We start from the raw sequence: 121,896 nt of genomic DNA, 5'->3' as shown, positions 1-121,896 counted from the left end.
CCAAAACACCACAAGGAAGGGGGACGATTATGTTCTGAGCTAGAAAGCAAATTACTTTTGAAGGTATTGCTGTACTTGAGGGAGAGAGAGGGGATTCCTTTCCTTCCCTTCATACTGAAATCCGTGTGGAATAATTGTGGGAGAGGTTGTCACTAAGTCTGTCTGTGTTCAGCCTTCAAGTCATCCAGACCAAACTTTCCGGACCAACTACATACAGCCTTCTACACACTTACTTTTTCTGTGTGGGAAACTCAGACTAGTACTGGATGCTCCATGGTTAGTGGAAGTTTTTCCTACCCTCAGTTTTAAATGGTGGCTGAGAAACCCACTCAAACAGGCCACTTCCTTAAGTAAGTGGCACATTAAATATTTTTAGGAGGGTACACATCGTTTGTCATCATAAGGCATGTATTTCTGTCAGCAGGCCCTTTTCAACTTTGAGTACTTTCTGAACTTACCTTCCTTCTATTTTTTGTGTCTGTATAAAGAAAAATGCTTCCATTGTTTTAGCTTATTTGAGAATGTTCCAACAGAGGATCAGAGTAGACTGTTGCTGCCTTACCCCTTCTGCCTTACATAAAGCAGTGCAATATGATTTCAAAAGCAAGTTTCAGGGTTGTATTTATTGTGTGGGTAGTAGGTATTAATGAAGATTTGTTCCTTTTTCTTACAGGTTTTTTTTAAAAATGGTAGTGCAGACTTAGCTTATGTACATGTTCCAATGCCATGCAGAATTTCTTGAAGCCTGCGTAGGATCTTTAAAGTAGCTTATTCCACAGCTGAACATGCTCTCTTCCATCTTCAGAAGGTGTGAGTGTGGCTTTGAGGAGGTAGGAAGCCCAAAACACAACTACCTTTCCTTCTATGTTCCCCATGAAATATACCTATTTCTCTTTCTTTACTGAGGCAGTATTTTTTGAAAGAAAACATAGATGCCAGCCTTGTATATCTTAAGCTGTCTTTTCACATAATTTGACATCTCTTTAGTAGATCCTTAATTTAAATATCTCAGCCAGAGCTCTGACAGAGAGACTGACTTCTGCTGAAGTTCTGTATCTAAATGCAGCCAATGGCAGCCAGTGGTAAGTACCATTTTCTTTATTACTCTCCAAGTCCCTTAGTAATCAAGATTTCATATTGAAGAATAAAGACTGTCAAAGTAGTATCTTACTTTTGTAACTTTGTCTTTTTCCTCTTCCTATTTTAGTTCTTCTATTTTCTTGGGGGTTTTCACTTGGTGGTGGGTGGTGTTTTCAATATCTCTTTTTGGGTTTCGGATTGCAGGGGTTTTTTTGTTTTGCTATTGTTTTGTTTTTCTTCTTTTTAAACTTCCTGGAAGAAAGTTTTTTTTCTGGAAGAAGTTAGTTTTGGTTTTTTTTAAGCTTTCTGACTGAAGCTACCAAAGAAACCAAGGATGAAAACATATATTAAGATGTAAAATGCATGAAAATGAAGTACAAAACACAGAAAAAAATTGCTTCAAACAGTCATTCTTATAAAAAGGATATCTAAATTCATGTTTCTAAGTCTATATATATGATTTAACCCAATAAAATAATCTTATGCTTAAAGGCGTGAAACTTCAGTATCTTTCAGTCAGAAGGAAATGTCTCGCTACTCGACTGCTAAATGAAATTCAGGTTTCTTCAGGTGGGACTCCAAAAAAGTGTTAACTCTGCTTAAGGAAAGTTAAAATTGCTGTAGCTTGTCCCAGTTGAGCTGTTCTAAAAATTCAACCGTTCTTTTTAAAACACTTTTCCTCAATTTCTCATTTTTCTATTAGCTTATTCTAACTAAGTATGCATGAGATTATATATATTCTATTTCCCACATTTTCCTTCTCTGTATTTCCATATGTATTTTCTTAACTAATTGTTATGTCCATCTTTCTGCAGTGATCACACTCTAATTGGCTTCTGTGCAGAGCTTTTTGCTTAACAAGCAAACAGATACATCAGAATTTCTCTCGTGAAAACAGGACTCTGCTAGTATTAATTTTTCCCTCCCTGCCTCCCTCCCTCTGCATCTGTCTTCAGCAGACACTTGGAAAACAGGTGGATGCCACCTTTGCAGAGTACAGTAAAACTGAAGTTGGAGTGAGCCCTTCAGTCCAAGGCTCAGCCAACTGCAAGCTGTCACGCGGCATGCTCTGCTCTTCTTTTCACAGATGGACAATGTCTCAGTTCATTTTCCTGGTAGGACCAATGGGATACTTGCTCTCGCCGAGGATTGGACTGTTGCTGGTGGTGGCTTTGCCAGAAGTAAGTGTTCATATTTTGCTTTCATCTAGTAGTCAGAGCCAGTACACTACCTCTGCCAAGCCTTTCAGAGACCTTCCAAAACTTACTTGCTAGTTTTCCTGCTGTAAGTCAGAAGAGGAAGAGGTGTTCCAATTCACCTCAGCATGCTGCTATGTTCCTACTAATTCTGGACCTCCCTTTGCTCATGGGATACCAGAGGGAAATCCGATTACATCAGCATTGCTCAAAAAAAAAAAAAAAAAAAGGAAGTACTTCAACTGGTTCACAAGAGAGTATTTCTACAGATAAGGATTTTTTCATACAGAGTATTGTTTGCTCCTAAGACACTAGAACCTTTTTTTGAAGAGAATTTTTTTTTTACCTGCCTCCTGTGAAATCATCACCTACTGTTCCCTCCCAGCTGTTACATTCTCAGAAGAGAACGATCAACAGAATATCAAAATACTCCAACACAGCATCCAACCTGTTTGTATGTGTTAAAACTGCTCCTCTTGGCCTCAAAAGGGTGTCTTGGACTTGCATCACTCTGCTGTGTCCATGTTGACTTGAAATCCATTCTCATGATAGACAGAGGTTATCTCAGTCATCAGGAAGGACAGTGTAGCCACCTACCCTGAGTTAAGGATTTTAAGGCAATGCTACACTTTTTCGTTAGCAGAGCATTGCTGAGGTGGCTGTACCTTTTTTTATTAAGTAAAAATAGCCTGTTTCCATCACACTATTATTTGCTGCTGATGCAGTTCTTGAGACACTGAAGAGTCTTCACTGAAGGTGTGGAAATTGCGAATGCCAATATTGTTAGAATAAATACCAGTTTCCTTATACCAGGAGCCAAAATCAGCCAGTACATCTTGTTTTAAAACAATGAACCTTTTCTGTCAACAGCCTGGCCAATGGAAGGATGCTTTCCACGCTTCTCAAGATTCCAACCTGCTCTAATTTACATCCCTCTTTGTCCGTGTATCACTGGGACATGTTTTAGCTCTCTCAAAGTTCCTCAGTGACCTGTGGAAATTCATGGCTGGGGAAGATTGAGTGAGCCGCATTTTGGAGAAAAGAGCTTCTGTTCACAGCAGCACAACATTGGATTGTTTTGCATTCAATGAAATAGAAATTAAAAGTCACTGCTATGAAAACAAAACAACAACAACAACAAGGCTACGCTTTTCAGATATTTTGGAAAAGCTCTGTGTCTCATAGCATAAGAGATAAAGTCATGCATCTTTTTTCATCAACTCCCAGTCATGAAAGGGCCTTTTGCTGCAGAAGGTAAAATACCACACAGTTTTCTCCCTCAACTGGGAGGGAGACTCAACTCCTTTGCTGGCTGTTTACTGTTAAAAACACAACTTAGGGAGACTGAAAAATTATCGTGTCTTTCATCTACAGCTTTTTTCAGATATGGGCTATGAACCAATACATTGTTATCTGAAGAACTGCTGTAAGAGATTGCTATTTCATGAGCGCTAAAACTTTTGGATTACTCTTCAGAGTCATTTATGGGGAGGGACTAATGTCTCATTATTTCTTAAAGAAACAAGCAACTGATTTGAGAATCTATTGACTTTTTTCTAATAGCAAGATCATTTTGAAGAAAGTAAAAAATGGAATCATAGAAACATTTAGTTTGGAAAAGACCTTCAAGATCATCGAGTCCAACCATCAACCATGCCCACTAAACCATGTCCTGAAGTACCCTGTCTACTCGCTTCTTGAATACCTCCAGGGATGGTGACTCAACCACTTCCCTGGGCAGCCCATTCCAATGTTTGACAACCCTCTCAGTAAAAAAGTTTTTCCTAATATCTAACCTAAATCTCCCTTGCCTCAACTTGAGGCCATTTCCTCTCGTCCTATCGCTTGTTGCTTGGGAGAAGAGACCAGCACCCACCTCACTACAACCCCCTTCAGGTAGTTGTAGAGAGCGATAAGGTCTCCCCTCAGCCTCCTCTTCTCCAGACTAAACAGCCCCAGTTCCCTCAGCCGCTCCTCACAAGACCTGTGCTCCAGGCCCCTCACCAGCTTGGTTGCCCTTCTCTGGACACGCTCCAGCACCTCCATGTCTTTCCTGTAGTGAGGGTCCCAAAACTGAACACAGTACTCGAGGTGCGGCCTCACCAGTGCCGAGTACAGGGGAACAACCACCTCCCTGCTCCTGCCGGCCACACTATTTCTGATACGGGCCAGGATGCCGTTGGTCTTCTTGGCCACCTGGGCACACTGCTGGCTCATATTCAGCCGGCTGTTGACCAGCACCCCCAGGTCTTTCTCTGCCGGGCAGCTTTCCAGCCACTCTTCCCCAAGCCTGTAGCGCTGCATGGGGTGGTTGTGACCCAAGGGCAGGACCCGGCACTTGGCCTTGTTGAACCTCATACAGTTGGCCTCAGCCCATTGGTCCAGCCTGTCCAGATCCCTCTGTAGAGCCTTCCTACCCTTGAGCAGATCGACCCTGCCTCCCAACTGGGTGTCGCCTGCGAACTTACTGAGGGTGCACTCAATCCCCTCGTCCCGATCATTGATAAAGATACTAAACAGAACCAGGCCCAAAACCGAGCCCTGGGGAACACCACTTGTGACCCATTGCCAACTGGATTTCACCCCATTCACCACAACTCTCTGGGCTCATCCAGCCAGCCAGTTTTTCACCCAGCGAAGAGTACACTTGTCCAAGCCATGAGACGCCAGCTTCTCAAGGAGTATGTTGTGAGAGACAGTGTCAAAGGCCTTGCTGAAGTCAAGGTAGACAACATCCACAGCATAACAGAATAAACAATCCAAAGCCCGAGTTGCATGAAATCACCTCACCTCAGTGTCTACCTAGTGAGTGGAAGTCTGGCGACAGACCGTGTGGTATGTTACACCATGTGTAAGGAAGTCTTAGTTCAAGGGTTGTTGTGTTTGAAACTGCTTTCAGCTTATCTGGAAGACTTTCCATTTGCAGCCCTTCCTTTATTCTAGCAAAGTGGTGCTGAAATTGTTGTGCCTATATCAGCTGTTGCATAAGCAAAACTTTTTACTTTAGGTTGGAGCTAATGAAAGACAGGTTGTGTATTTTCTTGATACAACGGAACCCTTCACTACTTGGAAGGAACAGCTCTGCTTCCCTCCCACTTGAAAAAAAGATCAACCACTTTTATTTGGTGCAACATACGCTGATATGGCCATACAATTTCTAAAGTATTGATTTCATGATTACTTAACAGCAAATTTTAACACAGGCCTCACCTGGGGTATAGTGGGGATTTCTCTTGGCTGACGTGGGATGTACCCCCCCGATGAACACAACTGGCAAACTGGTAACAATGGACGAGGAGAAGGCTGAGGTACTCAACATTTTTGCCTCAGTCTTCACTGGCAATCTCTCTTCCCACACCTCTCGAGTGGATAGGCCTCAAGGAAGGGACTGGGGGAACAAAGTCCCTCCCACTGTAAAAGAAGATCAGATCTGAGACCACCTGAGGAGCCTGAACATACTGAAGTCTACAGGACCTGATGAGATGCATCCTAGAGTCCTGAGGGAATTGGCTGATGTAGTTGCCAAGCCATTCTCCATCATATTTGAAAGTCACAGCAGTCAAGACCCTGGAGACTGGAAAAAGGGAAACGCTGCACCCATTTTTACACAGGTTAGAAAGGAGGACCCTGGGAAGTACCAACCTGTCAGCCTCCCTTCTGTGCCTGGGAAGATCATGGAACAGGTCCTCCCAGAAGCTATGCTAAGGTACATGGAGGACAGGGAGGTGATTCGAGACAGCCAGCATGGCTTCACCAAGGGCAAGTCCTGCCTGACCAATCTAGTGGCCCTCTATGATGGAGTGGCTACATCGGTGGACAGGGGAAGAGCTATGGATGTCATCTATCTGGACTTCTGTAAAAGACATTTGACACAGTCCCCCACAACATCCTTCTCTCTAAACTGGAGATTTATGGATTTGATGGATGGACTGTTTGGTGGATAAGGAATTGGCTAGATGGTTGCATCCAGAGAGTAGTTGTCAGTTGTCCAGATGGAGGTCAGTGACGAGTAGTATCCCTCAGGGGTCTGTATTGGGACAGTACTGTTTAATATCTTCATCAGTGACACAGACAGTGGGATCGAGTGCATCCTCAGCAAATTTGCAGTGACACCAACCTGAGGGACAGGATGCCATCCAGAGGTACCTGCACAAGCTCAGGAAGTGGGCCCATGTGAACATCATGAGGTTCAACACGGCCAAGTGCAGGGTCCTGCACCTGGGCCGGGGCAAGCCCCAGTATTGATACAGGCTGGGGGATGAAGGGATTGAGAGCAGCCCTGCCGAGAAGGACTTGGGGGTACTGGTGGATGAAACACTAGATGTGACCCAGCCATGTACACTTGCAGCCTAGAAAGCCAACTGTATTCTGGGCTGCATCAAAAGAAGCGTGACCAGCAGGTCGAGGGAGGTGATTCTGCCACTCCACTCTCATGAGACCCCACCTGCAGTACTGCATTCAGCTCTAGGGCCCCCAACATAAAAGGGACATGGACCTGTTGGAGTGACTCCAGAACGGCCTGGAAGATGATCAGACAGCTGGAGCACCTCTCCTATGAAGACAGGCTGAGAGAACTGGGGTGAGGCGATTTCATACAACTTGGGCTTTGGCTTGTTTATTCTGTTATTTTTTACTTTCTTCAAAATGATCTTGCTATTGGAAAAAAATCAATAAATTCTCAAACCAGTTGCTTGTTTCTTTAAAGGGGGCCTACAAGAAAGCTGGAGAGGGACTTTTTACAAGGGCAGGTAGCGATAGGACAAGGGGTAATGGCTTTAAACTGAAAGAGGGTAGATTTAGGTTAGATATAAGGAAGAAAGTTTTTACAATGAGGGTGGTCAAACACTGGAACAGGTTGCCCAGAGAGGTGGTAGATGCCCCATCCCAGGAAGCACTCAAGGTCAGGTTGGATAGGGCGCTCTCTGAGCAACCAGGTCTAGTTGAAGATGTCCCTGCTCCTTGCAGGTGGGGGTTCGACTAGATGACATTTAAAGGTCCCTTCCAACCCAAACCATTCTATGATTCTACTCTATTATCTAAAGAGGTAAGAGCCTCATAAGAGGCTATGACAAAAAAAAAAAAAAGATGGCAAATGTGAGGCAGACTTCAAAACAAAATTAGCAGAAAGAAAGTGAACTGGATAAAGAAGGAAAATGGTATTTACCAACTTCCTCATTTTCCAAAGTTTCAGCTTCTGTAGTTTGGTGTTTGCGGAGAATCTTAAGCCTTCAAATTTGAATATGAGCATTAACTTCTACTTCAGTTCTGCAAGAGAGACTTTGATCCTAAAAAGTTAGCAATAAGGCAACTAAATTGTAAAAGAGGTGGGATTTGTAAATACGTGTACAGTTGCATTTTGACCAGAAATCTTTACTGAGGCATTAGAGAAAAAAATATTTTGAAATGTTTTTCTAAAAGCATGCAATGATTTTAGGAATTAATTTAACAGGTTTTGACATGTTTGAGCCTCATAGCTTTCATGACAGCAGGCACTTCTGGAGGCATTTCTTAATGTGCATTTAAAAATTTCATTTAGAGACTGGCAGAGATAAAAGCATTATTTGCTCCTCTCAGAAGACACGCTAAAAAGTTTCATCTCTGGCCCTAAAAAGAAAAGCATCATAGAAGAGAAAGTGCAAGAAAACTTCTCTTGAGTCTGTGGAAGCAGCAGGGTTAAGAGACAGCTTTCGATGATCCTATTCCCACATGTCAGAGTGCTTTTTCCTACTGCTGTGACTTTGCAGGTGCAGCTCTGCCCTGGCACCTGCTTCCATCACATCGCAGGCAAAGACTTAAGTTTAGCACTGACCTCCTGGCTGCGAGGTCTTCGAACTGCCTCCCTGCCCTTGTGCTAGTGATCTGTGATGCTGTGGATCAGCAGACAGGTAAGAAAGGATTTCCTTCACCACTGTTAAAATGAAGTGAACTGCTCATTTGAATTTCTTCTTCCTTTAGCACCACGAGATGCATTGCTTGAACAAAGCGGATGAGCCATCTTACTCCCGCAACCCCTCAGTAAGGAATGACCTTTCATTTATATCTGAGTGCTGCACTGCCACAAACAATATTAAGGAATAAGCTACTTGATGAAAGACTGTAAAGGTTCTTCAAACATCCTTACAAACAGCATTCTTATGCCTTGTTTCTGCATCCCGCCCCCACCCCCAAACTCATCTGAACATTTTCATCTTCAGACATCTACTGTCAAGGTCTGAATTCTTTACAAACAAGTAAAACCCCTTTAGGGGAGCAGGTACTGTCTTGGTAGCCTGTATAACTCAACTGCTAGCAAGCTACCGCATTTGTTATCTCCAATCTTGTCTGGAGATTAAATTATTATATTTAATAAGTTTGCACATTGCAGCATATCCATTACCATTTAATGACTGTGATGCTGCAACTATCACCCAAAACCAAGGCTGAGTCTGATACAGCTTTCACAAGCCTTTTAGGACAAGTCACTGTCTTGTCCCTGACTGCTTGCTCTTCCTTCTCACAGCTGGCTGTGATCATAAGGAGACTTTCATACTTGGCTGAACCAGGATTTTTCAGATTTTTTCCCACCAGGAACAGAAGACATTTACCTGATGATTTCTTTGATGCCACTCTGAAGAAAGACAGTTTTGAGACTTTGAGTGAAGTCACAGTTGCACGCTTCCAACTGGCTCTGAAGGTACTTGCCCTTTTCATTTGGAGATGATGACTCCCAGTACCGAATTTTGCCCTCTGGCCACTCCTGTAGGACGAGCTGATGCTGATTCTGAGGACTGCTAAAAAACACACAGCCAGTTTTGATATTCTGAGCCTACAGAAGTTGTCAATTCTATCCTGATACATACGTAATCCTGTAACTGGCTTTCTTTGAACCATATTTCTTGATTGCCAAGATGCAGCTTCACTCAGAAACATGCAATATTTATTTTTTTTTTACACTAAGTATTGGGTGACAGTATTTAACCACTGAAAATTAACACACTTCCATTAAATATTCAAATTTCTTCACTACAAAAATAAAAACTACTGCTGTTGGGAAAGAGTCACCACAGCTGCATCTGTTCCAGCTACCACAACTAGCTGATGGCCACTGAACATACAGGAAATTTTTCTACGAACATCTGGGGGCTGCTAGAAGACCTCTAACACAACAGCATTATACAGATGAACGAACAGTGATATTTTTCTTTATGTCAGTAAGTACTTGTCCTTAATGTCTTAAACTGGTGTCTGATTTTCCTAACAAAAGTCTGTATTTCATTTCTTGCTGCATGACTATTTTTACCTCTTTCTATCAATCATTCAAACTTTTTAAGATTTCTCTAAACTATTGTACAAGTAAGCTGGGTTTAAAATACTAGGGTAGTGCACGTGCACATGTACAGTCATAGTGGTACCCAGCAATAGGTGTACTCTGTGTGTAAATCGCTTTACAGGAGAAACTAATAAACTCACTTCTATTAAATCAGTTTATCACAATTGTTAAGTTACAAAAATAACTTCATCCCTAACAATGCTAAATATTAAATACAAAGGTAAAACAGTTGTGCAGTGCATGTAGATGTATGTATGTTTTTATGTAAAGCAGCTGACCCAGAAGTTCTTGCTTAAGACTGTTGGTCTACATTTACCAACTATATTTAGTTCTGGTTGACTTGAAGACATATGGAAAGCAAACTACATGTTCAGGAGTTGAATTTCATCTAGCCAAGACTACAAGCAGTGAGAGTTTCTCTGTTGCTTAAGAAGAAAACCAATGCAAGCCTCATTCCATTTTAAGTAGAACAATGATTATTTTAAAAAATGAGTCCAAACACCAGCAACTATTTGGAAGTGCACAGCAGCTGAGAAATCTTGTTCACATGTCTTCCACATCTGCTACCATAGCCTCAATTGCATTCCAGTCCAGTTTGCTGAGGATGCTTCCTGTGCTTTCAGAAACGCCATCAGTGTCGATAACGCCGAGAGGAGAGAAACTCACAGGATGCAGTGCAGATGCCTCCTGGAGGAAAAGAGGAGCTGAATCATTGCTTATCATTCATGGATGAGACCTCTGTGTAGCCAGTAGAAATGATTCCATTCTTTTCAAACATGTCCTTATCAAGTTATATATCTCATTATTCTGCAATAAATGCAATTTATTTTCCTGCTTACGCACTGCCACTACTGTCTGTTGCCTGGACAGACAATGTGCCCACGCAGTTGTTATAAAGAACATTCATTTTCAAGGCCCACAAGAATGATTTTGCTTGTAAAGACAAAATGTTACTCTGTTGAATCACCATCACTTATGTCCCTCTGCATCTATCCCACCCACACATTTTGAATGGAGAACGATGTTTTAAAAAAAGCAGAAGTAAACAAAGTGTTAAATGGCAGGCATCAAATCATTCCTAGAGTAAGTAGACAACCTACCTGAAACAAGGAGTCATGAGTATCTTGAAGTATTCTTTGGATATCATCAGGCACAGTCCAAGGACTTACTATGTCTCGATCAGCCTCTTGATCAACATCTTCTGTCTGAACTGCAGTGGCAACATGTGGAGGCTTTTGTTCTGATGTTCTGCTGACTCTATACTCAGCAGCTGAGGAGAAAAGAAGCCAACCATAGCACTGTAATATTTCTTGCTGTTTACTTCTGATGTCTTGGAACTTCTCCAAGAGCAGAAGCTCCAAGTTCTAAGAACTGAAAGCTGTGTGTAAACACATGTAAAAAGAGCATGCCCTGTTATCTTGAACTGATGTGGGGTTATGGTGAGAAAATGATGCTGGTTCCTTCCCCTTCCAGCCTCACGCTCTGAACTGTCTTCCCAGGGCAGACCATGAAGTGGAATAGGACTACGCATGGTGCCTCCAGCATCCAGGTCCTGTAGTACAGTCCCCAAAAAGGGACATTGCTACATTATTTGATAGAACTATATAAATCCTGGATTTGTGCCTCTTAGAAGACATAGAACTTTAGTGAAACCCTTAGCAGTGATGGGATACAATGCAGAAACAGATACAAGAAGGTGATGTGAAATCAGAGAAAGATCAACCTGTATTTAGCGTTTAAAAAGAGAATGTATGGAAAGGAGGAGGAGAACGACTTTTCACATGCATAGAGGTGAGTGAGTGATTCAGGAAAAACACCCATCTGCTTACTACTGCTTCTGTCCCTTTCCTGCACTGCCAACTCAAATAAATTGACATTTGACTAGCCAAAAAGGATCTCTATTATGCCACTAGTATAATTCTGGTGTAAGGGAGAATGGAATCAACCCACAGTATTTCCTAAGTTTCACACTGATTCTCTCCTCAACCTTTTTCTGTCTGATCAGAAATTCTGCACTATAATCAAGTCCTGCATCTGTTAAAGAATTTGATTAGGAAGAAACATTTATGTGAGGAAACTTAAGTGGATCCAGACCTACACAGATAGGCATAGGGAAAAAGAATCACTAAAAGCCTAAATTTTTTTTACAACAAATTCAGTCTTACATTTTTCCACTCTAACATTATGACAAAATAATATCTTAAATAAGTACTGTACAGAGGGATAACAAAGACAATTCCTACTTTAAAGAGCTCAGAAAGTAAGCAGGATAGAAAGGTAAGGGAGAGGCACAATGCTTGTGTACTGCACTGCTAACTAACTCCCTCTCTGTGGGTTTCAGCTGAAAGACAGACTCAAGACGTCTGTCCCTCATGACTTTGTAATGCCTGTTTCAGGAAATCACTGAAATCCAGCACGTTTGCTTCAGTAATCTTGGAACTGCCATCTGGCTAAAACCATTCAGGAGGTAAACAGAGGTGATTGATTAAAATATTTCATAAGTTTCTAATGAAAAGGATTTTTACATGGGGGAAAAATGATTTTTATTCTTCTAAACTAAAGCTGTATCCAAGGCCCGTGTTGCATAAAGTCTACCCTGAAATGTGTTCTCTGGGTCTTATTTTTCCCCTGTATTATGTAGCTGAACAGCACTATGTCATTGCTCTTTATAACTTACAGTGTCTAGAATTAACAGGACAGTTTGCAGCATTTCTAATTCTTCCCCTGGAAGTACTCTTCTGTAGGAGCATACAAGCATTTCCTGGAAAGACAAAGAAAGCATTTCCTCTGTCAGGTGCAGTAGATCAAAACTACTCAAAAGATGCCTCAAAATTTTCATGTATGAGCTTGTTTCCTGGATTACACAGTAGTCTTGATATGGCAAATTAAGCTACTTTGGGTTTAGAAAGAGATGATAACTAGAAGTAACTCTCATCATTTAACAGGCCAATGGCAGCACAGTTGCAAAAACCTCAGGACAGGAAACCTCCAGGATTATAAATCTGACTTTCTACATAGGTATTAAAGCTATTCCCTCCCAAAATCTGGTAATAACTTGAAGATTATCTTCAGTATGTGCCTTCATTAAGAAAATTCTGTTCTTACCCCTGGACTGTGTTAAACCAAGAGTTGGGGTGAAACGATGTACTTTTTGACCAAAGCTGGGTTTGGCAGCGATTCTGCTCCTTTCTGACACAACAGGACTGTTCAGATGCCCTCTACAACAAGAAAAAAGAACACAAAACAACAAAGCCCCAAAACTTACCACTGTCTACTACATACCATTCCTCAACACAACTTAGATCTAACAGGGGTTATTCAGATGAGGCAAAAAGGCCACAGAAATCACCTTCAGCCCACTTAGCTGAGGATCAGCATCACACACTGCTTGTGGGAACAATACACCTCACCAGAAACAGAACTGCTGGCAATAACAGTGAAGACATATCAAATTGGCTTTGCAAACAGCCAGTTTAGGTCCAACAAAACTTATTAGTTAGAAGTTACTGCCACTCCTAAGGTGGCTTCCTGCATGACATTTCTTAGTGCTTCTGATTCTGGCAGGGCTGATGTACTTAAACCGCCCTCAGACACCACCAGCAGGCTCTGTACAGCACTGACTACATTCAGTTTAGTGCTCTATCCTGGAACTTTACCTATTAAAAAGAGATGCAGAAATATTTAAGTCTGGATCTTACAAGATTATCTGAAGTACACAGTTCCTCCTATTATTGTGGAAAAACTTAAAATTTTATGTAGAAGAAGAAAAAGTATAGTGCAATATACACCTGGATTACATATACACACACGTGACATTAATGCCATCAAGTAGAATAAATTTACAAGTTTATAATACTCAAATACCATCATCTCCTCAAAAGGCAATAAACACCAAAGTGCAAAAGAAAGAACAAGTAAAATCCCATGTAATGAAAAAAATTAGAAAGGAATAGAGTAAATCTAGAGTTTGCTGACCTCAAATTTAAGTCATCTATATGCATTTTTATACCACCTAAGTAGTGGTATACTACTTTTATACCACATAAGTAGTATTTTTATTTGCTTCTTGCTTGTTACTAGATACTCTTCAGATCATTGACTATGTTGCTGGCTATAGTCCAGTGTAATTGCAGTCAAATGAAATGGGTTAGGACATTGATTACAGCTCCGACTCTAGAGTTGGGTTATTCTGTGCTCCGAAAGACATTTTTAAGGCTCCCTCCAAGATTTGCACTAGTGGTTTTAAGAAGATTGGTACAGGAACTTAAGACTCTTCTGATCCAGACAGAGAGTATCTTTGATTCTGGCAGAATATAAAGCTTCTCTCAAGCTAATCCTATACCAACTAGCTACAAATTGCAGACAAATTTAAAGTGTGGTAAAGACACCAGTTCATCAGAGCAGGTTTAATGCTTGAAGTTGTTACCCTTTAGTAGATGTCATATGCCGCCTTCTGTACTCTTGAGGTAATCTTGTCCTGGACAATGGTCTACGTTCATTTGCAGGTAACACCACTGTTTCAGATAACATTTCATTCATCAGTGAAAGTGCTTGTGATATTCTCATACTGTGATGTTCAGATAACAGGGCTCTATGGAGAAATAATATTACATGTTAACTCATGCTATCACTCATTTAATTGCAACTGGCTTAAGTCTTGCAAGGCTACAGGGTAACCAGAAGAGAACATATTTTTTCCATTTCAGAGAAGATATACTAAGCCTTTTAAGATCATTAGCAAAGAGCTAAAATATTTATTAACAATGGGTTTGACAGAATGCATGAATCAATGCTGGGGAAAAAAAAAAAAGAAAAATTATATTTGGAAACTGAAAAATACAGTCAAATGATGAAACATGTTCAGAGTTTTCCTAAATGGTAAAGCAAACATGAACTATTTACGCTTTTTGTTGAAATGCCATTCATATCTAAAGTCTCATCGACAAGACAGTTAAAACTACCTCTTCCTTAAGACTGGAAGATCCATATATAAAAAAGAATACCACAAGTTACATTTATAGCAACTTACTTGTCTTTTTCTTCTTTCTTCTTCTGGAAAAATTTAATATCCTTTGAAGTAAGACGACAATGCTGTGCAAGAACGTATAATAATCATTAACTTATTCTATATTGTGGTCTCATTCCAGTCTCTCACTCCCAAAATGTAGACCTATTTGACTTTGAAGTTACTATTTTATACACTCCCCAGAATGAAAAACAGTATGAAAGCATATCGCCTTACCAGCAAATTCAGAGATTGTCTCTGTAAGTATCCAGTCTCTAAAAATACACTGAAAGCTTGCAGTCACACCTTCAACCGTAGCTCATGTGCTTAAAATATGAACATTCCTAAGGAGATGTCTTCACTGTCAAGCTCTAAGTTTCAAATGGCCTCACTTTCAGTTTCCTAAAAATCAATGATGCTCCTAACAATAACTAATTTAAAAAACAAGGCAAGGTTGCACTTTGACCTGTTTGCTAGAGTACAATTTTCATTTTTTAAATGCCTTCTTCTAAAAAAACCCAAACAACCCACCAAAAGTTGAGAATCCCTCCATCTAATGATTTCAGGAGAAAGGCCTACAACAAAAACATCAAGTAGATGTTTATGGGTTGGCAACACAGAAGAGGGAGAGAAGCTGGACCCTTTTTTCCTGAAACATTTCTCTCTACAGATGTACAAAAGAGCAGCTGGGTTCAACTCTGAAAGACTGTTTAAAACCAGGGGAAATAATGTCTGTCATAGATGAGATCTGTTAGTCTTTCTAAAAGTAAATACAATTGAATTATTTAGTAACAGGAATTTGCTGCTTGGGAGTTAAAACCAGTAGAGCTTCAGCATGAAAGAATTTACAGCATACCCTGCATTCAGCTGATGAGTAAAAAGTATAGGGATGTATTTGCTCATACTAGGTCTCATCTCCTGTGACCCTGGAGCTTACCCTGACTCAGAAGTGTCTTTTCAGATCTTGAAGGTATCCAGGTGACAAATGCATATTTTAAGACTTAATACTGATTGGGAAATTATTTCTGAACTACTTTTGTACCTTTTTTTTTCCTTCAGTTATTTCCAGCACAGTGCAGATCAGAAGAGATGTATCAGGCCATAAACATGTTTTTACTAATTAAAAGTAAAAAAATTCTGGGAAGGAAGGGATTGTTTGCTGAGCCTGTATTGCAACCAGCCTTCAACAAAAAAATTAATCAGATACTTGAGATGTATGCCGTATTCTAACATCTCTGCTGTGACCCTCTGTAATTGCATACACTTCTGTATGTGTGAATGACAAGGATGGCTGCCCTCAGTATCCCATCATGTTCGTAAAGGATGTTGGCATCTGAACTCTGCTTTTTAAATTCATCGAAGGTTTTTGGGAGGTGCAGGGGAAGATGAAACAAGATGTAAACACATCTTTACAACTCCTGTAGTTATCACTCCCTGACAAAATACAGCTTTTCTCAGTGAATGTTACAGCTATATCCGTTACTGTCAGGGGACTCTATTTCCTGAATCTAGAGCTGGGGGACAGGACATAATTGCCACCTGCAGCCAGTTATGATTACTGCAGCCTGTGAAAAACATTGGTATATTTGCTTACTTATCACTTCTGACACAACTATGGCCAGTTCCAATAAAATAAAATTAAACATATAAAACCCCCAACGTTAAAATATGAAAAAAATCCCTGACAGCCTTTATAATATCTAACCTGAACAATCAACACTTGTACAGTACGTAACAGTTACTCTTCAAGATACCCGTTATTCTTACCACATCCTTTCTTAGATTGAATGGATTACGCTCTTTCTGTCTCTGTTCATCCAGTTTCTTCACATATTCTCTCATTCTTTCCTTTTGCTTTCTTTTAATCCATGCTTGTATCTCTGTCTTCTCCTTTTTTGTTCTTTGAGAATGTCCAGCAGCAGAATCATGAACCCTGAGAGCAGATGCAAGTGGGAAATAATCTAGCACATCCTTTAAATTGCAAATAATGGCAGCTACACATGGTACGATAAAAATACTGCAATCCCTTTTAAATTCTTGCTCAGCTAAAAGCGTAAGTAATGAACAACAGGGAAGTTTTCTTCTGCAAAACTTTACTTCATAAAATCCTGGCACACAAGTAATTTCCAAGACTTTTCTGAAAATTTTTCTTCTATTTGTCAACTACATTCAGATAATAGGACCAAAGCTTTAAATGTGGACCATCTGTTATTGTCGTTATGGGATAACTGGCACAGAAAAAACTGCAAGCCATTTTGCTTTGATCTTTCATTTTTAAGTGCGTATTGTGTAAGCATCTAAAAAAGAAAAAAAGACCAGTGATATTCTATCATCCTTTTTGTTCCTTCCCCTCAGCCTATGAGCTCCTTCACAAGTCTCTCTGTACAAAGTAATTTTAAAACCACTAACTCAGAATACTAACAACAGAAAAACAGAGCCAATAAGAAATGCTAACCTAACTTCACTCTCAGAGTTCTTCAGAAATATTTACTAATTCACCTTGCAACATTTAAAGTAAGCGGCTGGTAATAAATATTTTCTTCACTGTAAAACTAAAAGTGCTGACCTAAAAATTAAATATGAGATTTTCCAAGAGAAGTGTTTCAATTTTAAATGTCTCATTTTTTGCAGCCCATTTTGAAACTTCTCTCATTTTCAGGACTGGCAGGCACTAATAATTCCAGAATCAACAGAAGATGTCAGTGTAGCAAAATAAGGTATCTCTAGTAGCTGCAGTTCAACTGAAAGCTTATGGATTGAAGCATTAAGGCCGCAAGGGATTAGAAGAACTTTGACACATTTGAAAGTGATTTACTTTTTGGCAAAGAGAAGTGTCATTATCAGAAGTATGCACTGTCATATGTGAAAATCAGTACAAAAAACTGAGTTGTCTTTCGGTCTTTGGTCAGGTTTGATTAAATACTACTTGAAAACATTTCTGAAATTTTCAGTAACTTTGAAAATATTCACATAATTGCATAAAGCAGTCCAGCTAGCAACATTTATATGTTGTTGTAGTCATTATTAATGCATTTCGAATTCTCAAAGGATCACAAGGATGTTATGATCTGTGCACAGATTTAGATTTGAAGCTCTTGAGCTCCTTTTACAATTTGAATAAACGTTAGAACAAGTAAACCAGAGCACTACACTCAAATGAGTCACTAGAACATCCTGAAACAAGTTCTTAAACTGGCGCGAACTTTTGCACCAACACAACACCAATGTTTGGCATCCTGAACTGCTGTATTTTTGCCTTGTAAGCAACTGACACCAAAAACAGAATAGGAAACAGCTGTAACTTCAACCTATCTTAGGAAAGAACACAGGTGGTTTTATAACAGGAAGGTGTAGAATCTCCAGCAGGGAGGAGAGCGTGACAAGCTGGAGTCTGGGGCTGGAAGCTTCTGAAGCTGCTTTGCCACTGACAGGAAATTTCTTTTCTGTCTTTCAGAACTGCTTTAGAAGGCTCCAGTCGCCTTGGTTGAACTGAATCTGCTGTATATATAGTGTTGTGCTCTAGGCTATACCTGGTAGAAGAAGGAAGAAGCAAGTAGGATGGAAAGAATTTTAAAACCAAAATAATAAAAACCAATTAGAATATTTCACAATAATGGCCAGTAAAATAGTGGCTATTAAACAGTTCTAATACCAGTCCTGTTAACATCAACTCAACTCACATGCTTGCTTCCACTGTTTACAGGGTGTGAGCTATAAGAATAACCAGGGTTAAAATCATTTAACTAACATGCAATAAAAACCAGCCATCGTATTACCTAGAGATTTTCTTAGCTTGTATTTTTGTAAAGCCCAGTTCCAACGGAGAGACATCACCTTCTACTACAAGATCACTAATGATGTCAGTAACACCACTCAGACCAGTAATTTGCAGGGGATCTTCTGAAGACCTTAAAGTTAGGCAGGGAAAAAAAAATTTTACTAATTTAAAGTAGAACATGCCTGTAAGAACAAGCTAAAAATCCTTCCTTTTATGCTTAAAATAAGAATATTCAGGTTGTTTTACCAGCAGCCTTTGGACTTAATTTTCTTTCCCCTACATCTCACTGTGTTAGTACACACAAGCAATACCTGGATAATGCGTGTAGACGCACTGTCTTTAAGAAATTACCAGCCACCACCTTAGCTTTGCTGTCATCAGGTACACTTTAGCCAACTTTGTAGCTCCCCAGTGTGAATGGGACAGAATGAGCGAGACCTGACTAACATCAGGGACGCTGCAGGGAAGAGGGCATTGAATAAACCATCCAGAAGTATGGCCCCATCCAGAGCTGAACTGCCTGCGCTACACTGGGGTGCATGAACATGGCTGGCCCAGCGGAGACTGAGCCTGGCAGCCCAGAAGACCAGGAGCACCCACGGGGTTTGTGCTGCTGCTCATGCTGAGATAAGGCTGTGGGATGCTACCAGTTTTGGGAACCACAACTCTCAATGGCCTTCTAAGCGAGAATCAGTGTGAGTGAGAGATTAAGTTTTACCTAAATTCTGCCCATTTGTTTCCTCTCTTTTAATCAGTTGTTCTCAATAAAAATAAAATCTCATGTAGTTTACGACTGCAAGCTACAGTTGCTTTGAGTTACTCCTTTGGGTAAAAATCACCATCTGTTAAAGTTCATTGCCTCACACCCATCCTCAAGGTTATGTAATCACTTCCTAATCTAGTTCAGTGACAACAAGTAGTTTCACTTGAAATACTTTAAAAATAAACTAAACCATTCAGTTTACTGCTATGCTTTAAGCAAAATAATAAAGGTTGGTAACTGAGCAGAATGACCATGAAGAAAGGGAAGCCAGCTGCTGTTTTCTACTGCATGACTGGGTCCAGAAGACTAACAGCAGTTAGCAGTAGAAAATATGTATGTCAGACCATTTTATTTAATGGACAAGATCACTTCAGTCTTGAAATCTTCAGCCTGTTGCTTTACACTGCTCATATGGTAACACTTCGACTTTCTGGTGATAGCTGGCCTCAGTAGATGACTACTAGCAGCAGTTACATGTACTTGTTCAAAAACAGTGTTTTGCAAATAGAAGAAATAACAAATGCACATATACAATAGCAGCATCTCCATTAACAGCTCTGTTACTTATAACTAGAAGGCAACCTTGAATGCTTCTGCAGCTTTTGCACAATGTAAATCTAACAGGCACCGAAGTCAGAGTAAATGCCTGAAATTAAGTCATAAAAAGGCTTTCACTGAGTTTGAAAATGAATGCCTAGATTTTTATGCAAGTGATAGTTCCACCTTGACAGTCCTCTTTTTGGTAGGAGATTAAAGTAAACAAATTTTCAACAAAACCAATGTCAAAATACATACCCGTCACATAGATGTCCACATATGTGAAAACCTGAAACAGGAACAGCCTTTGTTAATAAAAGCCTTGCACTTGTACACAAACTAATAATACATACACTAAACAACCTGTAGGATAAAATACAGAAACATATCAACCTGAATCTGTTGACATTAAAAATAAATGAATATTGTACATAGGCTTAATGACCTGTAAGAAAGCATGTCATAGACTGCCAGGTTAATACAGAGTCTTCAGAGTACATGAATTAACAGCTTGCTGACTGACACAGTTTTGCTAGGAAGACGAGATCACTGTTGTCACTTTCCTGCCATGATCAAACTAAGCTTATCAGTTCCAACTAACTGGAAATGATCTGTTCCAATCAACTATACAGCCTTTTATGTAAAATTAACAATTGCCGCTTACTTGAAGAAGCCAGGCTATGAACTCCTGGAATTCAGGAAATGCAGCTGAAGAGCAGTATGGATGTTTTGGAAGGAAGAGCACTATTATCCTTCCTAAGCTAAGCTCTACTCTCAAAAAGTTACAGTTGCTTATAGAAACTTAGTACCACCTACAGTTTTCCTAGCTTGCAAGTAACAAATTTATACTTAAAGAGAAAAACTGTAAGTGTCTTACTGTTTATAAAATTTATCTGTGTGTGCATGCCACTTGAGATTCACTTCTGCTGTATGTAGATATAGGAACCATGTTTTAACACCTTTTATGACAGATTGCTGCAAATGTGACTGTCAAATGCATGTTCACCTGTACAAAGTATATGTAATTTTTAGAAGCTTGAATGCAAGCAATGCAGGCAATACGCAGACAAAATAAGACACTCTCCATTTTTAAACACAGGCACTAGGTTGCTTGCATAGTGATTTTTCCTCCACCTTTTAATGCTACTGCAGTCTTCATAACTGTGAAAATCAATTTACTGTCAGTTTGCAAAATAAAATGAGACCTCATAAAATAACATTTTAGGACACAGCCACTAGTTAACTGTATAGCGATATAAAACAATTTATTTTGCTCTTGTGGGTTGGATTTAATTGAAATCTCACCTCTCTAAAACATAGGAGGATGACAGAGATGATAAAGACAGCTTTGGGAGGAAGCTATGAGTGTCCTACAGCATTGTGCCCATTTATATTCACGTACACTTAACTAAATAATTACAAATCAGCACAGTGATGGGTTTCCAAAATAGACCTGAAGTTATTAATTTTCTTTCAATAATGGTGAATTTGAGTGCAAGCATAATTCACTGCTGAGCTGTTTTCAAAGCTTAGTGATACTGTTCTGTCATATAACATATAAACTCATTATCAATGCTCATCCACAAAGCTGTTCTAAATAACACAATCTAGAAAGTCTGACAACTGACTTTTATGAGCTCATTGGCATTATGTAACATTCTGTGTAATAGCAATGAGAAAATATTACACCAGGAAGAAAAGGTTTACATATTTTTAAAAGGAGGAAAAGGGAAAAATAAACACTAAAGATTATACCAGATGATGACTTTATCCCACTGGGAAAGTTAGAAGCAGAAGCTGCAGAGGCAGGAGAGTGTAATTCCAATGTAGTGTAACTGGGTGCAGGATATTCCAAGTTCAAGCCCTCCTTTTCATCATCTATAACATCTTCAAAAATCATGCCCCTCAAACAATGTTCTGATTCCATGAAACAATAAAAAATATAGTAATTAGTGCAGACCAATGAAAAAAAACCCACAATGCAAAAACTATCACTCATACATAATTGTTAGTGGCTTATTTAGTTTATTTGTCAAACCTAGAACAACCTGAACCTAGATCAGTTGTGCCTCCCTATGAAAGGGCACTACCAGAGCTGTCATGTATGTAGCAGTCCTGTACATGTGAACAAAAAGACTAAACTATGAGTTGCTCTGTGTGAGGCTAATGGACATCTTAAATACTGTCTTATGTATAAATACAGATATAGCTATGACTTGGCTCTACCACTTGGCTTTGTATTAACTTCATAAGTAGATTAGACTATGTTTTCATATGAACGTAAAATGGACCTAAAGTATGTATTCCAAGCATGCTCCTTCTTGGCACAGTACAGTAGCTATAAGTAAATAGGTACCATATAGTCAATTGTTATATAAACAATTCAATACATCAGCTCTAGCAAACAGTTAAGCTGATGTAAGTTCTTATTAAAATCAGCAGATATTACAACTAAATAGCCACCAAAAGATGCACAAAAAAAGCTTCTTTATACACACAAAGAAAACTGAGGACAAATTTCATATCCTTTTATGTCAGCAAGCAAAGCACTCATAAGCACCATGTTTTGATTTTATGATACTATAGAAATACACACTATCATCTTTAAAATCTGATACCTAAGTCCTGCATTATGATTTTGGAAAACATCAAAGTATACAGATATTTTCAAATGCATTTTTGTTGAAGCAGAACCCATAATATTCATATTTTCTACCTTTGATTTTATTTCTCTCCCTCGTATTTTTGATTTTTGGTGCATATTTCAATAACACCTTTTGGGATTGCACCTAACTTCAGTAAGTTAGTCAAGTTTAATATTCAACTACAAGCTTACTGTAATTGCAAGTTAACTTCTGTTAACTGAACACATACCATCATCAAGGATTCTACCATCTTCTGAGAATGAAGGACGAGCACCAAGGTCTGAATTGGCAGCCATTTCAAAATCTTCTATTATTTTCACTAGCTATAAATGAAACCCAAAAGCTAAGTAATGATACATTCTTCAAGGTATTTGAGACCTACACCACAGATATGCAAAGCTTGCTGTAAATACATTTTTTTCCTCAGAAACTTATAAACATTTTAATGGAGTATCCTGATTCAAAACAAAGAAAATAGTTCAGGAATCAAAGTAGCTCAAGTAGATTCGTTTAATCTAAAAAGGTCAATCTTCTGGACCCTTAATCTGAGAAAACACACACATGAACTGTATTATTCTTGTCAACAGTTTTACTCCTATTGATCACATTATTTCTATTTTTAAAATAGCTGAAGTTTTCCAATATATCTTATCTAAAAATCATAGAAATAAAAATATTTCCATGTTCTTCATAAGTCAGGAGTTTCCTGAAATTTAAAACTATAAAATGAAAACTATAACTGACTAACCTAGATTGAGACATTTTACTGAACATTATTCTTACAAAGAGCAGGCCTCAAAACTGATTTCTAATACGTAAGAAATTGTTATACAAGGAATGACCAACTGCTGTGCACTGAAATAAAGGCAAAAAAGAAAATGAGTTTATCCTCAGGATTTGGCTAGACAGCCAGAAGATTTAAAACCCAAATGCAGTGAAATGCTGAAACAAAGGATATATGAAGATTTTTTTTCACTACAGGCTTTTAAAAATCTGGCTAGATAATCACCTTGATAAAAGATGTAAGTGATGAAATAATCCAACTTAGTGTAGTAACTGTGTGTAGGTGACACAATGAGGTCCTTACATGTCTGTGGATATATAGAAGGACAGGCAAGGGACACTATTAGTTTGAATAATTATACAAAAAGTAGATGCTGTGGAATTACACAGTGCTGCTGATTCCATTCTTTATTAAGCCAGGTCTACAGGAAGGGGAAATTGACTTAGTTTGCTTGACTTGCAAAGAAGAAGAAATATTTTTTTTACCAGCTAGGTAAAATCAGAACCTACTGGCTCATTCTTAGACTAGTCACTCCCAGTTTGCTCTAAACTTAATTAAAAAGTCAAACTAATGTGAAGAAATAATTGCCAGTATTCCTCATCTCACATATACCTAAAGTCAGCCAAAACTGAAGTTTTAGGCAAATTAAACTAGATATCGTATGAAGAGGTCAGTCTGCTGGAAATTTTTAGCTTTTTATTGTTAGCTCTGTCATGACCTATAAATTAGTAATTTCTGAATCATATAGAAGATCATCTGAATGCACTATGTCCAAAATGCATTTTACTTCTATATTTGGATTTATAAAGATGTTAAAAATGCAAATATTTTATGAAATAAATAGGAACAGGTTCCAGAAATGGTCACATAATATTCTGCAGAGGCACAACTGCAGAGTATTTGCAAAAAAGGTCTCCTGCTCAGCCTGAACTTTTGTGCTATTCCATTTTCCCAGTTACAGAGAAATTAAATAAATCTGCCCATTCACTAACATCATCATCATTCTGGCCAGCATTTGGTCCATTGTAAGTAACAATGTCAGCCAACAGATGCAGCACTAAATGTGAAAGAACTGTGTATTATTCTTGATTTCTCTCAACATATACTAAGCAGATTCGAAAATACATCATTCCAAAATGTAAATTTTGTCTTTAGCCAAAAGAAATTACAAAATAAAACTGTTTAAGACACAACAGTTAGCAGTCACAACTCACCAGTTTGGTATTTCTGAAATCCTTCTCCATATTTTCTGTTATGTTCTGTAGTGTCTGTAATTGCATATCCATTTCCTGCTGCTTTGTGGAAGAGTATTCTTTGCCAATTACTTTGGATGGAAGCCCTGAAGAAGGAAATGTTCTGTCATCTTCATGTACTATGTTCCAAGTTACACTAACTTTAGCACAATCTGACTTCTTATCTTCCTTTTGCACTTGGCTTGATAAATTTTTCAGATGATTGTCTTGAAATAAAAAAAAAAAAACAGTGCACCAACATAATTGAATAAACTGCAAATATTTAAGTACTGCAAGTAATTAGGCATAGCTGTGCTATACCTAATAGTATGTTTTAGGAGGCAGGAATCATCACAAATGAAGTCGAATGTATAAATGTTTTGATGTATAAGACTAAAAAAACAGGAGGTGAATTGGGGAAAGGCTCCAGTTTTCTGTGGAAGATAAGAGTATTACAACAAAAATGTACAACTTTTTTTTCTGATTTAAAAACAAAATGGTTTACCTTTCTTCTGAAGTGCCTCGGGTGGAATTCCATTAGTAACAGAAGCTGCCATGTGATGAAGTTTTGCAGTAGATGGAATTTCAAACTTCTCATTTTGCTGTGCAGTAGCTATCTCTTCTGCAGACTCAGGTATCATGGGCAAATTGTTAAGGATGTCACTGTCTTCAATGTCAATCACACTGATATATTCATGTTCACTCTAAACAAGAACAAGATTATGAAGAATTATACAGTATGTTTTGCATATATTGTTTACAGTACATTGTTAACCATCTCCTGTGTTTACCTCTTACCACTTTGAGTTGAAAGGCTTTTTGTTTTTGAAACAAAGTAATTACAGTCTTCCCTATGGTATTATGCAACTGACTCATCCAGATATAAAGAACCCAAATTCATGAGGTAAAACAAATGGTATACTTAAAATGTATTTTAACCATATGTACATTGGACCACTAACCAAATCAGGTGCATCAGACAGAAAGGATGGTAAAGGTGTCTCATTCAATTCAGTGGGGAATCTCAGGTTTAAATACATGTCTGGTGGTAGTATCTCAGGGGCACTAGGTGATTCTATGAGAAAAGAATAATAGTATTACATTTACAGTAAAAGCCATGAAAATTCAGAGAAACTATTTGGAAACAGGTCTGCATTCTCTAGATGATAAGAAAAGCTTTGATTAGCATTATTTTTTAAAAAATAAAGATAGACAACATAGCTTAATAGGTTTCTTTAACATTTGCTTCAACAATAAATTATTAAATTATTTTTCATTTGGGTAAGAAATTAGCAGAAAAATGCTCAAAACATTAAAATCAAAGCAACATGCTGCAGTCTAAATTGCTATTAATTTCCAATACCCTCCTGCATCTTTACTTGATCCAAATAAATGATACTACTCAGCTAGAAAGACCTCTAATAAACTATCTGCAAAGAAATCATGTGACATAGTAAAATAACCTTCCGAATGGAACAACACTGTTGAACTTTAAAACAAAGGAAAAATTAATACGCTTACTTGGTGCCACAGGGAAAATACTTAGGTACTGAATTCTATGTAGTACAATTTATCAAGGATTTATAAAATAGGGGGAGAAAACCCAAACCAAAATAAATCTTCTTTAGCCCACAATTGAAGTTACCTTCCATTTTTTGTTCTGCAAACTGACCCAAAAGATGACTGATTGGAAATAAAATTCCTGCTTGAGACTGGAACATTGTTACTTAGCATATAGCTGTTACACAACTTAACAGATGCATGGAACAACTGTATAATTAGCTGAGCTACTACAGCTCGATTTCATGTGGAGCTGTGATCTGTCATAACATCCCACTGGTCAATCTATTTGGTCTACATAACACCAACTGCCCATGATTAAGCAGCAATAAATCAAGCTAAAATCCACAAATGCACCACCTCATACAGGAATACAAAAGCACAGGTACACTGCACCATGAAAAATTCCAGTCAAACTTTTCATAAACAGTATTATAATTATTTCACATTTGGTTTCAAGAAGTCAGATAAATAAGCATCTTCTTATCTATATCCTGCATTAAGCTACCTCATGTACAAAAACCATGTTAAAATTGAAATATTTTTATAGACTCCCAAACAACAAATTAAGTAGAGAAAGACTGAAGCCACACCTGACACAGGAACAGACATGACCGACTCATTTTTTCGAACTTCAGAAACCTCATTTCCAGCACTGATTCCAAGATCCTGATATGATTTCAGCTCTTGATAGGAAAAACAAAACCAAAATGTATGAATTTAGGGGAAGCAGACACTAATGGCGTTATCTGAATGTACATTTCTGACTTCCCAGCTCACAATCAAAGCAAAGTTTTGGGGGAAGAGGCAGGGAAACAACTGCAGTCACATGTGAAACATCGTCTAAAATGCATTTAGATAAAGTCAAGCTAAGTTAAAAGGAGCTTTCAGAAAAAGTCGCAGCAGAACTGACTTACAGAAAGCATGTGGAGATTCTTACATAACTGCATCAGTAATATTTTAACTAGTATTTTGTAATTTACGTTCCAATATCTTCTGGTTTCTTTTTGGAACAAAAAATTACAGTATGAAAAACTGGTTTTGCCTTTAAAAACTTACTCCATTTTGGAAACTGACCAAATACCACAATTAACAAGAAGCAATACCAGAAATAGTTGGCTGCTGTAGGTCACCCAGGTAGCACTTACCTGGGTGAGTATTTGTACTTGCATCTTGAGTTTCTGCTGGTTTTTTTCCTGTAGAAGCCATGTAATGTAGATCTGCTGAAGTAGTAACTGCTTCCCCCATTGTGTCTAAAATGTGATAATAGGTGTGTACAAATAATACAAGAAATAGAAATCTATGAAAACAATCATATTAACTCAAAATTCATGGCTCCAACAGATTTTTCTTTGCATTTCTGACAGATAATTTTAAACTTTCTCTATGTGTACTTCATGAAGTTTGTTCTAGCTGCTTTATGTGAATATGCAACTGTACTGAAACTTACAATGTTACGTTGAATTAAAAATCAAGGCTCAGTTTGGATGTGTAATTTTTCAATTAAATATTTTAGTATGTTGTACAATAACAATTTGTTTCATATTTTAAAAGGGGGGAAATATATATGACATGTATACCTTTATTTCTTTTTCAATGTTTCTACAGAGCTTTGCAAGCCAGTATTTCTCCAAAGTCAAGCCTCAAGCTAGAAATACTGTAAACATTCCGTTTCTTTTAAAAGAGCCTTAAATTTCATGTAGTTAGAATATGCAGGCAAATACAATTGGAATAATATATTTTAAAAAGAAATAAAATTATTTAGAATAGGAAAGCATTGTTTACAGCATTCTTTTGATGAATTACTTGAACAGAAATCACTGTCAACCACGGTTACTGAAATTCACTCAACGTACTGTTACTATTTCATGAAGTCCATTTTTTACAAACATAAATACAAGATTATCACTTATTTTTAAGAAAATTTAAAATAATTCTATCATTTTCAGGAGAATTATTCTAAGTTTAAACGATTGATATGAGATCTTAAATTTGCCTGTATCTCTCTCCACAGCAAGCCCCTAAAAACTGATTATCCCCCAAAAAAGACTGAATATCTGTTGTACATCCTGAAAGGTTTTCCACGTTTGCTGGGGAACGATCCCATAAACCATTATGCTGTATTGCCCACAGACTACGCAATTTGAGTTTTTAACATCTTGATGACTATAGAGTTTTCCTTTGAAATCTAACAAACTTCTGTTCCTTGATTTATTTTATTTAAGCACTCAAAGCATTAAAAAGACTTGTACTTGCCCATTGAAATGAAAAAGCCATCTTGAAGGTAAGATGCACATTTTGCTTGTTGATCCTAATGTAAGGAGAAAAAGAATTATCTTTAAAAATAGCTCCAATGCCAATTAAAGGCTTTCTTGATGCTATTACCTTTCCAATATACCTCCTTTGAGTAATGACTTGGGTGGAAAAAAAATAAAATAATTGTAACGTACTCTTCTTACCCCATTTTTTATTTCTTCTGATCCATTCCAACTTAGTGGAATTACTGACTATGTAACATTCTTTCCCATATGTACCTTGGGGTGACCTGCAGTAACACAAATTCCTCATTCTTCTTTGAGTATATGCTATCTCTGCTGTACCATAATTAACATCTCCCAGGTCTAGTGAAATTCTCCAGCTGCTGTACTGGACAGGGAAGTCTCAAAAAAGGTATGGGATAGACTAGAAATAGAGCCTGCTGCTCTGTGAAGTGATCTAGGTTTAAATCTGGTAGTGTTCTAGCTTGAAATCTGGTACTTGCAAGAATAACCCCCAAATATGTTAAAAGATATCAGAAAGGCCTATGCAAAAAAAAAAACCCCAACAGTTGAAGTGCATAAATCAAAACCCAGCCTGACAAAGACTTTCCCTTCTCAGTTTCTTGGCTGAGACAGAACTGAGACCTCCTACTCCTGTCCTCACTCTTGTATCATCGTCATCTAAACCTCATGTGAAGACTAATGCCCGTGTCATTTGTCCTAGCATTACAGCTAGGCTAAACATAGTTTCTTGGTTTTTTTTTTAAGCAATTAGTGTTTGTGTATATATTTACTTTAAATGTACATACAGACAAATATCCTATCAAAATAGACAAGTTCATGTGCCAGAAAAAACAAAACCAACCTTGGCACACTTTATAAAAATATCTCTCTTGTTTACAGGAAATGCAAATATATGAATAAAAGATGTAAACTGTTTCTGTGCTAGAGCCTGGAAGAGATTTACATGATTGTTTTGGTTTACAGTTTCCTGCTCCCTTCCTTCCTGTTAGTACTTGAATGGAAAAAGGAAAAAAAAAATAAAAATAAAAAAATTTCTATACCCCAGTCCCTGATTCAACAACCATCGCTGTATCACTAATACTGATGATGGAGTCATCTGGGCAGAAGGACACACTTGGTTTCTTCTTTTCCTCCTTCTCTTTCATTTGTTTCTTATCACGCCTCTTTTGTCTGTGAACATATTAATTACAAATAAAAAATAAGAACTGCACTGAAATAATAAAAATACCTATCATTGTTTTCTAAGAAATATCACTATTAAGAAATACACACTGAAACAGAGGTGGAAAAGACAAACACAACTGTTGTATACAGATCAGTTCAAAGCATTACTTTTGCCTACCAGAAATCTACATAAAATTACTGTAGGAACTCATAAAAATACTTAACAATCACAACAAAATCTGTTGTCTAAAAAGGTATTTATATCAAATATTACAAAATGCATAACATTCCATATCTGTATTTTGTGTGTGATACAATAATCATTACTACACAAAATGCCTGTAAGGAATCTATAAGAAATACTCCAGCAGGAAACAAACCTGTTATCACTGAAACTTTCTAATTAACTATTTTACTAAAAAAGTTGCAAATTGTCTTTAATATCTGATAAGTAGATTGTAAGACAACAATTGCAGCTTCAAGCATTTCAGCTGTAATATCAAAACAGGTATTCTAAATTTCAGCTGCGGTTTCTTATGTATCAACTGTTTTTCACCTTAAGAGTGAAAAACTCATCTTAGTGTCTGTGTTTCCAACTGCTGCAGTTACAAGCATCATAATCAGAAGCAAGTGTTCTGTTCTAGATGCAATGGTGCTATTAACTCTTTCATGGAAAATACAGATCTGTGAAAAGTCAGGAATCTATCAACATTATATGAGAACTGAACAAAGATATGCACGCAGCTTAAAAGAACTGTTCTAACTGCTTGTGCAATCAATTACTAAAGAATAAATCAATTTTCAGAAGTAATGAATAACGTACCCAGCAAAACAACATAAAATATCCTTTCAGCAGGAATTTTGCTAATCACTGCCTGCATTCAGAAACAGAGCCTGTATCCTGAATTATATTGAAAGAACGACACCCTTTCCTTCTTGAAGATCACCACTAACACTGACAATATGCAGTGCAAACAGTAGTCTATTAAGATTCATTGTGTAAGCAGCAGCAAACCATTTCCTAAACAGGACACAGCAAACAGCCAGATGACAACAAGACTTCAAACCACATCTACCGGTATGAAAAACACTTCCCCTTGAGTCTTCTTCCTATCAGCTTGGTAACACCAACAAACCCTTCATGTCTTAATGCTATATTTCTCCTGCTGCGTCTTTACTAATATTTGCTATTTTATTCTCCTCCAAAAGAATTACATCCAACTCCACTTTATTTGAAGCTGCTGTAAAAACTCCCACTGATTTCAAAGCAAGAAGGTATAGGTTACCAGTAAGTCTTTCAAAATTAAGACCCACTTTAAAAGTCTGGCTTGCCTTTTTTTATTATTCTGCACATCTCTTAGTTCAAATGGTTCAACATCAGTTTTTAGTAACTGGATAGGTTCAGTTTGGTCTTGTCCAAAGAAAGTACTGGGCACAGTATGATGCTGGTGGCGTTGCTCAAATGCAATGAGATCTTGAAGTGGAATGAGTTTTTGTGCCTGAAAGTGTTCAGAGAGAGAAAGAAGCAAAAATGAAACAATGATACAGGAAACAGAGAGGGGAACTGCAGTCAGATTAGATGAAAAGAGCAGGTCCGGTTTGGATCTCAGTTATACAAACACAGCTAGTGTAGCAATTTGTAGAGAAAGTGAAAATGTAATATTAACAGCATCAGACCAGAATCTCAGCTAATGTGTACGTGTAAACTATTTTCTGAAACTAAACTAAAAGATATGAATTTTCTCCACAGAATGTATTTCACTAATATTTGCATTTGTAACGTAACATATGTAGTTGAGGATGAAGGTAGGAACCGTGCAATGTAGGCAAGGACTGAAGAAGCACCTTTCAAGGAAAAACATTTCCATTCTTTTCAACTGGAATGTGCAAGCATATGAGAGTCTATCAGAACAACATTTTTCAAAATATCAGGTTCTTGACATCCAGAAGGTTTTCTTACCAAGCGTTTTAGCATTCTATTCTGCCCTTATAAAAGAGGATTTCTTACTGCATTCTTTGTTTTTCTGTAAATAATTCTATTTAAATTTCTGTAAAAACAGAACTATTTTTTACCATATAAATATTATCCAGTATTTTAGAGAGTAAATTCCTCACATTCATTACTAATGGGCTGAAAGTTGATGAACTATGGAATGTGGAATCAATCTAACATCATTAAAAACATTTCCAAGCTTGCAGCCTGCCTCATATTGACATGCCAATAAGAAGCCACCTGAGTTTCAGATCCCTTCTGGTAGCTGTGCTGAACACTTCCAAATTCCATAGTCTGGGAACATTAACTTAATTTTGATGAGTAAGAAACAATGAAACTGAAAAAACCCTCCAACTTAGAAAAATATATTATTAAAATCCAGTACCTTTTTTTTTTGAGGTAAATTAGCATGGAGTAGTGATACTCCTGTATGCTGTACTGTTTCTCTGCAGTCAGTCTCCTTTATTGCAGGTTTAACAGGTATTAAATTAGTAGTGATTGGCTGCCTTACAACTGCTGGAAGTCTAGGTACTGGGTCAAGTTGCAAGTGCAACAGTGGAATACCAGCCAGGTTCTGAGCGATCAGTGCTTTGTCCCTATTCACATTCGCAGAGAACTGCCGCTGAGGTGGAACTTCTTGCTGTCCTTCATACTGATCTAGATTCAGGTGTTTGGGAGGTCCCTTAAACACTGTTTCTGCCCATCTTTTCTCTTCCTCATGCATTTGCCTTCGGATCTCAGTGTCGTATCTACTCATGTTCAAATCTTCTTTTGACTTATTCTTTCTTGGTGTGTATGATGACTGATGGTTCCATAAGGAATCTGATGAACTCCAAGCTACTCGTGGTACTGGGGGTGGTCTAGCAAAAGCTGATGACATTTCTATTGGATGTAAAAATGCCGGTTTGAAATGATAACCTGATTCAAGCTTAAGCAAAGGAAATCCATTTGAGTAATTCAAGTTTTTTTCAATAGGGATAAGCTTCAGTGTTTTCTGGATGTCTGAGGAAGGAGCTAGGAGATGAAGTGGTTTAGTAGGTGCTGAAGAATGCAGATCTTGAGATGGTGGCATAAATCCCGTTTCTTTGCTGTGGCTTTCTAATAGGCTTAAAGAAACATTCACATCCAGATGATTCTAATTCAGAGAAGCAAACCAAACAGCATTAATAGCAACCATGCACTAAATATGCACAAAAATGGTATAAATCTTTTTTGTCTACAGCAATCACTACAAAAACATTTCTTAATTTAACAGGACCGATAACCTATCAGGTATACAGAACAGTCTTCATAAATGACACTTTGATCTACTTACTTTTATATGGCCATTGTTGCTTTCATTTCTTAAACTATTCCTTGGTTGAAAATCAGAGCTCTTTAGACCAGGTTTTCCTTTATCTTCTCGAGTGGGCAGGTGTGTTTTCAGGGAGCCACTGTCTTCAGCAGTGTGTGCAGGCTGGCTTCCTTCCAGGTGAACAGACTGATGCTGTTGCAAAATTTGTTGCACATTTGGCAGGTTGGCAAAGGATGACTGCACTATTTGCATTAAACTCATGAAGTTGATTTGCTGTAGCTGGGTAACACAGAAAGTTAACACTGTAAACAACTTTTAACAAGAATCTTAGCAAAAATTCTATGTCTAGGCTATGTTATAACTGTTCATTATCCTGTAGGTGACAAAATAAACAACATTCCGAAGTTTCAGTAATGATTCATTTGTGTGATTTTTTTATTGCACTGGGCTTTCTTGTAAGATATATTAAATATCTCCCACAGACAGATTATGCTAAAGCAAGAAAAATTCCTTCACTTTTTTGGTGAAGTTTGAGTAAATGTAAGGTCACATAAAGTTGTCTCCATGTACTAACAAAAATTAAATCCTAGTACAGCTGCAAAGTTACTACAGCTTCAGAATTTTTCCTAGTCTACTGTATTAGAGCACACTGAGTTATGTCAACTAAAACACAAACTTTTATTATTATATTATGCATTTTCTTGAGTCAAAAGCAGGAGTTATGTCTAAAATAAGTTTTCACAATAGTTTACACAGAACTGGAAATCTCTTTCAAAAACCACCACAGACAGAATACCTTTAAAATAGTAATTATCTCCATTGTTTTAAATAACACAGTTTGTACTGTGAACACTATTTTCAATAATGAGATGCTCTCACCTGAACTAACTTAAACATTTCATCTTGGAGCATCTGCCTGACCATTTCTGATGTGTTTAGTTTCTCTTCTGTAGGGACTTCTTCCTTGACTTCTTGCTTCTTTGCACAAATGGAAGTATTGGAGGCAACACTTGACATACTTGACACAACAGTCTGAGAAGGCTGACCATCACTTAAAGAAATCTCTGTATTACTTAAGAAGAAAAAGAACAAAACTATGAAAAACATTCATAGTTCAGAACACCTATATGAAGTTGTCTCAAATAAATCCAGAAAATTTTAAAGATATCTTCATTTTTCTAAAACATAATTAATTTGTAGGAAATATCTAATAATTAACACTGCACAATCTTCATTGGTGAGTATGTATGACATATTTTTCCTAACGCTTCCTAATATACTGGATGAAAAACTGGAGTAAAGATGTAAGTTCTATCTGATTTTTTAGTCACAAGGGTATCTCAAATGTTATCTTCACTAGACACACAGGCAGAAAACAATGATTTGACAGAAAGAGGGCCTGGTTAGTCATAAAACGAAACAGCTGATGGAAAATGGAGGACATTATTAGCTGAAATAAGAGAGATGGCAGATTCAGTTTCACTTAAATAATTAAATATACCTTTATATATTTGGAATTAAAAATCAACAACAAAATTTCTGATCAAAAACCAATTAAAATTAAAATAACATGTACCAGATGATACAATATACTGAATTTTCTTGCAGAGATAATTACATCTTTTAGTAGGGAAAGACTATTAATTAGACAAAGTCCTTAAATGAAGAAGAGAGGGTTAGGATTTACATTAAGTTATAAAGAAACTGAAGGACTTTACCTACATCAACAGAAATTGACCCAAAAGACATTTCTCTGTTTAAGAAAAATGCTGACATTGCTACAGGTACAGGCAACCTTTGGAGGATTTTTCACAACTGAACAGGATGGCCTCCAAGCATGTGAAGAAATAGAAGCATAAAGCAATGGCTAATAAGTAATACTGAAAAGGTTTTGGATATGTAATAGGTGTGAAGGGGCACAGGAAATCTTTTGGAAAACAATCAGTATGTGTAAGCATGGCCCAAAACCCTGGAAGTCTGAGAAAAGGTTTTTTAAAAAGAAGCTGGCAGGAACAACTCAAGAAGGAAATGAGATTAAAGACACATGAAAATGGAATCCAAAGAGATGCGTAGTTCAGATCTTCCTCTAAACTGAAAAAACTCAGAGAGGACTGTTCTAGAAGTGAAAGCCTGAGATTGACTCCTGACCCCTCTTCCCAGCTCCAACATTCTCCCTGTTTACAGAAATATTATGTATATACTTATGTGTGTCTTGCAGTTGCTGTAGGACATATACATGTTAATAATTTTATAAAAAATATGAGTATGTTTACAATGTTATTGGTTAGGTGTTTTAGGTAACACTGCATCTTCTGTAGTAATATTATATAATTATAATGATTCTGCCTGAACCAGAAAACAAAAGTATCAGTTCTCTTTAAATCTGGTAGCTCTGAATTAACATGTTTGATTCACATGATATTCTGGACACCATGCAATAGTATGTGATCCTCAAGGATTACAGCACAAAAAGGTTTCAGGAAAGACTACTTAGTACTACAGTTTGCAGGTACAATATACTATACCTGCAAATATTTTGTAATCAAATCTACACATCACATTACTTCAGACTGAAAATTTAACAGGGATATTCCATTTTTTATTATAGAACACATTATAGGTTTATCTTACCTGGGAACTTCTGCACCTTGTTCTAAAGAGAATGACTGAGAAATGGTACTAGTAACAACGTGCATGCTATAAAAAAAAGAAAAAAAAGCATATTGTAAATACTACAATACTACAATAATTTATTATGCTGTTTATTTTCATTTTATATACATTTAAATACATATATGTGTGTGAGTGTCTATCTCTAACCTCCTGAAAAAGTACTTCAAATAGTATGAGATACAATAACTGAAAGCCACCTGATCAGAGCTATACCGATCTGCATTGCTTCAATTACTGCACTATAGTGCCATTTGAGTTGGTAAATATTGACATTCATGCTTTGTCTCCCTAGCAATCAGAAACTGGTGCAAACAAAAGCACTGAAAAGGTTCCGGCTATTCAACACAAACAGCAGGCAAAAAAGAGGTTGATCTGAGTTGACAAAAGAAGAGAAAATGCAATTTAAGCTACAGGTAGTATCACTACAATCTGCATTCCTAAAAAAGAAAAGCCAGTTATGATAAGAAATCCTTGAGGCTCATCTTATGTGTAGTTATTTTTCTTTCTTTCAAAACAAAAACACATCAGTTTAAAATAGTAGAGGATTCTAACTCTTTCTAAAATTAAGCCATTTAGAATTTTTCCCACAAATTTTATATATACACAGGAATATTTATTTATATGCCACCACAATTAATAAGATTTTCTAAATATTAAGACATTCAGGCACTGTATATCAGAGGAAAAGGTTTCATTACTAGAAATTTGGTGGCTTCAATAAGAAAGCTAAGTGAAATAATAAAAATAGGTTGATCTTCTTCCGTCATTAACACAAATTAAAAAATCTCAAAAGACCAAGATGACTCATGGTAAACATAACAAATCCTGTGTTTACAGAATATAGTATTTCTTCCCTTGAAAAACTTCAGAGAAATCAAACTGAGCAGTAATTTATTCAAACAGATGATGTGACAATCAGGTTTATGGACTGTTTCTATAATTTAATATACATTATATTATAAATGTAGAGGTATTTTTAAAAAATTAAATTCAAAAAACACCATAATGAAGTAAATTTCTTTGTGTGAAATACCTCCCTCCCTCCCTCTTTCATGAGCTAACAAGCTTATCATCCATATCCATTTTTATCTCACCTTCTGCTTCCTAGACACCAACCTCTCTTCTACGTTGTTCAACAAATTGTTAAAATCTCCTAGAATAACAGCTCTCCACCTGTATTTAATCTGAATACGCTGCTCCTATTTCAGGTCTGGAGAACGAATTGTGTATCTGAAAGCTTTTCCAGTTCTCCTCTATCCTTTTCCCAGATATAAAATACACGTTCCCACACATCATGCCTCTTTTATTTGATCATTACTAAAATAACCACTCATCCTCCCAGCACTCTGTATATGTGAAATACCTGTACATGTGAAATAGAAGATGACTGGTTGCTATAAACAACAGCAAGAACCCATTGAGACTTCACTGGATACCGTAATTAACAAAACTACTTTTGATTTTTAAGCAAAGTTAAAAGACAAATTAAAACAACAACAAAAATTCTCTCACGCATTCTGTTCACCCTTTCCTTCCTTTGTCTCTTCCGCCTTTTGATCTTCCTGGGGACTATCTATACCTGAAATGGAGACCTGCTGGAATATAAAAAGATGTAACTGAACTTGTAAATTTTTATATCCCCCTTCTGCTTCAATAAGGTATTACTTTATTAGCCTAAGGCAAACATACTTCTGATTAATCAGCTACTTAAAAAAATCTGGCTGAAAAATAATCAAAATTATATACTTATCAGAAGACAGTTACAAATCAGAAATAAGGAGATGTCTTAATGATCCATCTGACCATCTTTCTTTTTAAGTCATTATTATGACTTTTTATTTTCAAATTCATACCATATAGTATCCTGGAAATATACTCTGCTAATCTTGTACCCCCTAGGTAAAGATGAAAATGTAGAAACAACCCTATTATACACAAACTATCTACAAACTAAAAAATTGAAACAAATGCAGGATTCTACACGTCACATTCACTACAGTAAAATGCATTGCAGAATTGAAGACCACAATACATTTATTGTTTCTAATCCCATTAACAGCGCTGAATCTAGAGTACTAAAGGCAAGTAAAGTGATGGCATTGCAATTCACATTTCAGCATAATAGCCCTTAGCCATTTTCAAAGAACGCAGACTTATGACCAAAGACAATGAATGAAAAAACAAGGCTCTTTTACAGATCCAGACTGAGTTTTCAGACAGGAGAAAAATAAACATTTTAATATATTTAAAAACAAGCAAGCATGCAAACAAGTGGTAGAGTCTTTACTTAACTACCCTGTGACAATTTCAGAAACAGAACACATTTTCAAAGAAAAAAAAGTTGTTAATACAGCTTTCTAGTATAACAAAATACCCACAAAAGTTTGGTCTATTAACCAGAAGATCATCTGGTTTTTTTCAAGTTACATGCTTTTGTATATATGTGTGCATGCATAGTCTTATATATTTATATGTAGTATTATACATTCTATAGATTTAATGTAATTTTTATGTAATATATTGATATATATAATATATATAGGCATACACATATTTAGTTTTACAAACAATTAATTAGTTTTCAAAAGTGCTCACAGAAGATCTCACTTCACTACTGTTTAATTACTTGTGACTTTTACTATTGATTTAAGCAGGAAAAAAAATTCACCAATCCTAAACGCTGTAAGCCTGCTCTCAATTTCTTAAGTATACTGAGGAATTCAGGATATTCTGAAAAGAGTATTCATAATAATTTGATGCTTCTATGCAAGATGGTAACTTGCCTTTCCTCTTTGATGTTCTACAGGTTTGATCTTGACAGAGCTATCGGAGCTCTTTGGAGTTTCATATGGCTCCTCAAAGAACTCTACAAAATAAACACAAGTACACTAAATCAGAAAACTATATGACGTACAGCACTGTTACGTGATTTCTGCCAACCAGTCACATTAGTCCACTTTTTTCCTAGTGAGGAGAAAGGGGCTGAGAGATGGCTCAGCAAATTCAAAATTTGTGTTATTAGTAGTCATGAAGCATGCACCTGGAATTTAAAAAAAAAAAAAAAAAAAAGGCAGCTTATTTTCATGGTAGGAATATGATAAACTTAAGCTATGCATATTCAGCTCTCAAAATTTTCAAATCCTATTTTACACAGTAGCATAAATATTTTTGAAATGAAAGTAAATGAGAGAATGATATATGTTATTGTACATTGTCCTATCTCTACAGCAAAAAGAAGTTATGTAAGTGAAAAACTGATCAGAAAGTCTTGAGAATGCAATTGTATAAAATTTAGTTATAATATAAAACGGATACAGTAATAATTTCAATAGAACAATGAAAACTTATTTCTATTTTTGGATTCAATAAACAGAGGGACATATAATCCTGTTCAGGCAAAACTCCTACTGTTTTATATGTCAGACCATAGTAAAAGGATATACCATAAAAACAAACCTCTTTCTGATGTTACACCTAATTCCTCCAGAAAAAATGGTCCCACTTCATTAACATCTTCAGTCATATGAGGTACAGAATAATTCCCATGATCAATTTCCTTATTATCAAAGTATTTTGACTTTGTAGACTTTCTGGTAATTGGAATTACAAAAGGTAATTAACAATAGAAATAGTATAAGTATCTGACTTCATTTAAGTATGCTGTTCCTCTCAGATTGCAGGCTAGTGCATAACTGTAAAAAAACACTGCTGTGATATAACCAATGTTCACGTAAATTTTCTCTCTGAATTTAACTTAAACCAAGATTAATATTATTTTTTGGTATAGCTGTGATATTTTAGTGACATTAATGGTACAGTCTTTCAGATGGGCTATTTCCAGAAAAATGTAACCAACGCATACGATCTACCAAAAATGGAAGGCATAAACTGCACCATGACTTCAAAATCATCGGGTTAAGATTACATTTATCTCCTTCACAGAAACTTCCTTTATTAAAAAAAAAAAAAAAAAAAATTGTCAGAGAAGACACAGAATAATGTCTCAGAATACTAATACCAAAGATCTTTTGTTTATTTAGTGCAGCAGAAGATGAACAGAAATGTCACAAAGGACATCAGGTTAAGGCATCTCCATCTTCAGAATTCTGTAAGATGTTAACAAATAAAATATTTACTGCCTTTTCCATCTATTTTTGACAGGCACACATATGAACATAGCTAGATTACAGACCCAGAGAAAAATAAACTGATGTTGTGAACTTTCATCTCAACACAAAGAAAATTACACTAAAGAGAGTGAAAGTTATCTGAATTCTTTGAGAAAGCCATGATATCAATTATATCAGAAGTCCAGATTCCATTTCCACATCACTAAGTTTGTGAACAACCACGTACAATTCAATTCATAGGTAACAGCTACATCGTTCATTGTTTTCTACTTAGAGGTATGTCTGCTGATGGAGAATATTTTATGTGCTTCATGCAGCTGTGAACAATATGCATGAGTTTGACTCTGCACTCAAAATTTAACATGTATATAACACATAATAACAGTAGAACTCTTAATACTGACATGCTGCTTAGCTGAGGAATTACAACCAACCAGATTTCTTAGGTTAAAAAAAGAATTACCCCAAACCAGTTTCACAAAGATCATCATAGGCTTGTACACTCTGGATATCAAGAGGTGGACTGGCCAGTACGGAAGAGCCTTCATCCATACTGCTTTCTTTCTCTGTCCTAGACTGGGCTTCTGATAGAGATGCAAATTCTTTCAGATATTGATTATCCGGACTCTAATAATAATAATAATAATAATAATAATAATAATAATAATAATAATGAAAATTCACTAGTTTAAAAAAAAGATACCCAATAGTTCAAAAAAACACCCAATGATTTCATATAGTATATTTATGCTTAACTTCATATCCTTTTCTCTATTATAGAGCTGAGAAATTCTGGATTTGCAGTTGCCTGTGGAACTTGAGTTTTGCCCCTTTTTGCATTAAGTGAAGCAATGATCCTCTGAATTATCCAAAGGAAACATAAAATAAGAGACATCTGTCAGCATCAATTGAGAACCAACTGTCAAAGACACTATGTGACAATTAAATATACTCTATACAAAGATATACGGTAAGATTTGGCCTTCATCACATGTAATACAAAACTCTAAAATTATCATGGAAGACACTGTGAGAGGCAAAAAGCTGTATCATCATGCAGTTAGATGCACGCACAAAATTTTGGGAGTAAGTAAAATACAGGTGGTGCTTGTCAGAAACCAGAAAATACAAACCAAAACCAAGACAAAACCGCTTTTAATTTGGGAGAAAAGCCTTCTCCAAAAAACCACACAACCCTCTCCCCTGAAAGCCTTTCACATGTAGACTTAAAGAGGATAAGCGATCCAGTTGTCCCTAAATATAAAATAAAGCAATACTCATCATGTTCTTCTGGCAATTCTCTTATTTGGGATTAATATACATTCTCCAACTCTGTGTAACAGTGCTAGATAGAAATTGAAAATTCCCTTTTCATCAATCTTTAACTAGTTTAAATACTCCAGTCAGACTGTATCTGTCTCAAAGACAAATTAATCTAAATTCAAGTGTCCCCAGATAAACTATTTCTTTATTCTTTGTCTTGTTTTTCCACGATCTCCAGTACTATGTTTCTTCAAAGATGATGTCTAAGATTAGACACAATGGCCGAAATTGTAGGAATTTGCTCAAATAATGTGGTATCTGGATAAATGAGTTAGATTTTAAACAGGATTTCCAAAGAGAATTTTAATCTCCAACCAAAGTCTTCCTACAGACAGAATTCCAGTATTCCTGGAACGTTTCTCTTTTCCTAGCAACCCTTAAAGGAAAGGCTGTTAATCAATATTCCAGGTTTTACTGGGAACAGAACTATGAGGTAAAAGATGTGTGTGATTTTCTTTACTGGCATAACTAACTCACAAATTTCACTGACACTCACCCATCCTTTTTCTTACCTTAAATTTCATGCTCATTGCTTGAGAGCCGTCTCTGTGTAACTGTTCTAACAGCCACAAAGAAGTAAGGACAGCAGGTGCTGATGTTTTCACATGTATCATCGGGAGAACCTCTTCTAAGGAATCTTGTTTATTGGAACCACAGAGCAGTCTTTTATCAGACCATCTGATCATCCACTCAAGCAATTTTGCAATACTGCTCAACTTACCCATCAATTCTATAGCCAGTTCTTCTCCTGGTACAATATCAACTATATCAACAGTTTTGTAAATGTATTTAGAAGTTGCCTGAGTTTGCAGGCTAGAGGAAGTATGGTTAGGAAAGGTCTGGCTTGCTGGTGCAACGGTGACTCCTTGGTTGACACTCTGAGCTCTGTAAATTGACTTGTGCTTTAAACCAAATAATCCTTCATTAAGTCCTTTCATTAGATTACACACAGAAGGTTCTGTTGTCTGTACAATGGACTGTACAAGGGTTGGATTTTCCAAAATACTTCGGTTTTCATTATAGACAGATGCTGTTTCAGAATCACAAGATGCCAGGGTGACAGTATAGCAAGACCCTGCTCTAAACACATTTTGGTTTCTAGTTTTGCCTTGTCGACGTTTTAGTGTTGTATGAACATCAAAAAAGAGAGAATTTAATTCATGCTCTCGAAGAAGTCCAGAAAAACTAGTAAGAAACGGAATTCCAAGGTCACTATACTTTATCAGGTCTCTCTCAAGAATGTAACTCAAAAAGAGTTCTAAAAAAATAACATATTCATCATCATCACGTTCAAATTCCCATGTACCAACTATAGGCAAATTACATTGATTACACATGTCTTTTCCATATACTTTATGTTTTGTTTTCCAGTTAAGAGCTTTTATCTTGTGTGTGATATTTTTGCTACGTATTTCTCCTTGTGTCTGATGTTCATTATTCCTGTAAGACAACAAACATAAGTACCGTTAACACCAAAATCCATTTTGAAAAGTATTACATGAAAAAATAAGTAAATGCAACATCAGTTCTTTTACTTCCTCTGTCGTTAAAAGTGGGAAACTAACAACCACAAATCTACATTGATACAGTGTTAATGTGGCAAATTAATCAAATGCAAAATCCATAGTTTTTACAGAGACAGCAACTCAGCAGTATCATATATGAAAGTGCTCACAGCTGGTAAGAATTTACATTTCAATAACGTATCAGTCACATAGTAACTGATACAACATTGGCAGTTCTAAGATTTGCCAAATTTGTAATTCTTCATCTGATAAATCACCCAAAGTGACAATTATCCTGTTTGGTGGAAAGATTACTTGAACAATAAGAGGCAACTTTTTTTTCTTTTTTTTTTTTTATTTAAATAGAAAGAATAGAAAGCTTTCTGCTGCAATTTTTTTCATACCTCTGGAGTGAAGGTGTTTGAGCTCTTGTTTCTTCAGTAAACAAACCATCAGAAAGTGTATCTGCTGTGTCAGCATCACTATATACCTGAGGATTCCCAAGATCAGTAAGTGTGCTTCTGCTTAGACTAGTGCCTAATGAGACTCTGTCATAACAGTGTTTCTCATCATCTGCTGCTCCCTCTTCTGCTGGTTCCCAAATATTAATTTCTATGGGGCCTATGTTCTTTATTACACGTCTCAAGGCCGTCATTCTCACTTTTTCAGTAGCCTGTATAACAACAGACATCTTTTCTTCACTTTCAGGACCTACCAAAAAGACAAGCGATTTTAAATACAAACTCTCAGTTTTCAATTATTCTCTCAAATTGAGACATGAATGAACTTTGAATCATCCTAAATTATAGCCATTTAGAAATACAGACGGAAACTGTAATAAAGTGAAGAAACACAACCAACTTGGAAGTCATGATATTCTGTTACTGCTATAGACATATCAGAAAGAAAATACAGAATTTGCCGCAAAATTCTCTCAAAGCTGTCTGACTGAAAACTATAATAATTGTTTTACATGGGGTATGAAAGAGGGTATTGTCACAAGTTAATTAATAAGTAGGGTAAAAAAGAAAGTTAGTTCAATATTTCCGGAAGAAGGATTACCTTTAACAATACTGTGTCTGAGTCGCTGCTGAAGTCCGTGATATTTATCCCTTAGTGGAACTCTTATATCTTCAGGATCAGGAAATGCTTTTACAAAAATCTCTGCCACCTGCACAAGATAAAGTATCTTTTAAAGTAGCTAACATACAAGTAAGGTATAAATCCCAACAAAACTTACATCACTAGAAAGTCTAGAAACATTTGTGATGATCTCTATTGCTTTTGTTCTAGCTTTAATGTCTTTTACCTTTTTCATTGGTGGCAATTCTCCAAGCAGACTCAAAATAACATCTTGAACTAATTCTTCAACATTCATGAACCTGCAGAAAGGAAGCATTCGACAAGCCCACTCCACTGCATTCAGACAATGCTCAACTGTGGAGGCATCATATTCATTCTTCTTCAGATCCTAAAAAAAACACCTTGCTAGAGAAACATTAATTGGTATGAACAATGTATTTCAGCTCAATTATTCATACGTGGCAAATTGTAATGATTCTTCCCCAGCCAACAGAAAATAAAAATCTCTAACTTAACTGCCAGAGAAGTATATGATGCTAGGAGACAGATCAAGGTTGTAATGTACCGTAACATATAAAAAAAAGAAAGAAAGAAAAAAAGAGGTTTTTTTAAACTAGCTTAGGAATTAATTCCGTTAACAGTAACACTCTGCTGAAGAATCTGTTTGCAGTCATTCAGAGTAAAGCTTGAGGATTTGACTAAACTAGCTGTAACTAATTATACTGAATTACCAGGGGAAGTAAATAATTTTACTGTGACTTGAGGTGATCATAAGATCTTCCTTGGGAGCAAGATATTTAAGCCAGCCAAGAGGCTTTTAAGATGGATCAGTTTATTTTGAAACAGACAGTGGTTTCTATCTCATTTGTCACTGTCGCACAAAGGTCATAAAAATCAGAATCTTCTACTATGTGAAACAGAGCCATCCTGTTTATTTAAGCTTGATTTTTCTGGTGAAAAGAAATTTTGGACTTGTTTTAAAGGAAGCAACCTTTGCTAAGGACAGCCGAGTTGCTAAACTAGACAGGACAAAAATCAACATCTGCACTGTTACAGAATATATGACAAGTACCATGCTAGTAGTTTGTTTCTTTTTCTTCCTTGACCTCTGACATCAACTGATGAAGGTATAGAGTAGAGAAAACATAATTAAATTTTAATATTTTTCATTATTGTTTTTGGAAAAAACATTTTTTGGTGCATTAAATAGACATTGGTCAGGAAACACCCCAAATATCTTAATCTAATGAAAAAAAAAAGTAGTAAATACTTAGGTAGACAACAAGTGTAGAAACTATTGCTCTTCTGGCAGTATCTCTTCAATTACTTGAGTTAAATACAAAGCAAAAGCCCAACAGAAATGCTATTAGAAAGATGTAGTTCACATGGACAGCATTATTCTGTAGCATCAAATAACGCACATTATGGCACTGTGCTAATTTTGTCCTATTAAGGAAATAAAAGTTCTCACAGAAATATAGAGCAGACATTTAGAAGTCTTCTTATAGCTTTATGCAATTAAATTGTATCTTTACTATATTAGTAATATAATTACCTTATGATTGTTAATATTTTCTCTTGCAGTTTGGTACCGCCTGCAGCTGTCAGATAATCTTTCACGAACATGAAACATCCAACACAATGCACATAGCTCTCTGAACCAACCTATGACACAAACATGCAGTATGTTGAGATTCTGTTTTAATAAATGAAATAAAACAGCTTGAGATTTTTAGCTAGAAGAAAGGAATTAACAAACAGCAGTTAAAGAAAAAAATTATTCATTCTTGAGTTTTCAATACTGTTCTGCAGCTAGAGCTATTTAGTACCACTTAGCGTTCATTTCTTTCACATCGGCCAGATCTGTAACACACACAACAATCCAGAGCAACAACTTTCAGATTCAGAGTTTTGATAACTAACATAAAAGCTGGAATGGGAATGTGTTTCTGCACACATTGCAGTATACTATTTCAAACTAGTAAGAGTTTCTTTGCACCTATGGATTCTCACTTGTTCTTTTTTCCAGTTCTAAATGATTCTATTCTATTGCATACAGACCTAAAATTTTACAGGTAATATCATCAAACTGATGGTCTCCAGAAGATGTAGATCTATAGAAAACAGTGCGGAAATTGGAGTAACGAAGCAAAGTCTCTGGGAATGGACTTAGCAAAGGAAGAGATCCTTTCATTCGAATCTATAAATAATAAAAATAAATAAAAAAATAAACAATCAAAGTGGAAATAAAAATTAAAGTTTTGTATGTATCACTACTAAACGTACAGCCTCTCAGTTATTAGCAGAATACTGCCAAGAACAGTAAAATTCCCTCAAGCTTGCTTTCCATTTTCTTCAGATCAGTATTCTGAAAATTAACTTACAGGAATATGTTCAGCATGAGCTATGGCACAAAAAATGCCTTCATCTACATGGTACTCATCGTATTCATGATTACCATGAAATACAAGAGCAACAAAGTATTAAGAAGAACTAAGACCACAATTAAGAAACCAGTTTAATCCAACACAGTCCAGGCTGCTGTCAACCAAGGCAGACTAGTTTTCCCTCCTGTTTCAGCTGGTACTTCTGATCACCTCCCCATGGCAGCATTAAGCATGTGACCACGCAATGAGCAAACAGAAGGAAATATTTGTCAGTCAGACCAGTTCCTGATCTGGATCATTGCATGAATGCTGGTGCAGGGGGGTTGAAGGAAGGCAGGCAGGCAGACACACCCCCTTCTGTAGGAAGTCAACCTTCTTTTAAGTGGCTGCGTAACAATGACCTAAGAAAAGCCTAAGTTTACACAAAATTTTTTAATCAATATATTCTGAGCTTTGTTCTGTGCAAACAGAAGGCACATGAGTAGAATGAGATCTTGTAACTCCTATGCATTGCGCACTAAGGTGACCACTTTACCTGAAGTGAGCATCATGTTGTCTGTTACATTCAACCCTAAGTGATCTGGAACACACTTTCAGTTAACAGCTATAACTCCCAATTAAAATCGGCTTGTTTCTTTGAAATGGAGAAAGAAATGAGCCTGTACATTACCAAGTGGGTACAGAAAGACAGTAGAAGCACACACTTTATGAAGTAGATATTCTGTATCTTTAAGTTCTGGTTTCCTAAAAGAGCTGAACATGCAGTGTAAAACTAGAAGACAACATGTAAAAAACCTGACATCAAAGTCCAGATGAGACTGAATGCTTCAGCAAAGCAGTTGCAAGCTTGTCAGTAATATTTACAACCGATAATCAAGTTACAAAAAACCAAATTAAATGCTTACTTTTTGCATAATTTTTCTTGCCCACTTCAGTTGTGCAATATACCACTGTGCTGCAGGGTAGGAACAATGAGCAGCCCGGAAGAGCAAGATAATTCGCTGAAGAACTCCTGACACTTTCTGACGAATTTCACTCTCAATTTTTAAAAGAATGTCATTGCAGTTTTCCTGAAAAATGCAAATTCCAAGACAAAAACAAGCCCCCAAATTAGAAAGGACATATAATAAGGAATCTGACCTAAACATTGTTTGTGCTCCTAAGAGTATTTCCCTTCTTCTTTAGAGCATAGATACTTTATGGAGAAAACACAGAGGCACACATACTTTCTTATCACTATGGTGCTACTTAAGTAAATGAATAGACATGGAAAAAAGAGAGAAAAATGAGCTGAAAGGAACCAGAATAAAGATCATGATCATTTCATAAATATATTCAAACAAAGACCCAAGGAACTGCTATCGTGGATGCTTACTTCACTCAGAGAAGCTGGCTGAGGACAGTACAATGGTGGTGCTGGAAGATAAAGCGCATCTGGAACTAAACCATACAATTTTCTGCCAAGATCCTTGCCAGAATCCATCAAAAGCTGAAATGTCTCTGAAAGAATATCAGCATCTGCCATAACAGCTGCTTTCAGTAGTTCCTGTACTGAACTACAAAGAACATTTGCATCTTCCTCTTCAATAGGATCTATAAAATATTAAGCACAGAAACCGATAAATTAATTGACTCAATCTATGGCCTTAATTCTGAAATTATGAGGCTACGTTCTCCGAATTTGCATTTGTCTATTACAATGTATACATCGCATCTACTCGCTTTAAGATAACATCTCAATTGAAAGTAGTATTCATTATTAATTTTAGGTCTTGTCAGAATAAGGGAGAAGCTATTGCCTTTCTAGAGAACTGATCTTTTCAACCTTGCATTTACTTGGCATAAAATTCTGGCAAATCATTCTCACCAAGCAGGCATAAACTAGGTATACTATTACTAACGACTGTAACAACTCTTTTATCAGTAAGCATGATAACCAAGGAAAGGGAAATGTATTTGTTTGATCTCATTTACATATGATTACATTCTTTCCTCATGTCCTAGAAGCAGCAGGATCTTTAATATACACCACTAATTGGTTCCTGAAATTCGCATAATATTATACTGCTCTACTTCCATTTCTACTCCTCCTACTTGTCTTGAAGTATGTGCTGCCTAATCTTTCCACTACCTATCATACTTAGAGATTTAATATACAGCATATATATGCGTGTGTGTCTGTTTGAAATAAAACCCTTGGAAATGAGTACAAAAGAAGCATCTACAGTGTCTGGGATATGGTTTAGATCAAGATTAATTAACATTCACCTGCTGACAGGAATATGAAATGTGGTTTCCAAACACACAAAAAGAAAGTAAGGAACAGAGATCATGCCAGTAAACTTTCTATAAAATGTAAAGAATAAGAGATTGATCTAGCTAACTGGAGGAATTTCAGCAGTAAAGTATTAAGATAGGTTATGTGATAAAAAGCTTATACACACATACAAAGGAACACAGAGACAACAGCAGGTGGGGGAACCTGAATAATACCTAGACCCATCTACTCACAGTAGAAAAATCAACCCATGAGAGGCTCATGTCCACAAGCCCAGAGATGCACAACAGCAAATTATGTACTCAGAGAAACGGACACCCTATCCAGGCTCTTCCCAGGAGAGCCATCAGACATAGCATCCAGGTATGAAACCCATCAAGGTGAGCCGATGGGAGTGGTTCTCTTCAGTACCTTTCGGCTTGAGATGGGTTACTCTCAAGAAAGATAGGACATACTAAAGTATGCAGGGGAAGAGCTTCTTGGAATTGCACAAGGCTCATTATGGGATCTTCAGGAAAGAAACCAAAGGTACAGCGTGGAGCTGTGGCAGCCTCACCTCCTTTGGGCCCTGTCAGCACATCTATTTTCATGGGTGAGGGACTCTCTATTCTGTGTGTCTGTGCACAGGATTTTAAGTGCCAGCAACTGGAGCGGGACCACAGGTCAGAAAGCCTGTGTGTCTGGGATGCCAGCAACTGCAGCAACTGGAGTTAAGTCAAATCAAGTGCCAGCAGATGGAATGGGACCAGGGGTCAGAGTGCCCATGTATCCATAGTGCCAGGAACTGTAGCAAGTGAGGCTATGTAAGTGAATGTGTGAGTGCTAGCAAGTATCAAGTCAGACTAACCCACCAGTGGAAGCACCCTGCGAGCTAGGGGTGTGCACATCTCACTCTTGCAAGAGTGAGACCACAGGAGCTGACAGTGACTGGAGGGACAGGTGAAGACCTGGCCAACTGCTGGAGAGATGACTGGGAGACCTGCTTGTGAACCTGCCTGTCTCTAAGGGCAAGACAAGAGGATTTGGATACTGGAAGGACCAAGCAAGTTGTGACCACCTGTCAGAAAGACAGTGTGTGTCTCTAAGGGTGAGGCACCTGCAAAGACTGAGGATCCCAGACCAGCTAGCTACTGGATGGAGTGTATATTCAAGGCCAGCTACTGTGGGGGTGCATAGACAGTGTGTGCGCAGGGGGAAGAGGGTATCTGTGAGCAGGTCTGTACCCGAAAACGGAGTGTAGCTGGGGCTAGACTCAGCTACTGGGTCTAAGCCCAGCTACTGGAAGGATCCACATTGTACATATAGGTATGCATATGCAGACCTCCATCCTGACCAGCGAGAGAGGGAAACAGGATAGGATTGTTGGTGCTGTTTCTGCGAGTGCTGAGCATGTCTGTAGGTGTTGATCTGTGTGGCCTGCTGTATGTAGGTATTGTGTATGTCTGTTTGTGTATGTGCCTATGGGGAATACATTCTCAGCCTTGCTAGTTGCTGGACCTGGGGGCATGGGGCTGTCAGGCTATGAGATACCACCCCTTCCCCCCTTTAACAGAAAGGAAAGGCAAAAATTAAACTCCACCATGTAACTAATTTTAAGTATGATGATACTTTCCATACTGTTAACACATTCACATTTGCTTCAGGGCATTTTTTTGTTTTGTTTTAATGAAGCTTCAGTCTTCTGCCAAACTGAAGTTAATATCACATATAGTCAAATAAGGTTTTGGCTGATATGCATGAAGAAGAAAAGACTGGTAATATGGTCCATTTGTAGAACGATCAAAGCCAAAATTCAAACCCCTATAAATTAAAGTATCTGAATACATTATAACAGAAGTATTTGAATAAATTATAACAGTAATGCACACACTAGAGAAGATGGGGTAATTGTTTCTTTTTAAGACACCATATAACACAGACTATGCAGTGAAATAACATGAAAAATAAACACAATTATTCATAATTTTATGTACCTGTAAACTGCTTGTATTTCATACATACTGATGTTTCAGAAGTAGCTGGCTGTCCTAACAAAGATTGTAACTTTTCCTGAAAAGTCTGCATTGGTGATAAGCTTAATGGCAGGTGCTCTGTGTTTTTCAGTCTGCAACTGTAACAAGAAACTGTTCATTAACAACGAAGTAAAACCCACAGATACTCATTTAACAGAGCTTCATTAGATTATCTAAGACAAAATAACTAATCTTAATGTGTTAGGTCCTATACCTACGAGGACTCTGGGAATATGAATTTTTGAGGCAAAGGACACGCCTTGTTACAATAAATTTAATGCAAATAACATTAATGACAAAATACAGTATATTAATTCTAAGCTCAAATTTACCTTGAGAATTCATCAGAGTTCTGACAATACAGCTGGTAAGCCACACCAATTGAAACAGACAGTTTCCAGTCCCCAAGTCTGCGTGTTAACCACACAGCTTCTGGAATGAGCCCAGCAATAAAGAACAAATCAAGAGCATATTCAGCTGTCCACACAGATGAAAGGTTCTGGTCCCTGACAGCTCTGGTAACCAAACAGTGTTGCAGCGGAATAATACGTGTAGAAAAGTCTGTGACACAAAAACCACATTTTAAAGTTTAAATAAATCTGCATCCCATCAGACGAATAATCTAGAATTCATATGTTCACATTGCTTTTGGATTCATTTCAGTGCACAATTGCTCTTTACTTTATTAGAGGCACACTACGGGGTTTATCTGCAGCAGGCAGATGCAGCTCATGCTATGATATAATAGGGAGGTCAGAGTAGGCTATTTTTCTGCTTAATAATGTGGGATATGCAAGCATGTGCAAAACTTGTGGGTTATTCTTTAAAGATTTAATCACACTGATGGAACATTTGCAAGTACGCTACATATGCTTAAGAGATTCCAGAAAATACACCTGAGGTAAATGGAAGTTCTCAGTTTTCCTAGCGTACTCATGTTGTTTCTACTCACTGTGCTGCTTACTGCAGAAGACAGAAAGCTACAATGCATTTTTGAGAAAGAATAGTACATTATTTTAAAGAGAATGTATCAAGACAAAGTGAACACAAACTTAGTATGTCCTTGTTTCTTGAGGTTTAGATTTGTTTTCCAAGGTTTTACTTCCTGGTTTTCCTGGAGAGGTGCTGATTAACATTAACTTTTAAGGAGTTATTTGCTTCTCTTGCAGTTTCTGTTTACTGTTGAGGCAATGACATTATTTAGGGAAATATTCACATTAACCCAGCTTGTGCAATGCAGTTTTTCCAAGACTGTCTCACCACGTACGTTATCTTTGACTAATGCGTATTAAAAATCAAGGTCTTATTTTGTAGATTTTATCTGGAAAGTTGTCTGATTAAAACATCCAAAAGACCATGTAGAAATATGTACCACTGCATGCTGTAGTACAGAAACATTAAAAATAGTCAATGTATTCAAATACACTGCAGAAAATCTAATCAAAGTAAGTTAATATTCTAGCGAAATATCTGGCATTATAATATCAACGTACTTGCAGAGTACTTACAATACTTCCAAATAACTCTTCATCCCTGTGGACATTAAATAGTTTTGAAAAATTAACCCTGAAACCAAAAACTTCCTAACAAAGGAAATCTTTTAAACAGAATCTCTTGCAGAAAATACATAAAATACCCACTGTGATAAATTATAATTCTCAAAAAACTGCTGAATAGCAGGACTTAAATTAAAAAGTACTATTTGGGTTCAACAACAAAAAAACTTGACATTCCCACTTGTTCTGATGATATGGTGTCTGGAGCATTTTGGCTTCCAAGAGCTAGACTGTCAAATAAGCAAAAAGTCTTTTCCTCTGGCTTTTCAGTTTGGGTCACGCCATATCACAGATCCAATCCAACTACTTGTTAAGCACTGCTTTTCTCTCACTTTTGGGAGGATCAAAGTCAGTCAGAGCCACATCTTTAGGCAAAAGTGGTGCAAGAACCATGACATTCTAATGTTGTTTAATTTACATGAAAAACAACCACAGCATCCTTTTACCTGTGTATCAGATTTAGATAACTAACCTCAAAGCATAGGGGGGAAAAAAAAAAAAAAAAAAAAAAAAAATCAATAATCAATATATTAGGAGGCCGTCCTGAAGGGCAAAGGAGTCCAGGAAGGCTGACATTCTTCAAGAAGGAAATTTTAGACGTGCAGGAGTAGGCCATCCCTATGTGCCAAAAGACAAGCTGGCAGGGAAGAAGACTGGCCTGGCTGAACAGAGAGCTCTGGCTGGACCTCAGGAAAAAAAATGAGTGTATGACCTTTGGAAGAAGGGGCAGGCAACTCTGGAGGACAAGGATGTTGTGAGGTTATGCAGGGAGAAGATTAGAAGGACCGAGCCCAGCTAGAAATTAATCTGGCTACTGCTGTAAAAGAAAATAAAAAATGTTTTATAAACACATTAACAACAAAAGAAGAAAAGAATCTCCATCCTTTATTGCATGCATTGCAACAGGCTGCCCAGGGAAGTGGTGGAGTCACCATCCCTGGAGGTGTTTAAAAGACGTGTAGATGTGGCGCTTGTGACATGATTTAGTGGTGTACTTGGCAATGTTAGGTTTATGGTTGGACTGCCTGATCTTAAAGGTCTTTTCCAACCTAAACAATTCTATGATTCTATTCTATGGATTAAATGATTCAGTTGCACACATCAAACTATTAACTTTAAAAACCAAAAATATTTTCAATAATCAAGAGATGCAAAACATTAATCCCACACACAGACACACACACTCCTCAACAAAAATACCTGGAAAACCTAAGTTATTTTATCTTTACAGGTAATGGTGCTGAAAGTATGTATCACCAAGTTAAAGCATGACAGACAGCATTGATATACATGTTAAAAAATGGTAAGACTTAAGCACAGCAAATTGAACCGCTTTTAGAGAAAATACCTTGTTTGATGTGAAGTGGATGCAGGATGTCAACATTGTGTGGGGGAAAGATATAGAGAAGCTGATTTGTGAAATAAGCGGCCATGAATCGTGCCATGGATCGAATCACAGCCATGGCAGTTTCAGTATGAACACCTGTTACCATCCATAGTTCATGCTGAAAATACTTGGTATCTAAAAAAACAGGTATCAAATTAAAACATGAGGAAAATTATTTTAAATTTGAATGGTAAAATTGTTTAATCACAGCTTGTAAAACATTTTTAAACAAGCATACTATGGTATTACTTAATTTCTTGACAAGCTTTCAGGACTTAAAGAGCTTCATCTTCATCCATTACACACTATATTAAAAGACTTTTATACTGGGTTTTTAATGACTAGAGATGGACCTCTACTATCTAAATTTACATCAGCTTTGAATAAAAAAAACTGTTTAAATTTGGAAATTTAGATTTCATACTCTGACTTAATAGAAAAAATTTACAAGCATCTGCAAAAAAATCCCACTGTCAATTTAGTACTGATCACCAATCTAAAATCCACTATTTTATCATGTTGTATCATTAAAAAAAAAGTTAAATCAATATAAAATTAAATCACATCATCTCCCCCTTATTCTTTTTATCCAAAGTCTTTCCTTGAGCAGATTTGAATCCCAGAACATTTAACAGGCCATACTTTCACTATTAATTATACAATGAAAGTTGACTAAACACTTACTCCAACAAGTGCAGCTAAAAGAACATCTGAGGATTAGAAAAAGATCTTTAAACTCACTGAAAAAACAGACTTCAGTCCAGTGTAAAGAGAAAAGCATGCTTTCAAGTGAGTGTGTGATGGCACAAAAATTAGATACTAGGTTATTCAAAGAGTATCAACATACCTTATCACAATTTTATGCAATATAAACATACCAGAAAATTTTTCCATCTGACTCACTGAGAGCTGTGATCGCCTCAGAATCTCTCCTACCAGATGATCACAGAGTCCCTGAGCCTCACACAAGTTATATTGATAAAGGTGACAAAATAATATTGCAAGATAATATCTAGTCTGAAGAAAACATGCTCTTTTTCCTCCTGCATTAAACGAGAAAAAAAGGGCAGAAGTCCAGTTGGAAAAGAAACAATAAACACAAAAACAGACACAGTAGGTTTGAAAGTACTAGTTCCTCCCTCTCCCGAAACATATCTACATAAACATATACTCTAAGAAGGAGAAGAAATCAGGAGCAGCTATTTTAAGAGATACGATCCTCCTACAACTTCTACGTTATTAGTGAGTTAATGCTCATCCACAACAGTTTTACTTCTAGAGATCTGGCAGTTTTCAAAACAATTCAGTGTATAATTGTTAAGACACAGACAGGAGAGCTCAAGGGAGCCTAGCCTTCAAAGAAGGGATGCCTAAACCACAATGAAGTTGCTTAAACATCCACCAAGCTTCCAATATCCTCAATTCTTTCTGTGTGAGGTATTCCTCATCATAATAACCAGCAAAAAAGTTTTCTCATGATGCCTGGGAAGAGACTCTAGAATATCTGTTTCAAATCAACTCCTAAATAAACTCCTGCCACAAATTACTTTGTTTTGTTGCTCCCCAAACACTAAGTCTTTTGATTTTACAGCTACAAAAGGAATTTTTGTTCATCTGTTTTTCATTGTCTCTTTCTTGCTCAGAAATATACCTAGAGCTTTTCTGTACCAAGTACCTTATAAACACAAGAAAACTCTGATATTAAAATAGAAATACCCAGAATTTTCTCAGGGAGCAATCAGACTTAAGTTTTGACTGGCATCTATTCAAATCCCAGCTTAATTTCAACTATGCATCCTTTATGTGTCTTGCCCCCTTTTTCTGAAGGGCAAACAGAGTCACAAATAACTACATAAAGTGATTATACAACTTATCCCCTCCACCCTCAAAAAAGATTTTATCCCTTACCTTTTGCCTTGATTTCACAAAGAGATCTTTTCCAAATATCCACAGATTCTCTGTATGAGCCTAAAAGGAATTTCTCCTCACCTACAAAAGTCACATATGTAACAAATTAAAAGTTTTATATAGTTAGTTTTACATGTGCAAACACACATGCACTTACTTCAGGAGAGTAAAATATGTGAGTCTCCAGCAAAAGTCTATTCTGAGAGCTAAATCTAAGTTTTGAGCATCTGAGAGAAGATGACTTTGAATACTACTCCCAGCCTTTTTTTTAAATTGCTGAATCAGTATTAAATGAAAACATAAATTAATGTTATAATCATTTATACAAGGTTTTCAGTAATTACGTTATTTTTTTTAGATTACACAAGGTTATAAATGTTAACTATAGTTAGAAACTTCAGTATTCAAAACCCACAATAGTTTATTAATGGGGAAAAGCATTTTCACTTATCTGTTTTCATATTTCCTATGATGGGGAAGATGTTTTTTCATTGTAAAAAGTAGTTGCAAAATTATTTAGCAATTTGAACATACATGTTCTTTTTCAGTATAAAAGCACTTTCAATCAATAGGTCTATGGACTATTAAACATTTCATCTCTCTAAGTGTCACCTCTCCACTGCTATTCCCATTCCTATCTTTAATCCATTGGTTCATTCCTAAATACTTTCACAGAAAAATAACTGTAAAAGAACACAGCTCCTGGGCAAAGGAGGAGGAGGAAAAAAAAAAAAAAAAAAAAAAAAAAAAAAATAGCACTACCATAGAAGAAAAGACAAGGACAAATTTGCCACTCTACCCAGCTTATCAGCAGCTAGCGAGTTCAGCTGTTGGCTGGCCCATCAGCATGTATGTTACTCTAGTGCATTCATGAACCATGTCATGACTATTTGGCGAACTCTATGTAAATAACGGAAGGAAGGGTGGGAAGTTGCCTGTATTGTTAGGATAAGCAAGAGAGACATGCAAGAGCTAACGTATTGTATGGAGTGATGTAGGAAGAGAAGCTAGAAGTATCATTTAATGGAAAGAGATCAAGAATATGGAGAGGAAACAGAATTATGGTGGGAGACATAAATGGGAAGCTGGGCTTATTAGTGTGGAAGAGGAAAGGAAAAATAGAGCGTAGGACAGTAATGTGTACGAAATTAGGTTAGAACCATATACTGTTTGCAAAATAAATACGCTAGATTAAATCTATTATATTAGGTTACATTAATAAGATGCTTAGTTGAGGCTGACTACATTCATGTACACAACATGCTCATGTCCACAGTGACCACATGGAGTTAACAGGATTTCTACACAGAAATCCAGTAAGAGATACGTTGCCATACCCATCTACTTCAGAGGAAATAACACAGTACAAATGAGATGAGAATTCAGATCCTGCATTCGGATTCTCTAGGACATTCTTCAAAGCAAACTGAAGTCAATATAGAGTTTTTGTTTAGCTCAACAAGCTCCAAAGATTACAATACAATCTACAGGTGTACCAGGGCATGAAGCATTTAAGAGAGAGTCCTGATCAGAATTTTAAGGAAAGTCCCACTATTGACTTTTTCTAAATCTGTTGGTATCCTGGTTTTGGCTGGGATAGAGTTAATTTTCTCCTTCGTAGCTGGTACAGTGTGTTTTGGATTTAGTGCGAGAACAACGTTGATAGCAATAACTAAAACATCAGTGTGTTAAGTAGTGCTTATCCCAAGTTAAGGATTTTTCAGTTTCCCATGCTCTACCAGCAAGCTGGTGTACAAGAAGCTGGGAGGGAGGATGGCCAAGATGGGTAGATCACTGCTCAGGCATCAGTCAGCAGGTGGTGAGCAACTGCGTTGTGCATCCCTTGTCTTTTATTTCTTTTTTTTTGTTATATCCCTTTTCATTACTATTATTATTTATTATTGTATTTTATTTTACTTCAGTTATTAAACTGTTCTTATCTCAACCCTCGAGTTTTACTTCTTTTTTTCCGATTCTTCTCCCTATCCCACTGCGAGAGGGAAGGTGTGAGCAAGCAGCTGCATCGTGCTTAGTTGCTGGCTGGAGTTAAGCCACAATGGGTGGTCAGTTATTGTCATTAAGTTGAACCTGATTTTCCTAGTATTCAGTTAACCATGCAACTACCTAACATTTATAGTTCTTTCCAAAGTACTAACCAGATACGGAATTAATCTTCAAATGTTGTTCTAAAGTCACTCCTGAAGACTGGAGGGTCGCTTGTATGTGACTGAAAAGCGATAAGACAACAGACTGTTCTTCTGCATTCTTGTTCACTTTTCTGTTCAGCTGCATCTGATACCAAACCACTTTCTTATACAGTAATTGCCATAGTACCATCAACCTGTAGTTCAAGAAGTATAATAATATGACAATCATTAAAAGTTTACAAAATTACTTACATCAGTTTCTTATTTTCTTATATTTTGCAATATGTATCTGAAAACTAAATTATATTTTGTGTTAACAACTACATTCTTGACTTCAATGAGGGGAAAAAATGAAACATTTTTTGCCTTAGTTTTGGTTTTTGAACAACCAACGTTGATTCCTCTGAATTTGTGTAAATACAACAATGTACTTCATCACCCAACCACACCTCAAGTTAATCCCTTGCTATTTAAACAATGGGGAAATGAAATAACCTAGATAAAACTCAAAACAGGTATCAGTGGTTTTATAAACAAGACTGATTAAAAAATACAGTGAAAGCATAACCCAGAAAAGCAAAGACAGGGAAACAAAAGACTGCAGAGCATGTTTTTAGGGCTGGCAAGTCCCTGCTGCCCAGCACAGTACTATTAGATGTACCAGCTCAGATATGTAATAAGCTTGCCAATACAAACAAGTATATGTTGCCAGGGACTTGAAAAAGCTTGCACAAAACTGCAACATATCTGCATTTTCTTCTCTAGCACTACTGCTTCCATTAATAATACATACAGGGTCAGTTATACGCACAGTGCTCAGTAACTGAAGCAGAATTAATCAATCAAAAACATGGATTATCTTCTCCAAAGAAGAAATTTCACCAAAAATGAAGTTTGCCCACCAAATTTGCAATAAACACAGTAATATATTTTAAGCTCATTGAAGAAATACACTTTACTGTAGTAAGATTAAATATGTGAGTTATAATGCTTCTCAGGTTCTAAATCTCTGGAAAGGAACAGCTTGCTTGTATGATTAACACACTTGGACTCATGTGACTTCTGCAGTAGAGAAAGACTCCAGCAGTAATAATATACTTTCCCAATAGTTCAATAGCACACTTCGGTTTAAGCTTCTTTCAAGTTTATGTGCACACCTTCAAAGAAGAAATAGCTCTGATAGTTTGTTAAGTTTCCACACACTGGGGTTTTTCTCACTGATCCGGGACACCATAACCATAATCAAGTGCAAACTTTGCTGAGTAAGTTGACATTGTAGATATATTGTGTGTGAGCAGCATCTTGGCTCCACGGAGTTTAGAAATGCTGCATGGGAAGGAGTGGAATGGGCAAGAGGCAATAGAAGTTTCTTGAGCTGCAATACCTGAATTGACGCTGCACTACCAGACCTGGTATGAGCTGTTAACCCACCAGCTATTTCTGAACCGATTGGTAGTAATTAGTTAAGTCACCATAACTGAACTATATTCAACTATAGGTCTGAGCCCTAACCTGCATGCTTTCCTCTAGGCTAAACAACCCCAGTTCCCTCAGCCGCTCCTCATAAGACTTGTGCTGTAGACCCTTCACCAGCTTCATTGCCCTTCTCTGAGACACGCTCCAGCACCTCAATGTCTTTGCGGTAGTGAGGGGCCCAAAACTGAACACAGTACTCGAGGTGCAGCCTCACCAGCGCCGAATACAGGGTAACAATCACCTCCCTGCTCCTGCTGGCCACACTATTTCTGGTGCAGGCCACGATGCTGTTGGCCTTTGGCCTTCTTGGCTCACGCTGCCAGCTCATATTCAGCTAGCTGTCAAACAACACCCCCCAGGTCCTTTTCTGCCAGGCAGCTTCCCAGCCACTCCTCCCCAAGCCTGTAGCGCTGCATGGAGTTGTTGTGACTCAAGTGCAGGACCCTGCACTTAGCCTTGTTAAATCACATACAGTTGGCCTCAGCCCATCGATCCAGCCTGTCCAGATCCCTCTGTAGAGCCTTCCTATCCTCGAGCAGATCAACCCTGCCTCCCAACTTGGTGTCATCCGCAAACTTACTGAGGGTGCACTCAATGCCCTCATCCAGACCACTGATAAAGATATTAAAAAGAACTGGCCCCAAAACTGAGCCCTGGGGAACACCACTTGTGACCAGCCGCCAACTGGATTTAAATCCATTTCACCACAACCCTCTGGGCCCAGCCACGCAGCCAGTTTTTTACCCAGTGCAGAGTGCACCCGTCCAAGCCATAAGTAGCCAGTTTCTCCAGGAAAATGCTGTGGGAAATGGTGTCAAAGGCTTTACTAAAGTCTAGGTAGACAACAACCGCAGCCTTTCCCTCATCCACTATGCAGGTCACCTCATCATAGAAGGAGATCACGTTGGTCAAGCAGGACCTGCCTTTCATAAACCCACCCTGACCAGGCCTGATTGCCTGGCTGTCCTGCATATTTTTTTTTCCCCCATGCAAAGACCATTCATACCTTTTTTCTGTTTTTGTATCATGGCTTACTGCTCGAGGAGGATCTCTAAGGAGAGAATTCAGTGAACTGAACTGTTGAGTAGTAGTCTCATCAAGAGCTAGGAAAATAGGCACAGCAAGGGAGTCAAGTTTCACGAGACTGTTACCATGAGGAGATGCAAAAAAATTTTCATACTGTAGTATGCACATGTGGTGCATACTTAGGGTGTGAGAAACCATTTTCAAAACATAGAAGCATGCCAAAAGGTTTTTTGAGAACAACTGATCTTGTTGCTGTATGAGCATCAGTTTTAAAGTTTGTAATGTCAGTTTTGTCACGTGCCCAGTCAGACTGGCTCTTGAATGCCAGTACAAGACAGTTAAATACTGCTGAAAATATTTTAGGACATAATGCATCCAGTGAGTATTCTTCACAGACTTGTTTAAAGATGCATCCTGGTTTAGCAAAGAATATTTCACAAACTGAAGAATGTTGAAAAAATGGATAATGCAGTTCACTGTGTAATTCAGCAATGTATCTTTCTCTTCCATATTTTTTGAAATCCCTATCTGCCATGCAGCAAGGAGGTTCTTCTGAATGAAATACAGTTCCACTGATAATTTATCTTTCTCTTCAGTATTGTCTTTTGCATGGATAGTATCAAACATTGACGCAAATTCTAAGTGGCCTTGATCAGCTTTAACAACAAATGAATGGATTCTTTGGCTACAAAAACTGGAAGGCCTATTGCAAAACTGCTTTTCATCATGCGATTCTTCTTCATAATCCTAAATCAGACCAAAAAAAAAAAACCACAAAACAACAGTTTAATTCAACTCTGTTGAGAGAGAGCACAGTCTGCAAGGACTCACCGTCTCACAAATGAAATCTTTATGCTTAATTAACTTGCTTAATTGCTAGTAAGTTTAATGCACAGCACTTTCATCTAGACCTCAAACTAAAAGTGGCTATCTGGAATAGATGTGCAGACAGAAATTAAATTGTCTAACAACAACAAAAAAATTATGCTGTAAACACAGCAGTAGTTTTTATAGCAGAATGTAAAACTCTGTCGTTTATTAAGCCCAGAGCATGAGGAAGAGTTTTTGCCAGATACCTACAAGATATAAAAGCCATTCAACAAAAGCTCAAAACCTTCAAAGAACAAATCAAAAACCAAAAGCATGAAATGGAGTTGGGAAAGGCTGCACAGTAACTTTGATCACAGGGCCATTCTTCCAAAAGACATGTACAAATTTTGGAATTGATGGAAGAATCCTCTAAAATTAAGGATAAATATCTTTTTTACTACAGATAATAATATTGTACTTGTTACATGTTAATATACTTTACAGCCCCAGTATATTTAGTAGTGTAATGTTACTTTTATTATAAAGTGAAGCTAAAGTATTAAACTACAATAAACTGATGTATATGTCGATTAGTACGTATTTTTCAAAAAATTAATGCACTGCTGAAAGAAATGTTTGAAAATAATAATCAAGTATCAGTTGAGAAAAAGAACCATATTCCTCACACGTATGAAGAAAGTAAGAATTTAACCAAAACTGAATTACTTTAAATATACCTAGTAAGAGCAAACATACCTAAATTATTTGAAAAAAATTATTCTTTACATTTAGAATACCTTAAAATTCAATCATTTGCATAATTATAAATGGAAAAATGCTATTAAGTACCAGTAAATCCATGCTTTTCTCACTCATTTCTGTTGCGTCCTCCTCCAGGAATTTCGGAATGGTGGAAAAGATGGAACTTTGGTTTTGAGTGTGTTTTAAAAGACTAGCTTTTAAAGACAACAGTGATTGTAAACACAGAGGTCTCCCTTTAGACTAAAAGAAATAACAATAATGAAAAACATATTTATCTGCCTCCAGCAAGATCAAACCACTTTCTAAACAAAACAAGGAAATTGGTCCCTTCTGTAAAAAGCTTCAGTTTAAAAGTCCCAGACAGAAAGGGAGAACAGGCAAGCAGGCGTACATTGGACAGAAACAATCATTTGACCATGCTTCAGGAATGCAGAATTTTCTCAGCACCAGACAACTTCACTTTGCTTCATGCTGAAAGAATCTGCTTTCTTGATCCCTGAAATGATCCTACAAGTTTGCCAGTATGTAGGGCTTTCTTGCATTCTTGCTAGTAACATATCTCTTCAAATCCTTGAATCCTTGCCCACTCTTCTAGTTTATGCATGAATACCATCATAACTCACTTCTCCAAAAATCCAAACCACAAACTGAATTGGAAGAGAAGCTGCATTAGATCAGCAAATGCAAAAATGCTGAACTTAGTATCTATTATATCTTACGTGGTTGGCAACAGTTGCGGGACCTCTTCCTTCAAAGGCTTTCCTTCTCCCAGACTTAATTTAGAAGTGACAGAAAAACAAACAAAAATGCTTTAAGAAAGCTTTAATTCACAACCTGAATTGAGGACCAAGTGAACACATGCACACAGCACCACTGGGACTGTTGCTGACTGTTCTAAAACAGCAGCAGCCTAAAATAGAGAGGTCCTACAGAATCCTTTCAGCATCATTCTGAATGGATGAGTTGGTCAGAGTAGCATAAGACCTGTCAATGCTCTGAACCAACTCTACAGATACAGAAATCCCTATTTCTTTCAGTTCTAGAAAGCATTATAGTGACAGTTAAGACTGTCCCCTTTACTATATTTTACTCAAATGTCACCCAGACATCAAAGGAATAAAATTTCAGAGACAACTGTGTATCCATTGTTTTCTAGATCAACACTGTTCTCAAAACAATTTTATAATTTAAAGGAATTTGCACAATTATCACAGTAAACTAAATTGAGATATTCAGTTTAAAAATTCGGCATTTTTTATACACACAAAGTTTTTTACTTAAAGCCTACAAAATAATTCATAAACCTACCTTGGAGTTCAGCAAATTCTGACGGATATTTTCAAGCCGTTGGGTTGAATCAAGCAAAAGGGATCTTATAAATCCTGATGGTGAAAGGTTATTAGGAAATCTAAGCACTGTTATCATGTATCCATCAGAGACAATGAGGTAGGGTAATCTTGAATGTGAAGCAACAGAGAATCTCTGTCTCATAAGGTCACTTTCAGAAGCTGAAGAACCAAGAGACTGACCAGAGTCTTGACAAAAAGAGTGCTGCTGTCTAAAACAAAGATACACCAAAACATAAGAAGCAACTATCATAGGTAATAATCAGGAACAGAATAGAGAAGTAACTTATGAACATTTAATACCGCTCACGCTACTGTCCCAATAGGTCCATTCAGAATTCTAAGGAAGTGTCTAGATTTCTGCAGGATGAGCACTGTGTATAACACTATTTATGCTTGCAAGACATGAGTATATTGCTGCAGTTGCAACTTTTTTAATTTAAAGAAAAATAAAACCAGCTTTCAGTATTAATGAAATAATACGAAAATAAGTATTATATGTATTTTTTTCACAATTTGACTTTAAATTTCTCTATCACTTTCTTATCTAGGTCTTATTGTACGACAAGTGCTTGAAGATGAAATTCTAAGTAGCTTCTAATAAAGTCATGTATGAAAAACGAAAAAAATCCCCGAAGATCTGAATCTTTGTATTTCAGAATCAATTCAGACATTCAACATTTTATATCAACACACAACTCTTCTTATACAAAAAAGGTCTTACAAAGTCCTTTCTTATAAAGAAATTGCTCCTTACTGAGTTCCAGAAAGCTGTGTTCTGCATGTATTCTAATATTAGCCCCATAATACTTTGAAATAATGTGTAAAATTACTGGGGTTTTTTTATTTCTTAATAGTCCAGAAATTACTAGATTATTTGAAAACAAAGTAGGTGCATATATTCAATAAATAAACATAGTTAAGGTATTTTAATATATTTTAGTATCTGATTTTTCAACCAGACAGTGTAAGAAGGTATTATAATGCTTTGAATGTTTTCATGAGATGTTACATTTACACACTACAGTTGGCTTCAGTCACTCAGAATTAATAGGATTTTTTTTTCTTTTTTTTTTTTTAATTAAGAGTTTAGATTCTATTTTGTTTCCTCTAGTTATTCTGGCTGTGTTACTTTTTGTAACTTTCAACTTATGCTAAAAAGTGTTATCAGAGATCCTTCTAATCCCCCATGCACCCAGCAGCATAAATTCAAAATTTAGATCTAGAAAAATTAGACCCCCAAAAAACATTTACAAAGCTAACTAGTTTTTGTCCATGCAAACATATTATTTACAAGATCTGATTTGGAAGCGTGATATAGAATATTATAGGTAAAATTAAACACGGAGCAGAGAAATACCACTGGATTAAAATAAATCTGCACTTTCAGTACTTCTGTCAGTTTAATTTCTTCTTACATCAGAATAACAAGCTATTTTTAATTACTACTAAATACAAACTTTTAAAAAACCAAATCACTTAATGTATACTTACATTGTCACAATGCCAATTTTCATCACGACAAACCCATTATAAGAAATAGAACTATGAACGAGAAACAGATATTAAGAAGATACAAGAAAAGCAAAAGAGTGAATTTGAAAGATGAAGTTTATGTAAAATAGTAAAAAAAATGTTAGAAAGTAAGATATATCATATGACAAAAACATATAAATATTTTCAAACCCTTTTACCTGTATGTTATTAGTGGATGAAATGGAATAAACTCTGCTGGTCCAAATTCTACAGAGCAGCCAGAAGTAATCATGGTCAGCAATTCGCCCATACATGTCAATAAAATCAAAGATCCGCGTTTTAACATGCAAGCCAGGAAAAGACTATCAGGAGTCCAACTCATATCGCCAACCCAGTAAGATCTAAATTGGACAGGGAAAAATATTTTCTCTGTCAAATCACTGTATCGAAAAGTTAGGGTAGTTAAACAAACAAACAAACCCAACAGAAAAAACCCTCCCCAAATCCACAACACAAACCCAAAAATATCCACAACAGCAGCAGAAAAAGCATCAATTACTGACCTGACAAACTTGGATGGGATCATGTTATTCTTGCTGCTACAACCTTTAAGGCTACCCGAAATAGTTACAAAATTCAATGTGTTTAAAAACAAAATCTGAGTTGCCTAGAAAGAAAATGTAAAGAAAACATAAATGTTTTTATCAAAATGTCATTACTGTAAAAAACAATTTCTATTTGCAAGTTATGCCTTACATTTGATGTACTGGAAACATTATTATACATGAAAGTGACATTGCACTTCAGTATTTATTACTATTTAGAATATTTATTAATTTCTATACTTATTTCTATATCTGAAAAATAATTAAAGATTATTATATTGTCAATATATAATTCAACATTCTTTTTAACGTAACATTTTCTAAAACCTGAAAATAACGTAAGATCACTCTTCTCCAGTCTTATGGTGAGTAACAACTGGAGTTTTGAAGGACTGCATCATCCCATCCTAGCACACTAAATAAGCTGGTCCATATTCCCTTTCATCATTAGCACTAAAAACTGCCTTAAGATTTGGCCACCGAGTTGTTAGAAGGAATAACATTATGAAGTGGGAACATAACCTCCAGCACATGCTCAGCTAAGGCCGGATTGAGAATCATCCGGAACCTTTGCAGATACAACACAATAACAGAAATTAATTTCTTTATTCTTGTATTTCTTGGAGATTAGAAGTGACAGAGGAGCTTACGTGGATTTCTTAAGACAACAGCATTCCAAAAATTGCAAGCTGTGGCAGAATTTTTTAGTTATGGATAACAATGTGAATATAATCACATGTATCAATAAGAACGCTGAAAAATCACTCCTAAAAATGTGTTATTAAATCCTTGTTACCACTTAATTCAAACTGAACTACTATCTTAAATTACGTACTGTCTATCATTCATACCTTTGGATCAGTTTGATTAACAGCTACTGCAAGTAGAAGTCCATCTCTTGCAAATGCACACAGCAAAGCTCCTTTTGACTTCACAGACACACACCGAGGAGCCAAATTATCAAGAGAACAAGTCTGCTGTACCCAGTGGATCTGGTATGGCAAAGAACTGAATACCAAAAGACAACAAAACCAAGATGTTACTTGCTGAATGGGATGACTCATATATAGTAACAAACCACGCAAGACAAAAAATAGATAAAGCATGAACAATAAAAAGAATAATCTATTTTTCTTCAAAAACCTTACAAATGAAAAATATTTTATATTTACACAAGCTTAAAATTATGTCTGAACACTGAGAATTATTTTTTGGGACAGGAATTCGGGCTATATGTATAGACCATGCAAATAAATATAGATGCATGCCATATAATTAAGGCACTTGCATTCTAGCCAGAAACAGCTTCCGCAGACAGTGTAACATCATCCAACACAGGAATACTCAGAATTTGAAAATGAAAATCAACAGTATACTGCTCTGAACAAAGAAGTTGTGGATGCCCCATCACTGTAAGTGTTCGAAGTCAGATTGGATTGGGCTTCCAGCAACCTGATCTAGTGAAAGTTGTTCCTGGCCATGGCAGGGGGGTTGGACTAGATGATCTTTAAGGGTCCCTTCCAACCCAAACCATTCCATGATCCTAAAGAGATTGAAAACATGACAAAAAACACAAGAGAGATTCCATTTGGAAGCATGCCACCTAACAGACAAAAAATAAAGCACTAACATGAAAAAAAAATGAACTGACAGTAAGCAATGAAATTGAGAAATAGTTGGCATAAAGAGGTTATGAGTAACATGGTTGAGAAACGTGGTTACAATTTCAGGCTGAAAGTACTATGATATATATAAGCACTTCTAAAATGGAAATGTTATACTTTATTTCATTTTTCATATTACCAGAAAGGCATTACCATGCTGCCGACAAACTGAGTGAAGAGTGATGCTGCTTAGTAGGGCAGGGAGGACATCATTACTAAGTTAGTATCAAAAGGGCATCATTTAACAAAAGCAGTTGTACCACGTCAAGTGTAGGGCAAAATTTTAACAAGTTACTTAAGTTATACCTGCAGAGGACACATCCGTTTAAACTCATACATACACATATCTCACTTAAGAAAAGGTATGGACTACACAGGTACTCAGGATTATTATTCAACTGCATTTTTAAGTGGTTGTATCAGTAAAACTATTTCAGTACACGGTCCCAGCACAGCTAAAGAAACGCACACCCCCTCTTACACAGCCTACACGTAAGAGATGAAAAGGGGAAGAGAAAACAAATAAAATATACAAATATGCATAATAAAGAAAAGAAAGAGGTATTCAGAGCATTCATGGCTGCACAGTGTGCACTAGTAATATAAGAAAAACTAGAAAAGGAAGCTCTATCAGCATGACATAAAAAACTCCCTGACACTAACACACACGTGTGTAAAGGCATGTATATGTATATACAGCCACCCACACATAGTGATAAATACACCCAGTTTTATTTAGGTATACGTTAATAATGAAGTATGGAATACATACATAAATGTTGTTACCATAACCACATTTAAATACTTGAAAACAACCACATATGGATCCTATATATGCACATATAACATGTGACGCTATGAACGTACATATGCAAACATAAGTAAGTGCTTGTAACCACAGGCTAATTGGACATCAATGTAAATGTATTCAGCTGCAGCTCTGAATCCCAGCTCTAAAGCACTTTGTAATAAAAAAAATCTTCCTCTTAAGCTAATGTAACTTCAGATATCTTTGAACTTACCTAACATATTTAAAGCTATTTTCATGCCATCGAAGAATCAGAAATGTCAGCACCAAACATTCTCCAGAGTAAAACACAAAAGAGCACAAACAGCAATCACCCAGTACCTGTGGAAAAAAAGCCACAACCAAAACCAGAACAAACCCAAAAACCTGGTTACACACAATTTTCTCTTTAATTATTTATACATTTAGATCAATAGCTATTACAATTCAGATTAAATAACATAATGTTGTCATTCAGAAATATAAAGGCTGGCAAGAATATTACTAGACCAGATAAACTTTGATCTGATCCAGTACAGCTGTTCTTATGTTGTCATTAAATCTAATATGAACTGAACAATTAGCCTACATGCAACGCCAAAGAGGCAGACATTGCTCTCAAAATTCACTGTAGCTTCTGTGGCTCTAATTTACTTAAGAGATGAAAAAATTGCTTTAGGGCTTATTTTTTTACCTCATTTTGTATGAAAGCAGCATGCACTCCAATTTCTTTTTCTTCAGTAGAAGGCAACATGACTGATTCATCAGGCAAAATTTGCATCCAACGCCCAGAAGAATTTTTATAAGAGGATGTCTTTTCATGTTCTGTGCTCTCCCACAAAAAGACACATGCCGTAGGAGTAGTTAATAATACCTTTCTGCCATCTCCAGATACATACAAGTACAGTCTCATTAAACACTCTGGGAAAAAAAGACAACAAACACAATAATGTGCCAGAAGAGCTTCTGCTCCTCTGTTAGATTTAGATTTAAAAAGAAAAGAGAAAGGGAATTTCTTTTCTTCTCTATCACAGGAAATCCAAGCTGCCACCTTAAGTATCTTAAGTATTTCCAGCTTCATCACCGATAGCAGACCTTGGGCAGCAGTAATGTCAGATGGGACACCTGCTTTTATACATTTTATGAATTATCTTTCCCGTGAGAGTCAACCATTAGAGTTGCTTCCTGAGATTGATTTTTCTTGAAATCAATCTTTCACGAAAACTATTAATAAATGCCTAAGTGCTCTACTATCTATTACCTTCAGCTCCTAAATGCACTACTGATCCTCCCTGAAATGACTGAACTGCTTGTACAATATTTGCTTTACAATGTGGTATCAGTGAGATTACTCAATACATGACAATATTTGATACTTAAGTTTGCAAATGCGTGCCTTTACATTATTTTCTCCAGTGAGCATTTGTCATGAAAACCTATCTACAGAATAAACTTCAAATTATGCGTATAGGGTTTACATCAGAGGTACACCTGCTCTAAGGTATTGATAAGCTAGTAAGGAATGTTTTTCTACAGTTAAAAACTAACCATTAAAAAATAAAATATTTATTGTATTTAAAAATGAATTACTATTTACAGGAGATTACTAAATGAAAAAAGTTGTACCATTCAAGCAACAAAAACGACATTTTTCAAAGCTGAACTACCTCACAAATTATACAAATGCAAAACTGTGAGAATATAGCTTTTACTTGTGCAATAACACTTACAAAAGGAAAACCACTTCTGCTCTATTCCGTTTTTCAAAAGACTAATTGAAAAAAACCCTACCTTGTGCTGCTGCAACTACTTTCCTAGACTCTTCAATCGCTGGCACAGTTTTCAAGCAGTCCTGATCTTTATTCCAAAGGAACAGCTCTCCTGTTGTAAGTATTCCTGCCAGCCAAGCACCTGTGTTCATCACGGGAGAGATGTTTTGAAGGATATTATTGTAAAGTATATAAAATTACTTCCTTTCCATCGTAGCCACAGTTCTAAAGCTGACAGTGAACTGACAGATCCTTTAGATTTTCTACCTTTCTAAACTGTTAGAACGACAAATAAAATGAGTTTATAATCCATAAGATGTTATACTTAACCATTTCTTGATGTTGTTAAAACAACTACATTTTTCAATAGTGACTGCAGCCGAGGGATTTTCCTCTTTGTCTTCCCTGATGCCAGGTTAATTTCATTTATATGTTTATCATCTAGGAGAAAAATAGCCTCTTTTTCCTGTTGAAAGAAAAAAAAAGCATTTCATTTTTTAAAATGTTATTTTCTACATAAGCTTGCAAAATAATGCAGAGTTAAAAAATGTCAGGGAAAAATAATTAGAAAAACAAAAAAAAGAAAACATGTTACAGGTGCAATTACCATCTTAACTTCATTCTTTGGCACATTTGTTTTACAGTACAACTTTGTATCTAGCATCCACCTACACTATGAATTTGGTTCACAGGTTTCAAACTATCAAACTAATTTTACAATCATTATTAAAAAGCTCTTTGAAATATCTCAACTGAACTACCTGCCAACAAATGACAACACAACAACAAATCAGACTCTAGTTATTTCGTCTTGTAGTGTTTAATTTAGTGAGATTTTTGCCAGTGATTTCAACAGAAGAAGGAATTGGCCTTAAAAGGTTACCTACTTAAGTCATACATCTGAAAAGAAGGAAAAAAAAATTTAGTCTCATTATATCAAAAAAGCTTAGAAAGCATGTCTTTCAACAGATGCAAGATGGAATGGGAAAAAAATTTTGTTTACGATTTCCAACATTGTACTGTAAAAAAGGTTATGATAAACTAGAACCATCAAAACAAGAATCTCACATAAAGGACAAGTCTTCCCCCCCCCCCCCCCCAGAAAAAGACTCCCCATTGTTTATCTGAGAAATTCTCAATCTCCAGCCTCAAGTCAGTAAGATAGAAAAAGCAGCCATTTATTTCAATAACTCTTAAGTGGGGTACCTTCAAATAACTTCCTGAGGCTTCTTTTACGCCCCCTTTCTGTAAACGGAAGTGCGAAGTATTATATAATTAAAAAACCTACTCTTTGTAGAGTTCTATTTAAACAAAAGTTCATTACACTTACTTGTCCAATCCATGAGATGCGAGGCCATGGTTTTTTTTTGCTTGATACACGTAGAGACGAGAACATCTAACTTAATCTCCATTCTTATTAAACCTCCAGGTAATGATTATAAAGAAAAGCAAATAGAGGCTTTTTCACATATCCATAGAGTATCTGAAGAAAGAACAAAAAAGACAGGAAGTCTTTATTATTTGGGTGGGAGTAGAAGATGGGAATCTAGACACAAACTCTTAACTACAGCAGCTTCCTGCTAAACACAAACAGACCTGATGCTTGCCTGTATTTCCAAACTAAACCAGCTATTTTCATTCATGTAGCTCCCAGGCTATTTGCAGTTCAGCCGTACAGACACGCATGTTTGTTCCACAAGGAGTTGAAAGGAGCCACAAGACAAATTACCATGCCAAAAGCTCCGGTAAGAACGCAAAAAGCGAGGAAAACACACCGAGGCCTCCCAAGCGCAAGAGGTCGGAAACTCAAGCAAAATACCAGCTGGGCTCCTTGGGCACAGAGGGCCGGCTACGTTTCAGACCCGAGGCCAGGCAGCGGGAGGGGGCAGGAGGAGGGCATCCCCGCCTCGGAGCCACCTCAGGCGGCGGTGTGACAGACCGCGGTACACCCCACCACCCAAGGGGGCCGGTGACGGCCACCAGCCTGCTGCCTCACGTTTCGGGGGATTTCCTCGGGCGGCGGCACAGTCCCCGAAGCGAAGCCGAGCGCAGGCAACCCGCTTACCCCTGCGGAGACAGCGAGGGAGGGAACGGACTTCCCTTCGCTCCTCCGGGCGCCATCCTCACGAACTCCACCGCCACTTTTGCCCGAGTCTGGGCAGAGACGGCCCCTCAAGCTAACTCCGGCCCTCAGGACACAGGCCGAAGGAGATGGTGCGTACCCAAATCGATGCTCACCACACTCAGCAGAGCCAGGGCGCCGACGGGCCGCCGCATCGCCAGGAGCCCCAACCCCGCCGCCACAGCCCCCGCCGGGCCGCGCCACCGCCTCGCCAACGGCCGGAGGCGGGGCACGGGCCGCGCAGGGCGCAGGCGCGGGGGCGAGCCCCGCCCGACGGGCGGCCTCTCCCCGGCAGCCGCCCCCGGTCGTCTGGGTCCCGTCGGCCATCGGAGAGCTGCCTCCTCGTCACCGGAGCGGGTCTCCCGTTTGTCTCCCCGAGTCCCCTGGCCGGGCTCAGCGCACGGCTTCCCGCTGCCCCTTCGCCCCCGAACCTGCTGGCTTGGCACGCTGGGTAGAAGCCTCATGCGGTTTCGGGAGACGTGGTGAGCACCCGCCGCTCAGCGGGAAAAGGCGGGCACTTCGTACCGCCTATGGCGACAGCCTGGGGCAATGGGTCACGCTGCCGCGGTTCCATATGGGAGAATTTGCATCGTCATCAGTATTCGGAGAAGGGGGGATGAGCGACAGTAGGAGGCAGAGCTGTTAGAGACCAGCGCTCCCTATCAAATACAGGAATTTAGGTGAATACAGGGAGGGTGAGCAGACAGTCATTTTGTTTCATCACCTTGAAGAAATTGCCTTTGACTCCCTCAAACCAGCTGTTCCCTCAGACTGGCTGTTGTTCCTCAAACCACTTTTGACCGAGTCCCCTTCTACCTTCCCTTAACCACAGTCTTCATCAATAATGAGTAACACTGGGACAGAAGAAAAAAAAAAAACGACCAACAAAAGTAATCATCCAATTGTTGATAATTCTGTTAATGAGAAGTGGTTCACCTTCATGTTGGTCAGTTACTTCCCTGTACTTGTCACCATTTGTTTCACCCACTGCATTAATCCACCCACCCCTCTCCTCTGACCTCAGGTTTCCACATCCCTCCAAATTTAAATGGGGAAGCAGAACCTACCCTTTCTCCATCGGAGAGCAGGGCAAGTGCTATGAAAACAAAAGGCAATGTCTACACTGAAATTACCTGCCATCATCTGAAAAATATCAAGGATAACTCTTGATACACTTTGAAATACTCTTACTTTGAAAAACTTGTAATATTGCCAGAGGCATTCTTATTCTGGAAGAATGGAAAAAAACAAGAAGAGCTGAAACAAGTCTGTGACTTGTGCCTGTTCCCAACTCTTCAGGCATTTCTCTAGATCTGAAAACAGAAATCTACTTGCCTAGATTACAGAATATGGCTCAACACAACATACTTTCATGCAAATATTAAAATTTAGAAATAAAAGTTAAATACATCAGGCAAGACTTGGGACACCACTTGTATGGAGTATTAATAAAACTTCAGTAACAAGACCGGGGTAAATGTACATGACAACCTTGGTGTGAAACATAGCTATCGGCAGAAAATAACTTGTAGTATCTAATAACTTCATATGGAAAGATGCAAATCTTTTTCCCAGGACATAGAGTTATTCCTCTATTTAAATACTTTGTGGGGAAATTTCTACACTGACAAAAGAGAAAAGCCAATATTAAGATTTCAGCTCTATTTTGATCTAGCAAGAGGTAAAAAAAAAGAGATGTATTTTAATTTACGTATTAACTTTGCTGGGTGCATTCTCTGCCTGAAAATCATCAGAATCTACCTGGCAGTTTACAGGGAAAGAAATATAATGGCTGTACTTCAAAAAAAACTTTAGAGCACAGTAATCAGATCTCGTACTAAAGGTTATATGCAGACAATTTGCATGTAAATAAATGTCTTAATCCATATTTCCTTTTTTGTGTTTTTTGAACACCTGGGATGTGAATCAACTACTCATTCTCCCGCAAAAAAAACCCCCATTAATCTACTCTGGAGGCATGAAGATATTTGCTTCTTTCCCCCATTAAAAATCTCTCCAAACTGTCTGATTATTTACTTACATGAAGGAGTTATTTGAGAAAGACTAAAGGCTAACATGAACTACTCATTTCTTGTGCATCTTATATAGAGTTTATGTTGTTGAATATGTACACAATGCATAGCAGTAAAACAGAGACAAAACAAATTTCCTTGTAGGATAAGATTTTAAAATCTTAGAAAGCATGCATACAGGATGATCCGTAGGCTTTGCTCCTCTTAAGGAATATACACAATGTGGTGTTTGTGTGCATGTAATGAAAGTAGATAGAAGTCACTTCTTGACTTCTTCATTTGATTTTAACAGATACAACATATTTATTAAAATGGAATAGGGAAAATAATTTGATGGGCTTTCAAGACTGTTCTTCACTTGCAATACAAATTAGATTGCTAGTTTCTGCAATTTCATCCCAAACATTCTATTTACAGAGGCAAGCCATGTTTAAAGTGAGAGTTATGGAATAATTATTATCTTCGTTACTGAAAGACCTGCCAATAAACTCATGCAGAGAGTTATGACTGCATCGCTACTCCCTGGTATGACCACATTTACAACCGGACTCATCCACATGTGCTTTTATCATCATTTTGCCTTCTGCAGTTGTCACTTCTTGTTTTGATACTTGTAAAACAGCTATCAAGTAGATTTTACATCCTACTTTTCTCCATTAAGTAAAGAAAAAGAAAAATATTTTCCAAGTACTTTTAATCCTCAAGGGAATGATCACACAATGTATTTTATTTCAACAGTATTAAAAAAGCTTTCTATTGTTAAAAAAATTGGTAGTAGTATAAGAAAATTCATTTGTCACATTTAAATTCTACAATTTGTAGATACCTTTAGAATAGCATAAATACAGGCCACACAATCGATAACTGCAGCAGGAGATACAACTTTCTCAGAATTTCTTTCTGAGGATTTGTTTTTCCAGAGCTTCAGCGCAGGCATCTGAACTCTTATTTCATAGTTCATTTTATCTGAGCTAATGATTCTGTTATTACATTAGCCAATCAATGAAGCCGTTCTAATTTAGCCTGTAGTGATTTAAAATTCCCAGTAGCAGTCTGCACCATTAGCGTCGGGCTCATAGACTGAAGTTCAACCAGGTAACAACTAACAGCATCCAAGCAAACATTTGTGAATCGTCGCCTGTAAAGAAAACATAGAATAATAACAAGCTCCTTTTTGCTTCTGTATATTAGAATTCATCTGAAATAGAAAGTGAGTTTTAATGGAATAACATATCAGCAAGACATCTGTCAGCTTCTGTTAAGTATTTAACTATTTATTAGAAAAACTGATTTTTGAAATCTAATGCTTGTGACTAAGGCATAATGGGAAAATAAATGAATCATTACTATTTCCCTGCTATTAAATATATAAACAATAAAACATGATACAGTTAATAGCAACGTGAAATATTTAATATTTAGATTACCTCAGGTATGAATACAATCAATGTATAAGTTATTAATTTAGATAGCAATTTAAGTATTTAAAATTAGCATCAAATCACAACAACTTAGGTATTAATACCTAAGTAGATATTAAAATTAGACAACATTCACTAAAGTTCTAGTAAGTTAAGAGTATTTAAATCAGCTAACCACAAAAGATCAAAAAAGTGAGAAAAGATGTAAACTCTATATGTGAACGGGAGTATTTACAGGTATGTTTTCAAGAGAATCGGAAGAATTTATGGTTAGAAGAGTTATCAAGACTTTGCCTAGTTCTGCTCATTGTTTCTCAGACAAGACAGTTCTGACTGAAGGTGTGTACAGTCTATTCACAAAAGCTGCAAAGCTAGAGATTATATAATATGCAGGCAACTTGTTCAAGTACATAGCTATTCTTTTAGCTAAAAACCTTTTCTAATATTAAACCTGAATTCTTTCCTGTTGCAGACTAAGCTGAATTTTAGTTTTGGAGAGTGATTCATCACCAACCTCTTAAAAACAATTTGGGAAGATCTATCCTCATGTTTAGTCTTCTCTTTTCCAGAATACAGGAATTCAGTGCTTCTAGCCTTTCTTCATTAAACAGTTCACTGCTTCATTCACAAAATGCCTGATTCTCACTTTTCCCCACTCTTCCCAGATTCCCTCGAATTTATCTGTACTACTTAAAGTATGGTGCCAAAATTCACAAAATAATCCTCTCAGTTCCTCATGAATCTTCAGTGAAGTGGAGAAAATTATCTTAATTGAAGTAGTTTATAGGCAGGACCCTGCAAGTTTCCACCAACTGGTTTTGAATGAGTCGTCTCACTAATGACTGCTAGGAAAGAAATAGTAAATTCACCCAAAAGAAAAGATGAAAAGCTATGGGGACTGTTGAAGTGCAGTACTTTAGGATACTTTATATCTTCCAGTATTTATTAGGATATAGTTGCCTTTCTTACCTCAGAAGTACTCTGCTTGGATCATGTACATATCCTGATAATAATACATGAATACACTCTAAAAGGTGTAAAGGCTTTTTCATTCTATTCCAATATGGGTCCTAAAAAAAGATTCCAAAATATTAAGGAGACAAGGAAAAAAAAAGTCTGTATGTGTGTACACAAATTGCCAGCTGTGGTAATTATTTATTCATTGTAGCAAAAATGTAAGAGAAATGGGAATTCTATCTTAATCTATATTAAGTCTATATTTAAGTACTATTTTGATTTTTGAGTACCAAAACATACATGAATTTAACTCAGTTTGCCACTACCTAATGGTCTGTAAAGTAATAGATTTTAGGAAGTTGATTTCCTTACACTGTAAGGAATCTGGGTAAAAAGAAGCAAGTCAGTTCTCTTTGTTTTAATATGGTTTAAGCCTGTTCTACAAACTAAAAGTTAAAAATATTACTTCTTGTTCTTTATTCCTATCGTATCAATAGATTAGACAAGATGCAGTAATATAGCAAATTTTAATCATTAATAGGAAACAAAATTATTATAGTCAAGATACGCTGTTCCTTCTGAAACATAACAATTCTAATCCTATTTAATCCTAAATCAGCTTTAGGTAAAGTAAAAGGATTAACAATCTTCTTCATACTTTAGGACTGAAGTGAATACAATCATCAGGGGGAAAAAAAGCAGCATTAAGAGCCTTTGAGTAAAAAAAGAGAACAAAAGCTATGAAGTTGGTATTTTGATACATCACACTTTAAATTATTATATGTTTCCCCCTAAAGACAGACCTTGATAGTAGTTGAAAACAGTATTTTTATTTTTTGGCTATTTTCCTTACCCGTGCTTTAAACAACTGGTCATACACTTCAAGCAGCCTTGGCAATGGCACTCCAATTTCTTGCATGGTATATGTTACAAAACCTACATCCCAGTTCAAAATGCAGACCTGTTGCTCTAGAAACTGCACTAAAAAATCTGGAGGACAAAAATAATGGGATGTTTAGATTCCAACTTGTTAATGGGAGTCTAGCAAAGAAAGGCATTTGAAAGTGATTTACTCCAAGTTTAATTTTCTGTCTTCCTTACAGTTTATACCTTTCTCCTGTGAAGCACGTACTGTAACAGCTTCCCCTGGTCTGCACTGAGGGAAGGGTATGCAAAATGTAACCACCTCCAAAGACAGTATTAAGCTATCAGAAATGCGTGACAGGGATTATTCATACTAAATACTTTATTACAATTCTGCCACGGAACTATGCTGTTAAGAAAAGTTCATTAACTTTTGTTTCAGCACAAAAGATCACACTATCATTTAATTTGCTACAATAGCCAGCAACACCACTGCATCTTTTATCATGTTTAAATGTCAGTAACAATTAACAAACAGTATATTGTTCAGTACTAAATGTTCTTTTAGAAGACTAAAAATATAGTTTAGTGCTGAACAATGTATTTTCCAGGTTTTTATATAATATCAAGTTGTCAAAACGTGAGCATCTCAACAGCAGAAAGAAGATCAAAAAGGATCCAGAAATCTCCTGAATTGTTTTTAGAATCTGCCCCTGCAGATAGCAGTAGATACTTCAAAAGACTGCAGATAAATGTTGTTTCCTAAAATCTTATTATATGTATAAATACACATTTTTACTTTGTACTTTAATACAAACAAACTTCACTGTTTTCTAAAATGGGATCTGCACAGCCATCCAAAAATAACTGTTGCTGCCTTCTAAGCTTCATTTACTTCCCATTCAGGGTGAAAAACTGTAAATTCTGGTTAAATCCCTAGATAAATTCTAAGAAAAACGGTACCTGTAAAAACTGTAATGGTTTTACAATCATACAATTATACTGTGTTTAAAAAATTAGAGGCCAATAGGAATTCTACTTCTACTCCCTCTCTACAATCCCTTGTGAAAGTCACTGTAATAATGAGCAATGCTTTTTTTCCTATTTCCTGAACAAAACTAAAAGGTACTACCTGGCTACCCTCAAGATCAACTCCATCACTGCTGACAGTTGAAATTATTTGTGAAATTTTTCACTGTAGCTGAAGCAACAAATTACTACAGTAATTATGTATCATAAGCATGAAATTATTTATCACAAAATTATCAATATGCTTTCCTTTTAGATTTTAAAAAATGAGACATTTCTTAGGTTAAAACTTTTTTAAGAGGCTAAAAAGAAAGCTGAGACCCATTCAGGTAATGCATATGTTTATTTCCTATGCAAGCTAAACAACTTGCCTAAAGGGAAGTAACGAGGTGTGCCAGCATACATCTTTCCAAGCAATACCATCTTCAGACTAAGTGCTTGCATTCTGTCAGCGGGGCTCAGAGACACACTATCACTCAACTCTGAAAGTGAAAAGAAATCATTTAGAGAGAACTTCAGAAAAAAAGTTCCACACTTATACACAACTACACTGAGGTACTTAAATTTACTACTAACACATCAAAATCTTACACTATTGTCAGTGCAAAATCAGCATGTGGAGGTGAAAATACAACTTCTGGTGTGTAATGCACATATATTCACAGATTTTTAAGTTTCCTTGAAGTTCCATGCAAATCTACTTAAAAAAAAAAAGACAACAAACAACCCCTCCCAAATCCTCACCACCAAACCCACCAAACCCACAAAAAAACCACTACCACATAGCTTTTCCCTCAAATCACTGTCAATGTTATTTGCACAATGGCAACCTCAAACACAACATCCAAGGAAAAAAAAAAACGAACCAGGAAGAGAGAGTGAAGTACCAACTCATGGTAAAGGGCGAGGCAGATAATCCCAGTAGAGTGGCTATGCTTGCAGAGCTATGCCCAATATTCTGCTTCTCTATAAATGGACAAAACCCTTACACTTCCACTCCTGTCAATATTATGAAAATGCTGAAGTCCCTGAATATTCATTAATTTTTGTCATGACAAATTTAACGTTTTTATTGTAATTTCCTAATAGTGAAACTTTCAGACAAAATTTCACAGATATTCTGTAGTCCACATATAATGGCATCTAAGAACAAGAAGGGAGGAAATGACTTCTTAAATGTTATCTGGAATGTGATTATGCAAGCCATACATGCAATATGTTCAAATATACATGTAAAAATCTTACTTTTCTGTCCTTCAGGTACACAAGCCAAAGGTAATAACATTAATGAATTGCTAGTTGACTACGCTTACCAAATATATTACAGAATAGTCCAGAAAAGATGCATCTCATTTGGACATGTCAGTAGCAGCACAGTCAGTCTTAAAAGCTTTAATTGTACCATTTGCCTGTAGTTCTAGCTTGTACCACTCCTAGTCCATTAAGACCTACCTTTCTCAATGATTTCTTGCCAGAGAGTTTGCACCAGGATAGGATCAGAATGACCCGCACAATGTATAATTGCAAGCTTACACTCTGAGAGCTTAAAAGGGTCAGCAAATTCTCCATAGAGCTGAAAGAAAAATTACCAGGCTTTACATTTCCAGTAGGATAAAAAGGAAATTTGTAAAATCAGCTTTTCCTTATTTTGTATGGTGGACATCAGACTAGTAATGGTGCAACTGAAGTTAACTGTTATCAAACACTAAATGTTTTTTTTTTTACTACATTTAGTTTCACTTCTTAAATACAATCCCCAATTTTATATGAAGTTATAATTAACACCGTTAATTTTCTAACAATTTTCCCATTAGATGAAGAAATCTAAGAGACTTAATAAAGAAGATAAACACATGGAAGAAATTAAAGTACTAAAGATTGAAGCAATATCAAAGTACAGAAAAAGACAGCTGAGGGTAACAGACATTCTGAGACCAGGAATGCCAGACTGTCTATTACTTTTCCTAGCCAGCATAGGATCATTCTTTACAAAACATTTTCCCCATGCTGAAATGTGATAAACTGACTTTTAATACAGAGAAATTTTAATCACCTTGGTTATATCCATCAGCTCAGCATCAAGCTGGGAGATTGCATCTTGCACTGAAGAATGATGGGAATACTGCCGTTGGAATGTTTCTTGTATTTGAAGCTGGATCCTTGCAACCTTGTTTAAAAAGAAAAATAAAATATTTCAAGATTGGATTAATTTAATCAAACCTTAAGAATACACCCAGAATTAACTTTAACTTATTTAAATGTAGAAATGTTACTGTCTTACACCTCAGAGCCTCCTATCAACTGCATAACTTTGCCACGTTGGGAAGAAAGCACAGAAGACTGTTTCTACAGAATTGGTAATAAAAATGTCATGTGCCAATGAGAAAAAGTGAATAATGCATTTACAGTGTGGCTTAGATTAATATTTCTTCTTACTTCCATTTTCTCTTCTAGCTCATGTAGGAATTCACCATCTGCAGCTATAGAGGATATGGCAGTGGAACTTTTGGCACTCAAAATGGCACGTGCAATGTACTCAAGACGCTGCTGAAGAGAAATTTCTGTGCTGCAAAACAAATATTCAAAATAAAATAGGTACTTAATATAATTATTTGAGGGTTAGTTATATTCTAACTAGACTCTGGGAATTAGTACGCGACTTCTCCAGATTTACTAAAACATGCAGGAGGTTATCCAACCATGTAACCCCAATTTGTTTCAGGCTCAGTTCTAGTATACTTCAATCCACTGCTCCACAATTACACTATCACATTATAAAATTCTGTGTAAGAAACAACCACTTAATATACGGTACTTACAATAGGAAATACATTGCAAGCTAATGTATAATAAATAAACATATAATTTCTTTCCAATAATGGCCTGGATTAGAAGCTAATATATTCCATCATTCATTTAAAATTTTTTTAGCAAACATCCTTGGGCATTGGCCTTTTGTTGTCCTTGATCTTTTCTTAAAATACCTACACATAAAGTTTTGATTTTAAGTTTGTTTGTTTTTTCCCCAATTACCTCAATATATGCAATAGATCACATATAATCCATACCTATGCAGGTCAGCCAACTTAGCCAAGACTCTGGCTGCATTACTAAAATTTCTGTTCTTTTCAAAGTATCTCCACAGTAAGTCCATATAACGGACTTTGTTTTGGTCAATCTTGGTCATCCGCACAAGGTAGGGTTCCAAAAAGGGGGAAGTAACCTGCAAAAGTCATAAAGATAACATTTATATTCTTGCTATGTCCTCTTTTTTAAAGCATTGGCATTATTACAATTAACTCTTCCAGTTCAGTGGAACCCTCCAACAAATTACTTTGTTGTATAGAGATAAGCCCACCTGTAACAGTTTGTCTGCCAAGTCAACTTGTATCAGCCAGTTGTAAAGTGCAATACTGAAGAGTTCATCTGTTGAACGCTGAGCCAGCTTTAGCATTTGTTCAAACTAAGGGAAGAAAAGGCCAAAGCTGTTATTCCAGAAGTGGTTACATTACATCAAGCACTGAATACATATGGGACAATACTTAGGTTCACGTTATTTGCATGTCATCACTTCTATGAACTTTCTGCACAAAAAGAAGCCAATTCATGACAAATCTTGACTTTTATCTACTTTGCTAAACTATTCATTAAATTTTTAAAATAATAAATTCTACACCCCTTCAAATCACACTATTTTCTGGAGTTCAGTCATGATTTTTTTTCTGAGTTTCTTACATGGTGCCCTGCTTCTTCATTGCTTAGCATGTTGGGGTCAGATGACAGCACTGGAGGACCTGGCTTTTTGGGTACACTAGGAGACTGAGGAGCAGCTTTACTTTGATTCACTAACTCTTGAAGGGTGTCAGTGATACACTTGTAGCTGTTCAATCTGTAAATAGAGCAAAAGAACATAAAGGCCTCCAAATTTCATTACAGCTATCTATGAAATACTCTTCTCAAATGTTGTTATTGTATGCCTTTGTAAACACAATTACTAAAATTTAGAAAAGGTCACAGATTATTGTCAGCTAGTTGCCACTATCTAGTTTGTTCTCAATCATCTTTCTAACAAGTATTTCTGTAATGTTCAGATCACAATGTTTTCTGCATCTATCAGTTTACCCTCTGTTCCAGGCTAAGTTGGTGCCATGTTAATGATAACCAAGGAGAGCATGCTAGGCAAAAACATCTATATTGTGTTCCTTATTATAAAATGCTTGCTTGTCATTACCCTGCATACCCTCCCCAAAAGAGTTACTTTTCCAGTCACTTGAAATAAAGGACACCATATAATGGTAATAAGGTATCCTGAAAACTTGCCTCTCTTGAAAGGCTTGGAGTCCAACAACATCCTCTTCTGGTTCTCCATTTTTATAGAAGTGAAGGCCAAGACCTTGGGGATCTTTCTTCTCAGCAGCTGTAAGAGAGAGTTCTACTACTCCCTCATAGAAACGCACTAGAAAAAAAAACCACAACAAATATCACCATTCATTATTGTATTAAATGTATGCCAAAATTATAAGTGACATCAAAGACTTCCCATTTTAGCAAGCAAGAAAAAATAAACCCCATTCCCCTGGTCTGTATCATATACACGTTTATGCCTGTACCTAACCTGTGGGATTATATGCAAGTCTGAAGTTACGTACTTGTACAGAGGCCGAAATCTTGACTATTACAACAGTTATATCTACATTTAAATTATGTAGTAGTTTCCACTGCACAAGGCAGGATTCAGAATCATCTTTCAAACAGCATATTTGGTATAAAACCTTACCTGCAAAGTACAGTCATTTACCCTCTGCTTACAAACAGCCCAACAAATTTCCTAAAAACGTTTTTACTACATATATGAAACAAATGGACACTGCAATGTGAAATAAGTGGATGGGAATATTTTTATACAGAAGTGAGGTTTTTGATTGGTTGGTGAAATCTAGAAAGGCTTTAAACAAGAACATGACGTATTGTTCATTGTACATTGTAAGAGTTAAGAAACTGTTTATGGTAAAACACTATAAAATGAGTTGAAAGTTAGTAAACAAAACAAACAAAAAAGACGGCACTAAAGGATACTAGAGAAACTATTTACCAGAACGTGATCAGTGATTGCCTCTTACCTTGCCTATATTGTGCACAAACATTAGCAAGGTCTACTTGATTACTGATCTTCTGGTACTCTTTCAGTGACTCTCTTAGCATCTTCTCTTTTTCCAGTTTGCTTTGAGCCTGTCGAGACCGCTGAAGCAGTTCATTTGCCTAAAGACAAATGATGGGAAAATGGAAATTATTCACATGAACACATCATGAACACATCATGGATATTGTTGTAAGTTAATGAGTCATTATTCCAAACTTCAAAGCTGAAACAGTAGAAACATCATCCTCTCAAAAGCACTCTCTCGTCACTTGATAACACTAAGTTTCCAGCAGAAAGACTGTACAATGGCAGTAGAGAGAAGGGCTTAACACTTGACCAACCAACTGGTTCCCTGTTCTCCCCTCACCAGTTACTTTCTTCAAATTCATTTGAAGAGCTTGAAAGAGTGAAATTCTTAAACACAATCATCTTCCCACAAATTCCGTGAAACCAGGCAACAGACAGAAAACAAGAGACTTGCTGAGGAAAGACTGGAGTAAGAACACATTTTACAAACATCAAGAAGACAGTTTTATTAGACATCACACTGGAAGTAGAGACCCTATGAACACTACAAATAACTGGAAATGCTTCAAACCAGAGCTTGCATAATTTTCAGCATTAATCAACTACAAGACACCAATAGGCATGTGACCTCCCTTCATTAGTTCTTGTGCTGCTGAAACTACTTAAACATAGTGATTTGCAAGCTGACCAACTTCTCTCATTTGAACATGTTCTAAAGTTGTGGTTTAGTGCTGTAGGAAAGTGCACTTACCTTGGAACACACAGCATCATCAGTGCTATAAAGAAGAGGACAGATATCTTGCAAATGGGCAATGATGCCATCCACAGCAGCATTATCTCTGATATAACAGTTTATGAGAGAAGCAATGAGTGCTCCAGTCAACTCTCTGTCTCTAATTACCAAGTCTTTAAAAGCAGTAATCTTTAGATGTTCTTGAAGTTCCTGAAGATAGACAGAATTTCATTAGTTTACCAAAGTTTTTACTTTATTCTCTTTACAAGTCACCATGTAACAGTAGCAAAATCAACTGCTTCCAGTAAACAAAAACACACAAAACTCCAATGACTGACATGCACAGCATAGAAATACATATTTAGAATACATATTATATAGCAAAATGGAAATAATAAAGAAAGCCCTATCAATGAAGGCACTAGACCCTTGGATGCCAAAGAACAGTGAGAACTCTTAGCAGACTTCCTCTGCCATCTTCACTATGTGTCACTTTTGTTTCAGATCTCTGTAAGAATGGAAATAGCAGTTCTCATTACTTCACAGTGCACCGTCAGAATGCACACCATCTAAAATGAGTATGTCACCGTTTTTAGTAATAGGAACCATCTGACTCCTGTCATAGATAAAAAAATGACAGATGCATAAAAAGAAGGAATTTAAAAAGTTTGAGGTTTGTACTCTTTATGCTTTTTTATATTAAATTACATCAAATTTTATTATTTTTTGTAAATTATTAGGAATATTTGCTCACACAGAGTTGCCAGTAGTGCCTATGTAGTGTCTATGTAGGATCACTAACAGCATGAAAATACTATTACAAGAACTCTAGAACTACTGAAGACAGAGAAAAACGTTCTATTTGTTAAACAATTAGTTAACTCCTTGTCCAACACAAGAGAAAAGTTGCCTGTGCTAGAAATCGTGCTAACTCCCCAAAGCAACAGTGTGAAGAGCTCCAGCTTCTGTGCATTTGTAGTCTAAAAATTCTTTTTATTGGCAAAGAATACAACTTCTCCAATAATCCATTTTCCTATCAAGTGCTAGGACAGAATGCCTAGTAGTCGAATTAATAGCTTCGTCAATGTCTAGCTGCAAATTCAACATTAGCAAAGGGTACACAGCAGTTAGCACGCATAGCTCTGTAGGTTTCCTTCTTTACAAACAAGGACAGGCTGAAAGAATTGGGATTGCTTAGCCTGGACAAGGCTCAGAGGGCAGTGTGTGGGATCTTACTAATATTTATGGGAAGCTGTAAAGAAGGCAGACCCAGACTTTTCTCAGTGATGCCCAGTGACAGGACATGATGTAATGGCCAAAAGATGAAGCAAAGGAACCTGAACATAAGAAAAATCTTTTTTACGCTAAAGGTGGTTGAACAACTGGAACAGGTTGTCCTGAGACACTGTGGAGTCTCCACCTTTGGAAATATTAAAAACCTTATTGAACATGGCCCTGGGCAACCTCCTCTAGTTGACCCTGCTTTGAGCAGAGGGGGCAGATAATCTCCAGAGGTCCCTTCCAACCTCAGCTATTCTGTGATACATTCTGGACCCCTACTTACACAAAATGCAAGGGTTTGAGACTCTACAACCCTATTGCTCTCTACTGTTAAACCTTTACCAACACTAAGGCAAAGTGTCAACTCCTCTCGGCTGGACAATATTGGTCTCTTCTTTTCAGTACATTTTGCAGAATATGCTTAAGGTGAAAACACAGTAATTTATAAAACCAGGCTCATTATTAACTGTCAATAAAAGTAAAATAAAATCTATTGTTAGCGATACTTCCAATTTGCTAAAACTGGGTGATGAGGTCAGCACTACATGTCAGTCTCTTAAAAATGAACACTTGCAACCCAAGTAAAAACTCGATATGTGGTTTAAAATTCATGATATGTTTCTCAATGAATTAAAGTAACACTCCTTTGGGAGGATTTAGGTAGCAAAAGAAATTCAGATGTTAAAAACAAAGAAAATCATATGATTCAGATCGTACCTTCTGAAGCTCACCTACAACAACACTGAACTGGTGCTCACACAGCAACTTCCATAAAGCCAATGCCTGGCAGGTTTTGCGAACAAGCTGCTGGATGCCTTGAAGTGAGGTCTTCTCAGTTAGCTGTGCCTCAGCTGAAAAAGCAAACAGATTGTCAATAAGTAAGTGTTCTACATGTTCCAAATTAGCATGTAAATTTTTGAGTTTTTACAATAACAATCTCCTTAAATTTCTGATTTTTTTTTCTCTTCCATTCTTGATTAATGCTGTCTGACTGTCTTTGGAGGAAAAGTACCATGTTAACGTTTCCCCAAAGCAAATACCATCTGTTAACATTTATTTCAAACTATGCAACAATGGAGGATTCCTCTCTGAAAAGTAGTATGGCTTCATGTAAGTGCACTGGATTTACCTCTCAGTCTTAAATTTTTGCTTGGTTTTTTCATAAATAGTTATTATAAATGTATTTATGATGAACATAAACAAAATAAAAATAGAACCATAGATATTCCCTTTTTGTTTGATTACCTGTGTATGCGTTTAGAAAGAACAATTACAGTTACAACTTTGGTCAACACTGTCTACAGTAGCTTCAAAGGAACAGCAACTCTGTAAACCAGTAACTTAAAATCTCATAAGATGTATTATATTCACTGAAAGAATAATATGGACATACTTATTATATGGGTGGAACGTAATTGCAACAATTTAGGTCTTTACTTTTGAATGCTTACAGTTCAGAAATGAGGCAGCAGTAATTATATTGTGTCATTTAGCAATCCAAAAGTGTTTATGGAATTTGGAATGCATAAAAATGAAAAATAAAATTATTAAATGTCTACCAAATTCCACATAATGACTTTTTACAAAAAATTTACTCACAGTATAAAAAGTGAGCAGTACAGAAAAAGTAGTAGAAATTAAAACCCAGGATTATACCCACATAGACCACAACCATCTTCAATTCTCTATACACATCAGCAACACTTTCCAACCTGCCTGCAAGTGCTGGGCAAAAGCTACACTATAGGAGGACATGAGTTCAAATGGGGTGTGTGACAAGCCTCTTGTTTCTAAACAAAGTTTTGTAGACGTTTCAGTGACTGTAACTTTGGCAACTTGCATTACGGTATTTCTTTTTAATAGAACAACATACTTGCCGCACAAACAAATTGCTTAACTATTGCTATCCTGAAAATACAAATGGGTGTGCAGCTACCAAGTATTGTAATGAGGAGAACCTTACGGAACATGGAGAACTTTAGGAAGAGAAAAAAGAAGACAGGTTAGTGTGCAAAGAAACCTCTAGTTTTGTGTTTCAAGACTATCTGAATGGGAAAAATAGGATAAAGAGGACATGTATCTACACAGAATTGAAATTAGATTCTGTTATTAAGTTTAAAAGTGCTTTAAAGTTCAAGCACTTTTATTTTAGCTTAATAAATTGAGAGATACAATTTGTGTTTTGCAGTGGCTCAAGACCACTAGATGTTACTCTGCTGAAACCCAGATTCCCTTCCCAGAGAGATCCTCCTTTGTGGACTGCTTTAGTTAGTTGCAATATTATAGCTTTCAATATCAAACTGAAAGGTAACATCTGCAGCGTGTAACACACAAAGTCTCTTGCCACAGTCAACCTAAAGGCTGGAATGTTTCTCTATCTAGATTTGAGTTTTCATTCTGGTTATATACTTCATCTCTAGTACAGTCATATGTAAATGGTTTTTTCACATCAACATCACTGCAGAAGCACTGCTCCTGATGAAACAGTATGATATGGTATGGAAGCAAAAGCAAGGTGCTAGCAAAGTTGGTTTCCAAACTAGTCCTTCTTCTAAAGAACTTACAACCAATTATGGCATATTGATTAATGTCAAATTTGTATAGAAAAAAGGCATTTTTATTCAGAGGTTTTAACAAGAGAATTGAGAAAGGCAACACAGAAACGCACCATTCCATGGTACTTCCTGTTAAAAAGTAATTACGTACCATGGTATTTCCTCTGGAGTTCTTGCTGGACTTGCTGAGAACTTCCACCATCAGGCCGCATGAAACCCAGGAGCCTCTGTTGCAGATTGGCTGGTGTGGTGAAACTGCAATTCCAAAATAAAGAGATGCTAATATGATTACAAATACTGAATCTTTTATTAAAGATGAAGTCTAACAACTCATTTTTAGCATCTGAATAGTTGAAGCTGGAGACCATACATACACTTCAACTCAACAGAAATACACATGGTGTAGTTTTCCAAGAGCTGGACAGTTAATACCATTAGTAAATTTAACACAATGAATAATACCTTGGGTTTCCAAGGGCTCCTACTGTAGCAAACTGTGAATTTCTATCCAGAAATTCTTGTAAACCTTTTAGTTCTTGTAGTACACATTCCAAAACATGTGATGGAACACTGCTTTCTACCTGCAAAAGAAAGCAGACTTCTTTACAGAAAGCTTAGTTTCCAAACTTTTTAAAAAAAAAATTTGCAGTTTTAAACTAAAGCCACTAAATAGACAAATGCAAAGAGGGTACATAAATACATAAATAAATAGCATAAGAGTAATGCTATCACTAGAACACAACATTATTACACCATAGCTGTTGAGGAGAGGCACACATGTGAAGAGGCAGTAGTCCTCCGAAGACATACGGTATTCAAGATGTTACTTTCATTGCCCCTCTGATAACCAAATCAGCTGTGTTTTACTATTTCCAACTCTGAAATAAAACAATGATTGAGCATTGCTAAGACACAGAGTGTAACTGCCAAGGTCTTCCAGAGTCTCCCAGTTATCTTAACTGGAAGAGGAAAGCTCATATAGCAGTTAATCTGCATTGCTAAAATGACTTAGTTTAGGATTCTATTAACATCCACAGTCAGAAAAGATTTTGCTATTTTGATCACGGACAAAAAGTGAAACACCAAGAAGATGCTGGAAATTTTTTTATGTCCTTACATAACTGCAATATTTACCCTTAACCCACTAAAGCATTTTATTTTTAGGCTTTGTCTGGAGGGGGTATGCAGAAATGAAGGAAGTGCAATCACTAAACACAGAGAAAACTGGCCATTGCCAATTAACAACTGAGATCAAATTACAGTTAGGTTTCTTAAAAAGTTAACATTCACAATAGTAGCTTAAAAAGATTTAAAACCTACAATCACTTCTCAGTTAAGAGCACAGCACTTAAGAAAACATTCAAATTGACAACATTTTTTTCCTTATCTGCTTATAATAGGGAACAGAATTATAACAGGGCTTAAAATATATAAGGAACTTCTAAAAATACAAAATATTCTTTTACATACTGCAACAACTTCTCGATTGCCACTTTTGAAAACTCTCTCCACAACTATACTGCCATCCCAAATATTTCTGCAACACAAAACAGTACTGTGTTAAAAGCCAAGTAATTTAAGCAAGTATTTTTGCAAGTCTTCTATGTATAATTTCTTAAGAAAGAAATGGTAATGATTTTCACTTCAAGGTCTAAAATAAGGATTTAATGTGGATGAAAATTAAACACTCAAAAAAAGTTACCACTATACAGATATAGATAATGAACAAAATTTCAAATTTTAGAACTTTAATCAAATGAAGTTTGACACTCTCAAATACTTTAAATATAGGTCAATATTATTCTCTGGAAATATAGTGTATGCAAACAAGTGTCATAACAAAAATTTCTTTCCCAACCAGCATGCAGAGATGACCAACATATGAAGAGCTCTGTTCTTGCTTGGAGTGTTTAGTAACACAGGACTCAACATCCAAGTAACTGAATCCTCTTTAGTCTTGCTTCATTGCCCTGATTTGAGCATTTTGTTTAAAGCTTCTTAACAGAAAAGACTTCAAGCCAGGACTTTGATCCTGTGAGTCCTTCTGCATTTCTGTTTCATCCTTTAGTAGGAGTTTGAAACATACAGCTTGTAGGTTTGAAAAATAAAACTGCAGTTTTTAGAGTTCTGCATATAAACTTGATTGCAGGATCAATGTCTAAGCAACTTTCCTGTCCTAGCCATTCACTGAATGTATTATTATTAATAGAGCTGTAAAGAGAACATATTATATCAATGGGTACCTCATAAACAGAACATAAAAATGCACTTTACTGATTGCAAATTTAAATGCTATTAAGATACAATTCACCACGTACAAGCATTAGGGCAAAGAAAAACTATGAAACAAATTGAGTGACAGAATCTCCTTTTACACAAACACTTACCCTATAATCCGAGCAAAGTATATGCAGATGCCATTGTGTCTTCCAGAAAATACTATCTCAGGACCCATCATTCCACTAATGGATGTACCAGGGTGAGATATGGAATTCCCAGGAGGAAACAGGGAAGTTGACATACTAGGAGGTTGTAAACCTAGGGTAAAAGTAGGTAAATATTACTCATTTGAATGCAAATAAAAAAACCTAGTAAAAAAAATAAATTTCTCCCATTTCTCCAGCAAGGGAAAAGAAGGCATTACCCTGCCCAGGTGTTGTCAAAAAGCTAAGATTAGGATATGGACTATCAACAGTCAAGGGGGAACCTAAAAGGGAAAAGAAATAAAGGTAAGTTTGTTAAAAACAAATAAACAAATAAAAAAAACAAACAAAAATATAACCCATAAAATCCCTGTGCAAAAGCAGCAAAGTTGTTAAATCAAGTACTTTAAGTTAGAACCATTCCAACAGCTTTTATTTACAGTTAAATACCAAATTGCACTCATTTCTTATCAAAACAACACTCTGTAAGTGAGCCAAATGGATACGCTTCTTTCAAGTGCGGTTATTAAACATTTTTTTTCCCCAGCACTCACGTGTTATTTATTGCACACCATCTGTTCCTTGCATTGGATATAATACTGTCTGCATACCTTTTCTTGTTCTTCACCTTCTGACTGCTCCCATTCCTGATACGGGCACCTATTCTCAAAGCACTCTCTTTCAGTCATTTACATGTTTTCAAAGAATACCAATTTTACCTTCAAAGCACTCAACTGAAATAAACTGGTATTATTACTCTTCATTTTTACATGAGGCATTTTTTACATGTTTGTTGGGCAAACACTACAGCAACACCGTTAACTTGGAACGTTCAGTTTGAGACTGCCCATGGCCTCAGATTCAGCTGTGAATACTCAACTCTTCTGCAAATTAAGTCTGAATACCTAACTTAAGAGCCCAAAATATAAAGTACGTGTGTGGTTATCTACAAAAATGTCCATGTACCATCAGAATGTGGGATGATATATCACAGAAAGGGCAAGAAAACTGGCACTCTGAAAATTCAGCTTTTATCAAAGAATCAGTCCTTCTTGCCTTGTTCACTATAGTTCTCTCAACTTGGCAACACACAACAGCACAAAGGATAACAAAGTCTTTCACTGAACAATGCCAATGCATTCTCAGAGCACATTCACCTGTGTGCCAAGCAAAGCACAAACTTACAGAAAAGCAGCATGCGAATGCATGACTAGACTTTAAACAGTGAGAAAAAGCGGGAACGAAGTTAAAGGAGCCTGGCTTTTGAATGATAACTTATTGCAATGTAGTTTCACATGCAAAATTTCAAGGTGTTTTAATCAATTTCTGTCAGCACTGCCTGACCCACCATGTGGGACATCCACAATATCAGAATCTTAATTTCACATGACAGTTCTCTACCCTTTGAGCAAACGGAGTAAGTAGTAGCAGAAGAATGGTGCCATCTTCCACCTGGACCTGTCACTGAAGCAAAATGGAAACACGTGCTTTGATACTAGGTTTCAAAGAGGCATATACACAGCAAATGATAACAATATCCAAACATTTAGACTTGGGAAAAATACATTTACTTCTAAAAGGAGACATGTTATTGATGACAGAGCTTCCTGTTATTTCCGCCACACCTTACTTTCATTTTCAGTCTGCTCCTAGCACCTGTCCTCCCCATAGCTGCTGTCTTTTCCAACTCAGATTTAACTTTCCATTCTTAAGTCTTGCCTCAGCTCCTGCCCACATTGCCACTGTTCCACGCCATCAAGCTTGAAAAGTGATGCCACTGATGCATTAAAAATAGGTACTCTTCATAATGGTTTAGTACTAGTTAAGATTTCTGAAAAAGACAGTCAACTGTTTTTCCAAAACTTCATCCCAGTTCAGCACACCTTTCTCCAATACTTAGGAATTTGGATATATGTCAAAAATGGTACTGAAATGGACTTTTTTTGCATTCCAAACAATCAAGTTTTTTCCAAGTCTGATGTGTAAGATTGAATGCCACATGTCAGATAAGGGTAAAGGATCTTGGAAATTAACAAGTTACTGATAAAAAAAATTAATCAATTAAATTCAGTAATTCAACCAGAGTTCCAAATTCATGATTATGAAGTTCTTTTTTAAAAACCCTTAAGAGCTGGAGTTGAGTAATACATGTTAAGGGACAACTTCCTGAAGCAACTGTAGAAATTTAAGTGAATTCCAGTAATGCAGAAAGGCCTCCACTCCAATAAGCATCAAGTTCTGAAGAAAAAGAATAGGCACTATTATCATTTGTAGGTGGCACTGACAACCTAAGCAGAAACCCTGTGTTGAAGCTAGAGCTTTTACAGCGAGAATCACTCCAAACAACTAATCCATTTCTTGATCAAAACTTTTCTTCTCATAAGCATATCTGCAGAGGTATGACAATGACACTGTAAGAAGATACTCTGCTATAGCCACACAACAACCAACTAATCTTTGTAAAGTTTGAACTATAGTATTGATAAATTGTTCTCTGACTGCTGAAGTGCCTCTGGCAGCAACAAATGTATACCTTCTTCACATAATCTTAACAGATTACATGCAACACCCAGACATAGTTTGAGGTCACGTCACCCTCTCACTAAATCCAAAAATCACTCAAGAGAAATGGAAAAAACTCTGCAATTAATTAGCCATTGAGTGGAAAATCAAGGACTATTTCAGACAAAAAGAACACAGGTACTTGTGAGAAGACAAAATACAACATATTTAAGGAAAAAAAGCCTGTCCAAAACCATGAAATGCTTGCTACTTACCGGCAGGAACAGGAGAACCCAAAATAGGTCCAACATTGCTTGGAGGAGGCAGAGCTGACGGAAATCTCATTTGTGCTTCACCACCATACCTAAAGTTTACATGCAAAGACAAAAATTCCTCACATTTCATATACAGTCCCATTTAATTTGCATGTTTTTCAGAATTAACAGCAATTTTGGCGTTCTTTTAAAGTGGGGAATAAAAAAAAAACAGCATAACTTTTCAGAAATATTTGTGACCGTATGATACTTTTGGCAGAAGAAAAGAAAACTAACTGAATACGTGTTATATGAAAAGCATTAACATATGCAATTGCAAAGTAAGTTAGATGAACAACTAAAGGTTTTTTTTTTGGTGGATGTTTTAAGTTCTGTGGTGATATGATATGACCTGGCTTTGAAGACAAATTTACCAATTCTCAAAATCAGGCTTATGCTTTACTATCTTTTTAAGGTTTGCCTCTACAGGAAAGTAGAAGGGAGGACACAGTTGAGACGACCTTTGCCTATCCTTCTATTGTTCACAAGTAGTTTCTATCCATCTCTCTTCTGTACCTCTACAGGAGCACTTTCTTACATCTTTCCTTGGTAACTCCCCATCTCTCCAGAGTTATCATCCACATTTTCTCTCAGATCTTGTACTGTAACTGAGTTTAACAAAGAGCAGCTATTCACAGCCTACTGAGAATAGCTGACTTGATCTAACACCTGCACAAGTTTTGGAAAAGAACAAGCAAGCTTTTGGGAGCATAACACTTGAACTCTAACACAAACACACAGTCAAAGCTGCACATTTTATCATCACTTTCAACAGCTGTATCTTACCAAAACCCTTTCTTCCTCCAGGCTACATGCCCTGTGAGGACAGCCAAGAGACTCACAAAACACCAACTTGTTTAATGCAGCTAATGAAAATGTATGTATCTGCACCATACCAAGGATATGCAGTCCTTAGGATACAGAGATGACAAATTAATCCTCCAGAGTAGAAGCCCATATTTCCTCAATTTGTAGTGGAAAAAACCCAAACCAAACCAAACAATCCCCTCCCCTCCAAAAACAAAAATCAACGTCTATGACCAAGAGCCATCAGGCCCTGAACAGGGTAAGTCTATTTGAATATAAATTTCCTTGGCACAACGGTGAACAGCATACATAACTACAATACATTAAGAAAAAAAACCCCAGACCAAACCAAAACAAAAAAACCCCAAACCCGAAAACTCCACAAAAATTAAAAAATTTGTCTGTTCTTTTTCCAGCTGTCTGAGTTGGTGTCTTTAAAGATATTACTACACACTGCACTTCAATGAACTGGGATACTGTAAAGCACAGATAGGGGCATTTCAAGCAGATTCAACTACATTTTCAATAGCCTCCTCTACATGTGGAATAGAAGCATCCAAAAGGGAAACGAACCAGAAATCACCATTACAGGAAGGTTCCTTTGTCGATGAGCCCTAAATTAGTGCAAAAACATATTTTACCAGATTTAATAGCCTATGCTCATTTTAAAACAATGCTTGCTCAGGCAGCAGGTTAAAGAGCCTGTACAATTATTTAGTGCCTGTAGTGACCCTGAGCACAATATTCAGAACAACCTACAGAACTGAAACTTACCTGAAGAATGCTCGAGTAGCCCAGGCAGATACTTCTCTATCACATGCAGCATTAGAACAGGCCAAGATAAGGCAAGTGGCACAGGCCTGATCCTCCTAGAGCATATTATACTATTAGTGTGGCAGCTTGTATCACATTGATAAGAAACGTATAAAGGTTATATTGCTCAATAACTAAACAGTAACTACTTTTTGCATCGTTTTATTTAGAAGGCAAGGAAATCAGCTCTTCCCGATTATAGACAGGAAGTGAATCATGGTGAGGCATCCCACTGTAGCAGGTAAGTTTTTGTTATACACAGTTTTTGCAAACTCAGTATGATTACTGGCAGGAAACAATCTCCATGTCTGTCACCTAATTATGACTAAGATTCATGCAATTTCTACAGAAACGTAAATTAAGATTGTGTTTGAAGAAAAAAATCTATACAAATAATGGTTTGCATATTATAATGGCATGTTAAAATATCACTTAATACGTCCTATCAAAGCACAACAGAATAGAGTGAACATTCACTACAGATACTAATCAGTACTAGTCAAATTAAAATTGTAATCCACAATAGCTTCCTTCCTGCTTGTTATTTACCTTAAACAAAAAAAACAGAGCAATTATCCACATTTCTACTAGCCTTAAAAATGTAAAAATCTCTTGTAGTGGTAGGAATTAAAGTTTTTTAGAAACTCTTCCTCCCCTGCTCTTAGATGAACCTCCTTCTAAAACTAAGAACTGCATTATCCTTCTGCGTACAAGACACATGAGAATTTCAGCGAAAGTGTATTACACTTCCATTTTTAGATATCATAAAATGAGAAGTTGTTTCTCATTATACAGTCTTGTTTTATGTACACAATACAGGAGGAAAAGCTAATACTTTAACCGATAAATGAAATGTTAACTAGAAATTTATAGCAATAACAAAAAGATGTTAAAGAAAGTGATAAGATTTACATAAATGTTATAAATCTTCCACTTTTCGTAACAGGTCAAAAGTTCTTACCTGATGCAACTTGAAAAATCTTTCAATCTCTTCTCCATCTCCACCTATATTGCTAACAAGCAGATGCCGCAGCTGATCGACAGGTCTGAGTTTATGAAACATAAAACTCCCCTAAAAGTAACCCAAACTAAGTTAGAATAAAGTTGTCTTTCCTCTGGCCATCCCAACACACCCTCCCCACAATGCTTATCTTTAGCATTCTGAATTTTCCTTCGTCGCACTATTGATCAAAGTATAACATGAATGGTGCCTAAAGCCCAGTTCCCATTCACATGCAGAAAATTCTCTAGTGAGTCTAGGAAAGGCAAGAAAAATACTGCAATGGCTATAAATTCTCCATGAATTGAGTGAATTTTGCTGTTCTTAGCCTAACATGAAGCATACAATACAAACATATAGCAAGTATATACAGAAAAGAAAAGCTTTATGTATCTTGCAAATCCTCAAAACTGCCTGGAAAAAAAAGCTTGAATTCAGGATCAAGGGCATGGTAAGACTCTACACTCAAATCATCTTGCCTGCATCCATACTAACCACTGAAGAGGGTCCAATTAGTGCCTTTAACAAAACAGCTGCCATTAAACAAATGCAGGTTGAGTCTAAAGGTTGCAAGACATTAATGATTGAATTTTTTTTTCTGTTTAAGACATTAAGTGCCCTAAACCATTGCTATGTGTAACCAGAAAACAGAAGTAGGGAAGTTAATTTCTTTTTTCGTTTTGTGGGTTTTGTTTTTAAAACCCTTTCAAAAAACCCTTTTGAGATGATTTCTACGACAAAGAAGATATTATTTATTCAAATTTCAATTGCCAAGAATATTCACTCAAACTATATTTTTTGGGCAGCTGGTGTCTGTTTCAATTTCATATAATCATGAGCATAACCAAGGTTAAAAGAACTTCTCAGGTGATCTGTACCTACAAGGGTCTCCAGAAACCAACAAAAACTATTAATACACTGTAAAAGAGAAGCTGGCCCAGTAGCTTTGAGTAAATTTAAAATAGGTAAGGATGGTTTCAGCAACCTTCTTCCTTATTCCTTTTTATGTTCAGAATATAATCCATAAAACATATCCAAAATTAATAAACATAGACAGGTTTAGATCAGTCTGCCAACTTTATACTTACTGTCCTGATTGCCTATATTAAGAAAATGAATACTCACCTGGGCTGAAAGGAGAACAAACTTCTTAGGTGGCAGCATGTGTTGCTGCACAACAACAGGTGAATCAGTTATTGGAATAATGTCTTTATTTAGCGGTGTTACAATTTTCTGAACTTTAAATTCATCAATAGCAGAAAGAGCCCAGGAATGTCCATCAACACGGGTAGTCATCTGAACAACAGATAGATATTATCCAAATTTTTGTAACAGACATGGATTTTGTACATCCATGATATTTTATTATTTACCATTTAAAACTACACAGATCAAAATCTACTCTTGACATAAGAAAACCCAAAGAAAATAAGCAAGTTCTTTCTTGTATTGTCTAACAGAAGGTTACCACCAAATTTGCAGCTCTATATATACTGTTGCTTTTGGGGGACAGGGATAGTGTTTTGTATTTAAATGTGAAACAACTTGCAAAGTGGGATTCTTTAATGCTGCTACAATATAAACAGCAACAATCTGCTAACGATATCAGAACAAACTACCAAAGGTATCATGAACTTACATAATTTCTTAAAGAATCGAAAAATGTGGCAGCTGAATGATAAAGGTTTAAAAGACTTTCACAGTTGGCAACAGTACTTCAAATGCAACTCAAGAGACATACGGTAGTGAAGACATTCCAGAAAACTATGTATGCTGACAAGGAAGAACTGCTGCTCAAGAACAGACTGCAGATTTTTTTGGGAAACCTAGCTGTCTGATACTGTCAAATGCCTTGGAAAAAAGAGAGAGGTCAGCACTTAGGATATTTACGTGTAAGTTTTTGCAGGCAAGGGATCTGGAGTAATTATAAAGCTCCTTTGTAAGTTATTAAACCAGCAGATAAATCAAAACCTTACTTTGAAACTTTTAACTTATACAGTCTCTCCACTTACTTCAACTTTACCACTGCTTCTCCAATAATACTGTTTTTGACATGTCACTCCTTTACTTCAGCAGACTTCAGACTTCCTTCAGAGCTGGAATACCTGAAATGTTCTCCCTGAACTGATGCATAAGGCAACTAACCCACTCCAAACTCCTCTTACAAACCCACTTATGTAACAATTAGGAAAAAGAAAATCAGAAAAAAACCCCATGAAATAATGAAGAGATTAATCATGTCTGAAATTTAATGAAGACGTGGCGTATCAGTTTAAAAAGAAACCCAAAGTCTCTAGCACCTAAATTTAAAACAATCTTTGCCAAATTTTATCCTCATCAACAAACACCACTAGGGACTGTGGACCATGTCTTCCTGTGCTTGTGCACAATATGCAGCATGCTAGACAACTTTTTCAAATATGTTAATTAGAAGTCAAGTTCTTAGAAGTCAAGGCAATTGCTTTTGATACATAGCATGCATCAAGCTAGAAGTATGGCTGAACTAGGAATTCCTACTAAGAGATCAGTTCCCATTCACTGACTGACAAAACTGCCTACTATTTTTTTTTCTTTGAAGCATATAGATTAGTAGCTTGGTAAGCATTTCCAAACTCCTCATGAAGTTTTATGTGAACTACCCATTTCTTGCAAATAGCATTATTCAAGTACCTGTTATCAGAAAGAAAAACTTATCTAGATTCCATCAAAATTGTATAAAAGGTTGCTTTAGTACCTGTGTTTCCATCATTGGCTTCTGAAAAGGGAAAGAATCGTGATTGATACACCACAGGATGTCATTATCCTCATTTTCTGAAGCTGCCATCAGCAGGACCCCTAGCAAGAACAGCAATATTGAGTTTGTATTAGAAGCAATAATCATGCATTAGCTGCAAATTCATTAACTCATTCCTTATGGAGTAAAAATCAATCTTTAAGTCCTAATCATGCAATTTGAACAGCAAATAGTATCTCCTGAGTTTGTATGTCATAGGGTTCTTCAGAAGGTCACTTTTAACCCTATTTGCCATCTCCTCTAAAAGGTATGAACAAAAATGGGCCTAAAATAAAATCTCCTCTGAGCTATGTTCCACTGCTTACCTTTGCTATACAGAGCTCTGTGAACCTTTGTGGGCTTCTCCACATTAGAAGAAGCTGAAAATCCAGGTGGCAAACGGACGTGAACCAAGGTTAACGTGGAGGGACGAGCTGTTGGATGCTTAAATTGTGAAGTACTAAAATACAGTCGGACACCTGAACAAAAGATAAAAAAAGGTCACAATTTTGCTAAACTGTGCAGATGCCATTTATCAGTTTAAAAGGGGAGGAATTATCATTGCTTTCTCACCTGCATGTGTGATTGCTAGTAGTTGGCAGTCTATGGATTCAGAATTTTCAATCACTGCTATCTGAACAATAGGCTTAAATACAGAGCGATCTATTGTTCTAAAAAACAAAGCAAAAAAACCCCATACACTCTCAATCCAAAGAAATAAGCAAACAACATTCTTCAAAAATACAGCATGAAACTATTGGCCTTAAAGAAAACCTCTTACATGACAATTGTCGTAAATATACCTGGCAATGCTCCCAGCAGCAGAAACTATAGCATTTTGTGAAAGAGAAGTAACCCTGGTCATTCCCTGACCATCTTGTCCCAAATCGTAAACCTGCAATTCAATAATACAACTTAGTGATTTACAGTTGAATGATTAATACAGCCTCACCTATCAAGCAGCAACTCAAAGTCTATTTTTATTTCATCCTCATGTTTCCACATAATTGAGGGGAAGATCAAAAGGCTACTCTTTCCTCAGAAGAAAGTATTTTAGATCTTCAGCACGCACTTTGTTACAAAAAGATAAACTACAATAATATCCTGACATACCTACAGAGAATTCCCAGGTACTGAGGAAAACTTAAGAAGTTATATACACATTAGTAACATAGCCAACAGTCATTAGAAGAAGTCACATACTTGCAGCACTCCTTTTTCTGAGCGGGTGTATAAGATATTTCGAGAGTTGTCAATGGCGATTTGAACTACAGGATCTGGGGATGGGGGGGGAAAACAGGGAGAACCAGCAAATCAACACTGGATTTGGTGAAAACAAGTTTAAGACAGAATATCTGTAAAATAATTAATTCTAAGTTAACAAAAACTGCAGGAGTCCCACACAGGACTCCTACCAGAAGTGATTTAAAACAGCAATCAATTTCACATAATTATTAGTAAAATAAAAAAAAAAGAACCAAAAATTGTATCATAATTTCAAATTATTCTCCACTGAACAGTGAAACAGGCAAAAATTCTTTATTTAAAGATTCTGTTTGCAGTGATCCCACTAAACACATATCAATTTTGTACTACAGAACACTAACCTTAGTCATAAATGTCAAACTTTCCAGGCTTTGGTATCTGTATCCTGAACTAGACACACAAACAAGTGAGCTGATTTTTATAACTGTCAACCACTGCAAGTTTCATTGACAATAACTAAATGCTCCGAATGAGGAAACTCTTCGGTCTGACTTCCTGGTAGTATTATTTAAAAGGTTACATTAAATTATTGGGTAAGTCTTTAACATCAGTACGTACCATCCTCTGAGAATGTGAACTGTAGCAATGAAGGAATAAGGAAAGACAGCGCACTCTTTGAATGATTAATTTTTCTACAGCGCTGGCTAAACCAGCCTGCTTCAGCCTACAATTTAAAACAAATACAGCGTTGAAAGAAAAAACAGAACAAAAACCAAACTAGTAGTAAAAGTCCTTAACAGGACAAGTATGAAAACAAGTAAAAATCTAACTACACACCACTGATTTAATTGAAAAAGTATGTATTATTCAATTGAAAGAAACAGGTTATCATTAGAAGGAAAATTTTACATAAAAAAGGATGCAGGATGTCACAATTTTGATTTATTTTTTAAGTTGACCAGAGCTGCATTGCTATTCCTCATATAATTACTACTTCTTCAAAGGAAATGCATCTACACTAAGATGTCATGGCTGTTGTGCAACCAAGTTGTGGTTTTGGCTGGGATAGAGTTAATTTTCTTCACAGTAGCTAGTATGGGGCTATGTTTTGGACTTGTGATGAAAACAGTGCTGGTAATGCCAAGATGTTTCTGTTACTGCTGAGCAGTGCTTACACAGAGTCAAGGCCTTTTCTGCTTCTCACACCACCCCACCAGTGAGCAGGCTGAGGGTACACAAGAAGTTGGGAGGGGACACAGCCTGGACAGCTGACCCCAGCTGACCAAAGGGATATCCCAGACCATATAATGTCATGCTCAGCATATAAAGCTGGGGGAAGAAGAAGGAAGCAGGGGATGTTCAGAGTAATGGCTTTTTTCCTTCCCAAGTAACCGTTACGTGTGATGGAGCCCTGCTTTCCTGGAGATGGCTGAACAGCTGCCTGCGATGGGAAGTAGTGAATTAATTCCTTGTTTTGCTTTGCTTGTGTGTGCGGCTTTTGCTTTACCTATTAAACTGTCTTTATCTCAGCCCACAAGTTTTCTCACTTTTACCTTTCTGATTCTCTCCCCCATGCCACTGTGAGGGAGGTGAGTGAGCAGCTGCATGGTGCTTAGCTGCTGGCTGGGGTTAAACCACGACAGAAACCATAGAATCATAGAATCATTTAGGTTGGAAAAGACTTTCAACATCATCGACTCCAACCATCAACCATGCCCACTAAACCACGTCCTGAAGTGCCTTGTCTACGTGCTTTTTGAATACCTCCATGAATGGTGACTCAACCACTCCCCTGGGCAGCCTGTTCCAATGTCTGACAACCCTCTCAGGAAAGAAATTTTTCCTAATATCCAATCTAAATCTCCCTTGCCGCAACTTGAGGCCATTTCCTCTCTTCCTATCAGTAGTTACTTGACAGAAGAGACCAGCACCCACCTCACTACAACCTCCTTTCAGGCAGTTGTAGCGAGCGATAAGGTCTCCCCTCAGCCTTCTTTTCTCCAGACTAAACAGCCCCAGCTCCCTCAGCCGCTCCTCATAAGACTTGCGCTCCAGGCCCCTCACCAACTTGGTTGCCCTTCTCAACATGCAACATAACTATGCAAAAAAAACAACAGCAAACCTGACACGTTTTAGAACTCTTAGTGCCTAGATCCCACAACAATGAAACAATTAAAAATGCCTGTGTGTAAAACCTATAGTCACCTGGTATGCTACTTCATATAAGCAGCCATCTTTTCCAGCCAAAAAGATACGTCCGTTATCAGTAGATGTTATTGCCAGAATGTAAGTATTGTCAGTAGGGAGCGAATAGAGAGGATCTGGTAGCAGCTGCATTCCACCAGACATACTGTCATTGAGTGATCCAGTACCTTAAATAAATAAATAAATAAATCTTCTTTAGTTTTAAAGTTGTTCTAATAAATATTACAGGTCTGTGAAAAGAAGCATTCCGGAAAACAGGAAAATTTACAGCAAATTTCATTAATTACTAAACACATTCTGGAATACATATTCTCCCAAGTGAACTGCAGAGTAAGCAATCTGCTCTTTTTAAAAAAATTAAAAGTAAATTCTCTGCATAAGTTTCCAAGAAAGGAAATGCAGTGTTTTTCATTTCTATACATTGTCATCTCCTCTAAGTCATAAGTCTAAAACACAGATCTCTACTTTTTTCTCTTTCACACCAAGATAGTCTAAACAGAGAGCAGAACATTGTAATCCTCTCACTTTCTCCAAACAATTCTGTATTTTCTCTTTTAATAAATATAGCATAAAAAAAAAAGGTATCAGGTTCTCAATTTCTGTGGTTGGAATACAAATGTCAACCAGGTTAATGAACTGTATTCACCAGTTCCAAGATTGATGCCCATCTCTTCTCTCCCTCTTCAGTATGCTGTCTAATTAACAGGAGCACCTGTTTCAGAAGCTCTTTTTATGTTAAACAGGTGAGTAATACAACTCAATGCTCCTACGGGACTCCAGGATCCAGCAACTGCAAACCCCATAAAAATTATTTCCCCTGACTGTAACATGATTTAAAAATTAGCAAGGCACTTAGCACATGGTCTTGTTTTACCTTTTTTTTTTTAATTTATTTTTTAAATGGCTACTAATAAAACAGCTAGATGTATTTGTTAATGCACAAGTGAGAATGAGGGGAGAAGAGAGAATTACCTGCTTGTATATTAGCACAACTCAGCCCTAAAATCACAATATCCACGGGGGTAGCCAGAACAAGTAAGTGTCGTACATGAGGCTGGAAGATACCTAAAGAAGGGGAGAAAATAAAATTTTAGTTTGCAGCTAGCCTCTCAGATCACAATGATGTATCCAATGTATCAATTGGAAAGACACATCATCTGATTAGAGGAATAGTCACATTTAAGACCTAATGATCTGTGAAACTCTAGAATTAGGAAGGGGTATCAGTAAGCAGTTCAGCTTCTAGTTCATGAAATACAGGATCTTTAAAATGACATTTTCTTATAATGTGCTTCTTTTAAATTCAACCTATTGCCAATTCAACTTTGACTTCAATGTTACCTAAGCAGTAGCTACAAGAAGAACTGGGAGGGCTAGAAACTAGGATCTCATGGAAGTTATAACTTGAATGTGTAAATTTATAAACAGCACAAATGTTAGAATACGATGTGGCAAAAACATGCAAGCTTATCAGTGTAAATGATGTTAAACTATGCTTATTTTTTGCTTGTAATTAATATCATGTTTCTAAAAACAAAACAAACCCATGTAACTTGTGTATACATATATACACATACACAAAACACAGGTTTTCACATATATAAAAAAACATAGAGAAGGCTCAATAACTGCCTAATTCTAGTCGTATATTTCTTACCTCCCTTTGGCTTTACAAGACCCACTGCAAGAATAGTTTCACTAAGGCCATCAAAATAAGCCAGATCTCCCCTGTCAACAAACAAGAAAAAAAAACCCAAAACCTGCATAAAACTTGTCACGTAGTATCACATAACAACAAAGTAAATAAAATCAGAATCTGTATATTTAAAAATAATAATACTTATTGTAACACTCTGAAGCCATCTACATCTTTTGCTTTGGGTGAAAGCAGGTCCAGAAGAATGGAATGACAGTGAAGTTTCACAGCAAAACTGTATCAGCAATCATTTGACCTGCTTGAAGCCCCTATAGCTGAGTTTCAAACCTGAAACCTAACTGCAGTATTTTATATTTTTGGATTTTGTTAACTCATACAGTCTATTCTGAATTACATAATGCAGCATGTGTAATGCTGATTAACACCAAGAGGGAGGAACTTACATGATTTTTTTTTCCCCATGAAAATTATCTAAAGCAAGAATTCCCAACCTGCTCCCCAGCACCTTATGATTAACACCATGCAGTGTTGTTTCATTAGGGGAATGTATTTAATATACTGTGACACAATGTAAATGTATGGATAGGAGCTATATGAGCCACAATCTGAACTTTAATCTTCTTAAGAAATGCAACAATATGTACAAAGCAATTCTTACTAAAATAATTAATGAATAGGCAAATAAAAGAGCAAACCTGCAAATTATAAACATATCGCTGCCATGTGAAAATATAATAAAATCATTTTCAGTTCTATGCATCCTTAAAATAAGCTAGGCAGGAGAGCTTCAATTACAATACTTCAAAGTACTGATGCTGTATTATCATTGTGGGAATGATTGGCCACTGTACATGAATCAGAGTACTTACTAAATCTACTTAGAAAAGTTAAGCAATTAGTATATTTTTTTCTTTTTTGGCATAAGCAAAGGCCTAGCATAAATGCAGCAATAACTTTAGTGTATCAGCTATGTCTAACCCTAAGCAAATGCATCTTCCTTTCTTTCATCTCTAGATGATTTGGCAGCAATATTACTAACTCTTAAAAATACTTAAACACTTATTATCCAAAAATTTTAGTAAAACCTAAAAGGAATGAAAGTAAGTTAAACTGAATAGCACACCTCTGTGCTACCAGTAAACAATCTCCCACTACTGCAGTTGCTTAATTCCGGTATAATACCAATCATCAGGACTGTGTTTTCTACATACCCATCTTCATAGTTCCACATAAAGATGTCACTGTCAATGGTCAGCCAAGCTCTGCTAATTTCTGGAAATACTCCCATCATACAATTGCACTGCATATCTGAAGCACTGCTGATGTAAGGACTAAAAGCACTTCAGCTAGCAAAGGCAAAATCCCTTTTGAAGCATCTAAAAAAAATAATGTTACTTTATACACAGCAGTACACAAACTGTGTACCATAAACCTTCAAAGTTCTTCATACAGAAACTAATTCCACCAGCAAGTGTGCACAAATGGACCTTGCTACCACTTGGAGTGTTATGAAGGGAACATGAACAATATCAAAGTTCATTACTGGGAGTCTGACAGAAAGATCGTGAAAAAGATTATGGGAGAAAAAAGTTTGTTTCTGATATTATTACTTACACAACCTAGCACATTATTTTTTGTAAGGATACGTCCAAACTGCTCCACTAGCTCTGGGGGAAGTGGGACTCTGCGGACTGAGCTGATCTCCGGAAGATTAGGTATTGTCAGCAAACCTGGTCCTTGCAAAGGATAATCCATATCTGACATACCAGAAACAGTAGGGCTACCTGCAAGCAAGAACAACAAAAAAGATTAGACTTCTTCTAGCGAATGAGAAATCTATAAAAAAAGGTTTACATTCTCTTTCTCTATCTTTACCTGATTGTTTCCTAATCTGTGAAATCTAAATTAGACTAATCACATTTCCCATTTTACTTTAGATGAATAACACAGGCCTTCAGACTACCCAGAAAAAAATGTCTTGATACTGGAGACTTTAAGCATATAAATACCACTACCCACAACATATGTGTAAACACACATTTCTGTAGGAGCAGGACCACAAACAATAAATCTAAATCTCGAATCAGGCATAAGTAAAGAGATCTGCAAACAAACTCTTACAATAACTCATCTGGACCCCTGCCTGCTCTTTACCCCATTTTTTCTGTGATACTCTCCAGCCCCTTCTTCATCGTACCACCAGACTTTAAATATGCCACGTGAATAAGCCAGGAGCATATTCCTTCACGTAGAAAAGCTGATCTGTACTCCCAGTAACAAGTTAAAATACCCATGTACACCCATTATTTGATATGATGTGTATCCATGATGCTGCTAGGGCAGTTACACTTTGGCCATGCACACCACATTGTATCATAGCAGAAAACATAATTTCTTTGTATCCTGACACCCCTGGATATGTATTAATTAGGTCACCTACAGCTCTAGAGTGCCTCTTCACAGCCCACTTGGGCAGACAGTGGGCACCAATGAAGTAGGAAATGCTGTCCTGGTGTTTTAAGGTGAACAAAACAAATGTTTGAGAAGAGACATACCTTACATCTTAACTACGTTAACGTACAGCTATAGACAAATCAAAGTCGCTCAAAGAGGCTTAAGAGAGATTTTCAGGCTGGTTGTAGCTTAGGGATGGTGCTGGGCACTTGGTGACCCTATAAGCATTCTGCAAGAAACTTCCCAGCAGACAGGATGGAAAACATGTGCCATTTTCTTCACCCTCTGGAGGTACATGGGGCCGAGGAGCCAACCCAAGCCCATTCCTCCCGCAGTGCTCCCCCTAACACGGAGAGATCCCACATCCACAACTTTCACCCACGCACCAAAGCGCACACTACCCGCCCCCCCCCCCAAGCCTCAGAAGCCCTCAGACTCAGCCCTGCCGCCGTCCCTGAGAAGGCAGGACCAGCAGCCGCTGTCCCCGGGGCCTTGTCAGGGCGGGAGCCGCCATGGGCCGGGGATTGTGCCCGGCTGGCTGCCCGCCGAGGGCCCCCACGCGTGGCCGGCCAGGCAGCGCCGGCCAAGGCCGACCTGCAGGGGGTCGCGGTGCGACCGGGTCACCGGAGCGGGCGAGGCGACGAGAGCCAGAGGCAGAGGGCCACCGAGTGCTCCTCACCAGGCGCCGGCACTGCCAGCAGCTCGGACAGGTCCGGGTAGCATCGGTCATCCTGGATCTGCCGGTCGATGATGCGGCCCGCGATCTCCAGCGCCTCCTGCGCGGTGGGCGCCGCGGGGCTCATGGCGGCGGGCATGGCGACGGCGATGGCGACGGGGGGGGGGGGTCGGGGCCCTCCTCCCCACACGGCCAGAAAGCGCGAACTCGCCACCCGCCAAATCCCGGCAGGCCTTGCGCGCGTGACACAGTTCCACCGCGCCGATTGCCGTTTCCGCCCGCGGCGGGAGGGGGAAGGGCAGGGCGGCGCGGGGCGGCGGGGCCCTGGCTGCCGGAAAGGCGCCCGGTCGGACTGCCGGAAAGGCGGGCTCCGGGGGGGGAGGCGGCAGACAACGCCTCTTGGGCTTGGGCGTCGAGCGTTGCCGGAGAGGAGCTGCCGAGGCCGGGCAGGCTGTGAAAGCCGGGTCATAGAAGAATAGAATCATAGAACCATAGAATCATTTAGGTTGGAAAGGACCTTCAGGATCATCGAGTCCCACCATCATCCATGCCCACTAAACCATGTTCTGGAGTACCTTGTCTAGGCGCTTTTTGAACACCTCCAGGGATGGTGACTCAACCACTTCCCTGGGCAGCCTGTTCCAATGTCTGACAACCCTCTCAGGAAAGAAATTTTTCCTAATATCCAATCTAAATCTCCCTTGCCGCAACTTGAGGCCACTTCCTCTCTTCCTATCACTAGTTACTTGGCAGAAGAGACCAGCACCCACCTCACTACAGCCCCCCTTCAGGCAGTTGTAGAGAGCAGTAAGTTCTCCCCTCAGCCTCCTTTTCTCCAGACTAAACAGCCCCAGTTCCCTCAGCCGCTCCTCACAAGACTTGTGCTCCAGGCCCCTCACCAGCTCGGTGGCCATTCTCTGGGCCGGGCTGCGGTGCCTCTCTGGGGGGTCCTGGGGGGTCCTGTGGCCCGGCGAGCCGTCACACTGTCCCTGTGGGCCGCCGGAGGGCCAGGCATGCTCTGTTGCGATGGCCCCCAGAGGCCCAGGACGCCCGAGAGCAGCGGGAAGCAGTTCCTGTCAGGGGTGTGTGGCCCTGGGGACATGCGGAAACGGACTCCACAATCAGTGAGATTGTAAAGTAGGTATGTTCATTCAGCGCTGGGCAGCACGGGGGGTAGTCCCACCAAAGTCGTGCACGCCGGACTTGGCAGTTCGCTTCAAGTTTATACAGTCAAGTGTTACATATACATGGAGTTTCGCAATACGCCTATACATAGGCCGGATCTATCCCTGCTTCAAATAAAAATTAGTTCCAAAAAGTCACTGTCTTGGCTGGTTTTTGGGGTCGACTGCTGTTTCTTATCAGGGACTATCTCCTGCCCCAGCTAGCCTCAACAATGCAAACATTAAGCATCACTTCTCATCCTCATGGGCCAACAATGCAAACATTAAGCATCACTTCTCATCCTCTTGGGCCAACAATGCAAACATTAAGCATCACTTCTCATCCCCTTGGGCCAACAATGCAAATGTTAAGCACCACTTCTCGTCCTCTTGGGCCATGTCTACCTCTATTGAAATTTCTTTAACTTCATTATAAGCTAGATAATTATTAAACAGTTCTTATCTACATCCATATATCTACTATGTCTACTAAGGTTCCTTTGGCTCCCTGCTTCAGTCCCCCCTTTTCTAGAAAACAGTAAATTCTTTTACTATATCCAACTCTAGTATTTCTAATGCATTGTTTTCCTATCTAGCATTCTTTTAAAATATTTATTGGACTCGAGTTTTTGTCGCAACTGATTCTTTTTCCATTCGCTGTAGGAATCTCCTGTGCTTTGGAAACACCATAAGCTGCATCGAATTGTTGTACAAAGGATTATGAGCAGAAAAATGATTACTATTGCTGTCACAAACAGTTGTTTTGGCCATGTTAAATTTGGCAACCAGGAAGTTAGTTTTTCTCGTATCTCAGAAAATTCCCATGATGTGTCATCCATAGTGATAAGATGTAACTCCTTAGAAATTTCCCAAATCTTTTCAATATCTGTCTCTACTTGCTGTTTTTCATTTAAATAAGCACAACAGCTTTGATTTATAAGTACGCACACATACCCTTCCTTTGCGGTTAACATATCTAATGCAAGGCGATTTTGTATTGTTATCTCTGTCAAGGAATCAATTTCGGCTTGTAATTTTCCTAAAGCGTCAGCAGTAGTATTGGCTAAAGTCTCGACCACCGCTGATACATTGACTATTGCTTTTTCCAATTCAGATACTCCAAGCATTGGGAAAAGTCATCGTACCACACTGTGGAATGTGGTGCCTTGTTCTGTAAGAGGGTTAGAGGTTCTTTTAGTCCTTGTGTGGTGCCATGGGGATCGGAATATTCCCTGTAATTTTCCTAAGATAGGGAGTGTTTGTGGGATTATTATTCCCTCTGTGCATTCTCCCCACCAATCGATAAGTAAACTCTTATGTGCCTCCCCATTTGCACAAAGGTACCAACGTCTGGCAGGGAGATTACAATTGGATGGCTCCCGAGGAGGAGGAAGATAACAACTCCCTGTTAGATTTCCCATCCTGTATTAGCTATCCCTTTAGAGTGTGATTCATTACATCGAAAGCAAGTTCCATTCAGTGTCCCAAGAAAACTAGAAGTGTTGGCATAATGGGGGCGCATCATTACGGGGTCTCCCCCTCTGCCTCTTTCCATGTCTTTTATTCTCCAACACCAATTGTATCAATCATTATTATATGGGTCTCTGCTACCCAGATCAAGTTTATACTTCACTATAGTTCTGGAACCATTTCCATATAAACAAGTATAGTTGGCAGTTCTATTCAATAGTGTTTTAGTGCTGTTTGTTTTGAGGGGGACACCAATAAACGGGAAGGTTTCTCCTTGTCTGGGTATTAAGGTACACATCCAACAGCTTGATACATTAATATCCTTTGCTAGCTCCTGGTTATATCTGACAAACAGGTTTTCATCCCACACCTTATAGAGAGTCCCCACAACTCCCCATATTACCGCGTGAAAACTAAATGTCCATCGTGTTTTGTGGTGACTTTCCATGGAGTTTTGGGTGTCTTTTTCACTCTGGTGTGATGAATCCAAGCGTTCTGTTCCTTGATTCTGATTGCAGTAAAGGAGGTGGGTAGTACTTGGAATGTACTTCCCACTGTGGCTCCAGGGTTTTTTCTGTAAGAGACTTTACATATACATAATCCCCAGGTTGTATATTATGTATAGGTCCATCCAAACCTCTCCCTCCAGTCCCAGCCACATGCTTCCTGATTTTATTGAGCTGTTTACTCAATGCTACCATGTAAGAGGTCACAATTTCGTCCCCAGCTTGCACAGACACCTCCTTCTGTATTTCATAGGGTCGTCCATGCAAAATTTCAAAGGGGCTCAGTCCTTCCCTCGCCCTAGGTCTTGTTCGTATACGCAAGAGGGCTAAAGGGAGAGACTGAGGCCATGTCAGATTTGCTTCTTGTCCCAATTTCACAATTTACTGTTTGATTAAGTGGTTCATTTTTTCCACTTGACTGCTCTACTGGGGGTGATATGGAGTATGAAGCTGCCAATCTATACCCAAATGGCGGTTAATTTGTTGTACTATTTTTGAGACAAAATGTGGTCCTCTGTCAGAGGACATGGTTGCTGGAACCCCAAAGCGTGGTATTATCTCTTGCACTAATATTTTAGTTACCTCCCGAGCTTTAGCTGTTCTTGTTGGGAACGCTTCTGGCCAACCTGAAAAGGTATCAGTTAATACCAATAAATATCGATACCCCCCTTTTCTTGGAGGTTCTGTAAAATCAATTTGCCATTGTTGTCTAGGCCCATTGCCTTTCCCAATCTGACCCATTTCTAGTTTGGGGGTATTCTTAGATTAGTCTGAAGGCAAAGATCGCATTGCTGAGTCACCTGTCTCACCGTGGTATATAAATTTCTAGCCACAATTTCTCTTATCAAATGTTTATACAGAGCCTCTGTCCCCCAATGTCTTTTTCTATGCTCCTCCTGTATCAAATGCCACAGTAAGCAAGAGGGAATGATTAGTTTTCCCTGTGGGGTATGAGCTTACCCTTCTTCATTATATGACCCTTCTAAATCTGTAATAAGCTTCTGATCTTCCCTGGTATATTCTGGCTTACCTTTTAGGGAGATTTGTCTATCAGGAATTAAAGCTCCTTCTATTTTTACCTTTGTTTTGGCCACTTGTTTTGCCTCTCTGTCCGCCAGTTCATTCCCTTTTTCCAAATCTGAGCTCACTTTCTGGTGTGCTTAATATGCATAATTGCCACTTTCTCAGGGAGCTGGACAGCTTCCAGTAACTTCAGAATTTCTTCTGCGTGTTTGATATTTTTCCCCTGGGAGTTCAGCAGTCCTCTCTCCTTCCAAATTGCTCCATGTGCGTGTACAACTCCAAAGGCATATTTTGAGTCTGTATAAATGTTCACAACTTTGCCCTGGGCCAATTCCAGGGCGCGGGTTAGAGCAATTATTTCTGCCTTCTGTGCGGAGGTGTTCATGGGCAAAGCCCCTGATTCTATTACCTCTTGGCTGGTGGTGATGGCGTATCCTGCATGTTGATTACCATTTAGGACGTAACTGCTTCCATCTGTGAACCAAGTTTCCCCGTTTTCCATGGGGCTGTCTTTCAGGTCTGGGTGGCTTGCATATGTTGCTTCGATGGTTTCTAAACAGTCATGATGTACCGGTTCTCCTGTGTTCCCGCTGAGAAAACAAGCTGGGTTGACAATGTTAGTGACTACAATCTCCACATTGTCTCTTTACGGGCCTGTCCCAAAGTTCTTTGTCCCGCACTAATTTCATAGCCCAAATAATTCACTTTGTGTTGCATTACCTGTGCCTTCTTCTTGGATACCCGGTACCCTTGAAGTCCCAGGAAATTCAGCAGACTCACCGTCTATATTATACAATCTTTCTCTGTCTTGGTGGCGATCAGGATATCATCCACATACTGCAACAGCTTTCCCTCCTCAGATGGGGTTTCCCAGGATTCTAAGTCTTTCGCAAGCTGATTGCCAAAAATGGTGGGACTATTCTTAAATCCTTGTGGCAACACCGTCTAAGTGAGCTGGATCTTTCGACCACTCTTGGGGTTTTCCCATTCAAATGCAAATAATTTTTGGCGGGTCTCATGGAGAGGGAGGCAAAAGAAAGCATCCTTCAAATTTAAAACAGTAAACCAAGTCAATTCAGGTGTTAATACAGTCAATAGGGTATATGGGTTCGCCACTATCGGGTAAAGATCTTCAGTTATCTTATTCACTGCCCGTAAGTCTTGGACCACCCGATATGACCCATCGGGCTTCCAAACAGGTAATATAGGGGTATTGAATTCAGACTCACACTCTTTTAGTAATCCCAACTGCAAAAATTTTTCTATCACCGGCTGGATTCCTTCTCTGTCTTCCTTCTTTAGGGGATATTGTTTAAATCTTACCGGCTTTCAGCCTTCCTTGATCCTAACTTCAACAGGTGGAGCACTTTTTGCTCTTCCAGGTGTATCGGTAGCCCATATCCCCGGGTACACTTGGTTTAAGACGTCCTCGTTAATGCTTCCTTCTAGGGGGAGACTGGTTAAGGTTAGGCTCAATATTTGAATGTATTGCTGATCTTTTACCTCCAGAGTAATTCCTCCCTTTTCGAATATAATTTTTGCTCCCAATTGTTCCAACAAGTCCCTTCCCAAAAGTGCCTTTGGGGAGTTGGGCATATATAAAAATTTACGAATGCCCCACTGTTTTCCTAATTTGTATTCTAAAGGTTTACAAAAATATGCCTTTTCACTTTGGCCAGTCGCTCCTTTCACCATGACATAATCATCTCCCAGGGGCATCAAAGCTTGGTTCAGAACCGAGTATGTTGCCCCCGTATCTACCAAAAATTCTATCTCTTGTTGTGTTTTCCCTAGCTTAATTATAACCAGTGGATCCGCTAAGGTAGATTCCCCAGGTTTCCGTCAATCTCCCTTCACATGGGCTACCGTTTTTCCTGTTTGAACTCCTTCTTGTTCTTTGGGCATTCCTTTTTCCAGTGACCAAATTTCTTACACAAAGCACATTGATCCTTGCCCAGTCGGGGCAAGTCTCGTCTAGGCCCTCTTCCTCTTTCTTCCTGGATAACAGCCATTAATTTCCTTTGCCCCTGCCTATATCCTTCTTCTCTGTTACTAAATATTCTCCATGCTTCATCCAATAATATTTCTAAATTCCTACTCTCTGTAGGGCGTAATTTCTGAAGTTTGTGCCTTATATCCTCTGTAGATTGACTCAAAAACAGGGAGACCAATTGTTGTACTCCTACCTCTGACCCAGGATCCAGTGGTGTGTTGCAGCGCATTACATCCCTCAATCGATCCAGGAATTCAGATGGAGACTTGGAAGGACTCTGTTTAACTGCATATAAAGCTGACCAATTTATAGTTTTGGGGATTGCCCTCTCCATTCCTTTTGTAATCCAATCCTGATACCCCTGCAATCTTTCCATATGTGCAGATCTATTAACATCCCACTTTGGGTCTTGGAGAGGGAAATATTCCGTAATGTCCCCTCATGTGATCTTATAATGATCTTCAGCTAGGTTCCCTGCTGTTTTTAAAATCAGCTGTTTCTCTGTCTCAGTCATATATTCCAATAATAGCTGTATATCCTTCCAATCAGGGTTATGCTGTTTTACAATAAATTGGAAATGCTTAGTTACACTTACTGGATCACTCCTATAATCTTTTGCAACCTTTTTCCATTCCCCTAGGTCAGCAGTAGAAAAGGGTACTTTGATTAACATCGTCCCACCATCCGGCCTCACCGCCTCTCGGAGAGGTGCTTGTAAAGCTGTTGAGGTAGTTTTCTTCCTAGTACGGGAAGATACAGGGCTGTTCGGGGGGGTCGGAGTTCTATCCGAGTCTGCATCCTGTTCCTGTGGTCAAGGGGGAGGCTTAAACAAATCAGTTAGATCTTGTTCTGGTGCCTGATGGATTTTATTTGTCTTAGTACATCTTTGTCCAATACTACATGCCGAACAGCACCGCCTCAGTTTACCTCTAAGCTCCTTGTTGTTTTCTTGCTCAAGTGCAAGCACCATGGGGTCCTGTGGGGGTACCATTCTACAGTCCCCTTGCCACTCCAGATGGTTTCGGAGGGTGAAAAACATGTCTGCATACGAAACCTCATCCCATTTTCCTTCTCTCCTTAAAAACAGCATTAGTTGTAATAGAGTATTATAATCTATTGACCCATTAAGTGGCCACTTAGCATCACCTTCTAACTTATACAATGGCCACCATTGATTGCAATATTTAATAAGGTTCTTTTTATTTTCCGTACCTCCGGTCCCAACAATATCTTTCCAGTGGGCAATTACACAACCCAGAGGACTCTTCCTCAATATTCCCCCTTGATTGTTTCCCATTTTATAACTTCTCGTTTTAATAAGCTTCCATGCAAATCGTTTCTTACACCTCTTTATAGTCTTCTCCCAGTTTTCCTCCCACTCGTCCTGAATTTCCGGGATTAAATTTTCCTTTCCACACACCAATTTCACTATTTTGGCTACCTTTCCAACCACAAACAATCATCTCAACTGTATACGTAGCCCGTGCCCTCTTATCCCAAGGAGTCCAAACCCGACACTCAGGGCATTCAATATCCCCTCCACAATCTATTTGCAACCTCTGTTTACACCACACACATTCCAGGACATACACTCATTTCCTGGATGTAAAAGACACCATTCAAATACCCACATTTATGCGATGCACCATACAGGGACTTTCTTATACCAACACTACAAAATGATTAAGATAATCAAACTCAAATTTACAACTACAACGCTAACATATAAATTCAAGTTCCAAATCATCAGGGAGTCACTCTTTTTCGTCTCCGGCCGTACCCCTTGTGGAGTTACGAAACTGTGGATCAGAACTGTACACACGCTCCGCAGCTGAGCTGCGTCTCTTTTACTCAAACATTCAATCCACAGTTTTAGAAAATTACACATTAACAAGCATATATACACATATAAATCTCAACATAACATTTTCACATACTCACACAAAATCTTTAACATTAAATTTCCAAACATTCAGGTCATACAATTATCGGTCCAGTTGACAACCTTTCAGCAGCTGCAAAAATGTACCAAGCGCAATTGCAAGGGGGTCCACTTACCCCAAAAATGTACCAAGCACAATTGCGAGGGGGTGCGCTTACCCTTCTCCTGCCTCTTATATACCAGTCATCGACAGGTCTGTCCTGGCTCCCGATACTGCGATGCGGCGGTCAACCCGGATTTGCTCGATCTACCCCCAAGATCGCTGGCGGCCGCTCTATCAGTCAGCAAATCCCCCCTTGTTACCATACAGGGTACCCTCCTCCCATATGGGGACTACGCTGCACGCCAGACGTCTCTGCACGATTTACCAGCTGCCCCGGCCTGTACCTTTACAGGCTCCCTTTGTGAAACATACTGTTTGGTCCGTGGCTTCAGGAGGTTGTTCTCTGCTCCTGCGGTGAGCGGCTGGCAGCGGAGGCTCCTCCAAGGAAAGTGTTTGGGGCACGCCGAGGGGCGTCCGCTCCGCAGTCGGTCCCGCAGCCGAGCAGAGAGTCTCCTGGCTGGCTCGCCAAACTGACGTGTGGAAACGGACTCCACAATCAGTGAGATTGTAAAGTAGGTATGTTCATTCAGCGCTGGGCAGCACGGGGGGTAGTCCCACCAAAGTCGTGCACGCCGGACTTGGCAGTTCGCTTCAAATTTATACAGTCAAGTGTTACATATACATGGAGTTTCGCAATACGCCTATACATAGGCCGGATCTATCCCTGCTTCATATAAAAATTAGTTCCAAAAAGTCACAAGGCCTGTCTTGGCTGGTTTTTGGGGTTGACTGCTGTTTCTTATCAGGGACTATCTCCTGCCCCAGCTAGCCTCAACAATGCAAACATTAAGCATCACTTCTCATCCTCTTGGGCCAACAATGCAAACATTAAGCATCACTTTTCATCCTCTTGGGCCATGTCTACCTCTATTGAAATTTCTTTAATTTCATTATAAGCTAGATAATTATTAAACAGTTCTTATCTACATCCATATATCTACTATATCTACTAAGGTTCCTTTGGCTCCCCGTTTCACTGGCGGTCCCCCACCTGCCAGTCTGCTCGGTGGCCACTGTAGCTCAGGGGGTGGGGGGGCAGGAGGCTGTGGTAGCCCAGTCAAGGATATTTTATACTGTGAGCCCGCTGTGATACTGTGGCAAGCCTATACATCAGTTATTCAAAAACACACCAGTTTTGTGTGTAGTGGCGTAAACCAAAACCCGGGAGGGGACTCCTCTTCAAAGGCATGCACGGTGCCTGTGGAGCTCAGGTGTAGAAGGAGAGTAAGTCGCCTTTGCACCACGCTGACCTGGTGTGGCTGCTGTTTTTCCAGAATGTGGGATGACGCATCAAAATGTCTGTAGCGGATTGTTAACTTACCAAGGTTGGGCCTCTGTTGAGTGATGCGTCCACTCTGGACAGTGGAGGCATTCCAAAACAGTTGTAGGAAGTCTCAGGGCTGGGTGAAACTTGGGTTTCAGGGAGTGGGTCTGGTTTGTATGTCGTGTTTGCTGCCCTGACTGCACTGACTCTGCCCCTGGATCGGTCCAGTGCCCATTCTGGAAAGCTTTGTTTATGGAACAGGCAGCTGGCACAAGAAAGGAAATCTCCCCTGCTCTGCTTTCCACATGCAGAACCTTAAGTTAAGCCCCAAACCCCACAAGGCTTATGTGGCAAAGTGGGAAATTCTCCCTGCATCTTCTCAAGATTGGGAAGCTGGTGGCCAGTCATCAGTGGGGTTCCCGGGGTTCAATTTTAGGGCCAATGCTCTTTAATGTGTTTACAAATTATCTGGATGCAGGAATGTACATTAAGAAAGTTTGCCGATGATACTAAACTAGGAGGATCTGTGGACTCCCTCGTGGCAGAGAGGCCTTACAGAGAGATCTGGATAGACTAGAGAGCTGGGCAATCACCAACTGCATGAAAGTTAGCAAGAGCAAGTGCCAGATTCTTCATGTGCAATGGCGTAATCCTGGTTGTATGTACAAATTGGGGGATGAGAGGCTGGAGAGCAGTCCCTCAGAAAGAGATCTGGGGGTTTGGATTGATGGCAAGTTGAATTGAGTCAACAGTGTGCCCTGGCATCCAAAAGGGCCAACCGTGTGTGAGAGACTGAAAGAGTTAATGTCTCAAACATTGTGGTGGGGCAAGTTCTGCTTAATGATGAACCCTGTCTAGCAAGGAACCACAGGTGAAAAGAAGCCGATCAGCACAGGACATCAGCAACAGGATGGGGAGGGCAAGCCGGAGGGTGTGCAGTTCCCTGTTCTGAGGTGCTGAACGGGCAGCTCACTGTGCATGGCCAAAGATCAAACAGTGGTCATGTCTGCAGGGAAGGAGAAATCACTCCCCAAACGACCCCCAAGCCCACCGACCCATTTCCCGAAAGTTACGCCTTATTAGCCTAATAATTTTGAGTGCTTGCCCGAAGGAGGGGCAAGGAGATGATAAAAGGACACAAACTGAAGCCCCATGCGTGCCCCCCCTCCAGAACTGGACCCCTCAGCTGGCAGGACCAGCACTGGACATAGGACTGGTGAAATCTTTCTCTTTTCTTTTCCTCTCTCTGCCTCGCTCTCTCTTTCTTTCTCCTTTTCTACAATCTCTACTCCTCATCCCTTTAAGACACAAAACCATTGACCAAGTCTGGGACTAGGAGTGGATCCAGCCGCCCCTGGGCCCTTCTCTGAGGAGGAGTCTAGAAAGCAAGGGTGTAGGGAACACCGTTTGGAAGATCTCACGATGTCACGGAAAGGTAGAAGGCTAGTTGTCGCCTCCCTATGACATATCAGTAATCCCACCTACCGTTGTTAGTATAAAAGGAATTAACTGCACAATAAAGGACGGAGTTGGCACTCACACCATGTGTGTTATCTGTCTCTTCCCTGGTCCGGGCCAACCAGTGATCTAATCGCGGCACCTTGATATGTAGCACTGCTACATAGTGGTGACCCCGACGTGATCGGCCACACAGGCGACGATGAGGCTTGCGCAAGCGATTAAGGTATTAAAGGTGTTAGCTTATGAGGTGGGTGCCTGTGGTTCGATTTGGAGGGGCCCTACGGGCGAATGCATCCAATGGATGCTGCGCCGGGGGGACATTGAGTTTCCTAGATAAGTTTTGAGCCCCCCAAATTGGGGAGAGATTCGGGAGTCCTTGCTCCGATCCGAGCGCGGAGCTGCTGAACGATCGCAGAGTTGGGGGAAGGTGGAGCAGGTGGTCGCGGCGGGACGGGAGGCTGAGGCGTGCTGGCTGGCGGCGCGAGCTGCTGCGTCTGCGGGTGCAGCGCCGCCTCGGGAGCAGCGGGGACAGCGCCCTCGGGGACAGCGGGTCGGACTCAGACGGAGCGGGCGGCCGTGGAGCGGGGCTCGCAGAGTGGGCCGTCTTTGATCGCGGACATGGGCACGGAGGGTGCGGCGGAGACCGAGCTTTTTCCTGCAGAGGCGGCACCAGCGGGACCTGATGCGCCCCCCCCCCCCCCCCCCCAGTATCCACGAGAGGAGTTGCGGCGGGTGGTTCGGCAGCTCATGGGGGAGGGACGGTTTGCAACGCCTCAGGCACAGGCACAGGGCATACGCGGGCGTGACTTTACGGCAGTTGCAACAACTGCCTTGGCCGCACTTGGGCGTGTCGCGGCCATGGATAGAGCGGACCCCCCTTGGGTGAAAGTTCCGCAGGGGATTGCCGAGAGGTTTACTGCCTTTTTAGATCGGCTTCAGCTTGCTGTGTAGGCGTCAAACCTCCCGGAGGCGGCTAAAGAGGCGATTGTGCTTGAATGTGCTAGGGCTCAAGCTAACCCACAGAGCGCAGCGCTTGTCTCTCATTTGCCAGCGGGTTCGTCCCAAGGTAACGTGATACGCCATGTACTGGAGAGAGAGCAACAACGGGAAGCGCGTCCGGTAGTGGCGGCCTTGCAACGAGTTTTGCAGGCGGGTACGGCCTGATACTGCTTTTGAGGAGGCAGTCTGTAAGCAGGCCGCTAATGAGCAGGATTCTGATTCTGATAATAATTCTTTTGTATCAGGCAGGGTGGACTCTGAAAAAGAGCCGGATTTATATCCCTCATTACCTCCACCACTGCCTGCCGCGGCCTCTGCGCGGCCGGGACCGCTGCCGTGCCGCCGCCGGCCCCCCCCCCCCCCCCCCCCCCCCCCAATCGCCTGGTACTCCCTCTCCAGGGTTTGCAGAACTTAAAACGGAACCTGGCTTTGCTGCACTGCCTGTATCTCCTTTTCCTGCTAATCCCTCTAACTGTGCCTCTGTCTAATCCATGACGATTCACTTAATAATTTGGGAAAAAATACACATAGTTTGATGCAACGCTGTTGAGAAAAAGCTCTACAGCAAGGAGATACCATGTTTACTTTTCCTGTTGTATGCACACCTGCCTCAAGAAATGCAAGAACCTCAAGAGTTAGAGTTGTTAGGATCAGTCATCATGAATCCCTGTGTGATGTTTAATTACACCCATAACACCACTGGAAAGGGTCAGAATATAAATGCTGTTTTGCCTGTATATAGAAATGCTACAGCTTGGTGTAACTATATCTATTCCAGAATATCACACTCTTTTTTCTATCCCAGCTGCTTTACCTATGAGGATGTTTTTAATTTGTGGGAATAGAGCGTGGGAGAGGAATTCCATCACAACTTAACAGGAGGCCATGTAGCCTCGGACAACTTACGTTACTAACACCCGATATTAATATGATTCACAGTAAAAGGCTCACGATAACTGACACAGGTTTAACTGGATGGCTAACAAGTTTGGGAATTACGGGATGGTTGAAAGATTTGCTTATGCATGGCTTAGTTATTTTAATTGTAATATTAGCAGTTGTAATGATTGTACCACGTATCATAAAATAGTTGAACGTATGATTGCAAAAGCATTTCATGTAACTTGGCTTGCATAAAAATAATTTTAAAAAAAAAAAAAAGAGAGAGAGAGGAAGAGACAGAAAGAAAAAAAAAATTAATGAAAACAAACAGCTGGAGAGGGGGAAGAGAGATGCGGTTGCAGAACACACAGACATGGCAGCTGAAGAGTGAGAACATGTAAGACAAATAACCCTGCAGACACCAAGGTCAGTGCAGAAGGAGGGGGAGGAGATGCTCCAGGCGCCGGAGCAGAGATTCCCCTGCAGCCCGTGGTGAAGACCATGGTGAGACGGGTCGTTCCCCTGCGGTCTATGGAGGTCCACGGTGGAGCAGTGTGCTCCTGAAGGACTGCACGCCGTGGAGGGGACCCATGCTGATGATCTTCATGGAGGACTGTCTCCCGTGGGAGAGATCCCACGCTGGAACAGGGGAAGAGTGCGATGAGTGTTGCCACTGAGGAGGATGAAGTGACAGAGATAATGTGTGGTGAACTAACCGCAAAACCTCATTTCCCGTTCCCCTGTCCAGCTGTGGAGGAGAGAGTGATAGGATAGCTATGGTAGGTGACTGGTGTCCAGCCAGGGTCAACCCATCACATAGACAAAATGCATTGTAAAATAGAATGAAATTACATCGCAATTGGGAATTTCAAAAACAAGGGCTCTGTGTAACACCTTTACAAGGGAATGAAACTGTATATACGAAATTAGCAGAATAAGGTGTTTTTCAAAGAATTGTCTAATACTGTTGAATGCTTAAATCCAAAAACATGATTTGAAGGTTTAAATTTGTATATCTGAATTTATATTGCTATTGGAGAATTATTAATCATTTGTGTGTTTGCAGCAATCAGAATCACCTGAGGAGCAGTACGAGGATTGCGTCAGTTCGAAGCTAGAGTCCTCGCTGCCTTCCTCGTGAATCTGATGTTCCTAAACAAAAAAGGGGGCGATGTGGGAGCAGCTCGGAACACCTGGCATTTGTTTTCAAGAGTGACCGTTAGAATTTGTTGTGCTGCATGTTTGCCAAGCCTTGAAGAACTAGTTTTACAAGGTCAGGTTGGAGGATGGCCTTGTGTAGGCCTGGGAAGATGTGGCTGAAGACAGTCACGAGTACGTCTATGGAATGTTTTTATCTTTAACTGTTCTGAGGACTGGCAAACATCCCAGCTGGGTCAGATATGCCCTCCTGTGTTAGTAGTATTGGCTGTGAGTCGTTAGTACTTTCTGGATCTTTGTTGAAACATATATAAGTTGGATTCTTTTGTGAAATAAAGGGAATCTTGCATGGGAAAAAAAAAAAAAAAAAAAAAAAAAAGGGAAATTGTGGGAGATTTCATAGAAAATGGGGGAACATTTCTTTGAGCCTGATTATTTAGAGTTCACATAAGTAGCCCGCAGTCAACATGAGTGGACCGGAGTACGCTCCCTTTAAGCCACTACAGTATTTGCATGTTACCGTAGACACCTATAGTAAATATATTCTCACTACAGCGCACAGGAAGCAGAATAGCTTGGCGGTTGTACAACACTGGCGTGCTTGCATAGCCCAACTGGGGATTCCACGACAGATCAAGACGGATAATGGTACAGCTTATACTGCGGAAAAGGTGAAACGATTTTGTGCAATCTGGGGTATAGCCCTTGTACATGGCATTCCTTATAACAGCACCAGGCAGGCCATTGTAGAATGCCCTGCTAGATCGTCTTAGGGAGGGGGACCAGGCGGAGCCCTCCTGCTTACGGGATAATTCACCTGTTCTCCATACACAGCGTCTCCTGTTAACTGTGTTAACTTCATTAAATCAGACAATTCGGGGGGACCTGGACCAGACGACGGCGCAACGACATTTTACGAGTACGGAAGAGAAAGGCCCCTACCCGTTGGTCTGTGTGCGAGATCCCCAGACACGCCAATGGGACGGACTGTTTGAGCTGCGTTGCCTCAGGCGGGGGTACGCCTGTGTACAGACACCTGAAGGGCTACTGAAATGGGTCCCTAGTCGCATGGTTCGTCCTGTCCTAACCTCATAGTGTTTTGAGTGTTTTTTCTTTACAGATTGCTGTTATCCTTTCCTGGCTTGTGATGTCTTGGGTATCTGCTACGAATTTCTGACGCTGGAGCAATTAATAAACAAGATAACAGAACTGCAGAAGCAAGAAGGCGCTGCAAGACCTTTATAGCAATTAAGAAAAATGTCATTTTGGCTTGGAGCATTTAGCTGCGGGATGGGGACTTAGGAGTTGGTTTGTATCTTTGTTAAAAATCAGGGTTTCTTTTATTCTTGTGTATTTTATTAGGTATAATGTTGCTTTTACTGTGTTTAATTAATTGTGTTCATATATCTTGTAGGTCACCTTAGCCGACATAACAGGTCAAGATTCTCTGTGCACTGCAACCACATCACAAAGCCCGTGAACCAATAGACACGATGGCTATGACTTGTGCGGCACGTCTGGCCAGCGACCGCATGTGCCATAGGCTCCCTATGTTTCAACTGAGGTGAATTTTAGCACCCGCTGGCCACGTGTGCTGAAATCTGTTCCTCTGCAAATGTACAAATACCGGGATTTTCCGAAGAGCATCAGGCTGGTGTACGGCAAGGCCATCGTTGCCTCTGTGGGGACGCCCACGTAAAGCTGGCACCTACCGATTGCTGGGCTGAGTTCGCGGATGGTGGTGACTAGATCTGCTAATGCTCTTTTTATAGAAAAAGGGAGGGGGAATTGTTGTGGGAACATTTTTAGCTAACGGTCACAAGAGCATTCCAGACGCCTTTAGAAGGCCTTGAACAGAATAAACAAGAAGACAAAAATAAGAAAGATACCAATTAGAAAAACACAGGTGCATATTCCACGATAAAGAGAACTTGGTACAAACAACCTCAATGCGGCAGTTTATCTTGACCAATTAGACTGAGATAAGTCTGGTATGCTTAGTTAGTATGACCAATTATATTTTATGTTTATGCGCGTGTGCAGTGTTGATGCAGCCAATCATTGAGTGCAACTGGACGCGTGGACAGTGCATGAATAGTGGGTGTAACCAATGGGAGCTAGTTGGACATGAGGAGGGGGAGATGTAGGGAACACCGTTCGGAAGATCTCACAATGTCACGGAAAGGTAGAAGGCTAGTCGTTGCCTCC

General features: G+C 38.2%; 2 protein-coding genes across 5 annotated transcripts; both read right to left on the bottom strand.

The window, feature by feature from the left end:
* Window positions 1-9,170: 9,170 nt before the first annotated feature.
* On the bottom strand, window positions 9,171-71,047 carry CPLANE1 (ciliogenesis and planar polarity effector 1). Its single transcript, XM_041120886.1, is given in 55 exon segments — window positions 9,171-10,272; window positions 10,686-10,855; window positions 12,263-12,346; window positions 12,691-12,803; window positions 14,012-14,176; window positions 14,615-14,676; window positions 16,358-16,523; window positions 18,367-18,498; window positions 19,927-19,957; window positions 21,424-21,585; window positions 22,543-22,636; window positions 24,312-24,556; window positions 24,835-25,033; window positions 25,292-25,404; window positions 26,483-26,575; window positions 27,038-27,142; window positions 28,146-28,200; window positions 29,212-29,341; window positions 30,668-30,834; window positions 31,714-32,463; window positions 32,644-32,901; window positions 33,502-33,694; window positions 35,254-35,319; window positions 36,808-36,890; window positions 38,079-38,161; window positions 38,752-38,885; window positions 39,889-40,052; window positions 41,261-42,188; window positions 42,658-42,964; window positions 43,316-43,424; window positions 43,563-43,724; window positions 44,892-45,001; window positions 45,398-45,536; window positions 46,629-46,793; window positions 47,099-47,316; window positions 49,975-50,105; window positions 50,346-50,574; window positions 52,918-53,091; window positions 53,835-53,999; window positions 54,865-54,945; window positions 57,021-57,205; window positions 59,494-60,260; window positions 61,173-61,325; window positions 62,394-62,643; window positions 63,926-63,976; window positions 64,126-64,308; window positions 64,471-64,574; window positions 65,364-65,520; window positions 67,199-67,305; window positions 67,658-67,884; window positions 68,755-68,874; window positions 69,063-69,198; window positions 70,063-70,098; window positions 70,100-70,215; window positions 70,798-71,047. Coding segments are annotated over 54 exon segments (9,600 nt in total). The 5' UTR covers window positions 70,145-70,215; window positions 70,798-71,047; the 3' UTR covers window positions 9,171-10,128.
* A 2,517-nt stretch (window positions 71,048-73,564) lies between these two features.
* Window positions 73,565-105,946, bottom strand: NUP155 (nucleoporin 155). 4 transcript variants are annotated; one of them, XM_030003412.2, is made up of 36 exons: window positions 105,728-105,946; window positions 104,241-104,378; window positions 103,806-103,902; window positions 102,595-102,665; window positions 101,910-102,002; window positions 100,938-101,104; window positions 99,351-99,456; window positions 98,730-98,803; window positions 98,330-98,421; window positions 98,100-98,197; window positions 97,853-98,005; window positions 97,488-97,588; window positions 95,879-96,049; window positions 94,715-94,825; window positions 93,715-93,809; window positions 92,095-92,183; window positions 90,719-90,781; window positions 89,539-89,601; window positions 89,282-89,432; window positions 88,365-88,431; window positions 87,357-87,475; window positions 87,046-87,149; window positions 85,057-85,190; window positions 83,077-83,268; window positions 82,279-82,417; window positions 81,479-81,614; window positions 80,894-81,047; window positions 80,517-80,621; window positions 80,227-80,381; window positions 79,595-79,724; window positions 79,212-79,325; window positions 78,611-78,731; window positions 77,530-77,640; window positions 76,119-76,255; window positions 75,278-75,378; window positions 73,565-74,025 (listed from the first exon to the last, which is right to left on the bottom strand). In XM_030003412.2, the coding sequence occupies exons 1-36, from the start codon at window positions 105,861-105,863 to the stop codon at window positions 73,887-73,889; spliced, it is 4,227 nt and encodes a 1,408-aa protein (XP_029859272.1). In that variant the 5' UTR covers window positions 105,864-105,946; the 3' UTR covers window positions 73,565-73,886. The 4 variants fall into 4 exon arrangements, with proteins under 4 accessions (XP_029859272.1, XP_029859273.1, XP_040976821.1 ...); XM_030003413.2 differs by lacking the exon at window positions 90,719-90,781; XM_041120887.1 differs by lacking the exon at window positions 105,728-105,946 and having other exon boundaries at window positions 103,806-103,910; window positions 104,241-104,322.
* Between the last annotated feature and the right edge of the window lie 15,950 nt (window positions 105,947-121,896).

This window comes from Aquila chrysaetos, chromosome Z, assembly GCF_900496995.4.
Source record: "Aquila chrysaetos chrysaetos chromosome Z, bAquChr1.4, whole genome shotgun sequence".
Classification (NCBI taxonomy): domain Eukaryota; kingdom Metazoa; phylum Chordata; class Aves; order Accipitriformes; family Accipitridae; genus Aquila; species Aquila chrysaetos.
This window is presented reverse-complemented; position numbering and strand designations above follow the sequence as displayed.

Bases quoted from the DNA above. Each gene is read 5' to 3' on its own strand.
- NUP155 (XM_030003412.2), bottom strand. From the start codon at position 105,863: ATGCCCGCCGCCATGAGCCCCGCGGCGCCCACCGCGCAGGAGGCGCTG. The intron at 93,810-94,714 runs GTAAGAACTTTT...AATATGCTCTAG, and splicing joins GATTTTTCAAGTTGCATCAG to GAGGATCAGGCCTGTGCCAC. The intron at 80,622-80,893 runs GTAAGAAACTCA...TTCTTCCCTTAG, and splicing joins ATGAAGAAGCAGGGCACCAT to TTTGAACAAATGCTAAAGCT.